The following is a 144,179-nucleotide window of genomic DNA, read 5'->3' as shown; positions in this document are numbered from 1 at the left end:
AAGGTCGACTTCTGGTTACTCGTTTATGTTAGCGGGTGGAGTGATCAGTTGGATATCGAAGCTTTAGTCTATGGTTGCTTTTTCTACCATTGAAGTTGAGTATATGATAGTGAATGAGGTATTAAAGGAAGGTGTTGGGTTAAGAGGAATGATGAATGAGCTTAGGATTTAACAGGAAGTCATGCTGATTAATTGTGATAGCGAAATCACGATCAATTTGGCAAAGAATTCGATATATCATTCTCGTATTAAGCATATTAATGTTCGTCATCATTTTATTTGACAAACTCGTGAGGAAGGCGGTGTTACTCTTAAAAAGATCTACACGAGAGTGAATCTAGCGGATATCCTTACAAAGGTAGCTCCCACAAATAAGTTCAAATTCTATTTGATTTCTCTAGAAAGATTTGATGTAGACAAAGTGTGCACAAGAAGTAACGATGGGGAAGCTATGATGGGAGACGGAGCTCGGAGCTATGGTTCATGATGATTGAATCAATGGTGGAGATTGTTATCTGAATATCTTCAATCTGTACAGAAATAAGGGAGTTCGATCAACCAAACAGCTTACTCGATCGATCGAGTGAAACCCAGATTAGAAAAATTAGCCTCTGTATAGTTTTGGATAGGTTCAATTGATTGACCTAGGAGGTTCGAGCAATCGACAAAATTCATAAAATTCATGTAAACTCTCTGGACACTTTTGAGCATGTTCAATTAATCAAACATGTGGGGGCTCGATTTATCGAGGGTTGCTCGATCAATGTCGATCAATCGATGCTTTGATCAATGATGCACATAGTTTTGCATAATTGCGCGATTTGCTTCCTATTCCAAGTGTAGCACTATATATATGGGTGTAATTGCAGGATTAGGAGAGAACGAAAAGGGCTAAGTTGTTTCTAGGGTTTGGAATGAAGAAAACAAGGGTTTTTTCATTTAAAGTGGATTAGATTGTCGTTTTGTGCCATGATTTTTTCCCACAAGGGTTTTCAACATAAAATTGTGTGTTCCTATGCATGTTTTGTTTGTGTTTGCTTCTCGTCATGTGATTCGAATTCAAGGTTTACTTCCGTGGTTCCCAAACAAAACATGTGTTGGAGACCTGTGCCCATGACACACTGGTTAGAGATCTAGGCTATTCATGAGGTGAGGTATAATGTGAACATGCCTTGGACCGAAAACGATGTTGGTCCATGAGGTCGACCTTATGAGAGCTTCCCATGAGGTCAAACTTTGTGGGGGCCACTGCGATATGTGTGTTGGATATCCACGTTGTGTATTTAGTGTATCCCTCTAGATTACAGGATGTCCCAAAAATCAGTGTATCCAAAGCTCAGGTGGGCCAAATAATTTAAAACTATGTAAAATCATGCCTAAAACATTTAAAAGCACTTGGCGGGCCCATTCCATAAAAAAATTGACCTTTTAAAAAAAAAAAAAAAATTAATTAGTGAAGTCTAGTTAGCAATTTGAAATAAAAATGTTGCGGTTGAGATCAGCCTGCAACAAAAGCAACCTCTCTCTGCCCTCGGTTGTGGTGTTATTCGAAATTGTAAATGTAATCCAGGCATCCGAATTGTGCCATCCTAGCTAACTGATTTGTGGGCATCAGTGGGAATGTTTAATAAAAGGTTAATGTTCTGAATTCGACAAGCAGAATTGGAGGTTAGGATTCTTTAGTAGATCTCAGGTTTACTGCCCATCTTTACTTAGACGCCCACTATTTTGATGATCTGGATGTGGATGTAGGTACACGTATGCTACATGTAAAGGGTTGAGGGCAGGATCTGCCAACTAAGGGTGGCAGAGTCCGGGCAGGCCGCCCAGCTGGTCGAGCCTGAAGCAGCTTTGGTCAGGGTTTGGACTTGTTAACTTGGCCCATGGGCCACACCTCAGCCCAACATTCATAGCCTGGTCAATTTTCAAGCCAGGCTTTTTGCTAAGTAATTTAGTTCCAGCTTACTTTATACATCCTATAAATGTACCATTCCAAAACGTTTTTAGTAAACCCATGTGTCTTGAATATAAACCATCAGTTTCATACCTCTATGTATCTATTTTTCTGTTCATGTGAGGCCCACTTGATCAACATGATAGAGTAGGAACATTCAAGTGAGAACATGGATTTTATTAATTTTTAAGCGAGGCCTGACCAAATTTCCCACTCTTGGTCATGATCCTACTATCGCAGGCCCATGTCTGGATGGGCCTAGCTTAGAGTTGGGCTTTAAGTATAGAGCCGGCCCAAACTCGGCTCATTCACAAAAAGCAATTGCCCAGAATTGCTTATTAAAAGTTAGCCAATCCAAAAAGGCATATATTACCCGTTTGGTAACCATACGTGACAAGAACGATTTATCTGTGTTGCTCTTTTATAGCAATATGTCTTTTCTTTTTTCAACAGAATAATATAGAAGCACTTCGACACAGTGGAGTGTGAGTCATTGTCGATGAGACTTCCTAAGGCTAGTTAGACAATGCCACTGATGCTAACCTGCCCATGATGTGAAGATCTGAGTGCATCCCACGGTGAGCATTTCTCATCACAAATTAAGCTGGTCCACTCATAAGGTTGGCCATCTGATGAGTGGACCAGCCTAGCATTCAACAATAGACATTTATAAGTTGAACCCCATGTTGTAAATGTGTTGTTTGACACATTTGCTTCACATCGGCATATGGACCACACTTCACCTCTTCAGTCTCTCCTGATGGGTGTCACTTCTCGTCGGAATCTCTTCCGAGTTTCCTTTTAACCAAGGAATCTTCACTTTGGACTGGCCTTAGTGCCCATTTTGCATTGCTTTCAGGAAGTGTAGAATGGATTCACAGGTCACAACAAGCAATTACCTAAAATTACTTGAGAGTTTCTAGAAATGCGCATATTACCCATTTGGTAAACATACATGCCAAGAATACTTTTTATGTCTCTCTTTTATAGTAATTTGTAGTAATTTGTTTTTTCTTTTCCTAAAATCATATAGACACGTCGACGCCACTAGCGCTAACTTGACAAGAACAAATTCTGTATTTCTCTTTTATAGCATCAGTTACATGTGGCACCAGACGTGAAGATCTGAGTGGGTCCCATAGTGAGCTTTTGATGTAAAGCAGGTTGCGGACATTTTCATGGCCAAGATTGAGAGAAGACCCAATCAGAGGCGGAAGTGATCAGGACTGTCAGAACCTCAAAACAGTCATATCCCTCAATTGGGAATGAGTTTTTCGACCTTTCTCATATATGATTCTGGGGTAAGAGAAGCTACTTTAGTCAACCAACCTGCTACGCCTGATATGCAAGATTCCATCAAATCGAGAGTCCAAAGTCATTATTTTTGTTTTTACTATAAATATTAAGTTTTATTTTGATCATAACTCGTGATCCTTTGAGTTTTAGGAGCTGTGCCAACATGAAAAGGGCTTTAAAAAATTAGGATAATAACGGGGTTAGGCCAAATTGGACACTCACTATTTTTGGCCGAAAACCATGAAGTCTAGCAGGAATCATGACAGTCTATTTTATAGTAATGTTTTAGAGAGTTTGAGTTGGAGTTTGATTCTAAAACTTCGTCTTAGGTTTGAGTTTGCTATTTGAAGGATTATAATTTCAATTTTTTATGATCAATTAATTTATTTTGAATTATTAGATTTTTTTTATTTTATTTTCTTCCCTTGTGGATTCGAGGAATCTCCATGAGGAGTCTAGAGAAGCTTCGTGGATTTGAAGTAGTTATCCCTGACGAAGATAGTGATCAATCTCATCATGTTCTTACCTGTATAGCAAGGACTCCCCAAGGACTAATGGTAAGTAATGATGGAATGGACCAAAATCATATGGATGGTGATCTAGGGATTCATTATCTATTGGGAAGAGTGGAAGCTTTCCACCAGGAGAGTCAGTTAACTATGCAAGGGCTATAGGCAACCTTCAACCGTATTACGGATACACTAATTTCACCCTGAGCCCAAGGCGATGCTCAACTGCCTATGATCGTTCTACTACACAACCCCAATTTCCATAGAGCACTTCTAGAGGTGAATCGTAAGGCTATCCTAGATGAGTCGAGATCAAGCGACGAGGACATCGATAGTGGCTTTGCCCAATGAGTGGTCCATGGAGGCAATCAATTAGATTATGCTGATAGAGACTATTGATGTAAGGTTGAACTTCCTAGTGTTAATGACTTATTATGTACAGAAGATTTTCTCGATTGGTTAACCGAAGTAGAATGATATTTTGATTATATGGATGTGATGGAACATAAAATGTGAAATTCCTAGCATTCAAATTAAAATCATGTGCTTCTGCATGGTGGGAGCAATTACAGCTCTCATGTGCTCGATAGAAAAAGGCTCCCATCCGATCATGGCCATAGATGAAATACCTTCTTCGATCACAATTCTTCCCCAGTGATTATGAGCATCTATTGTTCTAGCAATACTAAAATTGCTGACATGGGAATCGAATCGTCACAAATTACACCAAAGAATTCCAGCGGTTGGCAACACGGAGTGACTTATCGGAGATCGAGTCGCAAAAGGTATCACAGTTCGTATGCGGTTTATAATCGATAATTCAGAACCAAGTTCAGATGCACCCAGTTAAGACTGTAGATGAACAAATTCAGTTGGAAGGTAAGGCAAAAACACAACTTGCACGAGTTCCTACTCGCCCTTACCCTTCGACTCGGCCCCCCATGACTGGTCCCATTTAGGATTCAACACTGGCCAAAGGAAAGGAACCAATAGGAGGACACCCTCAATCTCCTACACCCATAAACCATGACACGGGGAGTGGTCCATCTAGGCCTCAATGTGCGGCCACTACCCAAAAAACAACCAAAGGCTATGGACTATGCTAGTTTTTAGCTAAGGATATAGACCATAGCTATATTGCTACGGATTAAAACCGTAGCTAAAAATGCCAAACTGTAGCTAAAAGCTACCTCCTCCACACGTTCATATAACCTTGGATAGCCCCATGAGAGACTCTACGAGGACCATTAAAATGTATGTACTCCATCTAATACATCTATCCATTTTTAAAGAGCATGTTAGGGCAAGTGCCCAAAAAAGGAAGTAGATCAAAAGCTCAAGTGGACCACACGGTAGGAAATAGTAGAGATTAATACATACCATTGATCGATAGTGTGGTTCAATTAGACCTTCGATTTGCCTAGATGTTGGGGTCATTTTCTATACAAAAATTACAAAATTAATGGATGGAGTGGATATATCGATTGCATCACGATGGACCCCACAAAGCCCATGACAAGGCCATCCGCTAGAACCCGCCAGATGTGCGTATGCGGAGGGCCGGTTACAGACAGTACAATAGCTACGGTCAACTTGACTTTTAGCTACGGTTTAAAGCCGTAGCAGGACCGTAGTAGATGAAAATGCGAAAAATCGTGGGGCCTTTTTCTTTTCCCCCTCTCACGCGGGACGTTTCATTTCCCACCTTTGTCCCTTTCTCTCTCACGAAACCTTCATACACCTAAAAAACCCCATTCTCTCACATCCGTCTCTCTCTCTCTCTCTCTCTCTCTCTCTCTCTCTCTCTCTCTCTCGATCTCCCCTCTCATGAACTCCTCTTCTTTCCCTAACCATCCCCTCTCACTCGATCTCATGAAGAGTTGCCTCTCTCATGCCATAATCGACGTCCATTTTAGGTATGCAAGACCATTTTCTTTTTTTCTCTTTTGAATATTCATATTTCTGTCTTCTTCTTCTTTTTTCTTTTTTCATTTTTCTTTTTAGTTTTTTGTTGGGTTTTTTTTGTGGAATTGGATTGGGAGTTTCTCATGCAATGTGGTGTCCAATGAATCAATGAGCTTAATTTCATTAACAAAAAATGGTCAGGCATCCAACGGACAGGCTTATTCTCTGCAACAATGCCAGTTAGGACCATTAATCAGTGGATCATCGCTATTAAATGGCCAAGTCCCACCAATCAAACATATTTAAGACATTGCTCCAAGCTATTGGTGTCTCAGAACTAATGGTGGACCTAGAATGTTTGATTTTCTACATTTAGTGGAGAAATATTATGTATTTGGGTTATTTTTACTCTGTTTTTTGGCTATTGCTATTAAACTTCTCTAGGTTAACAAGGACCATTGCAGATTTTCATTTTTTTTTTTTTGTATGTCATCATCTAACCATGATCAGATGATGAGAGAGTCTTCTAGCTATTTTTTTTTTTGTGGTGAAAGATGAAAAGAACGTTAGGACTGAAAGATGAAAAGAAATGGTGTTTGGTTAGGGTAACTGCTAGATTGTATGGGTGAACATGATGGTGTTTAAGTGTCCCGATCAGTGTTAATACAAATGCCTAAAACCTTACTTCCTTGAGACCATGATTTCAACCATTTGAAAGCAGAAATCTGTGTTGGGGTTGGCATTGAAACCACCATCTTTCTCACTTTACAGGTATGTTTGCATGATGCAATACTTAATGGTCTAACTCAATTACTTCGGGCCACTATTTTATATAGATTTTTTTTTTTTGGAAAGATCATTGTTTTGATATGGGTTACAGGAATTTGTAGCCCCAAATAAATCACTGTTTGGGTGAGCGCCTGCTCCATACTTTTGATGAACATTTGCTTCCAGAGCTTGCTACAGACTATTGTTTGGCATCCTACTTCCCAATCTTTGACAGGATTGCTGAAAATGAAACCATACCACCCCATGGTTTGTTAGAGTTACTTACTGCATTTTTTGTTGTTCTTGTGGAGAAGCATGGTCCCGAGTAAGGACAAAGTCGTCCAGTATCCTGACCTTGTTTTAAGTGCACCCCTCCTACCACTAATTAGTACCATTATGAAGTGTCATTATATAACTTTGAATTATTTTACATTCATTTGTATTAATTTTGTCACGGCAAAACTAGATGAGCTTTATAGTAACAATCCTGCTTCTAAGATGACTGGTGTTGACGATGCCCTTACACAGGTACTAATAAAGTTTAAAAATTACTTGAGTTTCACAGTAATTATGAATTTCCTAATAACTTGATTTGCAATGTTTTACAGTTGGTTGGTTCTGATAGTAGAGGGCGAATGCGTGGTCTGGGTTGCTCGATAAGCAAAACAGGACTGAAGAAGTCAACCTCTACCCGTTCAAAGCTAGATAATATGAAAAAAGAAAAAGAAGGCCTAGCACAGGAGATATTAGAGATAAAGAAATCATTGGTCAATATAAAGGCCTGGGTGGGTATGCATCAAGAGGCACAGTCTGGTCAAAACCTCTCATCACCACCAACGACTAAATCTACTCAGGCATTGTCGGTATGCAATTATAATTTCGCTAATGTAATAAATGCTTACAATTATCATTTTGTTTCCATTTTTTGAGTTTATGAAACATGTTATTGTAGCTTAGCTTCATCTAGAAATCTCATTTATTATTTTTATTTTTTTCTTCTCTCAAGTCACTACACTTTCTCTATTCTTTCTGTCCATACTCTATTCTTTCTCTTGAATTTACAATGCATTCCACTTTCCACTTGCAGTTGCCTAATGTTTGTAAGGCTACATGGAATCTGTTGAAGGTGAGCCTGTTTCTGGTGCCTGCATTTAGAAATTAGCATTTCGTTCTTGAAATGTGTTGTTCTGGTATTGATGGTGAGCCCGTTGATGCTTATGTTATCTTTGCAGGACCCAACCGAGCAAACTGGCATTGATATTTATGTTATCCCAATTTCACAGTTCCAGAATGGCATGCATTTACCATTAGAAGTGGGTAGTGAGCAACAAGCCCAATCCCTATATTGGCTTCATAAAAATGATGGTCAAAATATGATGTTATCTAGGTCCCAAACTTGTTGCCTCAAAGGTTAGTGTGTTTTTCAAGAGTTCTGTATTGCGGTGAAAGTGCCTCTTCTTCTTCTTCTTTTTTATTTTATTTTACTCATGGGATGTGGTTCTTTCAAGGTTCTAATTTCTAATGCATCACCCATAACAATGATTGACTTGCAAAGTCAAAGCAATGGCAACCAACTAAATGATCTTGGTAATTTAGATATAGCCACAGTGGGCAGCAACACATCTTTGATGATATTAGTTTCATGGTCAGTGACTGTGACTAGCAACCCATCTATTTCTTTTGCTTTCTTTCTTTCTTGCAATGCCCTACCAATTTAAAACTATATCATCTGCAACCATAGGGCCTTGTTGCTATTATAGACCTTATTTAACCATCAATTGGATTATGAGCCACAATCAATTGTTTTAAATTTCAGCTGTTCAAGGGCTCGCCATCAATTGGATGGTTGGGATTTTGGATGGTATGGTTTTAGTATTGTTGGACCACTGGAGGAATGTCTTGATTATCAGTGGCGACAGTAATTGTGGCCTTGCAAACTCAACCATCAGAATAATTTGGCCCTTTCTGAGAAAGTGCAGTAACATCAAGGGTGGATTGGATTATGTTACAGGCAACCTGCAGCTTTGGTATTGTTCAAGAACATAGTATTAGTGTAACACATTATATGCAACTTGCGACTTTGCTTATTGCGTGCCGAATTTCAATTAGGATAAGTGATGCCCAAGGATCAGTAATCCAGACCATTCATCCATTGCATCCCAGTGGACAGATTGTGCCCTAAGAATCCCCTGGATTTGTTGCATCCTTTTAGCAACAAATCTGGGACTTCTCTCAATCGGAACTAACCACCTACAGGCACTTATCCTGCTATCTGCAATACAAGGCATTTTTTAGCTCCAAGATGTAAAAAAGGCTTTTTTTTTTCCTTTTCTTTTTCCATTTTGTGGTTGAACACCCGTACTACAAATTGTGGTAGAGGTGCCTGGAGGTTATTAGTTCTCTTTTTCAATTCAGTGCGGGTCACTTGATTCTCCTACTATAGTCCACAAATGGAAAGGTTAACATTGTCTCACAGTAGATTTTTTATTTTTTATTTTTGCTAGTTACGTTGTTTGTCGAAGATACTGAAATTTGATATAGGTTACAGGAATTTGCAGCCCCAAACAAATCACTGTTCCAAAATTGAAAGCCTACCTACCGATTTGCAGCCCCAAACAAATACCAAAGAAGAAACTGATGTATTGACTCACCAATCGAAAGTTTCCCTGTGCAGGTAAGTTGTGTATACATATCCCTTTTTATATTCAAGCCATTCCCTTGATTTACGCAAAACTAGGCTACCCAAAATTTATGGACAACTCCCATTGCCTTTGATCTGCTAGAACTAGCATGTGTGGATTGGCAAAAGTGCGAATGCACTTAGCGTAATTAATAGCGGTGAGGATCTCCCACAATATTGATAAAACTCTATAAAATAGGAAATAACTCAAATTATTATCATAATATGTTGTGTAATCTCTTGGGGCTGTGTATTGGGGCTTAATACATAGTCATATGGTTGTGTATATAGATGAACATGTATATACCCTTACCATTGTGTATATTTTGCCATATGAGGAATTTCCTACATATATACCATCAACATGATTGTTTTATTTGTACACAGAGATAGACATGGTCTAGGGAGTAACGTGAAGAAAATGTAGAATCAGTATATATAGGACTTAGTGGTTTGATCCATCATGTAACGACCTTGGAAATTTCTGTGCTAATCTTTCCTTAAGTAGTTGTTTTGGGGTAATTAGCGCTTTACTCGATTGCTTGTAAAATCCACATCAATCACTTTAAATTGTATCTGCATGGCTCAAAACGTGTAGATTAGTGAGCGCTACGTTACTCTGAAATCTGGGATCCATCGCTAAATCCAGTTGTTCTGGGGAATTTTTGGAAGATCTGGATCGGACCTGGACCGCGCGTCGAAAGTCCGATGGCGATGATCTTAGGCTGTTGCGGTCACCGAGTTGGGCTTGATCTTCACCTCGAAAATCAAGTCGATCCGATGTTCTGGGTCGATTTGCTTGAGTTCGGAGTGAAGAGTGTGAGAACGGTTGGAATTTATTAAGCTTTTATTGAAATCTGAGTCGTGTCGCTTGCGCGACGATTTTAAGCATTCTGACCGTTGGATTCTGACCCAATTTCACCCTCTGATCAGGATGGTTGGCCCAGGCATATCCTAGTGCTTGTGGACCTGATCGAGTTTCCGTGACCGTTGAATTGAGTGTGGTCCGCCACGGCTGATCTGAAGAGCCGGTCGGTATGAAATCTCAGCCTGACCTAGATCCATGGTCAGTGAGCTTAAGTCCGACCTTTCGTGGTTATAGGCCCACCAGAAGTGCTTCGTTGGATCGAGAAAGGCTTACTTTGGTTATAACCTAAGTATACCTTGACCCTGGGGTTATTTCCATCATTTTAAGGCCTATATATAGTCCTTAAACCCTAGCTCTCATTTCCATACGATTTTCTCTAACCCTAGCTTGGAAAGAGAGTGGAAGAGAGAGAGAAAGTGAGAGAGATAAGTTGGTGAATCGTCTTGGTTTCTTCCTTGTTCTTCTTCATCTTCGAACCTTCACTTTGAATCGTTCTTCTGACGATTCCGAGTTCCTTTGGGGTAAGTTAACCTAACCCTAACCTGTGTTAGAGCTTAGACTAGACTTGGTGTTGTTGTATCTCATTTCTATCCTTATTTTAGGGTATTCTAGCGCCGTTGACGAAGACAACTCGTCTAAATCAGCTCGGCGGTTCTTTCTTCGCTTAAGGTGCGGATTTAAGTGTATAGGTTATGGTTTTCAAGGCTTTCAATCCCAGTTAGTAATTTATTCTCGTTATGGATGAGATTTCACATGCCAAATGTTATGTTTACATTGCTTTCCTGATATGCATGTGCTATATTGAGATTTGTGTATTCTATGTGTATTTATAAAGTACCGTATACATATAAAACACGCACTTGTGTTTGCCATGATTATTTGTCATGTATGTATGCTAGATGCATGTATGATGACTCCTTGGTAAAAGGAATTGTCTAAGTGCATGTATTTCAACATGCGTCATGTATGTTGTTCCATGTATGCTAAGTGTTTGTAGAAATGCATGAATGATCTAAAGTGTAACTGATTACACTTGTTGCGGGCGTTGAGAAGTGATTCTCAATACTCCTATGGATGCGCATGTTTTCCTTTATGCAGTTACATTCCAAGTTATTTAAATTCAAGCATCTCCTATGCTTACATTTATGTTAAGTTGATATTTTTCAGATGTGTATGTACCATGATTTAAGTTGTTGATCCATTACTGCTTTACATTCCATATGAATATCTGTAGTTGTGTAAGGTGTTTGGGACTATGCCTTAGTCCAGGAAATCGGTAATTGACCCTATATACGTGGTTGAGATTGCTTTCGCCACGTAAGACGTATTAGACGAACCCGAGTCGTATTAGAGTTGTCGGCAGTGGTTTGGCCACGCGGAGTGTTTGCGCACTCTATGTCGCTCAATTCAACGTGCGCTCGTGCTAGTCGAGTTCGTCAAGTAACCCGATTGTCCGATGTATGTTAACCATGTATGGACGCTACTGCTTGAATCTAGGGTACCGAACTTACCAGTGAAATCCTAATAACCATGGTACCTGATCCGCTAAGACTCATGAGCCGGACATGGTGGTATGGGACACCGTGGTCGAGCTGTCGGCCTACGCTGGGGTGACGAGCCTCCCCGTAGTGACCAGTGAGCAACTAAAATCGTGAGCCGATTATGGTGGTATGGGACACTATATTCGTGCTGTCGGCCTACATTGATTGGTGACGAGCCCTTTGTAGTGACCTCGAGCATACCTGGATACCGCAAGGAGGTGACGAGCCGATCTGTGGTAGTAAGGGCATGAAAGGCGTGCATTGATTGGTGATGAGCCCTTTGCTACGACCTCAACTATATGATCGTATGAGATATCTAGGATTGACGACCCTAGTATGGATCACTGTTTGGATGGTGATATGAGGAAGGTATCTTAGCTTCCCAATCCTGTTGTGTGAAATGGACTAATAACAACTTGGTAATCATATCCATGCACCGCATTTGCATGTGATTTGTAGATGTGGCGCACTTTGAGGCGATGTCATGCGTAACGTAAGATGAAGACGCTGAGGGTGTACGCGTGAGGGCACACATCATATTGCATTCATCCTTGCATTAACAAGAGTACTTAGGATTTAATTACTTATCCTGCTTTATCATTACTGTTTGATTGAACTGATAACATGTTAACCAGTGCCTTATTGTTCCACTGAGTTGATCACTCACTCCCACGTTTCTGGGGCGGTGTTGCACACCCACCAGACTCTGTCTTAGGCCCTGATGTTGCAGATGTAGATGCGACGTCTGAGGCAGAGCGGGAGCTGGATGACGACGAGGCTGCCTTCTCCTATATGCAATTTTCAGACGGGTTCTAGCGAGCCTCGGTCTGTTGCGTGGGATCTATGGGATTATTTTGGGGACTGAAATGATGTAACTTGATACTTAAATTTTGATAAATAACACTTTCACATGATCTGGATTGTATATGTAATTCAGGGATTTACACTTGTACACATTTTACTATAAGTCTTCCGCTTGCTTTATTCACTTATCCCTGAATCATATCTGTGTTTTGGCTTAATCTATTCCATGTTTTATGCACTAATACAGTCAACATACATTCAACATTAAATATGTTGCATAAGTGATGTTTTGGAACTCGGGAGCTGAGTTATGCTCGACCCCCGAATTTCAGGGCGTTACAAGTTGGTATTAAAGCATGATCTGGATTAAACCGGACCTGGGTTATGGTCACACACTGCACGTTGTCGCCACTTTAGTGTAATTGGGTGCGGGTCTATCATCGCTTTGTGTTTGTGCTCCGTAGCTTCTATCGGCGAAATTTTCTTGAAAACCTTTGCCGAGATCGAGTCTGTACTCTTACCTGATCACACACAGCGACCCGAAACCTTTCCTAGACCCTCTATTAATGAGTGTAGACGGTCTATCTTTCTTTTTTCATCTTAAACCTTCCAGAAATCGCTGTTTGAACCAGATTTCTGTCAGAATGACCCGATAGGCTTCAAACTACGCAAGGGGCCATTTGGGGCATTTCCAGTGGGGCCCAAGGGGGGAACCATTCCTTTTGGACCAAGGGGGACCAGGAGGGCCTCGCCAAATCGGCGAGGCATCGCCGATATGTCCAGAGACCGGCGATGCCATCGCCGGTCAGCGGGCTTGGCGGGACGGGCCTAAGCGGGCCGATCGTCCATAGGCCTTGTGTGGCCCACCCCTCCACGATTTTCATTTTAAAACCCTTTCTTTTACCTATTTCCTTCACAAAACCCACCTCCAAGCTTTCCTTTTCTTCCAAAACCTCTCCAAACTCTCTCAAATCTCTCCTAAATCTTCATCTTCCTCCCATTTTCGTGCAAACCCATCACCCCATTCTCAAATCTTCCATTCCATTGCTGATTTCTTCTTTTTCCCTTCTCATTTGAGCCCTTTCATTCCCTATTTGGCTAAAGTTGTGTGGAAGCTTCACCATCTTCCTATTTCTCTCTTTCTCTCATTTCTCATGGCCCTCTTTGAGATTGTGATGGCCATCTTTTCCATTTCTTCCCTTCTTTCCTTGATGGGGAAGAAGAGAGTGCCCGTGGATGAAGCCGGGCCGAGCCGCCCAACCCGTGCACGGAGGCCGAGAGGTGCCGCCGCTAGCACGTCCGCCACGCGCGAGTTCCAGATGAAGCGGGACCTCCATCCACGAGCTCCTGTCAGTAGGACCTTGTTGGCGAAATTGTCGCATGGAGTCTATGAGGGGCGTAGAGTCCTTTTTGAGGCTCATGTTGATCCGCGGCTCTTTGGTGAGTTCTTCTTGTTGGAGCGCCTTGAAGAGGCTGGTTGGGGTCCCTTGTTTGAAGGCGAGTATCGCGCGAATGCTAGCACTGTTCGGGCCTTCTATGCCAACATTCTGGAGCCTTCGCTGGATCCTCTGCAGTTTAAGATTCCCTGTGGTAGCGGTCGAGTTGGAATTGTCAATGTTGCTTTGATATCCCGACTCTTGAAGGTGCCACTTGGGGAAGTGCATGCCAGCGAGAAGAATGTGGACAGTGTGCGCGAGAGGGATCGTCGCACCCGATCCTTGTGTGGTCGTCTGGTTGAATGGCAGCCGAATAGGAGTCTTCTGGCTTCTTTCATGACGGACGACTTCCGTTTGCTTCACCACATCTTTACGTTCAATGTATATCCAAGGTGGAGCAACCGCAGCGAGTGTACGCGCCTGATGGTGGATTTCCTATATCAGGTGGGGCAGGATGCGAAGTTGTGTGTGCCGACGTACGTCCTGCGTCAGATTATTCTCATCGCTCGTTCGAGTAGAAGGACCGAGTCGCTTCCCTTTGGCCGCCTCATTTGCAAGATCGCACATGAGTTTGGCTATAGGCTTGGAGCTGAGAAGCCGGTCCCTGTTCGCCATATCAATTTGAGGACTCTCAAGCTGATGGAGGTTGGTTCTGGTCGACTTGCCTCAGAGGGTGAGGCTGAGTCTGAGAGTGGTGATGATGAGAGTTATGCTGAAGGCGGTGCGGAGTCTGGGGAAGAAGCAGAGCAAGACGAGGAAGAGATTGAGGCACATGATTCGAGCGATAGCTCTCCTCCTGTGGTGCCAGAGCAGGGCGCAGAGCAGACTGCCAGAGATGCCCGTCTTATACGGCTTGAAGAAGGGCAAGCTGCTTTACGCCAGGAGATGGTTGATCTTCGAGGCTTTGTTAAGCATAAGCTTAAGAAGATGTCTCGGACTTTGAAGTCTATCCTGTGTTGCTTGCAGGATAAGGGTGCTCCGCCTCCATCTCCTGATTCCGACGAGTAGCATCGTCGTGGCCGTCTTTGCTTTGTTGTGTTTTTCTTTTTGTGTGTGGCCGTTGTTGGCTTGTAGTTGGAGTTGTTGTAGTTGTTGTAGCTGTTAGTGGTTGTTGTTGTTGTGGTTGTTTGAAGTGTTAGGTGTTGTTGTTTCATGCTTTCCTAGTCGTGATTCATGTATTGCTGCACTACTTGTATTGGGACGATTTTGATTAATGGAATGCATGTTGTTTGTCTTTGGAGTTGTGTTGTGCTGTGCTATGTTGTTGTGTGGATGGACTATGTGACTTAGAATCTGACAGGTTGTATCCTTTGATTGAATGTAAGGATGCCTCCTAAGGGTTCGAAGACTTCGGCCCGTCTCTCTCTGATTGAGTCGCTTGCTGGGGTTCCTCCCTTGAGCGATAGCCATTCAGATCCGCAGGCGGGTCCATCTCGGGCCGGTGTTGGGTCGACACCGATGGCTCCTCCAGTCACACCCTCGGTTCCTGAACCGAGCCATGCACCTTCTTCTGCTTCGCCTGTTGATAGGTTTGAGCAGATGATGTTGTTGATGCAGCAGCAGCTTATCGCAGCGGCAGGAGTTCCTCTCCTCCATGGCCGGCATCTTTGCTCAGTCGAGGGGAGACTCCAACTGTTTCACCTATGCCTCCATCCGGGAGTGCTAGTGCGAGTGGCATCAGCGGCACATTCGAGCGATTCCAGCACTTGCGACCTCCTACTTTTGCGGGTTCTCATAGACCCGAGGAGGCCGAGTATTGGATTGACCGCATCTCTAAGATGTGAGACCGTTGCACTGCTCTGAGGTCGAGCAGGTTGAGCTTGCCACCTTCATGTTTGAGAAGGAGGCCAGTTTGTGGTGGGACAGTGTGCTTCGCACTGTCGAGGAGGACTTCGTGTGGTCGTGGCAGGCGTTTGAGGCGCGCTTCCACGAGAAGTATTTCTCGGTGACGTACCGACACGAGAAGGAGAGTGAGTTCCTTCGCCTCCGCCAGGGAGGGTTGTCGGTTACGGAGTATGAGAACCGGTTTACTGAGTTGGGGCGGTATGTTCCTTTGATCCTGGGTGATCAGCCGATGAGGATGCGGCGTTTTTCTGAGGGGCTGCGACCTGAGATCCGATCGAAGATTTGCTGTGCCAGCATTTCTTCATATGCGGAGCTGGTGGGCATGTCTTTGCGAGCAGAGCAGGACGGAGATAGAGCGTCCCGCATGCGAGCACCGATGCCTCCTAGGCCGCGACCGGACTTTCAGGGTGCACCTTTCCTCGGCAAGAGGCCGCGAGTTGATTCTCCTCCTAGGCGTTTAGCCCCGCCCGCTCAGCAGATGAGAGCTGATCTGAGATGTTCTTATTGTGGGAAGGTGGGGCACTTGGACCGTTTCTGTTTTTTTCGTATGCGAGCAGGTGGTTTTACTCCACCGCAGAGGGTTAGCCGTCCGATGCCTCAGGTGATTTCTCCTCCTCCTCTTCGATCAGCGCCAGCTCATCCATCCTTCAGACCTGCAGTTCCTGGTTTCAGGCCACCTCAGCGGCCCATGGTTCCTCCGCCGAATCATCAGCAGCAGGCTCGTGTTCATGCGCTTTCAGCTGAAGCGCCTATGTCTGACTTGGTGCCGAGGTCCTTTGAGGTGACAGCGCATATAGAAGGTATTCCCGTTTCTGTGCTAGTGGATACAGGGTCCACTACTTCTCTTATTTCTTATGCGGCAGTTAGGCGTTTGGGTTTGAGATCTGTTCCTATGCCTGGAGTGACGCTTACTACCGCTACGGGGATGTCCTCTGCTTTGGGCAAGCGTTGTTTGGATTGTTTGGTCGATCTGGGAAGTGGATCGATCCGTGTTGATTTGCTAGTCGTACCGCTTTATCACTACGATGTTATTATGGGTATGGATTGGCTCACGAGGATGCGAGCTGAGATTGATTGTGAAGCAAGATCAGTGACGATCCATGGACCTGAGGGCGAGACTGTTACTTTCCCAGTTCAGGTCAGTTACCCTATTCGTATTGATTTTTATTCTTCTCTGTTGGAGAGTTTGGCCGAGTCGGCGTTGGTTAGTACGCCGGTAGTTCAGGAGTTTGAAGATGTGTTTGAGTCGATTCCTGGATTACCTCCTCAGCGTGAGATTGATTTTGCTATCGATCTTATGCCTGGTGCGGCGCCCATTTCTTTACCCACCTATCGGATGCCTCCGAGTGAAATGGAGGAGTTGAGGAAGCAGATAGATGGTTTGCTGGAATTGGGTTTTATTCGGCCCAGTGTGTCTCCTTGGGGAGCACCTGTTTTGTTTGTGAAGAAGAAGGATGGTTCCTTGCGATTGTGTATTGATTATCGCAGGTTGAATTTGGTAACTGTGAAGAATAAGTACCCTTTGCCCAGGATTGATGATCTGTTTGATCAGTTGAAGGGAGCGCGGTACTTCTCAAAGGTTGATCTGTAGTCAGGGTATCATCAGTTGCGCGTCAAGGATGGGGACGTGCAAAAGACCGCTTTCAGGACCAGCTTCGGTCATTATGAGTTCCTTGTGATGTCGTTCGGTCTGACGAACGCACCGGCCGTGTTCATGGATCTGATGAACAGGGTGTTTCGGCCTTTCCTGTTTCGATTCGTCATTGTCTTCATCGATGACATTTTGATTTATTCGACGAGCCGGGCAGAGCACGAGGAGCACTTAAGAGCGGTTTTGGGTACTCTTAGGGAGCATCAGCTTTTCGCACAGTTCAAGAAGTGTGATTTCTGGAAAGAGGAAGTCAAGTTCCTAGGACATGTGGTGTCCAAGGACGGGATAGCCGTCGACCTTGCCAAGGTAGCTGCAGTGCAGGACTGGAAGCAGCCTGGTTCGATTTTCGAGGTGAGGAGTTTCCTTGGCCTTGCAGCTACTATCGACGCTTTATTCAGGACTTCTCGAAGATTGCCAGACCGTTGTCGCAGCTGACACGAAAGGATTTGAAGTTTGCTTGGAGTGAGCAGGCGGAGTTAGCTTTTCAGGAGCTGAAGGACAAGTTGACGTCCGCCCCTATGCTAGTATTGCCAGAGCAAGGGGTTAAGTATATTATATATACTGACGCCTCTCGCGTTGGTCTGGGTTGTGTCCTTATGCAGAAGGACAGGGTGATTGCTTATGCTTCGCGTCAGTTAAGGAAACACGAAGAGAATTACCCTACGTACGACCTGGAATTGGCAGCTGTCATCTTCGCATTAAAGCTTTGGAGACATTACCTCTATGGTGAGGAGTTCGAGATCTTTTGCGACCACAAGAGCCTTAAGTATATTTTCACACAGCGTGATTTGAATATGAGGCAGCGCAGATGGATGGAAACATTGAAGGACTTCAAGTTCGATGTTTCTTACCATCCTGGTAAGGCGAACCTTGTGGCAGATGCGTTAAGTCGCAAGAAGGCTTTGGAGTTTGCGGCTCCGCTGATGATAGCAGAGTGGGAGATGTTGGAGTTCATGCTCGATTTTGAGCAGAAGCTTACGGTGGTTGAGCCATATGAGGTTATCGCACACATTCGTGTACAGCCCGTTATCGACGAGAGGATCGTTGCAGCTCAGGCAGATGATGAGCTTTTGGTGAAGTGGAGGCAGCGGGTTGGTACAGATGAGAGCTCCGACTGGAGTGTTAGTTCTGATGGGGGCCTACGTTTTCGTGGCCGGTTATGTGTTCCTGACATCCCTGACTTGAGACGTGAGGTTCTCGAGTTAGCCCATAGTTCTAAACTTGCGATGCATCCCGGTAGCACGAAGATGTATCAGGATATGAAGAGGTCTTATTGGTGGGACAATATGAAGGTCCAGATTGCTGAATTTGTTTCTCGTTGTCTCACGTGCCAGCAGGTCAAGGCAGAGCATCGCCGACCTCCTGGGTTGTTGCAGCCCATGCCCATAGCTGAATGAAAGTGGGATTTCATCACTATGGATTTTATTTCTGGGTTGCCGAGGACGAGAAAGGGATTTGATTCTATTTGGGTGATCGTCGATCGATTAACGAAGTCGGCGCATTTCTTACCGATCAGAGTCACTTATTCTGCAGACGAGTTGGCTAGGTTGTATATCAAGGAGATAGTGCGTCTGCATGGAGTTCCCCTGGAGATTGTGTCTGATAGAGACACGCGTTTTACATCTATCTTCTGGACTCGTATCCAGGAAGCGATGGGTGTGAAACTGAAGTTCAGCACCGCGTTTCATCCGCAAACAGATGGCAGACGGAGCGCGTGAATCAAGTCCTGGAGGATATGTTGCGAGCTTGTGTCTTGGATTTCAAAGACAGTTGGGATGATTGTCTTCAGTATGCAGAGTTCGCGTATAATAATAGTTTCCAGGCGAGTATCGGCATGGCTCCCTATGAGGCGTTGTATGGTCGCCCGTGCAGAGCACCACACTGTTGGGCAGAAATTGGTGAGCGTAGTTTGCTTGGCCCAGAGTTGGTGCAGGTGACTTCAGAGAAGGTTGACATCATTCGACGTCGACTTCTAGCAGCGCAGAGCAGGCAGAAGAGTTATGCTGATACGAGGCGTCGACCGCTTGAGTTTGTAGTGGGAGATCATGTGTTTCTGAAGGTCTCTCCTATGAAGGGAGTTCTGCGGTTCGGTAAGAAGGGGAAGCTGACGCCGAGATTTATTGGTCCATTTCTAGTTCTGGATCGAGTGGGAGCGGTAGCATACCTCCTTGCTTTGCCCACACCTCTTGCGGGCGTGCATAACGTATTTCATGTTTCTATGCTGAAGAAGTACGTTCCTGATCCTTCGTATATTATCAGTTGGGAGCAAGTGCAGTTGAGTGAGGATGCCACTTATGTGCTGCGACCGACGCGTATTCTGGATAGGAAGGAGCAGGTATTGCGTAGCAAGGTTATCCCTCTTGTGAAGGTGCTATGGACGCATCATGGTGTGGAAGAGGCTACTTGGGAATCTGAAGCTGAGGTCAGGAAGACCTACCCTCTGATCCTCGAGGATTATATGAAGGTATGAATTTCGAGGACGAAATTTTCTTTAAGGGGGGTAGATTGTAACGACCTTGGAAATTTTTGTGCTAATCTTTCCTTAAGTAGTTGTTTTGGGGTAATTAGCGCTTTACTCGATTGCTTGTGAAATCCGCATCAATCACTTTAAATTGTATCTGCATGGCTCAAAACGTGTAGATTAGTGAGCGCTACGTTACTCTGAAATCTGGGATCTATCGCTAAATCCAGTTGTTCTGGGGAATTTTTGGAAGATCTGGATCGGACCTGGACCGCGCGTCGAAAGTCCGATGGCGATGATCTTAGGCTGTTGCGGTCACCGAGTTGGGCTTGATCTTCACCTCGAAAATCAAGTCGATCCGATGTTCTGGGTCGATTTGCTTGAGTTCGGAGTGAAGAGTGTGAGAACGGTTGGAATTTATTAAGCTTTTATTGAAATCTGAGTCGTGTCGCTTGCGCGACGATTTTAAGCATTCTGACCGTTGGATTCTGACCCAATTTCACCCTCTGATCAGGATAGTTGGCCCAGGCATATCCTAGTGCTTGTGGACCTGATCGAGTTTCCGTGACCGTTGAATTGAGTGTGGTCCGCCACGGCTGATCTGAAGAGCCGGTCGGTATGAAATCTCAGCCTGACCTAGATCCATGGTCAATGAGCTTAAGTCCGACCTTTCGTGGTTATAAGCCCACCAGAAGTGCTTCGTTGGATCGAGAAAGGCTTACTTTGGTTATAACCTAAGTATACCTTGACCCTGGGGTTATTTCCATCATTTTAAGGCCTATATATAGTCCTTAAACCCTAGCTCTCATTTCCATACGATTTTCTCTAACCCTAGCTTGGAAAGAGAGTGGAAGAGAGAGAGAAAGTGAGAAAGATAAGTTGGTGAATCGTCTTGGTTTCTTCCTTGTTCTTCTTCATCTTCGAACCTTCACTTTGAATCGTTCTTCTGACGATTCCGAGTTCCTTTGGGGTAAGTTAACCTAACCCTAACCTGTGTTAGAGCTTAAACTAGACTTGGTGTTGTTGTATCTCATTTCTATCCTTATTTTAGGGTATTCTAGCGCCGTTGACGAAGACAACTCGTCTAAATCAGCTCGGCGGTTCTTTCTTCGCTTAAGGTGCGGACTTTAAGTGTATAGGTTATGGTTTTCAAGGCTTTCAATCCCAGTTAGTGATTTATTCTCGTTATGGATAAGATTTCACATGCCAAATGTTATGTTTACATTGCTTTCCTGATATGCATGTGCTATATTGAGATTTGTGTATTCTATGTGTATTTATAAAGTACCGTATACGTATAAAATACGCACTTGTGTTTGCCATGATTATTTGTCATGTATGTATGCTAGATGCATGTATGACGACTCCTTGGTAAAAGGAATTGTCTAAGTGCATGTATTTCAACATGCGTCATGTATGTTGTTCCATGTATGCTAAGTGTTTGTAGAAATGCATGAATGATCTAAAGTGTAACTGATTACACTTGTTGCGGGCGTTGAGAAGTGATTCTCAATACTCCTATGGATGCGCATGTTTTCCTTTATGCAGTTACATTCCAAGTTATTTAAATTCAAGCATCTCCTATGCTTACATTTATGTTAAGTTGATATTTTTCAGATGTGTATGTACCATGATTTAAGTTGTTGATCCATTACTGCTTTACATTCCATATGAATATCTGTAGTTGTGTAAGGTGTTTGGGACCATGCCTTAGTCCAGGAAATCGGTAATTGACCCTATATACGTGGTTGAGATTGCTTTTGCCACGTAAGACGTATTAGACGAACCCGAGTCGTATTAGAGTTGTCGGCAGTGGTTTGGCCACACGGAGTGTTTGCGCACTCTATGTCGCTCAATTCAATGTGCGCTCGTGCTAGTCGAGTTCGTCAAGTAACCCGATTGTCCGATGTATGTTAACCATGTATGGACGCTACTGCTTGAATCTAGGGTACCGAACTTACCAGTGAAATCCTAATAACCATGGTACCTGATCCGCTAAGACTCATGAGCCGGACATGGTGGTATGGGACACCGTGGTCGAGCTGTCGGCCTACGCTGGGGTGACGAGCCTCCCCGTAGTGACCAGTGAGCAACTAAAATCGTGAGCCGATTATGGTGGTATGGGACACTATATTCGTGCTGTCAGCCTACATTGATTGGTGACGAGCCCTTTGTAGTGACCTCGAGCATACCTGGATACCGCAAGGAGGTGACGAGCCGATCTGTGGTAGTAAGGGCATGAAAGGCGTGCATTGATTGGTGACGAGCCCTTTGCTATGACCTCAACTATATGATCGTATGAGATATCTAGGATTGACGACCCTAGTATGGATCACTGTTTGGATGGTGATATGAGGAAGGTATCTTAGCTTCCCAATCCTGTTGTGTGAAATGGACTAATAACAACTTGGTAATCATATCCATGCACCGCATTTGCATGTGCTTTGTAGATGTGGCGCACTTTGAGGCGATGTCATGCGTAACGTAAGATGAAGACGCTGAGGGTGTACGCGTGAGGGCACGCATCATATTGCATTCATCCTTGCATTAACAAGAGTACTTAGGATTTAATTACTCATCCTGCTTTATCATTACTGTTTGATTAAACTGATAACATGTTAACCAGTGGCTTATTGTTCCACTGAGTTGATCACTCACTCCCACGTTTCTGGGGCGGTGTTGCACACCCACCAGACTCTGTCTTAGGCCCTGATGTTGCAGATGTGGATGCGACGTCTGAGGCAGAGCGGGAGCTGGATGACGACGAGGCTGCCTTCTCCTATATGCAGTTTTCAGACGGGTTCTAGCGAGCCTCGGTCTGTTGCGTGGGATCTATGGGATTATTTTGGGGACTGAAATGATGTAACTTGATACTTAAATTTTGATAAATAACACTTTCACATGATCTGGATTGTATATGTAATTCAGGGATTTACACTTGTACACATTTTACTATAAGTCTTCCGCTTGCTTTATTCACTTATCCCTGAATCATATCTGTGTTTTGGCTTAATCTATTCCATGTTTTATGCACTAATACAGTCAACATACATTCATCATTAAATATGTTGCATAAGTGATGTTTTGGAACTCGGGAGCTGAGTTATGCTCGACCCCCGAATTTCAGGGCGTTACACATCATTAGATTCTAAAACCAGAAGACCCATGGCGACTGCAAGAGAACAAGTATCGAATGTAATCATTAAATATTTGTTGACTAAAAATTCTGAAACCAGAAGATCCATGGTGACTACCATTTTCAATGAATGTAAACCAGTTTTCATCTAATTTCAGGGATTTTGGTGTTTTTTTTTTTCATTGATTTTTATAGTTATTCTAAGGATAAATTAGTACATCTGATTTTTTATTTTTGCTCCTCAGTTATGTATATCTGAGGTTTGAGTGCTTTTTTTGTTAGCTTGTTAATACCACCTAACTGTCAGTTTAGAATTCACTCTGCAATGGATTCCAATTCAACTAAATCAGGAAAATGTTTATAAGCTTTTATAACTCCAAAAACACCTTAATGAATTAAAAAAGAAGAAGAAAAAGCAACTAATGCTCTAAGGCAATGAGAGTTGCAAGATTGCCTAAAAATCTTAGAACTTCCTCTCACAGTGATGGGATTGTTCACTCTAACATGAAAAGTCCCATTTTGAAAATTTTCTATTCGTAAAAACAGTATAATGGGACAGTCACACTCTAAAATCCAAAAGCATTGTAATTTGCAAGTCATAATTCTTTGGTAGAGTGAAGCTTTCCCACTGATACATATGGAACATCTTTCCCAGATTCCCCCCTTGGACTGGAATCCAAGTTTCATGTAGCAGTTGATGATTCTTGATGCAATATCCTACACCTCCCATTTACAGGTGAAGCTTTCTGGATCTATCAGTAGCCAGTACCTGATTGCATTGCTCATGGCCGCTCCTTTAGCTCTGGGAGATGTGGAAATTGAGATAGTAGATAAATTAATTTATGTTCCTTATGTTGAGATGACATTGAAACTGATGGAACACTTTGGTATCACTATGGAGCATAGTGGTAGCTGGGACCGATTCCTGGTCAAGGGGTAGTAAAAAATACAAGTAAGTTTGATCTCAAACTTCAGACAGCCTTGCAAGTCTGGTGATGGACCAGGAAAGCTAACCATGGACAAACATACTCACAGGTAATGGCATGGTCAAACAGGTCCCTTGGAAATGTGTATGTTGAAGGCGATGCATCAAGTGCGAGTTATTTCCTAGCAAGCACAGCAGTCACCAGTGGCACTGTCACAGTTGAAGGTTGTGGCACAAACAGTTTTCAGGTATTACAGCTCTCTTCCATTTCTGCATTTGCTGCTTTTTGTACTCATGTACATGTCATCTCACAGATCTTACAATCAGTATTGGACATGACTCCATTTACATTCAGCATCAAACTGGCTGCAGTTTCTTCTCATAAGGAACACATAAATCTGGAGCAATGGCTGAACGAAAATCTGAGCACATACAAGGATACTTTTTTTGAGGTGATTCACATGCTTTATTTCATTGCCATTGTATGAATGAACGTGTCCTCAATATACGCTGCATTTTTTTTTCTTAAAGCTTCTTGAACATGAAAATGTTTAGAGTCCACTCATGGACATGTCTTTCTTTCTTTTTTCCTAGGAATTCCTCAAGTTCTTAAAAAAAAAAAAAACCTTCTACAGCAACAAATGATGCATCTGCCAATCCTTTCCAACATTCTAGCTCTGTCATGAATCTTTATCTAGAGACAAGTTCTACTCTTTTGAAGGTTTTTGCTTCCAAATTTTCTTTTTCTATTACCTATACACAGCGTCATAGAGAACTATTATACATATTGTTGTTTACATGAACATTTCATAGGTCCTTCAAGCCCATTCTGGCCAGCTCATCTCCCACCAACTTTCTGAGGAATTGAGAAGGTTGCAGGCATCATCTGTGCATGCTAATCCAAGACTGCAAAATGGTGGAGCTACAGATTCATCAACACATGATGCATCATATCTGATTATTCACTAGCCTCTTCAGATCAATGGAAAATAATCTTCTTTAGCATCTCTGTCCAAACACAGTTCAAAATGTATGATTATTCACTGGCCCTTCACTCACTATTGAAGCGTATGTTTGTTAAGTTGCACTCTTTGTCATGCAGCACATTGCGAACCTTACTAGGAACAAAACTCTAGTTCTGCCTATGCCTGCATTTAACGTCATCAATGGAGGATCATATGGTTTCACTATCAACCTGAATTTTGCGAACCTTGCTGGGAACAAAACTTGGTTCTTCGTCTTCTTCTTCTTCTTCTTCTTCTTCTCTCTCTCTCTCTCTCTCTCTCTCTCTCTCTCTCTCTCTCTCTCTCTCTCTCTCTCTCTCTCTCTCTTTAAATCCCGAAATGGTTTCACTATCAACCTGAATTTTGGTTGGGTTGGGTTGCATTGCATATAGAGGAAGTGCAAAGGCAGGGTTGTGTTCCACACAACAATGGTAGCAGATTTTCTATACATTAAATACCATTGAAAATGCTTTTGCAGATTTTTTAAGGAACAATGGAACAATGGAAGTTGTTGTTCCAAACTGACAGTTGTTGTTTAAATATATCTTAATGTTGTTGTTGTACAGAACAATGGTAGCAGATTTTTGAAGTGTGTGGAATAGTTGTCGGGGTATGAAGAGTTTAGTTGAACAGTTGTTGTTGTATAGAATAGTTGGTGAAGGGTTTTGCAGATTTTCAGAGAGAGATTTGAATTTAGCTTTATTCTTTTGCTCTTTTTTCTTGAATTTGAGGTTGGGAGTTTGGAAGTTCAGATCCTCGGGGAGAGCGATGGATTTCGATGTGATCTTTAGTCTTTCTTCATGAACTGGAAGTGCGTATTTGGAATTATAGTTTTCTTTTTTTTTTCTTTTTTTTCTGACAGAGATTTGAATTTTAGATGTGTTGCTCTTTCCATGTGAATTTGAAAATGAGTGTTTAGGATTACGTGCTTTTATGGAAACAGAGTTCAGTTTCAATATGCCCAATCTTCAAAACACACACAAACACATTTTTAGCCTCTTATGTATAATGTTATAACATGCAATTTCTTCCATTTTGTATGATGAAATTGATTTTCAACCATGTGCAGTAAGCTTTCAGATCAAAGTGAAGCTGAGAATAGAGTGTTAGTTGATGGCAAATTGATAACCAGTAGAGGCACATCCACGGAGTTTTCGCTTGCGATTGTTGAAAAGTTATTTGGCTGCAAGAAGGCATTAGATCTTGCTGTTAATAAAAACTTTAAATAGACATGTAACTATTATGTTGGCATTGTACTTTTGTGAATGGAAATGAATGATTATATTTGATTGAATGAATGATTGTGTTTGATTGAATGAATGAATGATTTAGCCATGAAGTATTTATCTGTATTAACTTATATGAGTCATCAAGGCATGTACTACAATGGTAAGAGATACCATTATTATTTAATTTGTTAAAAAAAATTAGGCATTAGCTACAGCTATTACCGTAGTTGTTTATCTGAAAACCGTAGCTCTTGCTAATTTCAGCCTATTGCTACGGTTATCTCTCTACTTTTAGCTATAGATATAATCCATAGCTGTATGTAATTTATAGCTACGGAAACTATTGCTACGGATTTAACCTATACCTATGATTTCAATAGCTATGGCTATTAACCATAGCCGTTTATCTGGAAACCATAGTTGTTGCCAATTTCAGCCTATTACTACAGTTCTTGCTCTACTTTTAGCTACAGATAGAATCCATAGCTGTAAATACCTTAGTGCTACGAAAGCTACGACTATGGATATAATCCGTACCCATTGTATATATGACGACGGCTTAAAGCCGTAGCCATAGCTTTTAGACCTATAGCTACGACACCAATGGCTACGGTCATGCTATGGATTTTAACCGTAGCCATAAACCTTTAGCTACGGCTTTTATCCGTAGCCTTTGCCTGGTTTTCTGGTAGTGGGCACCCATAAAAGCGGGTTTGAGTAAGATTCTAAATCCTTATGGTCAACCAAGGCCAAACAATTATTACCGCTATGGCCAATCAGACCACTTATCAAACACCTCCCCTCAATGCCTCATAGCCCACTTGGCTAGTAACGAAGGGGGAACTAATGGTAATGCAGCGGAAGAAGGCACTGGATTTAATGAAGATGAACAAGTCGCTGAGAAAGGAGCTAGTGACGAAGAATGGTTGGTCAAAAATCATGGCAAATCCTTGGTCATGAGGCAATTATTATATACTTCAAGGAAGGAGCTGCACCCATAGTGGCACAATATATTTCGTACACAGTGTACCGCCAACAATATTGTTATTATGTAATCATAAATAGTGGTAGTACCGACAACATCATCTCTAAGGTGATAGTGAACAAGTTGTGATTACTTACGATAAAGCATCATTCTTACTCAATTGGCTTGATTAAAAAGGTGAATGAGACAAAGGTAACCGAACAATGACTGTCTCATTTTCAATTGGTAGGGATTATAAGGATGAAGTACTTCGTGGCATGGTTGACATGGAAACATGTCATATATTACTCGGTCGACCATGGCAATCAGACCGTGATGCGACCCACTGAGGATGAGATAATATTTACATCTTCATCAAGGATGGTCAAAAGATGATCCTTGTCCCTATGACACCAGAGAACCACCCCGAATCTTCTAAAGTATAGGGGAGCTCCCTCTTGACCATTCAAGATTTCGTGGAGAAATCTAAGAAAACTACCGAGGTATACGCCATGGTGGTAAAGTGCAAGGAATTGGAGCCCTTAAACATTCCTCCAAGTTTAAGGTCATTGCTGAACAAATTCAAAGAAATCTGGCTCAAAGCGTTACCCGATGGATTGCTCCCCATGTGAGACATCCAACATCACATAAACCTAATCCTTGATGCTAGCTTGCTCAACTGCCTACACTATCAGATGAGTCCGAAAGAGTGTGAGATACTTCAAGGGCATGATGAGAAATTCACTGTAAGAGTCTGTTGAGAGAGAGCATAAGCCCATGTGTTGTGCCAGCATTGTTAACGCCTAAGAAAGATGAGAGCTAACACATGTATGTCGACAGCCGAGCAATTAACAAGATTACTATTAAATATCAGTTCTCAATACCACAGTTTGACAACATGCTCAATATGCTAGAAGGTGCCAAGGGGTTCTCTAAAGTAGATTTGAGGAGCAGGTACCATCATATTTGTATCTGGCTCGGTAATTGGCGAAAAATGACATTCAAGACTAAGAAAGGGTTGTATGAGTGGCTGGTCATGTCCTTCGGTCTATCGAACACACCGAGCACTTTTATGCATGTGATGAATCATGTGTTGAAGTTGTTCATTGGCTGGTTTATGGTAGTATATCTTGATGACATCCTGATATATAGCCTGGGTGAGACAGCATATGAAACATCTCAGGTAGGTGTTACAGGTCCTGACAGTTAACAAGTTGTACCTCAACTTAAAGAAGTACAGTTTTTTTAATGAACACCTTTTATTCTTAAGATTTATTGTGACATCCACGGGCATCCGTATGGATGATGAAAATGTGCGAGCCATCAGGGAATGGCTGATTTCGACCAAAATTCATGAAATGAGGAGTTTCCATGGGTTGGCGACCTTATATCATTGATTTATTCAAAATTTCATCATTATAATTGCACCTATTACAAATTGCATGAAAAAATACATGTTTCAGTGGACCGATGAGGCTGACAAGAGCTTTGCTTAAGTCAAGCGTCAATTTTCTACAATACCAGTCTTGACTCTTCCTAATTTTAAAAAGTTGTTTGAGGTTGAGTGTGACGCCTCATATGTCACAATTGGAGAAATCTTATCACAGGAAGGCAGACTAGTAGCCTTCTACAATGAGAAGTTTAGTGAAGCCCGAAAGAAGTGGTCGACATATGAGCTTGAGCTGTACGTCATTGTTCAAGCACGACAACATTAGCGGCATTATCTAATTCAAAGAGAGTTTATTCTCTACACTGACCATCAAGCCTTAAAGTTTATTAATAGTAAGGCTAAAGTGAGTCATGTCCATGCTAGATGGGTTTCATTTTTATAGGAATTCACATTTGTTTTGAAGCACAAGTCAAGGTAGCAAAACAAGGTGGCCAATGCACTTAGTCGTCGTGCATCACTACTTGTTACGATGAGTGGTGAGGTGGTTGGTTTCGATTATCTCAAGGAGCTGCATGCTAAAGATGATGACTTCAAAGGTGCATGGATAAGATGCAAAGAGGGTAATCCTAGTGACCTACATATGCAAGAAAATTTCTTCTTAAAAGGAAATCAACTGTGCATCCTTTAAAGTTTTCTAAGAGGGCAGATGATTCGAGAGCTATATGGAGGTGGCCTTGGTAGACACCTTGGACGAAACAAGATGCGATCTCTTGTTGAGGAGCGATATTATTGGTCGTAATTGGTACGTGACGTAGGTAAAGCAATGAAGCACTATCATGTTTATCTTACCTCTAAGGGGTAGTCTCAGAATATGGGCCTTTATACCCCGTTGCTTATGTTTGACGGCACTTGGGAGGACTTATTTATGACTTCATACTTGGTCTCCCATGAACACAGTGTAGCATGGATACGATATTCGTGGTAGTAGATTGTTTCTCAAAGATGGCGTACTTTATCCCATGTAAGAAGACCCTCAATGTAACACACATGATGAATCTATTCTTTAGAGAGGTCGTGCGGCTACATGAGGTTTCCAAGACCATTACTTAGCCACTTCTGGCAGACTTATGGAATTGGTTTGGTACACAACTTCAGTTTAACAGTGGCTACCACCCACAGACCGATAGATAGACTGAAGTTGTGAATTGCACATTGGCAAACCTCCTTCAGTGGATGTCAACTGACAAACCGAAGTAATGGGATTTAACCCTATCTTAAGCAAAGTTTATATTCAACAACATAGTGAACTACTCGATAGAGAAGTTCCTATTCTAGATTATTTATGTTCAAGTGCCCCATCACACACTTGACTTGGTCCATTTGCCTAAGCTCCCGGGTATGAGTATTGCTGTAAAACACATGCCAGACCGAATCATAGGCATTCATGTAGATGTGCAAACCAAGTTACATGCCTTAAACGACAAGTGCAAGGAGAAAGCTAACAAGTATCGATGATAAAAGGTATTCGAAGTGGGTGACCATGTTATGGTCCATCAATACAAGGAGAGATTTGAAATTATGATTTTACCTCTACAAGCGAAGCTTGAAGATATGTCTAATTGTCCTAGAGGGGGGTGAATAGGATTTTTCAAATTTTAATTAACCCTATTGCATGCACTTATAAACAACTAAGTAAAGAAATCTAAATGTGAAGAAGTGTATAAACATAGTCTAACCAGTGAAATAAATCATTCATGCATTTTGACGAACATGTTCGAGGTAGAAAATAGATAAAATATAGAGTTCAACCAAACAACACAGATAAGGAATCAATACATTCACCATAATGCAAACCGATGTATAGTGGTTTGGATACGTGCCTACTCCATTCCCGTCTGACCCATTACCTCTTAGAGTGTACTAGATTTCACTATTCAAATGGTTTTAAATGAGGTTCCCATAAAACTTTACAACCTACGCAAGGTTACTGATTTTCATTCATCGATGGACTACACAAGGTCTTATCAAGTCCTACACAAGAACTTGAGAAGTCCTGCATAAGGACAACAACACATACTCTCTCATCGGAGGCCTACACAAGGACTTATCGAGTTTGGGAAACAAACTCTGAAACCCAATCCTACACAAGGAAATGTTTTCAGACACGAATGGACTCTTGTACTTACCTACAAGTGAGTGATCCTTACTAAGAACATTGATGAAGATCTTGAAGAATCTTTAACTCCCTTGTACTGCAACCTTATAATGATGCTTCAATATAGATGCCGAGGTTGATGGGTCAAGGGTTTGGGTGAATCCTAACTAGGTATTGATGGGTCTTTAAGAACTAGTAAGGATCCCTAAGGCTAAGCATTCAATGCTTCCTAGCATATAGATTTACCTATAAAGAAGGTTGTTAGAGCATCAATGAATGCCGGAGTTCATTGTTCAATCCAACCTTTGAATATAATAATGATTGCCTTTAAGATAAGGATTGAATGATGAACTCTATGAGGAAAGAGGGCTTGAGAAGATGAGTATTAACTCTCTCAAAGATCTCTCAAATAGTCATCAAATTGCCAAGAAACAACTCCCGTAGATATATAGAACAAATTCCCAATGGTAAAAAAAAAAGGCAAAAAGTTGTCAGGTTCGATATCATCGAAATGTCTTCGATGCTGTTGAAGTGACCTTTGATGTCATCGAACCATAGTAACAAGATATTCAAATAGTTACTAGATAGTTTCTATCGATGTCATAGAGCGTCTTTTGATGCCATCAGAAAATCCAAATTTATGACCTGAGGTTATTAGATAATTTGGGGTCCTTTTTCGATGCCATTGAGAGGCCTTTGATATCATCGAAGGGGTCCTTCGATGCCATCGAAAGATGGTTCGATGTCATCGGAAAAATCAAGAATTATGTGATTTTCTTACTGGATAGTTTAAGAACTTTTTCAATGCCATTGAATAGGTTTTGATGCCATTGGAAAAATACATTGAATAGGTTTTGATGCCATTGGAAAAATATAGATTTTTCTTGTTTACTTGTTGGACTATTTATGCTCTTTTACAATGTCATCGAAGCTATGTTCAATGCCATCGAAGAGTTCTTCGATGCCATCCTGAAAGTCTAGAAAATACATAGTTTCTTGCTGGATAATTAGACTAATGGATCGATTCCATCGAGCTGCTTTTGATGTCATCAAAGGCGGTTCGATGGCAGTTCGATGACATCGAACATGACTATTTTATAGAGTTTAACTTTTAACTCTCTCATCAAAATCCATAACCTTTTAGCATACTTAGAAATGTTTTTTCTTAGATGATTTTGGTTAAGTATGGGCTATGTATGAAGGGTTTTGGTATAGGTTTTAGAGATGCCATGAGGCTTTCTTACCTTATCTTGAAACTGAGGCCTCCAACCCTTTAAGTCTTCAATCTTGAATCTTCTTTGGGGCTCACTTGACTCTAAGACTCTCTAACTTCACACTAATTGACAAAGTAGGGCACTTTCAAGATTTCCTATTGGGACTTATAACAAGTTAAAGAAAAAGAAATTTAGACTAGTATCGATCCTCCAAAAGATCATTGTTGATCTTGTGGATGACATGGAGATCTTGTGTACTTTCAATGTCGCAGACCTGACTGAGTATCATGAACCAATGCAGGACGAGAACTTAAGAATGAGTTCTTTTGAAGTGGAGGGGATTGATGTTGAGCGGGTCATAGATACTTTCATGGACGGGATGTGTAAGTGCCCTAGTTTGTCAAATAGCGTGCGGTATGAGTCATAGAGTCCGGAGAGCCCCAAAGAGGATTCAAGACTGAAGACTCAAAGGTCAAAGGTGTCTAAAGCACTGAAAAGTAAATCAATGATAAAGTTTCGGGACCTATTCAAAAACCTATACCCATCTCACAAAACTTAACCTTTCATCTAGCCCACACCCCATAGGAAAAACTCACTCAAAGATTTCTAGTAAGAAGTGTGGGAAGAAATTTGTTCAAAAAGAGAAACACAAAAGCAGATAAAGTTCGATCCCATCAAAGTCCCATCTAATTGTCTTTGATGGCATCGAAGATAGGTCAATGGCATCAAGCTTGGAGCCTAAATTGTCCAGTAACTAAACATCAATATTCTAGATTTTCTCGATGGCGTTGAAGGGTCCCTTCAATGGCATTGAATCCTTGTCGATGACATCAAATAGGAGTTTCAATATGTCTATCGACTTAAAGTCAAAATTTTGGAATTTTTCGATGGCATCGAAGTTTCTTCAATGCTGTCGAAGGACACCTTCGATGACATGGAAGACCAAGTCGATGGCATCAAACTTAAGCACCAAACTGTCCAGCAAGCTTAAGTCAAAAATCTTGATTTTCTCGTTGGCATCGAAGACCCTTCGCTGGCATCGAAGAAACACTTCGATGAGATCAAAGGTCACTCAATATCATCGAAAGAACTGTCCAACAACATATTGAAGAAAAATATATTTTTCTCAATGACATCAAAGGGACACTTCGATGCCATCAAAGACCAATTGATGAATTGATTCTAACAGTTTTCTACCCATTTTTTTACCATTGCAAAACTTCTCTACATTTACAAAAGAAGGGTTTTGTTTGCAATTTGGTGAGAAATAGAGAGTCTTGTGTGTGTAACCCTAGTTAATACCTTCTTCCCAAGATCTCTTTCCTCATGGAGTTCATGATTCAATACATGTCTTAAAGACATTCATTAAGCATTCAAAGCTTGGATTGAAGAATGAACTCTAGCATTCATTAATGTTCTAGTAAACACATTTATTGGGAAATCCTTTATGGTAGATTACATTGAATGCTCAGCCATTGGAATCCTAGACTTGATCATAAAGACTTATCACTATTAAGTTAGGATTCACCAAACCCTTGAACCAATACCTTGGTATATCCAAAGGCACATCATTAATACAGTTGTGGTACAAGGGAGTTGAAGATGCTTCACGATTCGAGAAGATCTTCATAAAAGGTGCTTTAATGGGTCTTATCCACTTTAAGTAAGAAAGTATTTTTGAGTCCATTGAGTCTGAAAATCATTCCTTGAGTAGGATTGGATTTCAGAGTTTGAAATACCAAATTCAACAAGTCCTTGTGTAGGCCTCTAACGGTAGAGTACATTTTTGTTGTTCTTGTGTAGGACATCATGTCGGAGTTTAAGATCCAAACGCCCTAGGACCTTATGTAGGCCATCGATAAATGTAAAATGTGTAGACCTTGTGTAGGTTGTGAAGGTTTATGGTGAACCTAATTTAAAACCATTTGAATAGTGAAATTTGACACACTATATGAGAGAGTGCGTCAATCGGGAGTGGAGTAGGCATGTAGCCAAACCACTATACAATGTGTGCAATGGGCTGAATATTATATCCCTTATTTGTTACAATTTGTTGAACATTATAAATGATTTATTTTACTATAGCAAACTTGTTTGATAGAATGCCAAAATAATGTTTTCACTTGAATTGACTGAATAGTTGCACTTCCTCTTACTTGTTTAACTTTACTTAAGTGTTTTAAATTGAGTGCATGCAATCTATTAAATTAGAATTTTAAAAAGTCCTATTCACCTCTCGTTAGGACATTAGCTATATATTCAAGCTTCACTAGTAGCGGTAAAATTGCAATTTGAGTTGGTATGATTCCTCTTGAAGGGCTTAACAACCTAGAGGAAGATCCTTGTTAAAATTGAAAATATTTCTAAAACTGAGGGAACATCGGTCTCGTGACCACCTCTTTTTAACGGATCTAACTATGCTTATTAGAAAGCTAGGATGTGTATTTTCCTTAGATCCTTAAACCATGCAATTGGGGACAGTTGAAATTGGGTGGCAAGCACCAATGGATCAAATCGTATTAGATGATGGTGTTACCACTTCATGACCCAATCCTCAAGCGCTTTAGACTGATTATGATAAAACAAGGTCCAACTGCTTTGCAAAGGCCTTGAACACTATTAATGTGTTGTTTCACAAGAAGAGTTTAAAAGAATATGCATGTTTGAATAGCCAAACAAGCTTGGGATTTATTGGAAACCACTCATAAAGGTACAAACATGGTGAAGTGTTCTCAACTCTAGCTCCTAACAAAAACGTAATTTTAAAAAAATAAAAGTGGAGCATGAAACATTTATGGAGTTTTACAGTAAGTTGAGTTACATATGCAACTCCATGTGGGGGTTAAGAGAAAAAGTCCTGGTTCCATGTATTTGTAGGAAAATCTTGAGATCCCTACCGGAACGATTATCTTCAAAGGTCACTACAATAAAGGAATGTAGGAACATAAATGATATGAAAATAGAAGAACTACTAGATTCCCTACGAACATATAAACTACATTTTAAAATTCACACTAAATCCCAAAACAATCCTAAAAGCCTCACAAAAAAAATATAAATCTGAGGATGACAATGATGATGATGAAGATGATGAGGAAATGGCCTTATTGGCCAAAAGGTTCAAAAAGTTCTTTAACAAGAATCAATGAAAGGTCTTTCACAAAAAGGGAAAGAAGTATGATCCATAATGTCAAACAGGTAAATCTCCTAAATGGGCAAACTATCCCTAGTGCTACAACTGTAGAGGATATGGTCACCTTACTTCCGATTGTCCCACCAAACACAAATTAAAATGGAAGACAATGGCTGCTACATGGGATGACTCTGAGGATTCAGACTCAAACTCAAATGAATCCCAAAGTGATGGAGACCAAGGCTCATTGGGAATACTCATGGTCTCCAACACCACAAACATCCCTGAATTAGGGTAAATGGGAAACAAGGATGAACCCATAGAAGAACATTCTTCCTTTGAAGAAGAAGAAGAGGAGGAGGCTGACAATACAAGTCTGTAAAAATCCTATAACCAACTTTATACCAAAAGCTTAAAAGTTCTTAAAAATCTTGGTCAGGCTAAGACTCTTGCTCTAGTGGTAGACTCTCAGGAGTTTTAACACTTAGTTAAGGGTTCGAGCACCCATAGGTGGTGAAATCCCACTACGACATGAGTGTGTGGGGGTGTGTGTAAAAAAAAGACTGAAAACAAGCAATTGAACGTAAATTTTGAAGAAGCCAAGGCCAAAAATGAATGGTTGGCTGATGAGATTCAAGAATACATCAGAGATAATGCCAACCTCACCCAAGAAAAAGTCAATTATGAAAGTAACTTGGCTAGATTAATTAAAAGAAATACAGACCTAGAAAATGAATTGATCAATATGAAAATAATTAACCAACGTGAAATTAGAACTAGAAAAGTGAAAATCTCATGCTATCATAAATCATAGGTTTACCCAGAGTGAGGAAAAACTAGAAAGACTTCTATGAATGGGTAAAAGTTTAAGGGATAGAAGAGGATTAGGATATGAAAACAACACAACAAGTCCTACTCATCTTCCACCTATGATTAGAAATGAGTCAAGGGCTTCAGGTAGCAAAACACAATCATCTCCAATCTGTCATGCATGTGGTGACATGGGGCATCTAAAATTTGAATATTTAGCATTTAGACACTCCCAAACCACCCCAGGTGTGAACTGCATAGGTAAATATATAACAACTAGGAAAACATTACAGATAATGAGAAGTCCACCTAGGAAGCTTTCACAAAAGAAAAAGGAGAGGAGGAAGTATCCCACTCCTCCCAAAATGAACAGAAGAATGGAAGAACTGTTCAAACAAGTTGCCCAACTAAACCTGAAAACAAGGGAAATGATGAATCAAGTAAGGGCAATGAACAGTTGGTTGCAAAAAGTAGGTCTCCTAGAAAGAACTCACCTTTGAGAGAGGAGCCCAAGAAATGTACTCTTAAAACTGGTACTGGCCCTAAGAAAGTGATCTCCAAATAGGTTGTTAAAGATAAAGCAATTTGCCTATTAATACATACAACTCTTAAAGCAGGTAGTAATGCTACATGGTACCTGGATAGCAACTGCTCAAGGCACATGACTGGTGACCGAGCTCATTTTTTACAATTATACCGATTTTAACGGTGGGTCAGTCACTTTTGGAGATAGAAACACTGCTAGGATAATAGGGCAAGGAACAATTGCTAGGCCAGGATTGCCAAAAATTAAGAATGTTCTCTGCATGGAGGGATTGAAACACAGCCTCTTAAGCATATCACATATTTGTGACAATGAACATTCAGTCAAATTCTCGAAAGAAATGTGTGAGAACTCAGACTCCATAGGTAAATTAATTATGAGAGGTTTATGCAACTGCTACGTTATTGAAAACAATGGAGAATTTATCTCTCACGCAATATGTCACATGGCTACGAATAATGAGTATGAACTTTGGAACCAAACACAACCTCTTAAGCATATCACATATTTGGCTTTTTTGAGATAGCCAGAAAATTCTCAGAGAGGGTTTTTTTTATATATTTATGATAGCCCTTTAAAATCACAAATGTATTAGGTTTTAAGGTGACCCAGAGAAAAGCTTATTTATAGTGAAAGTCAATATCCCGTGGATAGTGATTATTGGGAGTGGAGTAGGTGTGGCTATTTGAGAACAGTTGTTGTACACACCAAACCACTATAACTCTTGGTGTTGTTGTGAATGTTTACTTTTTACATTTGTGAAGAATGTTTGTAATTTCATTTATGCAAAATTGGTGAATGTTTGTAATAGATAGCTTTATTTTCTCTTGCTTGGTTTGAGATCTTGATTCTTACAAACGTTCGTGAAATAAGGTTATCCTACTTGAACTTGGTTTGGGTATAGGTTGTCCTATGAATTATTTTGAATCAATTTTTCAATACTAGTGCGATTGAGATTTCTAATTTATTTAATATTTCAACAGTTTATTTTTTATTTGGCATAGTCCTATTCACGACCCCCCCCCCCCCCCGTTTCTAGGACTTCTTAAGCTCATCTTTTCAAGTGGTATCAGAGTTAAGTTGCTCAGTTTTTTTTTTTTTTTTGGATTAATTTCCTTGAGGTAAAAGATCTAGAGCTTTTATAATGTCAAATTTCAATAGCTTGTCTATTACTAGGCTACCACCTTTCGATAACTCTAACTATGCATACTGGAAATCCAGAATGAGGATTTTTCTAAAATTCGTAGATGAAAGCATGTGACAAGCCGCTGTAACCAAATGGAAACTTCCTATGACTAAGGCAGTAGCCGAAGATGGAACTAGGTCCATGAGAGAAATTGCATTCTACTTATGGACTAGAACTCAGAAAAGTGAAACCATTGCTAATGCTAAGGCCTTAAATGCCATAACTTGTGCTCTATCGGCTAATGAATTCAAAAGAATTATTTCATATGAAACAGCCAAACAAGCTTGGGATATTCTTGAAATGACAAATGAAGGAACTACTATAGTTAAGAAATTAAAAGTTCAACTCCTCACTACAGATCTCAAGAGATTCGTATGGAAGAAAATGAAACTTTCATGGACTTCTATACGAAACTAAATGATATAGTAAATTCCATGTGCAGTCTTGGAGATGGAATCCCAGAAAGCACGGTCTATGCAAAAAATACTGCAATCTCTTCCTGATAGATTCAACTCTAAGGTCACTGCCATTCAGGAATTAAGAAATACTGATAATATGAAGGTTAAGGAGTTACTTGGATCTCTCCAAACATATGAATTAAATTTTAAAGCTCCTAAAGGTAAGTCTATTGCTCTTAAATCTTCTAAATCTATTTCAAAAGAAAATTGTGCTAATTCTAAATTTGAAGATACAAAAGATGATATGGCATTACTAGCTAAGAAATTTTATAGAATTTTTAAAAACAAGAAAAGATCAGATTTTTAAAAACCATCTGATAAAAGAAAAGGAAAATCTAAGTCTTGGAAAACTAAAACCAAGGACAGTCAATGTTTCAGTTGTCATGAATACGGGCACTTGGCAAATAAATGTCTTAAAAGAAATAAATCAAAGAGAAAGGGCATGATAGATACTTGGGATGAATCGTCTGACTCTGAAAGTTCTTCTAAGTCTAATGAATCAGAACAAGAAAATACAAATAATATAAAAGCCCTTATGACTATAGCCAGAGTTACCTCCTCAAATAGTTATAACATATCTAATTATGAAAATCTCAGGAGTGACCCTGAAAATGAAAATGAGGACGATCTTCAAGACGCCTACAATGCCCTATGCAGGGAAAGTTGTAAAATTATTATCAAACTGAAAATACAAAGAGAGAAATATGTTAAATTAAAAGAACTTGAAAATAATGATTTAGAAAAATCTCATCTTTCAGATTGTTTTGAAAAAACAAAACTAGACTTAAATTTCAAAACCTCAGAATTACAAAAACTCAGAACTGAAAATGAGAAACTAAAATTCGAAGTTTCTTCCCTTTTGAGTTCTAAGGATACTAGGAGATATGCCCACGAAGACCCAAAATTGGAAAAATTGTTAACCTCATCTAGAAAATGTGCTAACAAATCAGGTCTGGGCTATATCAGAAATGATTATCTAAAAATCAAGAATTCACCTCCTACATTTGTAAATGGAGAATCCTCAAACTCTAATGGTAAGAATTTGAGAAATTTTGGTCGAAATGATTTCAAAAACTCAAAACTCCTTTAAGTTCCTAAAATTAACTTTAATGCCATCAGCTATAGAAATCAAAGATACAATAAATCACCTTTAGCTAAAAATAATAATCATGGACTTACTCAAAGAGCTTCTAAAATCCAACTCGGATGGAATTGGAGTTAATGGAAAGTGGAAAAATTCCAACTCCCAAAAAACAGAGAAAATCCAATAGAACTCCTAAACCCGGAACCATAATGAAATGGGTTCCAAAGGTTACATGTCTTGTTGCCCACATAACCTTCAAAGTCACTAGCCATTCAAAATGGTACCTGGATAGTGGATGTTCAAGACATGTGACAGGTGACAAAGCGATATTCACTAACTTAAACAAGGTAAACGACGGCTCGGTTACTTTCGAAGATGGATACAACTGCAGAATTATAGGCCAAGGTACTGTTCAACTCTCCAATCTTCCTCATATAACCTCTTAAGTATATCTCAAATCCGCGATAACAAACATAGTGTAAAATTTTCTAATCATGGATGTGATATTAAATGGTCGTAGGACCTCTGAAAATTGCTACATTATTGATGACTCATGCTCTTCTAACTATTCGTGTTACATAGTCCAAACAGACAAATAAAATTATGGCATAAACGTCTTGGACATGTTAACTTTAGAGACTTTTATAGATTAAGCAAGAAAGATCACATTCATAGCTTACCCAAATTTAAAAAGGTAGAAAAAATTTATGGCACATGTCAGGTTGGCAAGAAAATTAGGAGTAGTCATAAGAAAGTAAACTCCTTAGCCACAGCCAAACCTCTTAAACTACTCCATTTGGACTTGGTGGGTCTAACAAGAATGGAGAGTAGAGGTGGAAAGAAGTATTTTTTTGGTTATTGTTGATAATTTTACCAGTATACTTAGATAGCCTTCTTGAGAGATAAATCAAATACTCTCGATAAAGTTAGAAAAATTCTAAAATGAAATCACACTGAAAAATAAGTACTTGTGATCAAAATTAAAAGTGATCATGGTATTGATTTTGAAAATAACAATTTTGAGAGGTACTGTAATGACCATGGTATATCACATGAGTTCTCTTCTCCTAAGACACCTCAACAGAATGGAGTTGTTGAAAGAAAGAACAGAGTATTGTAAAAAATGGCCAATGTAATGCTAAATAGCATGAACTTATCGAAAAACTTATGGGCTGAAGCTGTTAATACTACTTACTGTATTATAAATCGTGTGTATGTTAGAAAAGCTAAAGATAAAATAGCCTATGAGTTATGGTTTAATAAGAAACCGACCGTCAAATACTTTCGGAAGTAAATGTTTCATTTTACGTGACTGGAAAAATTTAGAAAAGTTTGAAGCCAAGAGTGATGAGAGAATATTCTTAGGTTATGCTCTAAATAGTTGACATATCATATTCTTAACAAAAGAACAGAAGTGATTCAGGAATCTATTAACGTAGTGATGGACAATCACCTGATCACACCCACACCAAGTCAAGATGATGATGAACTCAACATTATAGATAAACCTAAATCTTCATCTAAATCAAATAATACAGAATTAAGATTAGTTAAAGACCATCTAACTAATCAGATATTGGGTAACCCTCGTATTGGTGTTCTGACAAGAAGACAATTAGAAAGTATCTGTAATTTCATCTACTTCACTTTTCAAATTGAACCGACAAATGTAAAAGAAGCACTTGCCGATGAAAGTTGGATATTGGCTATGCAAGAAGAGTTAAATCAATTTTTTAAAAATGATGTTTGGTACTTGGTTCTTAGACCTTCTGATAAACATATAATCAGAACCAAATTGATTTTTAAGAACAAATCTGATGAAATGGGGAATATCATTAGAAACAAGGCATGACCAGCTATACAAGTTTACACTCAGATAGAAGGAATTGACTATGATGAAATCTTTGTACCAGTTGCGCGCCTTGAATCCATTAGATTATTCATTTCAATTACTTGCTATAAAAAATTTAAAATATATCAAAATATATCAAATGGATGTCAAAAGTGCATTTCTAAATGGTGATCTACATGAAGAAGTATATATTGAACAACCTAAGGGTTTTGAGGACCCTAAATTTTTAGATCATGTGTACCGTCTTAAAAAGGCACTTTATGGTTTGAAACAAGCTCCCAGGGCATGGTACAAAAAGTTGACTAAATTCTTACCTAGTCACAACTTTATCATGGTAAGAGTTGATAAAACCTTATTTGTCAAGAAATATAAAAAACATATATTAATAGTACAGATCTATGTTGACGATATTATTTACGGATCTACATGCACTAACTTGTCCATTGAGTTTGCAAATCTAATGAAATCCAAGTTTGAAATGAGTATGGTTGGAGAATTAAATTACTTTCTTAGATTACAAGTAAAACAACAGGAAGATGGTATATTCATCTCACAAACCAAGTATGCCTTGAATCTTGTAAAGATATTTGGGTTTGAGAATGGGAAAAAGTTTGATACTCCTACGAGTACAACTCTCAAACTTTCTAAGGATGACTCAGGTAAAAGTATAGACTCCCGTCTATATTGGAGTATGATTGGTAGTCTTTTATACTTAATTTCTAGTAGACTTGATATTACTTTTAGTGTTGAAATATGTGTTAGATATCAATCTAATCCCAAGGAATCACATCTAATCACTGTTAAACGGATAATCAGATATCTCATAAGTATTGCTAATTTAGATCTATGGTATCTGCATGATACAACTATACAACTTGTCGGATATACCAATGCAGATTGGGTAGAAAATATTGACGATAGAAAATCTACTAGTGGTGGATGTTTCTACTTAGAGAATTGTTTAGTTTCCTAGCTCAGCAAGAAACAAAATTCTGTATCGCTCTCAATAGCTAAAGTCGAATTTATCACAACTGGTAATGCTAGCATCCAGTTGATCTGGATGAAAATGTTAGCTGATTATGGGATTGTACAAGATACAATGACATTATATTGTGATAACTCAAGCACAATTGATATCTCAAAGAATCCTATTCAACATTCTCGTACGAAACATATCAACATTCGATATCATTATATTTGAGAATTAGTTGACGACAAGAGTATTTCATTAGAATATATTTAGACTGAAAAGCAGCTTGCAAACATAATAACTAAACTGCTCGACAAGAATAGATATTCCAAATTAAGCATAATATTAGTCCATATACTTTTATTTAATTAATCATGTTGTTTATGCATTTTATTATTATTATTATTATTATTATTATATATTTATAATGTTTAAATGCATAACATGTAAATAAATTTAAAATTTTAAATATATTTTTTAAAAAAATTTGTAGACTGCTCAACGGGTCAAGTACATCCTCGACTAGTCGACCTTCGACGGGTCGAGGAGCGCGGGTTTGCACAATAAAGGGGAAAATTCACCTTTTTATTTCATTTTCCACCTTCTTCGACTGACCGATGCTTCTCTCAACAAACCCATCTCCAAATCTTTGTTGTAAGTGGTCTATTTCCATTTTTCTTCTAGATTTGGGTTGTTTTTTGCTAGTTTATCTTCTATTTGTGATGTATTTGTGATTTACAACCTTTCTTTAGTGGGTTTTTAAACAAAAATTTGATCTAGACTCAACCCATCTATCTTCTTTAATCTTCTCTTTTGTAATCTCTAAATAAAGTATCGTACTAAGAGGAAGGCTACTCGCAAGGGCCCTAATGGCTCCTCCTCTAGGTCCACTCCCATTAGAGTGAGAACCTTAAAATCTCCTAAAGAAGATTCGGAGCATGTTAGGGATTTCCACACCGGAGAAATTATTATAGAAAGGATTGTAAATGTAGACCACATTGCACCATTGGGGAAAATATTCTCAGTTGGGGTAGAACGGCTTACCGCTCCATAGCTCCAGGCATGTACGCGTCCATAAGTAACATGACCCTTGAAAATATGACATTTATAATTACTTTTTGAGAAGGGACAGGCCCTATTGATCGCCACCTAATTTCAGGTTTGCTTGACGTAAACGTCACTGATGATGGCATTCCTATTGCCACTCTCATAGAGAAAATGACTCATACTAAGCAACAGGCGATCACTCATAAATTATGTAGCTTTGATGCTGAATGAAAGTTTGGCAATGCCCTCTGTGCTAACCATATGCTTTCCAAATATCAAGTCTTACATCACATTTTTACATCCAATGTGTACCCATGATTTGGAAATAAATCTAAACTTACTCCCTTCATGACTCATGTCCTTCACTTTATTGTATCCGGTATTCCTATTTGTCTTCCTTAGTTGATATGTTATTTGATTATTCAATTCCGTATTCATCTTGGTCATGGATCGATTCCTTTCACCTATCTCATGACTTGCATTGCTCTTTATTACAATGTTGTCATTCCTTCGACTAAGGCACCAGAGTCGGAATTACCCTTTGATAATACAAATCTGCACAAAATGAACCCGACGTTCCTTCCCGGCCAGTGAGATAAAGGAGAAGAAGAAGAAGAAGACGCACCTATACCAAAGGACACATTGATGGATGATATATTTGTCGAGCTTGATGAATCGGATGATGAAGCTGATCCAGACTATCAACCTTCCTAGGTTAATGATCGGCTCAAATCCTTGAATGAAAAGATGATTGAGTTGAAGGTATCTCAAGACAATCTGGCAAAATGTCATGAATTAATGAAATCCATGTGAAAGTACTTTCATCGCATCACCAAGGGATTGCACCAAAGTGATCCTTCCATACCTCCTCCCTCTTCCTCTGGATCTGACTAGGCTACTTTAAATTTAAATAATAATAATAAAACATTTGGTTTGAAAAACTTTAACTTTGTGTGTGTGCTTGATGATCACTCTTACACTCTACTCACCTTGAATGCTTATTGATGACTTTTTATTATCTTGATAACCTCCTTAACTTGAAATTCTTATACACTTATAGTTTCATCATTTTATTCTACTGATTTTGATATGGTTATTTGAATGATTATTCTTTCCTTTATCATAATGTGACAAAAAGGGAAGAGGATTAATTATTACTACTAGAATGAATGATGGATGATGAATGTTGAGATGATATGAACGGCATAATATGAGCTAATATGAATATTGATGTAATGAATGTTACATGATTATATATGCTTGGAGTATGCATTGGCATTGGAATGGAAAATGTGTATGTCATAATACAGGAGAAGGTCACATTGAGGGGGAGTAGTAAATTTTTCGCACATTCATCAAAACTGCAACAAATATTCTACAACATGGAATCAAGAATACAAGATGTCATTCTAGTTGTTGTCATAATAAGTGTTTTGTCACGAATTTGACAAAGGGGGAGATTGTAAGTGCTATATTATATAAAGCACACCTTTGTTTGTCAAATTTCGTTTAGACAAAACAACCTATGAAGTGGCCTTCTAATGTGGATCAAGATGGAAAGTTCAAGTCTCTACTGAAGTTTCAAGATCAAGATGGAAAGTTTAAATTCTACTAAGTTCAAGATGACTGAGTTCAAGTTCTACTAAAATTCTAGTAGAAGATCAAGCTCCATCTTCAACTTCATTCTCTATTAAAGAATCAAGTAGAAGAACAAGTTCCATGAAGTTCAAGCATTCAATCTGCTTCCAAGTTCAGTCATTTCAGGTATAACAAATCCTAGAAAGACCTTAGGCTTAGGTACTTTCAAAACATAATTTAAATGGGTTTTTATGCTTATGTTAGGCTAAAGTTTGACTAGTCGAAGCTAAGGTTCGACTAGTCTAAGTTGTGGATCGACTAGTCTAAGGATTTTTTGACCAGTCCTAGTTTAAACTAAAGAAAAATGGAATTTTCCGTTACTTCTTCGACCAATCGAGCAGACTGCTCGACTAGTCAAAGATGGGCCTTCGACCAGTCGAGGGTTACTCGACTTGAAATCCGGCAACTGAATCAGTTCGGATATTAGGCACCCTCGACTAGTTGAAGACCATGCTCGATCAATCGAACAGGGCTCTTGACTAGTCAATCAAGGCCTTCGACCAGTCGAAGATCTGTTTTATCTTATCGTGCTCAAATTTGAAAATTTATTGGAACGAAATTCGGTTCTTAGACGAGTCGAAGTAACAACTTCTTTACCTATAAATAGAGGCTTTCTCTCAATCTGAAATTAACAATTCAAGCCTATCAAATTCTTCCACAAGAGAGAGAGAAACCCCCATTATTGTCAAGCTATTGCACGGTATTTATAAATTTTTAATAACTATTTTTTTGTTTTAATTCCTTGATCTCTTAATCTTTAAATCTAATTTTATAAAGAGAGTAAATACTCTTCTTTAAGATCTTAAGGAATTCAAACAAGTAGCCTTTGGTTTGTATCTATTTGAATTCAATCTAGAACCTTGAACCCTTGTCTATATGACTGGACATTGAACAATCTACTTCAAGAGAAGTGGTTGTACAACGACATCAACTAATACATCTTTAAAGGAGAAGATAAGTATACTTTTCTTTTATAGTTTGATTTTATTGAGATAGCCAGAAAATCTCATTTGTTGGTTTTTCTAAGATAGCCAAAAAATTCTTAGAGAGGGGTTTTTTTTTAAATTTGTGATAGCCCTTTAAAATCACAACTGCATCAGGTTTTAAGGTGACTCTGAGAAAAGCTTATTTATAGTGAAAGCCAATATCATGTGGATAGTGATTATTGAGAGTGGAGTAGGTGTGACTGTTTGAGAACAGTTGTTGTACACACTGAACCACTATAACTCTTGGTGTTATGGTGAATGTTTACTTTTTACATTTGTGGAGAATGTTTGTAATTTCATTTATGCAAAAGTGGTGAATGTTTGTAATAGATAGCTTTATTTTCTCTTGTTTAGTTTGATATCTTGATTCTTACAAACGTTCGTGAAATAAGGTTGTCCTACCTGAACTTGGTTTGGGTGTAGCTTGTCCTACAAATTAATTTGAATCAAATTTTCAATATTAGTGCGATTGAGTTTCTCATTTATTTAATATTTCAGCACTTGAATTTTTATTTGGCATAGTCCTATTCACCCCCCCTCTAGGACTTCTTAAGCTTGCCTTTTCAGTACTTGAGCTTCAAAAATTTGGGATGTTACAAATCCTCTATTCCATTGAGGTCTAAGAAATCTTCCTTGAGATTAACACTTTAATGAGGATCTAACCTCCATAATGTAGATGTTCTTGAATTCTCCCATTTTCTAGAGATTGGACTTAAGCTATCTTGGCATACCATTATCCAAATCGTCTACAAGACCCATCTAACTGAATCCCCTAGGAAAAACAACTTCCCATTAGTTGTAGGAGATTCAACCAACCTCCCATCACCTTGGTCAACTCAGAGGAGCATCATATGCAATGTGTTTGATCTTGGAGTTGAGGCCTTAGCAAAGCATCGGCATCATAATCGGGAGAGCATCAGAGAGTTAATTGAAACAGGAGAAAATGATGATCAAGCAACCTAAGAAGGCATTATAAAAGGGGCTCAATTCGACAAGTAAGTTGTCAATTGTAAGAGTCAAAGTTTACTCTCTTTTCTTGTGTAAGATTCAGGGTAAGAGTTTTCAAACCCAGACTCAATTAGGTTCTTGTGTAGGACCTTGGCCTTTGTGTAGGGCCTCAATCTTAGGTTCTTGTGTATGACCTTAACTCTTGTAGGGAGCCTAAATCCCCTAGATTCTTTTATAGGACCTTGGCTCTTGTGTAGGACCTTGACTCTTAAGCAAGGCCTAAAACCCTGGGTTCTTATGTAGGACCTTGGCTCTTGAGTAGAGTTAAATCTAGAGTCCTTGTGTAGGGCTGTAAAAGATTAGAGGTGGACCTGATTTAAAACTTTCGATAGTTAAATCTGGTACATCATGGGTTAAGTGCGTCTGCCGAGAGTGGAGTAGGCAAGTAGCCGAACCACTATACATTACTGTGTTTGGTAATGTTATTTGCGTACTTGTTTTATTATACTTATGTGTTTGAATGCTTAATTATGTATGCATGACTAGATAAATGCCTAATGTTGATAAGTAGCACATTCCACACACATATCTACACAAGATATAGACTAGTTGCTTATTTGCAAATCATTTGTAGCCTATGTGATTAGACCCTTTATAGGAATGGAAGCCTTAGAGTTAAATTGCCTCACTTAGTTTAATTAGTAATTAGTTTAAGTTAGGCAATTATTTTTTTAAAAAAGAAAATTTTAAATAGGACCTAATCACCCCGCCTTTAAGACATAGCCTTCGTTCCTTAGCTCTGCTAAGCTTTCGCAAGTGCGGTCGTGATAATCCCATTACACTACAGGCCCAATTTCATTAGGACCTTCACATACACATGGCTATTTAAATGGAATAGGTAACCGCACTTTGTCATCATAAAAGTACCAAGCACGTGTATTCATAAAGACATATGAGTAATCCCAACATGTTTCCTTTCCTTTGTGATTAAAGTAATCATTTATTTATTATATTGAGTGTATTCATTGTATTGACTATCCATGGATTCCCACATTATGTGGATGCCTAACAAAATGGTGGAAGCTCACCATAGGAGGGGAGATGCGGGTTGATGGAATGCACCTCAAGCAAGTGGATGGATCTACCCACTTGATACATTCACGATGCATTTCATAACATCCATGCATTTACTATTTTAATTACAACATGCATGAACCATGATGAGTTCACTCACTGGGCCTGGCCAGCTGACTTTATATTGATGAAAAAACCATACAAATATTATTGACGGTGATAATTACTCATTTTTTAGAATAAGATTCTGAACTGGTAGATGATCCACAATGGCAATGGCCCTATCTTAAAGAAGATGAATTGAATGTGTTGAATTAGTAGCTTGTTGGAATGAAACCAATGCTATATTACTTAGTTATGCTTTGAAGTTTATTTTAATTGAGAGATTTAGACTAGTAAAATTTTTATAGTAATTGGTTGACTAGCAATTTAATAAAGCCCCAAATGGGTGGGTTGTAGTATAGTGATTAGTACTTTAGGAAAATTAAAGGCATGGGCGGAATGTTTATGAATTCTTTTAATGGCTAGTGTATGTGAATAGTGGATGTAATGAAAATTTAAAATACAAACAATTCTTTACCTCTAGTCAAATGTAGTGACTCATTGATGGCACCTTCGATAACATCGAGCTATCGCAACTATTGGAGCTTCGATGACACATTCGATGGCATCGAGCTACTATCGAAGAGTCCGACTGAAATCAGGAAATCGTCTAGCAACGAACTTTTAAATTTTCATATTTTTTCGATGTCATCGAACCTCCTTCGATGGGATCGAACTTGTCTTCGATGGCATCGAGCATGTCTTTGATAGAATCAAAAAGTGCACAAATATGTCCAGCAACAAAATTGAATTTTTTAGATTTTTGCGATGGGATCGAGGTGGCTTCGAGGCATCAAAACTTAGTTCGATGTTATCGAAGGTGTTATCGATGGCTGCAAAGGGACGATTTCAGCACTTTTAATTTTCAGCACTTTAATTCCTCAGTTTTCTTCTTTTTTCACTTGGTCTCCTTAATCTTAACCTCCATAGATCCAATCATTCACTTGGTAATTCTTTGAGTATTAAATTCATGCTTTAAGCATCCTTTTATCCTTACCTCTCAAAATCACATTGCAAGAGAAAACACATGTAATTATATCAATTAAGTGCATCTGTATTAAAAAACCAATGGATAACAAGAGGGGAAATATATAATATTTCACACTCGACACACCCCAACTAGCTTTTTGGTAGTCCCAAGCAAAAAATATAGAAACTAATCTTCCAAAAATCCAAATTTCAAACCTTTCTCAGAAAATAACATTATATTCAATACTATATATATGAGTAAAATTCAAAGCTATAAGAATGAAACATCGATAATCTAGAACCTAATATCTCTAATAAACAAATGGACTAAGTTCTTCCTTAACAATTAATCAATAAAAAACATCCAAACATCAAGATCCTAGTGTGCTTAATGGTTTCTGACTCATAATCAATTGCAGTTAATGTGAAACCCAACCCTAGTTCTCATGTGTGCATGTGTATGTGTGTGTATGCATCTCGTTCATTTTGGTCCTGTGGTCCTACCGGTCAAATTCCAGTGACCCGCGACCCTCGGATTGTGTTTGCCATCATCTTTGAGTCTAGTCACATAGACCCGACTCGAATTGACCCTAGACCTATGTCATCTCGTTCGTATCATCGTTACGGTTCCAATGACTGCGTTCATCCGACTTATAGATCAAAAGTTATGAGCATTTTATCATATGGTCCACTTTTTATACAAAAGCATATGAACCACTCCCAAGGCACAAGTTCCCATGCATAGCACCCACACACACTACAAATTCCATGGAACAAACACCACCCATTCTAGAACCACCCAAACCTATAAGTCTACAACTTTGTTTATATCACCCTACTCGCCATGATGAGTTTTCCTACCCAAGGCAAGATAGCTCATTATTACCCCTCTACAACTCTCCCTCCCTCTCTCTCCTCTTTCATTTCTCTCATTTCCCTCTCTTACAAGGTGGGACGTCCACCATCTTCCCCATTTTCCAGCAACTTCTCCCTCTTTTCTCTCCCAATCCTACCTTCTAATCCTCATCACCACCATTAAAGGCCTTCCCTTGAAGCTTTGGAGTTAGTCCTTGAAGAAGGAAGGAGTGATTTAAGGTGGGTGCTCCTATAATTGCTGATATCCTTTCTCTCTCTTATTTCTTTTGTTTCTTCATGCTTGGGACATATGGGACCCACCAATCCATGGTGGGGGTCCTATCTAACCATTTGTATGAGGCCATTAGCCATCCTTCATGCATCTGTCACTCCATGATAGGGTCATTCTCCATGGATCCCATCATGATGCATTTCATAATCTCAACCCTTCTATGGTCATCTAGATCTTTGTTTTTATTATGAAGGTCCATGCATGCATGATCTATAAGATGAGTATTGTATGGTTGATTCTCTATTTGTGCATAGGAGATTTATAGTGGCGAAATCCCTCTTGAATGGCTGATCTCTCTTTTGTATTCTCCTTCTCCCTCTTTTTCTCTCTAATGTTGCTGATCATGGTGGCCCACCTGATGTGCAAGGCACATCCAATCGTCCACACTTGATGGGACGCCCCGATGTCCCATTTGTTGGACATATAGAGACCCAACTTGCTGTCCACTTGTACATGCACGGTCTGGATCGGTTGAGAGCATGTGCCAGATGTGTATGGCCCATCTAGGTGGCCCCACCTTGATGTATATGAGGATTTTTCTTACTGGACTTCTATTTATGGGCTGTCCTAGGCAGCAATATGCCTTGCTGTCCATAATTTGCATGAGTTAAATAAATTACTTTTACAATCTCAAAAATTCTAAAATTTTGCAAAGAGGTGTCCCACCCATGATAGGACCTACCTACAAAATTTTACGGCCAATGGACTCCATTTGGGCATCCAAAAAGGTAGGCCAACATAGTGGACTGCCAGAAATTTCTGCTGTGCTGTTAAGCAGCATAGTCCCATAAAAATAAAATTTTAAAAATATTTTATCAAAATTTAAGCCATCTTTCTAGGTCCCACCTTGTTTTAGGCTTGATGAGGGACCTTGGGTCCAAATTTCACGAATTTTGGAGGCCCAGAACCCATTGGATGGCCCAAATTCAGGACAGTTATATTTTCAGCAATATTTCACCCTGGACAGATTGTAATTCCAAAAATTATTAAAATATTTTTTGTATCCAAAAATTATAAAAATTTATAGGAAGGTGACCCACTAATTGTAGGACCAACTTACAATTTTTTGGAGCTAATGGACCCCTGTGCACATCGTGGCAATGGTTGCACTGGCCCATCACATTGGGACGTCATGGATGATCAAAATTTTTGGGCAAACTGTTTTCCGTAAATAAATTAAAATACTTTTGAGTATCCAAAAATCATAAAATTTTATGAAGGAGTGTCCACCCAAGTAAGTATCACCCTACAAAATTTCAAAGCCATCAAGCTGTTGTACTGCCCGCGGTGTGGCCTGGAGTGGCCCATCAGGCAGAGACGCCAGGCTGGGGCGTCCAGCCTTGGCTGGCCGTCTAGCCCCCCACCTAGATGTGTTGTATATCCCAACATCCATCCATGTGGGGTACTTAGGGGACTCGATCATCTTCCCCTTCAGTGGTTTCCAATTGGGGCCCATTTGGATGAGATTTTGGGCTAAATACCCGGGCCCATAGGACTACCTACACATGAGGCATCCCTGTCTTGGGCTGCTGCTGGGCTTGCACTCCAACGACACGACCCACTTGATATATGAGTTGTATGTCCCCCTCTCATCTGGTGGGACCCACTGTTATATATGTGGCCCATTAGAAATTTCATATACTATCAAATAATTTTTGTTGTTGGATTCCAACCAACCCAGAAAATGAGTGGGCTGGAATTTGGCAATGAGCCCAAATTGTTGCCTATAAATGTCTGTTTTGGGGCAATATGACTCACTAGATTTGAGGAGGATTTAAATCAGTTATCTCACCATTTTTTATAGTATTATTGAGTGTAATTAGGGCCCATTTGAGGCCCACTCAAGTTGAGTTTTAATGGAATGTTGCATGTGATTGAAAGACTAGTTCCTTAGGCCTTGTAAACTAAATCCTTTTAGATAGGCCCATTGATCTTGGGCCTATACTCTCCTATCTATTATGATGGATTTAAGGGCTATAATATGCAAATAGTTAGGCCCTTGGCTGCCCACTAAGTTGACCCTGTACTTTGCCAAAAAGTGGGGCCCAACTCACTTATGTAAAATATGAAATTTGCCCGTAAGGATGAACTACTGGGCTTCCCATGAAGCATACCACAATATATGGATTTATGACCTTTATGGTTAGGCCTAAACCTTGCTTGAGGGCTCACCATTTTGCCTATGAATTGGGCTTGTGTATAGCCCATTAGGCCATGCATCGCTTGGGCCTTAGACCTTACTTTATTTCCAGAGCGGGCTACCTTTTGCAAACTAGTTGAGGTTGGATGTCCTCATGGGTGATCCTAAGGTAGGCCCATGGTTTCTCTATGGATAGTTAAAGGCCTACCATAGACCTTGGGCCGTTTATTTGAGGCTAAATATTAATGTATGCTTGTAGTTGAATGATTATACTGTTTTGGAAATCCTCCTTCTTGGATCCCAGGATCGGAACCTGCCTCAGGAGCCAGGAATGGGCTACTACGGAGGCTGTTACGACCAAAACCGGCCATCGGGTTCCTTGTGAGTCCGGTTACTGAGTCTGGGGCATGACAAAAGTTCGTATCAGAGCATAACAAGTAATTTTGTAATAACTTGGGATAATATCACATATCTACTGTGAGCTTAGGACAAGTAGTGTCCTAAGTGCATTTCCCTCATTCCGTTTGAGCCTTCATGGATTCTAATTCCTGGGTGTCCGTGACCTTAGTTCTTTCTGTAGACCATGTCATCTAGTCGAAGTGCCTATGATTGTGACGTCCGTGGCCATGGTGCCCATGGACATGGTTCTCATTCCGCTCCAACGATCCGAGTGACTTTTGCTCCACCATCTGAGATTCCTATTTCCCCTCTGGAGCCTACCATACCTATTCCTGAGGCTCCCGCAGTACCTGTACCTCCGTCAAAGGCCAGTGCTACCCCCACTTATCTGACGATTCCTATAGGAGCTGAGCATCTCCAGCAGTTGATGCAGGTCATCGCTGATGTTCTTCAGGCCCATCGACCCATTCCTAAGATGCCCGGACAGGCAGAGCAGGACTGTGCAAGCCCCCTTTTGTGAGATTTGACTTCGCAGCAAGCCCTGATGATGGTGTATTTACTTTAGGGAGAAGGTCGAAAGAGGAAGGCGCATTCCAGTGGCTACTATCAACGTCATTATCATCGACGTATGAGATGTTTAGGGTTTCAACTACTAGCGGCATAGCCAGAGCCATCTTCTACCCAATTAGTTTCATCATCGGCACAACCAGCAATCCCTTCTTCGTGACCATTCACCGAAGTTTGCTTCGGTTGTGGGCAGATAGGACACCGTAGGCACGAGTGTCCCCATTAGCAGGATGGAGCTTCGCAACGACCACATTAGTAGCAGAGACCGCAGATGCAGAGGAGACAGACACCTCCCCAGCAACCTCAGGCTTGATTTTGCACGACTCAGCAGGACCCTTAGTTATTAGTGGAGTCGTTATGGGTATTCTCCTTGTCTCTGTATGTAAGTCTTGTGTTTTAATGCATTGCACCCTTTTTGTATCCAAGGGATTTTGTTCACTCAGATTGCTATTAGAGTCTGCTGTAAGGGATTGTTAGCATCGACATTTTTGGGAAGATCGCTGTGTTATGCCAATGACATTACTGTGTTTCGTTTTGGTTGGTGAGATGTTCTTGCCCGCTGAATAGTTTTGTATCGCTAATGTTGAGCTTGTTGGCTTGTTTTGTTGTCAAGGCAGTACTTCTGGCAGGGGATGAAATGCTAGATTACTAGTTTTATGGCCGAGTGTGACACATGCCAGCGTGTCAAGGCCGATCACCAGAGACTCCCTGGTCCCTTGCAGCCATTGAGCGTTCTAAAGTGGAAGTGGGAGCATGTATTGATGGACTTCATCGCAGGTTTGTCGAGGACTCAGCGAGGTCACGATACCATCTGGGTTATCATCGATCATCTGACGAAGTCAGCTCATTTCATTCCAGTACGTTCTTCTTGGTCTATGGACGGGCTTGCAAAGGTGTTCATTGAGGAGATAGTGAGACTGCACGGTGTCCTAGTTTTGATCGTTTCAGACCGAGACTCAAGATATGATGATGTTCATTGAGGAGATAGTGAGACTGCACGGTGTCCTAGTTTCCATCTATCTCAGTTTTAGAGGAGCTTTCAGTAGGCGGTGGGTGTCACCTTGTGTCTCAGCACCGCTTATCATCCACAGACGGATGGGCAGACCGAAAGGGTCAACCAGATTCTTGAGGATATGCTCAGAGCTTGTGTGATTGACTTTGCGGGCAGTTGGGATGAGCATATATGCCTCGCTGAGTTCGCATACAACAATAGCTATTAGGTGACTATCGGCAGGCTCCTTTTGAGGCACTTTATGGTAGACCGTGCAGATCTCCTAGTTGTTGGACTGAGGTTGGAGAGCGTCATCTCTTAAGTCCCGAGCTTGTGCAACAAACGTCACAGGCTATTGATGTTATCAGGCAAAGGATGCGCATAGCTCAGAGCCGACAGAAGAGTTTTACTGATCGTCGGTGTCGACCCCTCAAGTTCACAGTCGGGGACATGGTATATCTCAAGGTCTCGCCTATGAAGGGCATGGTTCGCTTTGGTGTGAAGGGCAAGCTTGCCCCGAGGTTTATTGGACCTTTTGAGATTATCGAGCACGTGGGTGTTGTGGCCTATAGGCTTGCCTTACCTCCTGAGTTGTCCGCGATCCATGACATGTTTCATGTTTCTATGTTGCAGAAATGTGGGTCGGACACTATTCCCGTGATTGATTGGCAGTCACTCGAGGTCCGTGAGGATGTTTCTTACATTGAGCAGCCAATTCGTAATCTTAATCGGAAGGAGCAGGTCCTCAGGACCAAGGTCATTCCCTTGGTGAAGGTGCAATGGGGTCATCATTCGGAGGCCGAGGCGTCTTGGGAACGCAAGGCCGATGTTAGATAGCGTTATCTCTATTTATTCGATGATTGATTGATTATATTACTTGTATTGCTTTCTCTTGTGATTGATGATTGAGATATATATATATATATATATATATATATGATGATGTTTATGCATTTTATTATTCCGATTTTTTCAATTTCGAGGATGAAATTTCTTTGTTGGTGGGGAGGATTGTGAGACCTGACCCTAGTTCCCATGTATACAAGTGTGTGTGTGTGTATGCATCTCGTTCATTTTGGTCCCGTGGTCTTACCGGTCAAATTTCGGTGACCAGCGACCCTCGAATTGTGTTTGCAGTCATCCTTGAGTCCGGTCACATAGACTCGACTCGGATTGACGCTGGACCTATGTCATCTCATTCGTATCATCGTTGCGATTCCAATGATGCATCTTGTGCGTTCATCTGACTTATAGATCAAAGTTATGAGCATTTCATCATGTGGCCCACTTTTTATACAAAAGCATATGAACCACTCCCAAGGCACAAGTTCCCATGCACAACACCCACATACACTATAAATTTCATGAAACAAACACCACCCATTCTAGATGCCACTGAAACCTATAAGCCTACAACTTTGTTTACATCACCCAACTTGCCATGATGAGTTTTCCTACCCAAGGCAAGAGAGCTCATTATTACCCCTTTATAACTCTCCCTTCCTCTCTCTCCTTTTTCATTTCTCTCATTTCCCTCTCTTGCAAGGTGGGACGTCCACCATCTTCCCATTTTCTAGCAACTTCTCCCTCTTCTCTCTCCCAATCCCACCTTCTAATCCTCATCACCACCATCAAAGGCCTTCCCTTAAAGCTTTGGAGTTACTCCTTGAAGAAAGAAGGAGTGATCTTAAGGTGGGTGCTCCTACAATTGCTGATCTCCTTTCTCTCTCTTATTTCTTTTATTTCTTCATGCTTGGGATATATGGGACCCACCAATCCATGGTGGGGGCCCCACCTAACCCTTTGGATGAGGCCATTGGCCATCCTTCATGCATGTGTCACTCCATGATGGGGCCATTTTTCATGGACCCCATCATGACGTATTTCATAATCTTTGCCCTTATATGGTCATCTAGACCTTTGTTTTACGGTGGGGATGGCATCCCACCTCGAATTTTTATTGTGAAGGTCCATGCATGCGTGATCTATAAGATGAGTATTGTATGGTTGATTCTCTATTTGTGCATAGGGGATTTATAGTGGCGAAATCCCTCTTTAATGGCCGATCTCTCTTTCTTATTCTCCTTCTCCCTCTTTTTCTCTCTAATGTTGTTGATCATGGTGGCCCACCTAATGTGTAAGGAACATCCAATCGTCCACACTTGATGGGATGCCCCTATGTCCCATTTTAGGGCCAATGGACCCCCTTTAGGCATCCAAAAGGGTGCGCCAATGTAGTGGACTGCCAAAAATTTCTGCTGTGCAGTCCAATAGCACAGTCCCATAAAAACAAAATTTTAAAAATATTTTCTCAAAAGGTGGGCCATCTTTCTGGGTCCCACCTTGTTGTAGGCTTGATGAGGGACCTTAAGTCCAAATTTCAGGAATTTTGGAGGCCTAGAACCCACCCATTTGGATGGCCCAAATTCAGGACAATTATATTTCTAGAATATTTCACCCTGGACAGATTGTAATTCTGAAATTTATTAAAATACTTTTAAGTATCTAAAAATTATGAAAATTTACAGTGAGATTTGACACCCATGGTAGGACCCACCTACAAATTTTTGGAGCCAATGGCCTCCTGTGCACACCATGGAAAGGGCCTGACTAGCCCACCACATTAGGACATCCAGGATGATCACCCAAGGAAGTATCACCTTGCAAAATTTCAGAGCCATCGGGCCCTTATACTTCCCGCGGTGCGGCCTGGAGTGTCCCATCAGGTAGGGATGCCAAGGCTGGGGCATCCAGCCTACTTTGTGGGCCCACCTAGATGTGTTGTATATCCCATCATCCATCTATGTGCAGTCCTTAGCAGACTCGATCATCTTCCCCTTCGATGGTTTCCAATTGGGGCCCATTTGGATGAGATTTTGAGCTAAATACCTGGTCCATAGGACTGCTTACACATGCGGCATCCCTGTCTTAGGTTGCTGCTGGGCCTGCACTCCAACGGCACGGCCCACTTGATATATGAGTTGTATGTCCCCCTCTCATCTGGTGGGACCCACTGTTATGTATGTGGGCAATGAGAAATTTCATATACTATAAAATAATTTTTGTTGTTGGATTCCAACCAACCCAGAAAATGGGTGGGCTGGAATTTAGTAATGAGCCCAATAATTGTTACCTATAAATGTCTGTTTTGGGGCAGTATGGCCTACTAGATTTGAGGAGGATTTAAATCAGTTATCTTACCATTTTTTATAGTACTATTGAGTGTAATTAGGGCTCATATGAGGCCCACCCAAGTTAAGTTTTAATGGAATGTTGCATGTGATTGAAAGACTAGTTCCTTAGGCCTTGTGAACTAAATCCTTTTAAATAGGTCTATTGATCTTGGGCCTATACTCTCCTATCTATTGTGATGGATTTAAGGGCTATAATAAGTAAGTAGTTGGGCCCTTGGCTGCCCATTAAGTTGACCCTATACTTGGGCCAAAAGTGGGGCCCAACTCACTTATGTAAAGTATGAAATTTGCCCATGAGGATGAACTACTGGGCTGCCCATGAAGCCCACCACAATATATGGATTTATGACCTTTATGGTTGGGCCCAAACCTTGCTTGAGGGCTCACCATTTTGCCTATGAATTGGGCTTGTGTATAGCCCATTAGGCCATGCATCGCTTGAGCCTTAGACCTTACTTTATTTGTGTAACGGGCTACCTTTTGGAAACTAGTTGAGGTTCGATGTCCTCCTAGGTGATCCTAAGGTAGGCCCATGGGTTTCTCTATAGATGGTTAAAGGCCCCCTATAGACCCTGAGCCATTTATTTGAGGCTAAATATGGATGTATGCTCATATTAAAATGATTATACTATTATGAAAATCCTCCTTGTATGATCCTAGGATCGGAACATGCCTCAGGAGCCGAGAATAGGGTACTACGGAGGCTATTGCGACTAGAATCGGCCATCGGGTTCCTTGTGAGTCTGGTTTCCGAGTCTGGGGCATGACAGCTAACCTTCTCTCCATAATTTTAACTATAACTAATACTTCAAAGTGGATAGATCAACACAAGTTACTGTTTCCGAACCCATCTCCTTTTCACATATTTTTTTAGCTTTTCGATTTTATATTGACAACTTTCACACTATTTTCATTCTCTATTGATTTCTCATTAAAAGACATACTATAGGTTGCCATTTTCGATCTCACTATTTTTTAGTTGGTCCCTTTCTTCTTCTTTTAATACTTAAGATAGATACGGATCTCCAGACTTGGTTCTTAATACTTTCAATAATCATCAAGCTAAAATTAGGAGTTCAAGTAAACTTCAAAGAACATGAGTTAGATGTGGATTGTGAACTATAGTCAATTGATGTTTAAACTTTCTATTAATCAAATTATTAGAAAAACATATTCAAAAATTTACTAGACTTTAGATTTTCAAAAGTGATTCTATATCTTATTGTAATACTCAAATATATTCAGATTCACAGAATACTAATCATCAAAAAGAGTTTTGAAACTGAAAATATTGGAAATTTTTAAAAAAATTTTGCTCAACATAGGAAATAATAGTTTAATTTATCAAATCTCATCCCTAACCTAAAATATATATTGTCCTTAATGTAAAAAATATGCAACGCATTATATCATGAGACAATGAAAATAAAAGAAGAGGGAGTAAGAAGGATAGTACCTGAGGAAGATCACTAAGATAGTATGAAGTCTTTGATGTCTATAAGGGATTAATACTAAAGCAAAACAAAATCCTAATTATTCTAATCCTAATCCTAAGAAAGTAATAAATGGATAGATAGATCTCCATCAAATTAGAAGGTCAATCCTGATAGACAGGATCAATTAAAGGGATGGACATATCTTATGAATCAAATTTCTCAATGAATGGTTTGAGACGATGACCATTCACTTTGAAAATGTTACCATTCTTCGGATTTTCAATCTCAATAGCCCTATGAGGATAAACCGTTTTGACTTTGAAGGGGTCATTCCAATGAGATCTTAACTTACCGAAAAATAAATGAAGTCTGGAATTATACAAAAGGACTTTTTGGTTTGGTATATTAGATTTTCGAAGGATGTTCCTGTCATTAAACACTTTCATTCTGTCCTTATATATTCTAGAGTTCTTGTATGCATCGTTCCATATTCCTTCAAGTTCATTCAATTGTAATTTGTTCAGTAAGTCAACATTGTCAAGACTAAAATTGAATTTTTTATTGCCCAATACACTTTATGCTCCAACTCAACCGGCAAGTGGCAAGCTTTCCCATAGATAAGTCTAAAGGGATGCATTCTAATAGGGCTTTTATATGTCGTACGGTAACCCATAATGCGTCGGTCAATTGGAGTGACCAATCTTTATGATCTGAGTTAACCGTTTTCTCTAGAATTTGTTTACTTTTCCTATTTGAAATTTCATCTTGACTGCTTGTCTGAGGATGATAGGGGGTGCTTATTTTATGATAAATACCATATTTCTTCATTTAAGCTTCAAATAGTCAATTACAAAAGTAAGATCCTCCATCACTTATAATGACTCGAAGAGTTCCAAAATGGAATAAAATATTTTCTTTTAAGAACTTAGTCACCATGCGATGGTCATTATTCCGGTATAGAATTGCCTCGATCCATTTAGAGACATAATCAATAACGAGCAAAATGTATATATTTTCAAATGATTGGGGGAATGACCCTATGAAATCAATGCCCCAGTAATCAAATGCTTCAATGATAAGAATTGGGTTCAATGACATCACATTTCTATGGCACAATCCTCCCAATTTCTTACAACACTCACATACTTTACAAAATTCATGTGTATCCTTGAACATAATGGGCTAGTAAAAAATACACTGCAGAATTTTCGTTGTGGTCTTCTCAGCCGGAAGGTGGCCACCACAAGAATGAGAATAACAAAAGGAAATAATACTATAATGTTCATTATTAAGAACACACCTCCTAATGATTTGATCTGGATAATATTTGAATAAATATGGATCATCCTAGATAAACTTGCATACCTCAGTGAAAAATGTCTTTTTATCTTGCACAATTCAATAAGTAGTAATTGTACCTACGGTAAGATAATTAGCAATATTAGCATACCGAGGTAATTAGGAGACTTTGAATAATTGTTCATCAGGGAACATGTCATTAATATGAATTATCTTCACGGAATCTGATAAAACAAGCCGAGAGAGATGGTCAGCCATTATGTTCTCTACTCCTTTCTTGTCTCGTATTTCTATGTCAAATTCTTAGAGAAGAAGGATCCATTGTAATAAACAGGGCTTCGTATCCAACTTATAAACAAGGTACTTCATTGTCGCATGGTCAGAGAAAATTATGATTTTAGATCCTATCAAGTAAGACCTAAACTTTTCAAAAGCAAACACTCCTGCTAGGAGTTCCTTTTTTGTAGTGAAATATTTTACTTAGGCAGAGTTTAAAATTCTACTTGCGTAGTAAATAATATAAGGCCTTTTCTCTTTTCTTTGGCCTAACACCACATGTAACACCCCGAAGTTTTTAATTCCCGAATATTGAAAGTTCTTGAGTATTACCATGAAATTTAACTTAATATGTATATGTGTACGATACCAATTTAGGTATCTTAACCTTACATCTATTCTCCAACATGAATCTAACCGTTGAGAATGATCTTCATCCATAGATCAAGCCATCCAACCATTGATTTTAAAACAAGATCATCCTATGTCTAAGTATTCCCACTTATCCATCATAACCAACCGTTCAGCCAACTATCTATTGATAGGTAAACATATATGACCGTCTACTTTAAGTTTGGACCACCCAATCATAGTAAACTAACTATATGATATCTGCATTCGCTTGTACATATATCAAATTGAGATTTTAATCCATGCATCTTGTTTATCACCTATGAATATGCTTAACCCACCATTAAAACTACAATCTAAGAAACTTACACATGTAAACAAGTCACTTGAATCTAGCAGTATACATGTTCTGCCTCTTGATCACTCTAAAAACTCACTTGTGATCATCCATTTACAAAACTAATCATACACCCACTTATATACATGATCAAGGTACTAACCATAAGTTTTTCTATTTTTAACATGCCATCTGACCATCCGTTATGTTGGTTGATATATGTACATTCCCTTAATTAATTTGGTGAATAATTCTTTATTCATAATAATTTAGATATAAGTTCTTTTGTAAGAATTACTTAGAAATACGCCTATAACCATGTAGAACCATTAAAATTTTCAAAACTCTCATATCATCAACAATTATGAAAATGCCATTAACCTAGACCATTGAATTCTAGATCACATGGTTCTCACGATCCGTTTAATGTAAAATTTTATACCACCCCTATGTATCATAAATTAACCATACATATCAAATTTCAGCCTTAAATCATTGTAAAAGTGAACCAATTGATAAATTAGCCCCTTAACCGTTGATTTTAGTGTCCATCGAGTGAAGAAACCTCGTGGGTAGTTGTAGTAGGATATTTTCCTTCATATGAACAACTTGGATTGCCTATCATATGAATGAAGTATGAAATATGAAGACCCTACTTTGGTAGGATTTTTTTAAGGCGTCAAGTTATCTTTTTAAGGCTTAACAACTCCTAATAAATCTGGATCTTCTAATTTAACCACTTTCTGCCATCCATCGTAACTCAAATTTGGACCACACTTTAGTCTCATATGACTATGAGGTTATACAAAATTTAGACCTCAATCTATGATCCTACACTATTGAATGTTAAAGTCAGTTCCTTCATTTTGGTGCAAAAGGTGAAATTTCATATTTAGGCCTTTTCCACCATTGATCAACGTCCAACTTTTGTCCAACTGTTTTTCTATCCTGATTACACATTTTTTTCAAAATTAGGCCTTGATAATTAAGTGTGGATCGTTAATTGAGATCAAGTTCATTTTAGCACCCGTTAGGAGAATTTTCAAGATAGATCAATCTAAATTTCGTATCAAGGAGGAGAGAGAGAAAGAAAAAGAGAAGGACAAAGAGAGAGAAAGAGAAGCCTAGATACCCATCATCATCTTCCTTCTCTACATATGTGGTGTCTCCCTCTTGCTCAAGCAATGTTGTGATTCATGTAGAATCTTTCCTACATGGATATCTACCTAGGGTTTAGATCTAAGGCTAAGGTGAGCGATTCCTTTAAAGCTTACATTAATTTGAGTTGATATAATTTATCTTGTTTTTGCATACTTTCATGCTGCTGAGATTTTTCATGCAATTGATTGATTTTTCATTATTAATTATTTATCCTTTTGGAAATTATGATTAAGGTATGATTTTAATTATGCGTGATTTTTATGAATTTATGTGGGTGATGGATACAAACCTTGCCCTTTTTCTAATTTTGAGAGTGACGCATGCTTTCACTCTATATTGAGTTGGCTGTTTGCTCCTCTCCCCTTATTTTTGTTGAGTTAGCCTATTTCCTACTCTTCTCTTTTATTGAGATAACTTACTGCTACATTTTTCCTTTATTTATTTAGCTTTGCACTACCTCCCTTTATGGCTTGGGCACGTGTCTTAGAATTTCAAAACTCCCATGGTTCAATTTATTTTTCCTTTGGTGCAAGTGATGTGTTAGAGGTGTCGCATCTAGTGATTCTTATATTTTATCGTAAATGTAATGCGCTCTTGGTAGTGACCCGCTTGTCAACACGTAATTTCATGGGTTTTGAGTAGTGGTGCACAAATCAATGTAAGTAATCCACAATGTGTGTTACATCACTTCCGTGATTGGATGTCACAAATAGTCACTCCATTAACAAATCGTGTCATCTAATTCACTGATCCGTGTGTTGTGCCGTCTTGAGGTGTTTACATAAATCTATGGTAGTATTGGACACGCCGGCAAATCTCTATAATTATGGGATGCGGGGCGAGCCGAGTTTTCTATGAATTATATTCCACATTGTGATGATCACTACGTATGATAAGCCGCACACACTTTACTAGGCATGCATTCATATATATATATATATATATATATATATATATATATATATATATTGGTTGTGCATACTGATACCACTCGTAGTGGAGTACGAGACGTATCGGAACCCTTACATTACTTTTATAAATCTCTTGAATAATTGTTAATCTTAAAGGATAACCATCACTATGAGTAGGGCATTAACCCTCTCCAACCATACAGATGATGCAAGTGATGTGCAGATTAAAGACATGGATGACAATCCCTTATGGAAGACTATTCTAAATAAATAAGAGATAGATTTATGTTTAGTTTTATTTATTTTCGCTGCAAACTTCAATAATGTAATAAGCTCTCATTGAGAGGGCATTTGATAATTTGTTGAATTTTTTTTAATATATGGAATAATAAATACAGTTGATTTTACTCTCGTGAATGGTTACCTTCATGAATGTAACTGGATGTGATCTAAATGGAAAGAAAATCAAGGTAAGATTTTGAAGCATCCAAATCTTTACATTATTAACACCTAGAATGCTCAGACACGAGTATTAACACTCCCCAAACTCGAAAATCAGGCTCATAGAATTCTCGATTGCCGAATCCGGTGCCGATAGCCTCCGTAGTACCCCAATTTCGGCTTTCAGCGCCCATACGCCAAATTTCGATCCTGGGATTTTACAAGGAGAATTTTCAGTGTGAACCTTTTTTTGTAAAGGAGCATAACCACAAGTGTACCCAAATCATAAAGGCAACATCATCATCACATATCCACTAATATAAACATTAATTACAGTGCTGAAAAGGGAAATACATTAATAACAAAATCTCCACGAGTTCAACACACGCTCCTGCCTCAATGCTGCTGCAACCTAACATCACCTGCACACAACGGTCGTGCATAAGCTTACAAAGAAGCTTAGAGGGTGGTATAAGTGTGTCACGCCCCAAACTCAGAAACAGGGCTCACAAAATTTCCGATCGCCAAATCCAGTGTCGACAGCCTCCATAATACCCCATTCTCGACTCTCGGCACCCATATGCCAAATTCTGATCCTCAGATCCTACAAGGAGAATTTTTCAACGTACATTTATCTCGTAAGAAGCATAACCACAACTTTACCCAAATAACAAAGGCAACATCATCATCACATATTCACTAATATAAACATTTGAATACAGTTCTAAAAGGAAAATACATATATCAAAAATCAAAGCTCTAGAAGACAGCTGCATGCTCGAAGCTCAACATTGCTGCAACCTAACGCCACCTGTACGCATTTATCATGATAAGCTTAAAAATCTTAGAGGGTGGTGTAAGTGTGTGCGCAAAGTAAGTGTCAAGTATGTAATATCAAAGCAATGCGAAAATATGCCAATAAGTCCATAATTACCATCAGCCTTATCCAGGTATGTGACGCAAAAGCATAATAAGTCAATATCATATACTGAGGATATAATGTAATATGTGGTGCGAATGAAATGACCAAGCTGGAGTGTGAAGTTGGGATGGTAGTACGAAGTATTTTAGGCTATAGGGTCCATCACAAGGGACTTCTATCCAAACCAATCCCATACCTAAATTTCGATAGTCAGACTCAATGTGGTAAACTCTTGATCTCAGGTTGGTCATGCACCCAACCGAAATCCTGGTCCTTATAAAGGTACACATAACAAATTAGTTACGCACCACCAGCCCGAGTGGCTAGTGAATGAATGAATGAGTAAAATACTAAGTATGCAACTCATGCTCGATAAGTCCACATGTCAGTACTGTACATCTCTAGGATCATCACTGGGGTCTAGTACACTCTACGCTAACTTTCCGCCCCTATCTGAGTGCACAACTAGGTAAATGGAAGAAAATTCACTATCCTCCTGCCAATAACGGGCCCGGTTCGTCGGTAGCAGACCCATTCCTCAAGCTGGTCAAACTGAACCTAGATATTGCCCCCTCACTTAGGCGGGTAAGGTCACACCCCCTTCCAACCGACTACGAAATAATGGGAGACGCGACTTACTGGTATACGGCCATCGTGCCCTCATGTATATCCACTCGGTCTAGTCGTTGGAGCATCCCCTAGCCTCAAGGTTTTAGGGATTTTCACCCATAGACATCTATGGCGCTCGTATGCTAGAACTAAACATTTTCAGTGTCCCATCTGGATATCCATGATATGCCTGTGGAGGCTACAACCCTAATATCGCTAAGGCATATAGTAGTCATATCACAAAATGTGATGTGCATGAGTCACACAATCCAATCATACATCAATCCTGCACATATCATGCACTCATGTGGGATGACTCCGCCTATTAGGGAGTACCATAAACAACTTGCCTTATGGCATATGCAATGGTCAACCACATCTCATAACAAACATGCAGATGATGCGTATGAGCATGTATCATGATTCTATGCTATCACATTCTCATAATCGGTATCGATAACCGACATCAATAATTGACATCGATAATTAGTCTCGATAATCAGCATCGATAATCGGCCTATATGCAAGGCAGGATCCATAAATGAATAACCGATCTAAACCATAATATAAAGATTGGCCCTCAGCCATGGATATGGCGAATCCGGTAGCATAGATCCATCCGTCTATGGCAATGATGGACCATGCAACATCAATGGGGCCCAAAGATTTGGGTTAACCTACTTAGAGAAGTTGAGAAGTCAGATTGATGAGCTGCTCGCTCAAGGTTTCATCTGCCCTAGCGTGTCTCCCTAGGGAGTGCCTGTTCTCTTTGTAAAAAACAAGGGCGGGTCAATGCGTCTTTGTACAGACTATAGAAGACTGAATGATGTGATGATCAAGAATAAATATCCCTTGTCACGCATCGACGATCTGTTCGACCAGCTTAAGGGTGTTAAATATTTCTTCAAGATAGATCTGCGCTCGGGGTACCATCAGTTGAGGATCAGGGATGAGGATATCCCAAAGACGGCTTTTAGGACTTGTTATGGGCACCACGAATTCTTGGTGATGTCGTTCGGTCTCACCAATGCCCCAGCCATGTTCATGGACCTGATGAATCGAGTATTCATGTCAAACCTAGACCAGTTCATAATTGTATTCATCAATGATATTCTAGTCTACTCAAAGAATCAAGAAGAGCACAGACGACACCTGCTCATAGTCTTAAATACTCTGAAGGAGAATCAGTTGTATGTCAAACTGAGAAAGTGTGAGTTCTGGGAAGAGGAATTGAAATTCCTGGGGCACATCGTGAAAGCGGAAGGAATAGCAGTTGACCTAGCTAAGGCGGAGGCAGTATCTAAATGGGAGCATCCCACAACAATTACCGAGGTTTAGAGTTTTCTAGGCATGGCAGGGTACTACATGCTATTTATTACAAAGTTCTCCTGGATTGCGCGGCCGCTCACCTAACTAACGAAGAAAAACAACTGATTTATGTGGGATGAGAATACAGAAGCAGCCTTCCAGGAGCTAATGATGAGACTGACTTCCATGCCAGTACTCACTCTTCCACGCTGGTACTCACTCTTCCATAAGAAGGAGAGACATTCGTGGTTTACAGCGACGCATCTAAATTGGGACTAGGGTGTGTACTGATGCAGAACGATAAAGTGATCGCTTACACTTCAAGGCAGTTGAAGAAGCATGATGAAAACTATCCAACACATGATCTAGAACTAACAGCAATGGTATTCACCCTAAAGATATGGAGGCACTATCTCTGTGGAGAAGAATTTCAGTTGTTCTGCGACCATAAAAGCCTGAAGTATATATTCATGTAGAAGGACTTGAACATGCGCCAGCATCGATGGATGAAAATACTCAAGGACTTCCATTTCGATACGTCTTACCATTCGAGTAAGGCAAACTCCGTGGCTGATGCACGGAGCCGAAAGAAGAAGTACGAGACGATAGCCACCATGATGATCAAGGAGTGGGAGATGATGGAGTTCATGCAAGACTTCGATGTCCAACTCACGCTTGATGGGCCAGATGCTTACGTGGCTCTTCTAACCATTGAACCTACCCTAATGTGCCATGTGATTTCAGTCTAAGGTCAGGACAAATGGCTCGCTAAGATGAAAGAGAGGTGTAGGAGTGAGGAAATGCCTGATTGGAGGATTGGTGATGATGGTGGTCTCCGATATCAGGGGTGATTATGCGTACCCAACAATGCAGATCTGAGGAAAGAAGTGATGACAGAGGCACATCACTCCAAAATGGCCATCCACCCAAGTAGTAGATATATAATGACATCAAGAGACAATACTGGTAGAACAACATGAAGAGGGACACGTGGGCTTTGTGGCAAAGTGCATGCTGTGTCAGAAGATCAAGGTCGAACATCGCAAGCCTGCTGGTCTCCTTCAGTCGTTGCCACTAGCTGAATAGAAGCGGGACAGCATCTTTATGGACTTCATATCCAGCCTTCCTAGGATGCAAAGAAGGCATGACTCGATCTGGGTCATCATCGATAGTTGACAAAGGTTACTCGATTCCTCCCGATTCACACAACAGATTCCACCGATAGTTTGGTGAAGTTATACATCGGGGAAGTCGTACGATCCTACAGAGTTCTATGGGATATTATATCAGATCGAGACTTCAGATTTACATCTGCCTTTTAGAAGAGGTTGCATGAAAAGATGGGCACAGAGCTCAAGTTCAGCACGACGTTCCATCCTCAAACAGATGGACAGATTGAGAGGGTGAATTAGATTTTGGAGGATATGATGAGAGCATGCATTCTGGACTTTTAGGGCAATTGTGATGATCACTTGGCTCTAGCAGAATTTGCATACTACAACAGCTTCCAGTCCAGCATAGGCATGGCACCGTACGAGGCTCTCTATGGTCACCCTTGCCGAGCTACTCAGTGTTGGGCAGAAGTCGGAGAGAGAAGCTTATTAGGGTCCAAGCTTGTTTAGGCTACTACCCAACTCATTGATATGGTTTAGAAGCATTTGCTTATCGCCCAGAGCAGAAAAAAGAGCTATGCAGAAAATCCATGATGCGACCTGGAGTTTGTGACTGGCGATCATGTATTCCTGAATGTGTCACCTATGAAGGGTTTGATGAGGTTCGGACAGAAAGGGAAGCTAACACCTCAGTTCATTGGGCCTTTCAAGATTTTGGATCACATGGGAGCCGTAACATACCACCTTGTGCTACCTACTACACTGGCCGGTATTCATAATGTCTTTCACATGTCCATGTTGAAGAAATACACGCCAGACGAATCGCACATCGTTAGCTGGGAGTAGATTGAGCTTATAGACAACACCTCTTACACCGAGGAGCCTATCCACATCTTTGACCACAAGGAACAGGTCTTATGGACAAAGATTATACCCTTAGTTAAGGTTCTTTGGTCATATCATGGAGAAGAAGAGGCAACGTGGGAACGAGAAGCTGAGGTAAAGGAGAAATACCCTCACTTGTTCAACAGCACACCACAGGTAATTCTGAGGATGACTTTTTTTTAAGGGGGTAGACTGTAACACCATGTACCTCTAGTGCATGGGTGTTAGCCCTTAAAGCTACGTCTATGAAAAACCAAGGTCGATTAACTAGATGACTTAAACTTGACATGCGCGTGATGAGACTTTCAGTCAATGTTGAAGCCATCTATTAGAGGCCTGGGAGTCGATTGCACCCCACAATAGTCAAGAAGGAAACCCTGATTAATCCCCTTGAGTTAAAGTGGTCCTTAAATCAACTAATAGTAAGAGAATGAATCGACGCCCTAGTAATTGATCTTCGAGGGCTAATAAATAATGAACTGAGCAACCACAGTGACCTAGACCCACTTTTGACCGTTGAAATCGAGAATTAAGTCGATCCGGCCACTGGATTGACGATATTAGCCATAACATGGCTTAAGAGGCGTGATATGGCCCACCTAGGTCTCATCACCCACCCCAAATTAGGCTGGGACCCCTACATGAGGATCCTAAGGGGAATGGACGAACTAGATTTATAATGAAGGTTGTGATGGACCCCATACGGAGTGCGTGTACACCCCACGCCTAACTGCACGATGTGCACTAGAACGGCAGGCTCGGTCAAAGCAGCTTTGACCGAACCAAAATGAAAAACGAAGAAACAAATTTCTTCCTGCCCATTTAAAATTTCAAACTGACGATCTTTGAGCTTTAAAGTGGCCCACCCTGGCCACTTTCTGAGTGATCCGAACCATCCAATTGTCTCATGGGACCCAACTTAACAAAATGGCATACACTTTTAAGCCTATGCAATGGAACGAAGAAGTTGGTATGCAACCGTCCAAGGCCTTGCACATGGTGGATATCCACAAGGTGGGACCTATATGAGACTGCTTGAGTGGCCCGTGATCATCCTGTTCAGGCCATCCCAGCCATCCATCGCCAGGGAGATCCATGCTCTCTCTTTTCCAAAAATGGTCGAGCAAGGCCTGCCCATAATAAACCAAAAAGTAGATTTCCTCTTTGGGAAGAGAGTGCTGGCGCATTCCTAGCCATTCCTGAGGCCACGCAAAGCCATCCTAGCAGCTTGTTCGAGATGAGAAGAGAAGGAGATGAGAAACGCATCATCTCACGAGAAAATAGCGAGAAATAGATATTCTCGTGAGATGATTTGAAACTAACATTTGAGGTCCAAAAAGTAGGCCTCTCATTGATCCGAGCCCTCATCTGGTCCAACCAAACTGACCAGATCTTAAGAATATGTTATATATGGGAAGTTTCCATTAATGACTCTCTCATCTTCTTCGTTAAACCACCTGAACCTGATCACGAGATGGGCCCCACCAAACTAGAAAAGTTACTTTTCTGATAGTTTAGGGCATCCACAATGCATCTCCAGGATTGGATTAGCCCCATGTATGACCATCGTTGATCACCACTGTTGCAATGTGGGCCATTTTTTCAACTGATAGAGCTTTCTCTCCCACTGCTATAAAAAGGGCCCTGTAGCTTTGGGATCCGCACTAGCAAGAGAAACGAGAAAGGAGAGAGAGAAAGGAAAGAGAGAGAGAGGAGAGAGGAACCAGCCAGCTGAGTGGACTCAGTTCTCACTGCTCCAACTCAGTTCGTGCAAGGGTCGGACTGAGTCGGATGCGTGTGGGGCTTGTAGCTTCACAGTCAGAGAGTGAAAGGAGGAAGTAAGGAGAGTGTGTGAGGTGTGGGTGCATTGCCAATCTCTGAGTCAGGTGACCCGTCCTCCCCCATCTCCTTGTAGCTTTCCATTTAAACTGAAAATAGCACCTGAGTGTGCCGAAACTAAGTCAAGCAACGGATGCATTTCAGGCTAAAAATAGGCCAATCAATGGTTATACTTTAAGCTGAAAATAGACCGAACAATGACTGCGTAATGGGCCGAGTCCATGCCAGACAATGGCTGGATTTCCACTACCAAAAAATCGAGTAAAGGCTACAGATTATCGAAGATTTTAGCTATGGATATAAACCGTAGCTATTTTGTTACGGATTTAAACCGTAGCTAAATACTTCAACCCCACCACACCACACATACAAATTGATGGTCCGTTAGAAGTTCTATAGGGCCCACCATAATTTTTGTGTTTAATCTAAGCCGCCCATCCATTTTTACACCTCATTTTAATGCATTAACTCCAAAAATTAGGTAAATTGAATGCTCAAGTGGACCACACCATAGGAAACAATGGAGATTAAGTGCCTTTTGTTGATTTATGGTGTGATCCATATGAGCCTTCTATTTGCCTCCTTTTTTTAGGAGAAATCCCTAAAAAATTTGTTGAATTGAATGGGCGGCACAGATAAATGACATACATCATGGTGGGCCACACGGAGCCCCTAACATGACTATTTGTCTCGATTGGGCGTCCGCGCACATTAAAAAAATGGGATTTGTCTCGATTGGGCGTCCGCGCCAATAAGAAAAAGGTCCCACTTGCTTTTTTCATTCTCGCGCCCACACACGGAAATACATCTCTCCTCTTGCTGCTTTCTCTCCATCTTCTCCCCACTTCTCTCTCTCTCTCTCCCTGCCCATCCTCGGTGAGGGACTCGTTCGGACAACTGACGTTGGCCAAGTGGTGGTCTAAGGCCCTCCCTACCCACGCACCACCTTCATTCCTCTCTCAATCATGACCTCCCTCTGTCTCTCTGAAGCTCGATTGAATCAGATTCACGAAGGCGAGGTATTTCTCTCTCTCTCTCTCTCTCTCTCTCTCTCTCTCCCTCTCTCTCTCTCTCTCTCCCTCTCTCCCTCCCTCCCTCTCAATCTCTCTCAATCTCAATGTTGATTTATGAATTTGGGGATTTAGTAATTTGTGGATTTCCAATTCGAATGTGGACCCTCATTTAGGGATTTAGGGATTTTAGGGCTTACAGATTTGAATGTGGACCTTGAATTTGGGTTTTTCTGATTTTACAAAGTGGGGATTTTAGGATTTTGGGAATCTGAGAATTTTTAGAATTAGGGATTTCACCTTCCAGATTCGAGAGAACAATTTTGGTCCCAAGTACAGTTGGAATGGGGCTGGAGGATTGGCTGCTATGTAGCATCTGTTTGCTCTCTGTTTGTAATTGTTGTTAATTGCACAGATATGGAGACAGCCCCCATTACTGCAGCCTTCGCCACAGCCACCATCGCTGTAATCCACTATTGCAACCTCTATACTCCACCAATGCTGCCACCTCCACCGATCGGCACCAACATTTGCCCCATCAAGAGCTTTTTATTTATTTATTTATTTATTTACTATGAGTAATATCTCATTTTACTATGCATTTTTTTATTTTGGTTTTAATGTTTTGGTGTTAGATGATTTTTTTTGGGGCGTTTGGATTTGATTTAGGTGTTGCTTGGATGCTATAAAATCTGTAAGTCATAAATCAATTGCTGGTAAATGGATTACAGGGCCTATTTGGATGCTGAAATTTCCTGTAAATGTAGGTTGTAATTAATTTACAGCTTTTACCTGCATTTGAAAATCTTCCATTCGTGGGCCCACATGCTATGCTGGTCTGATGATCGAAACCATCTATGTTCTAGCAGGTCCTATGTTCTAAGTGAAATTCTGAGCATTTTACATTGAATGCATGATCCTTACCATCACTACGTGTAGATGAATTTAATAGATTGAAATTTCCTGTGGCTCATGCTCGACTCCAGAAATCAAAGGTCAGGAGTATCACTGAAATGTGATTATGGGACCATAGCTTATTCATGGTACTTCAAAGAATATGGATAGTTAAAATGGTCAGAATACCTCAACATGTGGATTGTGAAGAGTTTGTTTTGGGTATGTTGTAACTCTGGATGGAGTTCTTCTTTTTTTTTATATTAGTTTTTTTTTCTTTATTTATTTATTCTCGAGTGGTATATGTTTATTTATTTTCATGAGGCGTGGTGTCTGTTTTCTCAGTGCTACATCTTCCACCTTTAATGCATTTTGTTCTAGCATTATTCAGGGTTCTGTAAATCTTGTACGGGATGCCACCTGCTGGCAGTGTGAATATGAGTGGCGGCAGGATATTGCTATCGTTACAAAGTGGTTGTCAGGGATGTCTCCGGTATGCTTCCATGGATTTTCTGCTTTGGCATTAGAACTTGCTAAATTCTAATTTGCATGCATCATCGATGTTTACATGGCAATGCTGGGATGCTCTATAATGATTCTTTAGTTGTATGATTATAAATTTAAACAATTGACCTACTGTACATATGAATTCATAAGGGATTCTTGATTGTTTAAGTCTTTTGATAGAAAAGTATTTCTCCCTTAAGAAAAAAAAGAAAGTACCTTTTTGCCTCTTTAAAAAAGAGGAAGTGCCTTTCTAATTTTAATATTTTCAATGGTTTGTTATATTTAGAGTTTGTTGAAATGCATTAGTCTGATCTTCTCTTGCCATCCTAGGATTGTATGAAGCCTCGCATCTCACATCTTAGTTATCTATTTTTAATTTGCTTCTTGAGCAACTTAAGCAGTCCTAGCTATCCTACTTATCTATTTTTGGTCTATGTTTTGACTTCTACAAGTTAGATCTTGTATAAGTTGGCTAGGCTTGTGACCAGCTCTACACTTAGCAGATTCTTTGAGAGGCCCCTCTCATCTACGATGTTTCATGTAATCGGGACTGCTTTTTTTCTGACATTTTTGGCAAATATGAGGGTGGTTATGATTCTTGGTAGGTGTATTACAATGAAGAAACACTAAATGTGCCAATAGAGATGATAGAAGGGAAGTGTAAAGTTAGAAAGAAGCATGATCTTCCATCTCTGGATGGCCCTGCAATCTTTGAGCATATCTTATTCAGTGAATACATGTATGATCCTTCTAAAGGAGCCCTTAAGCAGGTAGAGTTTATCCTTTGCCACCTTATGCAAGATTAACTATGCCTAGAGACTCAAAGATTTGGTTCCAAATCTTTAGGATGAAATGTTCTTGAGTTTTGGGTAGATTCCGGGTTGAGTTTGTAGTTGTTGTATGGTGCAGTTCATGATTGTATTGGTTGGGTAGATGCAATGGCTAGGTGGACTGGTTGGGCTGGTAGTTGGAGCGTTTGAGACTGAACTGCTGACAGAAACAAGTTTAGATTGTGTTTGGATTTTAAAACATTGGTTATGATGCCAATATATGTATATTGGAAAATTAATGTAGGCATGGTTTTGAATTGGTTCGTACCATGTCTTATGTTATGACTAACCTTCTTTAATCCTGTTTCTTTGCCAAAGTTTGGGGAACCATTTTAGTGGTTTATTTTCAAAGAGATTGATGATATTTTCAGTTTTGGAATCGTTTGAGCAAAACTCATGTTCATACTAAGGGCTGGAGCCGCTGCGGTGTTCTTGTACCTTAGATTTTTGCTAAGTTCAGTGTCTGCTAATGTTTGTAGGGTTCATATTGTATTATCTAACCTTTTTAGAAAAGTAATTTTTGTGCATATCGCAAAAGAAATCTTGGCTGTACACATTTATTTATTTATCTTATGATGCTCTTGTTCTTCAGGGACCTTGGAAATTCGAACTTATCAGGCCATCTGGTACCTGAACTTGGAAAACTTGAACATTTATAGTATTTGTAAGTGCCTTCTTTGGTTCGTTCATTTTCTTCCATAAATGCCTCTTTATTTATCATGTCATAGCTTTTTGTGAGCTTTTATATCTGTTCAGTTGGTGTTGCAAGTTGCAATATGCTAGTGGTTACTTTCTTCATTTCTTTCTTTTTTGAAGGAATATGCTAGTGGGTACTTTTCATCTTAAAAATTAATACAATGTGTCGATCCAACAAGGAACTCGTAACTTGATTATTTCAGTGACACTATTGTTTCACCATGGAAATGCAACATGGCATTCCCCTTAGCTTTAACTAATGAATAGAAGAAGAAGAAGACATAGTGTAATATGGAGTCTTAAGTATCGGGATCCAACCAAGATGTTTGTAGGGTTCATTTTCTTCCATAGATGCCTCTTCATGTTTAAGTACACTTCAGAAAAAAAATCACGTTTTAGTTGAGTTCAAGGTTTTTCTTTCTGCACACATGAGTATGCACGTGGGCTTGTAATGCAATCTTCAATTTCTTTTTTCTAGGTTTCAGGTAGATGTCACTTGATGTCAATAGTCATTACCATGTGGATTTTCTTATCCTAGTGATTGATTCTGATATTCATTTTCTTTGCATTATTCATACTTCTTACCAGATATGGTATTCTTTTGATGAGTCCTATGTTAATGATATCCATGTAGTAGCTGCCAAAATGTACAGCCTATATCAAATTTAAGCAATTTGTCATGTCCTTTAATATATTGCTATCATTGGATGATCCAACCCGGCTAATGATGAACATCGAAGTTCCAGAGGAAAGCTAATGTTGTATTGGAACCTCATCTGCATTTTGTGGAAGCAAAGCCGTTTGGCATAAGGCATAAAGTCCAGATGGCAGAATGTACTGATAGGAAGCGGGTCAAAGTGGCCATTTTTGGACTATGCCCACCTGATTTTTGTTGTTTTTTTTAAAAAAAAAAATTTACTCAAACCAATTTGTTGAATCTTTAGTTAAGTTCTGTGGATGACTCGTGGGACCATGGCACTGAACCAGATTGGGCTCAACAGCTTCTTTATTTCATGTGACTTGGCCTGAGGATCAACCACCATTGGTTTTTGTCGAGTGTTTCTAGCATTGTATATAGATTCTATTCCCGACCACACTGTTTTCGTATAGGGAAACCAGAGAACTCTGAATTTATACACGAATTTTTACCTTTCAACTTTGCTCTATGAACTGCAGGCTATAATAGGCATTGATTTCATGTCAAAGACTATGTACCTTAAAGATCAGACAGTTCATTTACAGCTTTGGTAGGATATCTTTCTTTCCTATTAGTCTGCATTTGTAGCCACATTTCCAAGCTCCCCCATTTAGTTTTCCCAGTTGCATGAAAAGTTATTGTCTATGCTCCAAAACTCATGGGAAATGAGAGCTTTGGTGTGGAGTAGAAATGAGAAGACAGTGATGCCAATAAAATGTGGGTCCAATGCTGCAAATATGTGGGAAATGCTTTTATCATATTTGTTGTTTGTGTTCATAGGTTATGGTTCACCTAGTGAATAAATTTTAACCTGCTAAGTGCATGGGTTATGGTCTACATGCAATTTGTGAGTTATTTACTACATTTAAAAAAACAGGTGTTTTGGGCAGAGGTTTGTGGGGTATGTCCTAAATCTGGGTTTCTTAAGGGATTTTTGGGGCAGAAATCTGTGGAGAGCTCCACCTCGAGATTTGCTTAAAGGACTTGCAAGAAGATTTCATGGGGCGAGCTGAGATTCTTGTTTCAAATCCTGTTGTCTTTTTCTGTGAGACGGTGCTTGAGAAGTCAATCAGGACTATAATGAGCAAGTCCCCTAACAAGCACAATCGTCTCTACATGGAGGCCCGTCCCTTGGAAGATGGGCTTGCTGAGCCATTGACGAGGGGTGTATCGACCCTAGGGCTGACCCAAAAGCCTGCTTAAAGATCCTATCTGAAGAGTTCAGGTGGGACAAGGATCTTGCCAAGAAGATCTGGTGTTTTAGACCCGAAACTACTCGCCCAAATATGGTTGTTGAAATGTACAAGGGAGTTCAGTACCTGAATGAAATCAAGGATTCTATTGTGGCTGGGTTCTAATGGGCATCAAAGGAAGGAGCATTGGCTGAAGAAAACATGCGGGGCATATGCTTTGAGGTCTGTGACGTTGTTCTTCATGCTGATGCAATCCACAGGGGCAGTGGACAGATCATCCCGACAGCAAGAAGGGTCATATATGCCTCCCAGCTGACTGAGAAACCCAGGCTTTTGGAGCCTGTCTATTTGGTGGAGATACAGGCACCTGAACAAGCTCTCGGTGGCATCTATGGTGTCCTGAACCAAAAGCGTGGTCATGTCTTTGAGGAAATGCAGAGGCCTGGCACGCCTCTCTACGACATCAAGGCATACCTACCTGTCATTGAGTCATTTAGGTTCTGAGGGACTTTGAGGGCAGCAACATCTGGACAGGCCTTCCCACAATGCGTGTTTGATCACTGGGACATGATGTCGTCTGATCCAATGGAGGCGGGATCGCAGGAGGGGTAGTTGGTGGTTGATATCTGAAAGAGGAAGGGTCTGAAGGAGCAGATGACACCTCTTTCTGAATTCGAGGACAAGCTCTGAGGCGTCTGATTGGCAATGGAGAGATTCAAGTAGTAGGTAAGTTGGTGTCCATTTTGTCTTCTTTTTTTTTTGGTTTTTAGTTTTTGTTCTTGTTTGGTTCAGATGCTGCCAGGCTCTGTTGGCTAAGTGGCTATTTTTTTTTCAGAGTTTCATTTGTCTACATATTCTAAGGGGATGAGGATATATACTCTGTTTTACCTAACTTCTTTGTTTTATTTTTTTTAATTTTTGATTCTGTTTTGAAAAGGATTCCCGAAGCTGACTCCAAATACCTAGGACAAGTCTGAGGTGATGATGATGTTGAATTAGATATTATTGTTGATATGCAAATGCATACGCTGCTGATCAAATTAGCTGGGATAGTGATTCGACTTTTTTTATTAAAAAAAAAAAATGATGACAACACTACCATGATGCTGGTAACGACCCATGTAAAAGCCGTATATTTCTTTTCAAATTCCTTCAGCATAGTTGATGGCATATATTATAACATTTCAGCTTTTATAGAATCTTAAGTCTCAGGTTTACATCATTATGACTAAATTACTTCTCCCAGTTGTTTACAGATAGCACAGGCATTTGGGGCTTCTGAAATTATTGTTGTTGATGTTCATGATGATAAACTTTACAATGCAAAGATGCTAGGAGCAACTCATACAATAAATGCAGTAAAAGAAAATGTCGTTGACAAGATAAAGGTGCTCTTCTGTACCGAACCATTTTATTTAAAGCTTGAAACTAGATTAAGAACGGTCCTTATAAAGGATGTGGTCCTTTTCACATGGCTGAAAGAGTTTTGAATGATTAACTTCTTTTACAATCATCAGCCTATTTATTTACTAGATTTAACTATTGAAAATTTGAGTACAACAGTTGCTCTATTATCATGATTGATTCAAAGGGTTCTCCCTCTTGTTTTATGTTGAAGTCAAGAGTTTCTTATGTCCACATACACCTTTACATGTGCCCACATGGGCCTAGCAGGCAAATCGATTGGACATTCACATTAATGCCAGGCATTAGGTGGGCCCAAGCATGTAAATTATGTGGTCCAAAAATCAGGCCCATCCACTCATCAGCTGGGCAATGTGTATGTTGATTGTTGAATGTGGACCATTTTGTAAATTCATTCCTTTAAGAATTTCTGATGAAAAATTTACAAGTTTCTGGATTACTAGTTTTAGACCTATTAGCTCGGCACCTACGACGACAGTCTATGCTTTATATGAAATTCAAAATATTTCTGGATTACTATTTTTTGCTATTATTTATCCATGTTCTTGTTTTTCTGTTTTTGCAGCTCAATTGGTTTTCTTCAAAAATGGTGAAGGGAAAGTGATATGTATCCTTGTTGTGGTGGCGGTATGTTCACTCATTGGCGTTATATTTTGTGTTACATCTCTCAAGCTAATATAAGGTGTCTCAAATTGATTGTGAAATTCACATGCTAAATCAAATGATCAAGTTTAAAAATTGATTTGGCTAGATTGTTCGGTTCATGGTCAAGTGCTCAACTGCAACTGAATATTCCATATTGAGATATCGTTGATATGCGTCGCATGTATCAATAATATTCAGGAATATTTGTAAATGGGCAGTGCAATATTTTGAGATATATCAATGTATGGCTGCAACACTGAGTATGTCTAATATCCCCTTTTTTTAAAAAAAAAAAAAAAAAAAGAACAATTGTCTGTATTGGAAAATGCTTTTTTATCTTCATTGATATATAGAGGATGTGGTCCTCTTTGGGAGTTTGTTAGTTAGTTTTCTTCTATCGTATGTCCAGGAGTGACCCATTACTGGCAGATTTTTCTCTAGGTTTTCTTCACATTGAGCCCACCTGATGCACATGTCAGACTTCCCGTGCAAGTGGTAGGCTAGTAGTGTGGCCTTGTATGAGCTGCATGTGGGCTTAACAAGCTGCTTTATTAGTTACTTCTTTTTTCTTTTCTTTGAAAGTCGCCAATTACATGCATTTTCATCTCTCTTCATATTTTTAGTTTTACTACTCTTGATTCCCTTTCCATTTTCAAATTTTCATCACTTGACTAATGCTATGGTATTTGATTCTTATAATAAGGTATGTATGAATCATCTATAGGTGTTTTTGTGTGGTGTAGTGAATGTTTGCTTGCTTCAACGGCACTTTAGCAATGTATGAACGTTGTTTGGAGCATTAATTCAGTTTACATTAGGGGAATTTTATGTTTTCCTTGCATTTAGTTTTCATCATTCTTCAATTAACTGATTCTTTTTTTTTATGTTGCAGAGTCCTCTAGTGGTGGTTCGCCCTCGAATATAATTACAGAAGACACGCAGGAGAAGTTATCGGTATAGCTGTCAGATGTGCGGGTGGACTATTGATACTCGCATCCATTTTCTATCCATGGTGGATGAAGGAATCACCTGGCCATATGCGAGTGCACACAGACTCACCAAGATTTGTACTTTCAACATTATTATAATTGTAATTGAATTGAATGAATGAATGATTGTAATTAATTCATTATTGAATGAATGATTGTAATTGACTTACTGAATGAATGATTGTAATTAATTGAATGAATGAATGAATGATTATGTAGGTGGTAATTGAATGAATGAATGATTATAATTTCTTTTAAATGTAGGCAATAGCTATGGATATTGATCGTAGCTAGTAATCTTACAACCGTAGCTGTTATTAAATTCTGAATTTTGCTACGGATGTAGCACCACTTTTAACTACAAATACTATCTGTAGCTGTAGTTACTTTTGGCTATAGAAATGATTGCTACGGATTATATCTGTAGTTATTTTAATCTATGGCTATGGATTAAATCTGTAGGCATAACTTTTAGACCTATTGTTATGGCACCTACGACTGCGGTTATGCTACGGGCTAAAACCGTAGCCATAGGTCTTTAGCTACGGATTTTATCCTATAGCCTTTGCCCTATTTTTTGGTAATGTTCGGGCTGAATCCAAGCCAAACAATGGCCATATGTCGGGCCAAAATTAGGCCAAGCAGAGGTGGTGCTTTGGGATGAAATCAGTCCTATATATGACTCTGTTTAGGGCCAGGATCAGGCCAAATAATGGCCAAGTTCTGGGCCAGGATCGTGGAAGAAAGTAGGCTCCTAACCGAGCTCTACTATGGGCTAAGGATGGCCATAATCAGGCGGTGAAAGCAGCCTCCTACTGGCTCAAATAGCGGGCTAAAACTAGTCCTCCAATAAGCTATGATTTGGACAGGAGATAACCCTCAGATGGGCTCTGAATTAGGCCAGAATCTGGCCTCAGTCAGGTTTACATTTGGGCCTTAATCCTAGCAAAAAACTAAGCCTAAAATATGACAGAAAGTAAGTTCCAACTGGGCCGTGATTTCAACCTGGAACCGAGCTTTCACTAACCTTTGAATTGAGTTGTAAATGTCCCTTATCCAGGCCCTGCAATGGGCTCAAAACGGCCCTTAAATAGGCTCTGAGATCTAGCTGAGAACAGGCCCTAAGCTGGGCTACTAGATGGTTCAAGATGGGCCTCACCATGCATTCCAGCAGGCCAGGAAAATAGTGTTCCGCTATTACATGAAATAGGCCGAAACAAGCCCAACAATGGGCTGGAATCAGCCACATGTACTGGGCTGAAACCAACCTAGAAGTAGGCCACATTCTGGTATCGAGTGGGCGGCACCTCATTGTATAGAGTGGGTAGCACCTGAGATTCAAACTCAAGGGCCCCACCACACATCATAGTGGGCCCGAGCCAAAGCCCAGGCCCTGCATGTTACAGGCAGGCCACGCCACACCACACATCACAATGGGCCACACTGTACAGCGGGTCGCACTATGCTGTGGGCCGCACGGTATAGCTAGTCGCACCATACTTTGGGCCACATTGTACAGCGAGCCGCACCATGCTTGGGCCGCATTACAGTGGGCCTCACCATATATAATGATGGGCCTCACCTTATCTAAAACTCAGGTGGGCCTCACCATATATAAAGGTGGGCCACACACTGCTATAGGAGGGCCACACCTCGTCTAAAGGTCAAGTGGGCTGCACGATGTGAAGTAGTGGGCCAACCCTATTTGGGCCTATTGTTGGACCCAATAACTGGGCTGAAACAGGCCCAATTCAAGTTTTCTTGTGAAAGAGGAGCAAGCCCAATTGAGCCACCTTAGGACAAGTATATGATGGGCCTGGTGTAACACCCCGTACTTTTCAGTACTCGAGTGCTACTATAAATGTCTAAATTAGTTTGCACATGTGTGGGAACACACGTGACTTACCTTACACATCATCATCTAGTGACCCACAATCTATCCATCTCAACTGTCTAGTATAATCTCCATCGATATATTAAGTCATCTGACTGTTGGGGGTAGAATTCACCCATAAATCGAGTTTTTCGTTCAATTGATCCTTGAGGTGGACCACCACATGATTTCAAGAACTTACTTTAGGATACTAGTGCCATTGATAATTAAAATCCAATCGTCCGTCTTGGAATTTGAAGCCTGAACCATGAGACCTACCATTAAGTAGATCCACAACGTGTCGTCGATCACTCCAACACGTAATTTCCCTCATCCAACCACTCGGTTATAAAATGAACTTATATTATCTTGTGTTGAAACCCAGACTGCTAGGTCCTCCAGGTCACGTCACTTAATGTTGAAATCCACTACACAATTAGACAATCCAACCATTTGATTGTAGTAGAGACCATTAGATTCCTTCTAGGACCAACTAAGAGCCACTAGAAACCCTGAGGGTCAGACCTGAAGATGATCTGACCGTCGGATTAGTGGGAATCATTAGTTGTCCGTGAGATCACAAGTATGGCCCACTTACAAGTTAAAATAATTTTATTTCTAATCAAAGTCCTATAGGGCTGAGTGAGTAAATAGATGGTGTTGATTAAGATGGGACCCACGTAAACAACTTAAAGAAGAGCATAATGAAATCTACAAGGACCATAATAATAATGATAATAATAGTAATAATAATTATAATAATAATAATAATAATAATAATAATAATAATAATGTAAAATCATGAGATAGGTAGTCCTAATAACCTATGGAGCAGGACCCACAACATGATTAACAGTGCACACATATGGAAATAATAATAATAATAATAATAATAATAATGGAAAATATTAAAACTTATTCTAATAATAATAATTAATATCCTAAGATCAAAATATAGGTAGACCCAGTCGTCTGATAAATTTTGAAGACCATTTTAGCTATTAATGTTCAATTTCGGAACAATTCGACCATTAGATTGACAAGAATCCACCAATATTACCCAAATCCATCAGTGGGGCCCACCTGAAGCTTTAGATCTAACCAATATTTGGCCAAAGGCCCTAAGTGGACTCCTAGAAATGAACGATTGAAGTGGATCAGGCAAGACAGTCACAGTGGACCCCATCTCGAGGTGTGAGTGCACAAGAAGGTCGTGCACTCGCCGTATGCGAGTCCTGGGGGATCGGTCAGCATAAGATGACCCATGTTTTTCCCAAAAATAAAGAGGTTCTCTCCCTCTCTTTCACAGTTTTTCGACAACAGACAGATGTACGTCCGTGTTTTTTATTGTGGGCCACAGACGAAGGCCAACGCCTATGATCTGAACCGTCCATCTGGTGCTAACAGTTCTTCTGACCAAAACCCAGTGAGCCCTGCATGTAGACATGGTAACTTGTGTACACAAATGCCAGCGCAAATAGGGCCTAGTAGCACAATGTTTCCTAAAATGAAAACTTTTCTCTCCTTGCCAGCTTGACAATTCGAGTTGAGGGAAATCCCTCCATCTCAGTCGTCCATCCTAAAGTGATCTTAGCCCTCCAAGGCTAGGTTTGTATAAAAGAAAGAAAACGAGAGAGGAAATCGGATGTCTCCTCCTCCCAATGAACCAATCTCCCAGACCTCCCTAAACCTTCAAAACCTACATCTCACAAGTCCCTCTGAACCCATCTGAATCACCCAATGCCTCTAGATTGTAGGAACAAAGCTTCGTTTTCAATCTACTATGGACGTCATTGCCTTCATCCTCATCTTTTTACCATACCGAGTCGACACAGTTAGGGCCGAATCTTGTTGGATGTCCAGTTATTTCAGTTGGACCTTCAATAGATGAAAAGAAGAAAAAAAGGGGTGGGGGGAAGGAGAAGAAAGGAAGAATCGGAGGATGGGGTTCGAAAATGCACGTTGGTTGCTGTCGAGTTGGACTGACTCGACTCGACTTACTGTCGAGCTATTCTATGTGTTTAGGTGAGACAAGGGTTGGTTTCGGATCTTCTTGGATGTCACAGAAGAGGAGATGGGAGGATGCAACTGCTACACCGCATCGAGCTGCCTTGTACCGAGTCAACTCAGCTGGTCCTCGATCCCGGCCCAATTGGGACCCTGTATAGGATGATTTTCAATCTCAACCATTAGAGTCTTTTCCATCAACAATATAGCTTCATCTATTGAGGGCTGAATTGGGGTCTAGTTTGTACAAACCTTACCGTTTGAGTTAAATGAGTTGAGAAGAAAGAGAAGCATGGAGGGTAGAAGAAGAGGAATGGATGCTGATGTGCTGACTCAATAAGTCAACCCATTAAGTCAATGTTGGGCTATCACAATGCAAACCCGGGTAGCCCAAACTAGTAGATCATCCCTGATTATCGACTTATTGGACTAAATCCTAACACAAGCACAACTCTTCTGGTACTTCTCTCAATCGAGTTTGAACCAACTAAGTCAACTCGATGAGTTGATCCCCTTTTCTTAACTATTTCCTGATACCTTCGTACTGCCTAAAGTCAGCTTGTGCCGATTATTCGCTAAGAAAGCTTACTTATCTTTACTAAGATGGAACCATTACACGTAGTCACATCGGGTCGACTCGCCAATGCAAGTGATTAAATGTTACATGGTTCTTGGATAATGAAGGAAAGACAAGGGGTAATCGACTCACACAGTGATTCATTTGATTTATTTTTTTATAATTAGTTCTACTATAGTTATTACAATTATTAATCATGTTTACCTATTAGCGGGTTATATACGCTAGTGTTAGCTATTATAAGCAAATTTCAACCATTAGATGTTCGATATTATTATTTACCTACCACTCCTAGGTATTATCATTGATAATAGATCACACTATTCATTACTAGCACAATAATTATTTTGCTACATTAGCTAATATTAACACTAACAATTAACAAATTTTTTATAATTACTAAAGTAACATTAAAATTTATTTTCACACCAACTAGGGTTCAAACCCTAAAAATCTAAACCTAGATATAAACCCTAAGGATGAAACCCTAAATCTAAGTAATCTAGACCTTAGGTTGGGACTTTAAACCATAAATAATGTGTTAATCTTGGTTATAACCGTAGAATTTTACAACGTATGGTACGATTTGATTCTAATGATACCTGCGTTCCCTTGTGACATTAATGGGCGACTCGACATGTAAGTTGAGGACTCACCCTTTGAGCTTCCCACTAAAATTCATTAATATAATCATAGATGTTGCATTAATCCATTCCCTTTAGTATCTCCTAAGTCTCTTGATCGAACTGCTTAACTAATTGTGTGAATATATGAATATGTTGATATGTTGTGCACCTGATTCCTACGCTAGATAAGGAATACATCTCTTTAATTATAGCAAGTATAAATGAGTGATGATAACATGCGATCTTTAGTCATGCACTGTTAATTAACTGTACATTTGCCATTTGTGATTGAGTGATGTAATGAATGAAACCTATCATGAACCCATCATCTTGTGGTCCATATTTTACTTATGTGACTTGGATCGCACCTATGCCTTACATGGCTTGGACCGCACATTTGACCTACGAGGCTTAGATCGTTTATTTGCCCTCCGTGGCTTTGATGGGACATTGACGCCATTCTGTGGCTTGTTGATTATATTTGCATACCTCATTGATTTTCGGGTCATTTTGTGGAGTTTGTTATGATTTCCAGGTGGAGCTGAAGTTTACTTATCAATTTTCTAGTCATCTTGCAGAGTTCATACGATTTCTGAATGACGCCGGAGTTCCCATGTTGGTTCTCTCTTCATCTTGCGAAGTTCAGTCGTTCCATGATTTTTGGGTGGATCTGAAGGTTGCTTATCGATTTTCTAGCCATCTTGTGGAGTTCATGTACGATATGATTTTCGAGTGAAGTAGATTTTGTATGTTGGTTTCCTAGCCATCTTGCAGTGTTCAGTCATACCATGATTTTCAGGTGGAGCTAAAGTTCGCTTATCGATTTTCTAACCATCTTGCGGACTTCTCGTGCGATATGATTCCCGGGTGGTCTAGAGTTTGTTTGTTGGTTCTCTCTTCATCTTGTGGTGTTTAGTCATACCATGATTTTCAGGTGGAGCTGAAGTTCACTTATCGATTTTCTAGCCATCTTGCGGAGTTCACGTAACATATGATTTCCGGGTGAAGTGGAGGTTTAGAGGTTGGTTTTCTATTCACCTTACGGATTTCAGTTGTACCATGATTTTCAGGTGGAGCTGAAGTTCGTTTATCGATTTGCTAGCCATCTTGCGGAGTTCACATGCAATACAATTTTCAGGTGTAATAGAAAGTCCTATGATTGGTTATTTGATTATCTGGACATATTCCCTTATACTGTGATTGCTACTATATTTTTCTTATGATGAGATTCTGTTGATTGGCTTGATATTTTGAGTACATGATCATGATTATGACATGTCTTGTTTAATATATCCATTTTCATGACTTGCGATCTGTATTAGATTATGAATGATAAGTGTGCAATCTTAGAGGGTGCCCCTCACTATAATAGCCATTGACGCTATCAAACCGTAACAATTGATGCAAGTGTAGAGTAAGCCGATGCTGTTCACTGGGTTGCTAGAGCAGACCGGGTAGCTAGGGAGCTAGACGGGGTCCATGCTCCCCTTATAAAGCTCCATCATTCGATGATACATTTTTGTTCCTGTTTAATGAACTTTGTATTTGGAATTGTATAAGTCTTGTATGGGCGCTACATTTGGATTTTCATTGTGGTTGAAATATTTTTATTCAATGCATGGTTTACTATAGCTCGTTGTTGTTAACTTGATTAATGATAAGCAGTTCAAATTTATGCTGAATTATCAAGGTTAATACTCAGGTTTTTGGGAAATGGGTCATATACTCGGGTTCCAAAAACCGGGGCATTACAGTTGGTATCAGAGCGAGTCTAGATAAACTAGGCCTTAGGGAAAAACATGACTTTATGACTTCAAATACTCCATGGTTACATTGATAAGATTAAGAACTTGAAACTAGGTTTCATTCCCTTAGCTTTAGGGTATCCTGTGAACCTAGAAATCAAAATTTTAGGTTCCCTTGAAATGTTTAGGGTTAATCATTTAAACATAGAAACAAAAACCTAAGTTCCTTTGTGGATTATGATTGCTGAATTCAAGAACTAAACTTAGGTACTATAGGGAGACAAACTCCAACCACATTGTACATTAGGTCAAATACAAGCATCTTATAAACTTAAGAATTCATACTAAGAATTATAATTCAAACTCCCCTAGAATTTAGGAAATTTGAGAAAATAGAAACCTAATACTTTAGGTTCCCTAGAGAGTTGTTTAGATAATCCTAGAACTTACGAACTAAACTTAAGTCCTTTGAGGATTATATGTTTAGTCATTTGAATTTATGAACATTCCTTATACTTACTTTCGAATGAAAATTTCCTTAAAACCTGGGATATAAACTTTCCAAAATCTTCATAGTTAGGAATAACACTCTTGCAATAATCATCCAATGGATCGAACTTAGACTTCATAGGGAATTCCTTATCCACCACATTACATGTTAGATCGAACATAAACACTCTTAGAGAATCATACTATGAATGTAACTCAAATTCCGTAACACATCTTCTCACTTAGGAATAATATTTTTACAAATTCTAGCACGTAAAATTTATTAGAAGTAGAGTAATAAAATTTTGGGTAGAATTGTAGCCCTATCATAAACATATTGGAACTAGATTTGGATCTTAGGTAGATTTAGCCAAATTCAGGTTTCATGTAGAAGAGACCCTGGTCTTGAAAACTTTTACATTAAGCTTAGATGATTAAAGTGCGTTGTGGAAGCGTAATGGTCCACATAGACTTGTCCTTTATGAGGATATAAGATTACATGATATTTCCCATGAGTCCGGAACAATCGGAATCATGGGTTAATGGAACCGTAACCATGTGAAGTTGCGCTGTTTGGTCCAAACTCCATATCCTAGCAGATTCTAACGATCTCAATGCCCTGATCAGGCAGAAGATCGAGATCTACCAGGGTTAGGAATTGATAGAGTAAGTCCTTTGTTCTGCGCAGGCATAGGATGCATGTATCGAGCTCAAACCTACTATAATCATCTATTCGTGATGGCCCGAATACAGAAACTAGAAAATTGAATTGTACTTCAGCTATTGGGAACTATCATTAAAGGAAAAAATAAAAATAAGAGAAAGGCATGAAATGTTATAGAAATTTTTTAACATTGATAAGTATTAAAACGATTCGTTAGATTGAGAATGATTCCTAACCTTTAGTGGAACTTAGACACCTTAGTTGGTTTGCTAGATGAGAAACTTAAGGGTTGTGAGGAACTTAAATAAAGCTCGATGGGATTTCATATGTAGACATAGGGTACATCTCTAGGATAAATGAACCACTCGTACCATTAATGATAGGTACGTATGTCATTAAATGTTGAAGTAGAACTTTTTTTTTAAAGGGGGGTAGGTTGTACTAACCCCACTTCTTACAGGCAATCACATACATTTGTACAATACATGCCACCTTTAAAGGACAATGGTGAATGCTTAAAAGCATTGTGAATTAGATTGTCCTCGTTCCTATCCACGGTAGAAGTACTGAATTTCAGGGACGAAATTCTCTTTAAGGGGGATAGATTGTAACACCCCATACATTTCAGTACTCAGGCGCTGCTATAAATATCTAAATCAGTTAGCACGTGTGAGGGAACACACATGACTTACCTTACACATCATCATCTAGTGACCCACAATCTATCCATCTGAACCGTCTAGTATAATCTCCATCGATATATTAAGTCATCTGACCGTTGGGGGTAGAATTCACCCATAAATCGAGTTTTTCGTTCGATTGATCCTTGAGGTGGACCACCACATGATTTCAAGAACATGCTTTAGGATACCAGTGCCCTTGATAGCTAAAATCCAACCGTCCGTCTTGGAATTTGAAGCCTGAACCACGAGACCTACCATTCAGTAGATCCAACATGTCGTCGATCACTCCAACACGTAATTTCCCTCATCCAACCACTGGGTTATAAAATGAACTTATATTATCTTGTGTTGAAACCCAGATTGCTAGGTCCTCCAGGTCACATCACTTAATGTTGAAATCCACTACATAATTAGACAATCCAACCATTTAATTGTAGTAGAGACCATTAGATTCCTTCTAGGACCAACTAAGAGCCACTAGAAACCCTGAGGGTTAAACCTGAAGATGATCTGACTGTCAGATTAGCGGGAATTATTAATTGTCCGTGAGATCACAAGTATGGCCCACTTACAAGTTAAAGTGATTTTAATTCTGATCAAAGCCCTATAGGGCTGAGTGAGTAAATAGATGGTGCTGCTTAAAATGGGACCCACGTAAACAACTTAAGGAAGAGCAAAATGAAATCTACAAGGACCATAATAATGATGATGATGATGATGATGATGATAATAATAGTAATAATAATAATAATAATGTAAAATCATGAGATAGGTAGTCCTAATAACCTATGGAGCAGGGCCACAACATGATTAACATGCACACCCATGGAAATAACAATAATAATAATAATAGAAAATATTAAAACTTATGCTAATAATAACAATTAATATCCTAAGATTAAAATATAGGTGGACCGAGTCGTCTGATAAATTTTGGAGACCATTTTAACCATTGACGTTGAATTTCGCAACAATCCGACCATTAGATTGATAAGAATCCACCAATATGACCCAAATCCATCTGTGGGGCCCACCTGAAGCTTTAGATTTAACCAATATTTGGCCAAAGGCCCTAAGTGGACTCCTAGAAACGAATGGATGGAGTGGATCAAGCAAGACAGTCACGGTAGACCCCAACTCGAGGTGTGAGTGCACAGGAAGGTCGTACACTCCCCGTACATGAGTCCTGGGGGACCGGTTAGCACAGGCTGACCCGTGTTTTTCCCAAAAATAGAGTGGTTCTCTCTCTCTCTCTATTTTTTGACAGCAGACGGATGTAAGTCTGTGTTTTTTATTGTGGGCCACAAACTTGGGCCCACACCCATGATCTAAACCGTCCATCTGGTGCGGACGGTTCTTCTGACCAAAACTCAGTGGGTCCCGAATGTAGACATAGTAACATGTGTACACAAGCGCCAGTGCAAACAGGGCCTGGTAGTACAATGTTTTCTAAAATGGAAACTGTTCTCTCCTTACCAGCTAGGCAATCCGAGTGAAGGGAAATCCCTCTCTCTCAGTCATCCATCCTGGAGTGATCCTAGCCCTCCAAGGCTAAGTTTGTATAAAAGAAAGAAAGCAAGAGAGGAAATCGAATGTCTCCTCCTCCCAACGAACCCATCTCCCAGACCTCCCTAAACTTTCAAAACCTACATCCCACAAGTCCCTCTGAACCCATCCGAATCACCCAACGCCTCTAGATCGTAGGAACGAAGCTTCATTTCCAATCTGCCATGGACGTCATTGCCTTCGTCCTCTGTGTTTTACCACACTGGGTCCACGCAGTTAGGGCCGAATCTTGCTGGACGTCCGGTTATTTCATCTGGACCCTCAGCAGATGAAAAGAAGGAAAAAAAAAGGGGAAGGAGAAGAAAGGAAGAATCGGAGGATGGGGTTCGAAAATGCACGTGGGTTGCTGTCAAGTTGGACTGACTCGACTCGACTTGCTGTCGAGCTATTCTTCATGTTTGGGCGAGACAGGGGCTGGTTTCTGATCTTCATGGATGTCACAGAAGAGGAGATGAGTGGATGCATCTGCTGCACTGCACCTAGCTGCCTTATGCCGAGTCAACTTACCTGGTCCTCGATCCCAGCCCAAGTGGGACCCTGTATAGGATGATTTCAATCTCGACCATTGGAGTCTTTTCCATCAGCGGTATAGCTTCATCTATCGAGGGATGAATTAGGCTTTGGTTTGTGCAAACCTTACCATTTGAGTTAGATGAGTTGAGAAAAAAGAGAAGCATGGAGGGTAGAAGAAGAGGAATGGATGCTGATGTGCTGACTCAGTGAGTCAACCCATTGAGTCAATGATGGGTTATCACAATGCAAACCCGAGTCGCCCACAACTAGTAGATCATCCCCAACTATCGACTTATCGAACTAAATCCTAACACAAGCACCACTCTTCTGGTAGTTCTCTCAACCGAGTTTGAACCAACTGAGTCAACTTGGTGAGTCGATCCCTTTTTCTTAACTATTTCCTGATACCTTAGTACTACCTAAATTCAGCTTGTGCTGACTATTCGCTAAGAAATCTTACTTATCTTTACTAAGATGGAACCATTGCACATAGTCACATCGGGTCGACTCGCCAATGCAAGCGAATAAATGTTATATGGTTCTTGGATAGTAAAGGAAAGACAAGGGATAATCAACTCACATGGTGATTTGTTTGATTTATTTTTTATAATTGGTTCTACTATAGTTATTACAATTATTAATCATGTTTACCTATTAGCGGGTTATATATGCTAGTGTTAGCTTTTATAAACAAATTTCAACCATTAGATGTTAGATATTATTATTTACCTACCACTCTTAGGTATTATCATTAATAATAGATCACACGATTCATTACAAGCATGATAATTATTTTGCTACATTAGTTAATATTAACACTAACAATTAACAAATGTTTTATAATTACTAAAGTAACATTAAAATTTATTTACACACCAACTAGGGTTCAAACCCTAAAAATCTAAACCTAGATATAAACCCTAAGGATGAAACCCTAAATCTAAGTAATCTAGACCTTAGGTTGGGACTTTAAACCATAAATAGTGTGTTAAGCTTGGTTCTAACCATAGAATTTTACAATGTATGGCAGGATTTGATTCTAAAGACACCTGCGTTCCCTAGCAACATTAATGGGCAACTCGACAAGTAAGGTGAGGACTCACCCTTTGAGCTTCCGACTTAAATTTATTAATCTAATCATAGATGTTGTATTAATCCATTCCCTTTAGTATCTCCTAAGTCACTTGATTGAACTGCTTAACTAATTGTGTTAATATGTGAATATGTTGATATGTTGTGCACCTGATTCCTATGCTAGATAACAAATGCATCTCTTTAATTATAGCAAGTATAAATGAGTGATGATAACATGTGATCTTTAGTCATGCATTGTTAATTAACTGTATGTTTGTCATTCGTGATTGAGTGATGTAATGAATGAAACCTGTCATGAACCCGTCATCTTGCGGTCTATATTCGACTTACACGACTTGGATCGCACATATGCCTTACATGGCTTGGACTACACATTTTCCCTACGAGGCTTAGATCATTTATTTGCCCTCCATGGCTTTGATGGGACATTGACACCACTCTGTGGCTTATTGATTATATTTGCATACCTCGTTGATTTTTGGATCATTATGCGGGGTTCGTTATGATTTCTGGGTGGAGCTAAAGTTCACTTGTCGATTTTCTAGTCATCTTGCAGAGTTCATATGATTTCTGAATGACGCCAGAGTTCCCATATTGGTTCTCTCTTCATCTTGCAGAGTTCAGTCGTACCATGATTTTTAGGTGGAGCTAAAGTTCGCTTATCAATTTTCTAACCATCTTATTGAATTCACGTACGATATGATTTCCAGGTGAAGTAGATGTTTGTATGCTGGTTTCCTAGCCATCTTGTGGTGTTCCGTCATACCATGATTTTCGGGTGGCGCTGAAGTTCGCTTATCAATTTTCTAGCTATCTTGCAGAGTTCACGTACGATATGATTCCTAGGTGGTCTAGAGTTTGTTGTTGGTTCTCTCTTCATCTTACGGTGTTTAGTTATACCATGATTTTCAGGTGGAGCTAAAGTTTGCTTATCAATTTTCTAGCCATCTTGCGGAGTTCACGTACGATATGATTTTTGGGTGAAGTGAAGGTTTAAAGGTTGATTTTCTATTCACCTTACGGATTTCACTTATATCATGATTTTGAGGTGGAGCTGAAGTTCGCTAATCGATTTTCTAGCCATCTTGCGGAGTTCACGTACAATGTGATTTTCAGGTGCAATAGAAAGTCGTATGATTGGTTATTCGATTATCTGGACATATTCCCTTATACTGCGATTGCTACTATATTTTGCTTATGATGAGATTCTGTTGATTGACTTGATTTTTGAGTACATGATCATGATTATGATATGCCCAATTTAATATATCTATTTCCATAACTTACGATCTGTATTAGATTATGAATGATGAGTGTGCAATCTTAGAGGGTGCTCCTCACTGTGATAGCCATTGACGCTATCAAACCATAACAGTTGACGTGGGTGTAGAGTAAGTCAATACTGTTCACTGGGTTGCTAGAGTAGACCGGATAGCTGGGGAGCTAGACGGGGTCCATGCGCTCCTTATAGAGCTCCATCATTAGATGATACATTTTTGTTCCTGTTTAATGAACTTTGTATTTGGGATTGTATAAGTCCTTTATGGGCACTACATTAGGATTTTCATTGTGGTTGAAATATTTTTATTCAATACATGGTTTACTCTAGCTCATTGCTGTTAACTCTGATTAATGATAAGCGGTTCAAATTTACGCTGAATTTTTGAGGTTAACACTCGGGTTTTTGGGATACAGGTCATATACTCGGGTTCCAACAATTGGGGCGTTACACCTGTTTACTTTGAAGCAGTCTCAGTCTCCTCCATAACTAGCCCTATAAGCCCCATGCACTTTTATTGATCTATGCACTTTGAAACACTTATCTGATGTGGACCATTAAATCGGAAATGACAACTAGGTAGTCACTTGCGCAGTATTGGGCCGCAAGACGCTCACGGGAGCTTGGATCGAGGAACGCACTGCGACTTGTCTGATGATGATTCTTTTCCCCTTAGGCTTTCCATCCCTAACTAGAGTAAGGGTAATTTTTCTAGCTATGACTGATAATCTAGAAATGTAGAAACATTTAATGATTATTTAGAATTTATGATTACAAGTGATTTACTTGTGATTGAGTTATCCAGACACTACTTCAAGGGGTGATTAAATAGATTGGAAATAGATTGTATTTGTTTGGTATATCTGCTTAGTTAATAATTCATATGTTTTAGAAGTGATATTCAATTTATGTGATGGGATTGTTTAATGTAATTAATTATTAGGTTTGAAAGCATGCACTAGGTTCACATTTATGCTTGCTTAGTTCGTTTGAACATGTGTACTAAACTCGTCCAAGTAATTCGACTAGTTACTCATTATATTGTAAAATGTGTTAGTCCATTGAGTACGTATTTTTAGATTATAAACTTATGATCAGGTGACTCGTAGGAATACATGTATTGCTATCTAATTTCCTATTCATGATTAGGTTCCATGCTATTGTTTATAAGACATACATCATTGAAATCTCTCCATGGAAATCTCTGACCAGGGAGAGTCCGTATCTAGGGTGTAACTAGACTGGTTGTGATGAAAGTAGATCCCCAACCCAGAGGTTATGGTTGGTGACATTTGATCGTGGGATTACCACACATGGGGTGGTTTAACTTGGCTATGGAATGAACGTTGTAGCTACCACAACCACCGTCGTTTACTCATTTTTGAATCATACATGCTGTTACATTTTATTCACCGCGTTTAACAACTTCAACGTATCATTACAAGTTAGTATACGGTGGTAGTCCCCATAGCATTGAGAATTGATTGACCTTAGGTTGGTTGGTTCTATACATACCTTAAAGATGGTAGCCTCATGAGCTGGGGATGGTGGTATGAGACCTATGCCCGAGCTGTCGGCCTACGCTGGTGATAAGCCCTCGTAGTGACCTTGAGCTTATTTAAATTAGCTGATTGTAATTGGACTAATAATGGCTTAGCTAATCATGCATACATGGCATAGACCAGCGTCTATCGCTATCGTACATGATGTATGCATTTGTCCGACTGGATGAGTTTTTCCAGGTCGATTGCATAGGTGACGAGCCCAATGTCTGCACGGATGAGCATCCCTGGGGCGATGATTGCATTCACGCATCCATACACATAATAAGACTACATTTGCTATGTTTTGAATTGCCTGTATGTTTTATGTTATTTCTTATCTAGGGCGGCGATGTGTAATCTTGAGAGGAGATCACACTGAGCTAGCCACTCATTCATCAATGTTCAACTGTACAGAGGACACATGTGTAGAGACAGGAGACTACGTAGCAGACATCGGGGCTGCTGAAGTTGGAGCAGATGAGGAGCCTTATGAGAAAGAGCCGCATCAAGAGGTGGCTGCATATTATGGCCTCAACCAATAGATTTCCTTTATGATAGTTTGTTTAGAATTATTACATTTGAGGATTTTGTATGTGGCCCCCAGTTGAGTGGGCCAAGATATTATTTCCCATTTAATCATATTTATGCTATGGCTATTTTTCGCTACTTGCACTTTGATTTCCATTGATTACCATTATTATTCAGTTAACTCCTGGGTTTTTGGTATACGAGTCGTGTACTCGGGTTCTGATAACTAGGGCGTTATAGAGAGAGAGAGAGAGAGAGAGAGAGACGTGCGATGAAGGGGAGGGGCTTCGCCACTATGAGCCCTCCCTAGGTGGGCCATGTAAATACAATACATACATCAAAATGGGTCCCAAATCATGTGGGCCCTAAATCGTAAAAATCAACAGTGGAGATCCCTTTCCCACCAAAATGCAAGGTCTAGATAACCTTTTCACAATATAAAAAATAAACATCATGATGGGGTCCATGGAGATTGGCCCCATCATGGGATGAACATATGAATTATGGTGGGCCATCGACTACACCTAGAGTCCAAAGTGAGATCCATACCATCAATCGGTAGGCCCCACTTGGCCCATCATAAAAAAAACAATCTAATCCTACAAATCACCCTCCAATTCCACTTCTTATAGGCTCCTTGGAATGCTAAGATCCTTGGATTCAACTTAGACGAAGGATGATGAAGATTGAAGGACTAGGATGAGAGGTTAGGGGGTAGGAAGTGGGCCACACTTGGCTCTCCTTGGGGAAATTTTGGACATCCACTCCTTTGGTAGCTTGGAATGGTAGAGAGAATGAGAGGGAGAGAGAATGTGATGGGATGTGTGTGAGAAAGGGATGGGTGGAGAGAGAGAGAATGGACTTTGGGGATGGCTTGTGTAAGAGAGGGATGGGTTGTGTACTTGACTAGTACTAGATTGATTGATGTAATGGATGGTAGAGATTCTCATGGGATCCGCAATGTGCGGCATTTTCCTCGAAATAAACGCGGGCCCATAACTCTTGGCCTGGGTATTGCATCAGTGCGCAAGTCACGACGTTAGAACCGTAGCGACGGCGCTGTCACAATAGTACAAGTCTCAGGTCGAGTTAACTTAGATTTACAAGACGCGACATAGGGTCACACACACAAACACCGATTACAAGTCACGAGTTGCCAGAATTCGATAGAGAGGATCGTAGAAGTCTAAGGATACGGGTCTTACAAGTATGTACTCGGGCCATGAAAATTCAGGATGTTACACTGCACCTATAGCATAATTGTCATATCACATATAATCTCAAAAGGTAAACTCCAGTCAGGTGATTACATAATGGGAGCACTAGTCAACTTGCACTTAAGCTTAGTGAAAGTTTTAAGGCATTCCTCACTCCACTCATAGGGAGTATCCTTTTGAAGAATATTATAGAAAGGACGAGAGATAAAACTAAAGTCCTTTATGAATCTTCTGTAAAATCTTGCGTGTCCTAAGAAGAATCGTATCTCACATATGCTCGTGGGTGGAGGTAGGTTGGAGATTAAATCAATTTTAGCTTTGTCTAACTCAATTCTATTGGATGATATGATATGTTTAAGGACTATTCCCTCTTGAACCATAAAGTGGCATTTTTTCCAATTCAGCATAAGGTTCTTTTCTTCACATCTTCTTAACACAAGTTTGAGATTATTAAGGCACTCACTGAAAGATGTACCAAAAATAAAGAAATCATCCATGAAAACTTCTAAGATTTGCCCCATAATGTCAGAGAAAATACTCAACATGCATCGTTGAAATGTGGTGGGAGCATTACATAGCTCGAATGGCATCCTCCGGTATGCGAAAGTATAAAAAGGACATGTAAATGTGGTCTTCTCTTGATCTTTAAGGGATATCTTTGTCTGGTTGTAGCCCGAGTATCCATCTAAAAAATAGTAATAGGAATGATCAACAAACCTTTGTAGAATTTGATCAACGAAAGGTAAAGGAAAGTGGTCCTTCCTTATGACAGTATTCAATATCATGTAGTCGATGCACATTATCCACCCAGTAGTGACTCTGATTGGCACGAGTTCATTATCCACATTGGCTACAATGGTGATCCCAAACTTCTTAGGTACCACCAGAGTTGAACCCACTCATTGGCTATAAGATATATGGTATATGGTACGCACATCCAACAACTTTAACACTTTGGCTTTAACCACTTCTTTCATATTTGGATTTAACATGTGTTTTGGTTGTCTAAAAGTTTTCGTATTCTCCTTGAGGTGAATGTGATGAGTATAAATCAAAGGATCAATTCCCTTGAGGTATGTGATTGTCCACGCAAGGGCTCCTTTATATTCCTTGAGAGTAGAAATGAGCATACTTTCTTATTCTTTATCTAAGTGAGAAGAAATCACCACTGGATATGTTTCATCTTGACCCAAATAAGCATATTTAAGATCGGTGGGTAGCAGTTTTATGTCAAGCTTCGGTGTCTTAGATGGTAGAGGTTTTGTCTCAGTTTGGGGTGATTTTTCAAATTCAGGCCTTCAGCAGTTAGTTTCAAGTACCGGCACAGCATTAAGCAAGGCATCCATCTCCCTAATCATATCATCATCCAAATTAGGGGAGTGGGCAAAGCATGCCTTTAAGGTGTTAAAGTATAGAGTCAAAAGTGTCTATCTTCCATGAATAAATCAATCACATTTACTTCTTGGGCATCATCAACATCCTCGGGTTGTTTACACATGTTAAATATATTCATAATCTCATTCCTATAATTAATGATGGCATTTGATGTAGCTAGGAATGGTCGGCCAAGGATGACATGAATTTGAGTGCTTATATCAATGATGAGTTGTGTGTCCAAGACACTAAAATCTACTAGATAGTCAAATTTATTGACTTGGATGAGCACGTCATCTATAATCCCTCTTGGTATACGAATTGAACAATCAACAAGTTGGAGTGTGGTCTTAGTGGGTTTTAATTCACCGAGACTAAGCTTCTTGTAAACTGAGTATGGAATCAAATTTACACTTGCCCCCAAGTCAAGTAGTGCATGCTTAATCTGGTGATTCCAAATCACACAAGAGATGGTTGGGCTACTAGGATCTTTATATTTTTTAGGCATATCTTGTTTGAGGATGACATTCACTTTCTTTGTCAAAAAGATTTTTTTTTGAATGTTATTCTGCCTCTTAGCCATACAAAGATCTTTCAGAAACTTAACATATGATGAGATTTGTTTTATGGTATCCAATAGAGGAATATTGATTTTCACTGGTTTAAGTACCTCCAAGATATCTTGAGTGTTAGACAAAGGTTTTGGTGATATTAACCTTTGAGGGAATGGAGCTACTGGCTTATACTATTTTTCTAGTTCTTTCTCATGTGTAGCATGGCAAGGTCCATAATTCATCTCAGATTCTTCCGAGTCCTTAGGCTTCTCAACCCTCGTCGGGATGTTTTTATCAATTATCTTACCACTTCTACGATTAGTGATAGACTTAGCTTGTTCCACCTGGTGGTTCGAAGAGCTAGGGTCACTTAATTCACATTATTGTATTGGTTTAAGTAGAGGTTGGGCTGGAAGAGTCCATTTCTCCCTAATGGTTAGTTGTAACTCTATTCTTTGAATGGATAATGCAAACACTCCTAAGGATGTTTTAATATCTTGGAATGCTTGTAATATATTTTAATTAAATTTCTCTTGATTTTGAATGAGCCTATGAACCGTATCCTTTTGGGGTCTTTTCTAATTTAGTGGATTGAAGAAAATTCCCTTAAGGATTTCTTTCTATATTGGCTATTTGCCAATTCCTTCAACTGAAGTTTGGATGGTTCCTTCAACTAAAATTGTACATATTTGAGATGGAGGTGTTGAACAACTTTTAATAATTGTTTACGGCATTAGATTGCTCATGTAACAACTCTTGGAATGCAGGAATTGTAGGACAATCTTATGTCAAGTTTACTAGCACAAATACCACAAACAATTTCAGCGGTCTTGTCGGGTTTGACCGTCTCTATTCTTTTAAGTTTCATGGCCTCAACTTTTCTTATGAGATTATCCACCCTAGCATTCACATCATCTTCCCCCTTCAAAACGTACATTCCTCCCTTCTTTCTAGACTGAGTCGATTTGGGGTTAGTGGTCTTAAATGAGTTGCCTCATGATTGTGTGTTTTTAACAAGTGCAATGAAATAATCCCATGCATCATCGAGATCCTTATTCATGAACTTTATGAATTGGCATATGGGCGAAGTCAGTCCATCACAGAAAAAACTTATTACCTGCCAAGTTTTATAGCCATGATGTGGACAGGAATTTAGAAGATCTTTCAGAAAAAACTTAATGTAGAAACAAGAAAAAGTTAGACTTATTCCTAACCTAATTCCAACACTAATGTATTTAAGAAAAAACACAACTAAAATCCCTAGCAACGGCACCAAAAACTTTTTCAAACAACCCTAAGTGCAAGGCTGCGATGTAGTAATAACTCAGTGAGACCGAGGTCGTACCCACAGGGAATTGCTTTTATGCAATTTCTTAAATACTTTAGAACTAGAACTAGAGCTAAACTACCTATTGAATTCTAGCTTTAAAAAGAGTAATCGTGAAAGAAACTATCAACGATAAAGTACTAGAGTGTTAAGGATTCACATATAACTTCCTTAATATTACTTGATTCAATTGGATCACACAACAAGAATCAAAGTCCTATCATATCCAACCAGATAATAGAGTAGTTAAAACATTATTCATAAAACAGATTTGAACATTCATTGAATTGGATCCCTCATAAACCATCATCAAATTGATAGTAGTATGTTCAAAGCATCTATCATGCTCGGTGTCACTGATAGATCAATGGATCTTACAAATCAAACTATTGCGAAACATATAAGAAAGTATTCATAGCTTTCCTAAGCATCTAAAGTGCTCGGAGTCGACAATGGATCAAAATAAACTAGAAGTACTTCATTTAAACCAAATATTAATGAATTATTTAATATGTAAACCAAATAACTTGAATCAAAGTAAAGTAAACATTAAGAAGAACTATAAGCTTCACCTCTTAGCTCTAGCTAAGAGATTAGTCAACTATAGACATAATTGAACTAAAACTCAAACAGAAAAATATAAAAACTAAATAGAACTGAAGGATTGAAGAGGTGGGAGGACTCCTTAAAGTTCCATAACTCCTCGCTCTACTCCTTCTACCTTAATTTGTGATTAGAAACTTTTAAAACAACCCTTTATATAGGCTTGATTCGCACCGACTTTAAAACTGACTTGATTTTACACAGCTATCACAGCTTCAATGGCGCCTTCAATGGCATCAAGCTCCCATTGAAGAGTCTGAGTGAAATCAAGAAACTATCCAGCAACGAGCTTTTGAATTTGCATATTTTCTTCATGTCATCAAACCTCCTTCGGTAGGATCGAACTTATCTTTAATGGCATCAAACAAATCTTCAATGGAATCGAAAAATACACAAATATGCCTAACAACAAAATTAAATTTTCTGAATTTTTACAATAGGATCGAGGTGGCTTTGATGGCATTAACATTAACTTCGATGTCATCAAAGGTGTCATTGATGGCATCGAAGGGTCAATTTTTGTACTTCTGATTTTTTGCACTTTGATTTTTCAATTTTCTTCTTTTTTTCCTTTATTTCCTTGGATCTTGGACTTTGAATTCTTCAATCTTGACCTTCATAGATCAAATCCTTCATTTAATGATTCTTTGAGCATTAAATCCATGCTCTCAGCATCTTTTTCTCCTTAGCTTTCAAAATCACATTACAAGAGAAAACACATGTAATTAGATCAATTAAGCGCATCTGTATTCATAAAACCAATGCATAACAAGGGAGAAATATACAATATTTCACACTCAACACCATCCAATGTATATGGAATGCCATGTAAGGCCTGCAATGAAATCTTATGATAGATCTAATATCTGTGTGGTCCCCACTGAAGATAATGGGATCATATGTTGGGTTCCTTTGATCATTGGGGACCCAACACATCTCATTTAGGACCAAGATTTTTGCCCAATGATCACTATGAGGGTAATAATCATATGGATGGCTAAAATACTACAAAAATGCTTAAAGTGGATCCGGTACAAAAAGAAAAATAATGAGAAAGAAAGGAAAAAAAAAACTTCAAGCATTGAAAGGGTTCCAATGTTGAAAGTTGGGTTCACTATGGGTTGTGGGATTGTGGACATTACATTGATGTTTGTGTTAGATCCACACCATCCATTTGAATGGTCATCCTTTGTTAGAGCCGAAACCCAGAAATGAACTAAATCTAAATATCAAGCGTGTCACATTTACTTATTCAATTTGTATCTTTAAAACTCATGCACTAAAAGACAAATGAAAGAAAAATTAAAAAGACTATTTTGCCCTTGTTCTTTTAAAAATGGTGGTTCAGCTATAAATACTTTTTACCCATGCTTTTAATCTTATTTACACTTATGTCATCACCACTTTATAATCATGATTTCGACCTATTTACACTCATATCATGATGCTTGTTAAGAATCCAATTAAAATATGTTTATTGTTATTATACGTTAAATAATAATATTCAACTTAGGTTTATGTCATGCCCCAAACCCGGAAATCAGGCTCACAAAAGTCCTAATCACCGAATCCGGTGTCGACAACCTCTGTAGTACCCCATTCTCGGCTCCCAGCGTCTATACGCCAGATTCCGATCCTGGGATCCTACAAGGATGATTTTTTTTTCTCAATGTATATTTAACTTGTAATAAGCATAACCACAAGTTTACCTAAATCACAAAGGCAACATCATCATCACATATCCACTAATATAAACAGTTGAGTACAATGCTGAAAGGGAAATACATGTATCGAAATTAAAGCTCCAGAAGTCAACTACATGCTCCAAGCTCCATGCTGCTGCAACCTAACGCTACCTGCACACATCTATCGTGTATAAGCTTATAGAAAACTTAGAGGGTGGTGAAAGTGTATGCGCAAGATAAGTGTCAAGCACACAAAAACAATGCCATAATCATACAATGTCAAAAATACAGGTAAGATCATGAATCATAAGATATCAGAGTAAGAGGAAACTTACTGGTAAGTCCACAAGTCATAAAATATTAGAGTACGGAATGCAGATCATAATGAGCCAAATATCAGATGCCGAGGATGTAATACAATATGCAAATCCTGACAGCCACAAATACTACCAACCTCATCTAAGCCATATAAATGCAGAAACATAGTAACCCAAAATGCTAAATGTTGTGAATGTAATGCAATATACGGTGTGAATGAAATGACTAAGCTGTAGTGAAGTCAGGATGATAATACGTAGTATCACAGGCTATGAGATCCATCACAAGTGACTTCTATCCAAATCAGTCCCATACCTAAATTTGGATAGCCAGACTCAATGTAGTACACTCCTGATCTCAGGTTAGTCGCGCGTCCCAACCGAAATTCTTGTCATTACGAAGGTACATAATCAATTAGTTACGCACCACTAGCCCTAGTGGATAGTAAATGAATGAATAAATGAGTATACAACTTCGATTGTCGAGGCTGATTCTGATTGTCGAGGCCGATTTCGATTATCGAGGCTGATTTCAATTGTTGAGGTCGATTCCGATTATCGAGGCCGATTCTGATTGTCGAGGCCGATTGTCAAGTCTGATTTTGATTGTCGAGGCTGATTCTGATTGTCGAGGCTGATTCTGATTGTCGAGGCTAATTTTGATTATTGAGGCCAATTTCAATTATTGAGGTCGATTCTGATTATCGAGTCTGATTCCGATTGTTGAGGTCAATTATCGAGGCCAATTGTCTAGGCCAATTCTGATTATCGAGGTCAATTCTAATTATCAAGGCTGATTATCGAGGCCAATTCTGATTGTCGAGGCCAATTCTGATTGTTGAGGTCGATTCTGATTGTCGAGGCCGATTGTCGAGGCCCATTCCGATTATAGAGGCCCATTCTGATTGTCACAGCCAATTCTGATTATCAAGGCCGATTCTGATTGTCGAGGCCAATTCCAATTGTCAAAGTCGATTCTAATTGTCGAGGTCGATTCCGATTGTCGAGGCCGATTCTAATTGTTGAGGCCGATTCTGATTGTCGAGGCCGATTCTGATTGTCGAGATCAATTGTCAAGGCCAATTTTGATTGTCGAGGCCGATTCCAATTATTGAGGTTGATTTCGATTGTCGAGGCCAATTATCGTTGCCGATTATGAGTATGTGATAGCATAGCATCATGATACATGCCCATAAGCATCATCTACATGTTTATTATGAGATGTGGATGACCATTGCATATGTCATAGGGTAGGTTATTTATGAGACTCCCTGATTGACGGAGTCGTCCTACATGAGCGCTCGGTATGTGCAGGATTGATGCATGATTGGACTACATGACTCCTGCATTTTGTATTGTGTGATTGTGATTACTGTACGCCTTAGTGACATCAGGGCTATGACCTCCACAGGCATGTCGTGGATGGTCAGATGAGATACCGAAAATATTTGGTTCGAGCATATAGGTACTTTAGATGTCCTTGGGTGAAAGTCCCTAAACCTCCATGGCCAGGAGATGCCCCAACGTCTAGACCAAGTGGATACATGAGCGCCCGAGTGCCGAATACCAGTAGGTCACGTCTCCCACTGTGTCATGGCTGGTTAGGAGGGGGTGTAGCCTTATCCGCCTAATTCGTAATTGGCAAAACTAGGCTGAGTTTGACCATCTCATAAATGGGTCCGCTATTGATGTGCCAGGTAGGTATTGGCTGACTACTGGCCAAGCAGATAGTGAGGTCTCTTCTACTCACCTAGTTGCACGAGTGGGGCGACAATCTAGTTTGGAGTGTACTAGACCTGGTGATGATCCTAGAGATGTACGGTACTGATATGTGGACTTACTGAGCAGAAGATAGTATCAAAGCATAACTTGGGAATATTTGAAGATAACATCATATATCTGCTGATAGCTACCCTGCACTCTATGATTGTTGAGAACTTAAAATGGTTAGATCCTCGAGTTCGAATAACTTAGAGATTTTCTAACATAGCTCCCTGCCATTGAGATTATGAGGTTGCATAGTATACCAGTTTTGATCGTTTCTAATCCGAAATCTAAAGATCAGTGGGGTCATCATAGCATTGATGAGGCATCCTGAGGGTGCGAGGTTTAGATTAAAGAGCATTATTTATTTATAGATTGATTATTCCTTGTATGGTATTGATTAGTATTTGTATAAGTCGATGCTTCCTCTTCCCTTGCTTTGTCATGCATGATAGTAAATTTCGAGGACGAAATTTTTATTAGGAGGGGAGAGCTGTGAGACCCGTATACTAGCTCGATTTCCAAGTTTGGGGCGTGAAAGTTTGAACTAAGTACAAGTTTAATTACTTTATGTACCCAATATAACATTCACATGCACACCAACTATTTATATGGTACAGGTTACCGCACTTTTTTATCATGGAAGTACCAAGCACGTGTGTTCATAGAGACAAGTGAGTAATCCCAACATGTTTCCTTTCCTTTATGATTAAAGTAGTCATTTAATTGATATGTTGAGTGTATTCATTGTATTGATTACTTTACTAGAATTTGTTTAAGTTGAAATGCTATTATTAAAGTATGTTGACTCATAGTGAATATGATGCATTAATCATTCTCATGGTATCATATCATGCATAGTGCTCTTGCACTGATTCCTTGGGTCATGCCCTGTAAGACTTGTAGCTACCTATGGTACCGGGTGACATAAGGGACTATCCATGGATGCTCATAATATATGGATGCCTAACAAAATTGTGGAAGCCCACCCCAAGAGGGGAGATGCGGGTTGATGGAATTCATCTCAAGCAAGTGGATGGATCTATCCACTTGATACATTCACGATGCATTGCATAACATCCATGCATTTATTATTTTAATTACAACATGCATAAACCATGATGAGTCCATTCACTAGGCCTAGCCAGCTGACGTTGTATTGATGAAAAAACCATAAAAATATTATTGAAGGTGACATAATTACTCAATTTTCAAAATAAGAGGTTGAACCGGTAGATGATCCATAAGGGCAATTGCCCTATCTTAAAGAAGAATAGAATGTGTTAAATCAGTAGCTTGTTGGAATGAAACTAATGTTATATTACTTAGTTATGCTTTGAATTTTATTTTAGTTGAGAGACCTAGACTTGTTAATGTTTTACAGTAATTGGTTAAGTAACAATTTAATAAATCTCCAAATGGTTGGGTTGTAGTATAATGATTAGTACTTACTGAAAATTAAGGACATGTGGGTTGAATGTTTATGAATTCTTTTAATGATTGGTGTATGTGAATAGTGGATGGAATGAAAACTTAGAATATAGATAATTCTTTGCCTCTAGTCAAATGTAGTGATTCATTAATAAAAGTACATTCAGTGTACGAGTCATGAACCATAACTCGGGTCTGAGAGTGCACACTCTATATCAGAATTGTGGGACATGACAATGAGTGTGGAGGAGAAGTTTCGTTTTGTAAGCACAGGTTTTGGACGATGGCAAAGCCTAGTGGGGTCCACCGAGGTGCAGGATGAGGAATCCATGCTATCCATTAGTGTCTACAGATCATGTCAGAATATGAGCTCGAAAAAGGAGAAGATATGCTACTCGGATGGGCCGCAAGACCGGTAACAATGGGATTGAATGTCTACAATTGAAGTCTTCTTGATTCTTATTCAGAAGAACGGTTTGGATCTGGTTGATCGTCCCAAATGCTGGACGATTACAAATAGAGTTTGGTGCTATAGGCTGCGGCTATGAAACAAAGATGATGGAGGGAGATTAAGTCGGGTTGGATTCTTGGGTCAGTGTTGGTCACTGAGTTGTTTATGTTTTTCTTCTTTTTTAAGTGGTGGGGCCCACTAGAGAGAGATTTGGAGAAAGCTACACCGATCTTCTGCTTTGTGACATTAAGTTAGGGTATGGACCAAAAGAAAAGGTAGATTTGTAAGCCAGGTGGCCTCACTAATGGATGGTTTGGATTGATGACCGATGAAGTTTAGTTAGTTGAAATATGAAAAACTGTGGATGGACTTGGTTAGCTGACAGGTTGATGTGTGAGTGAGACTTCAGGATGGCTAGTATTGGAATATTAGCTTGAAGCATATCAATGAGCGCATATATTGGACAGTTTGGATCGTTGGTCTAGATGATGGGCAATTTTGATCCACTATAATGACTAGCATTTCAAAAGCAAGGAAGAGTTATAGATGGTATAGGTTTTGAAACAAAGTGTATGGTGACGCATCTAACTAAGAATTCTTTTTTATTTTATTTTAATTTTTTCTTTATCATTATTATATTTTTTTAATACAAAAGAGGATGTCACTGTACACGTGACAGAGTCCATAGACTTTGGGTTCCATGACTCCCAGCATGTACTTAAACTTTAGATCGTTAATGGACATAGTTTGAACAGTCCTATTTGGTCGAAACTTGACATCCCGCTTCAGTTTGATGTGTTTTATCTAATGAACTTAATATTGACCCACAATCTTTAGTGGTGGCTAAGATGCATTTTAATAGCTCTCACTTATGGTCCTTAACGATGTGTGTCAGTTCTATGTTTAAACTAAAGTGGTGAATTTGATCTATACCCTACGATCTTCAAATTGAATAGTTTTCTTTGATAATTGGGTGAGCTAGTTGATGAATATGAGTGTGATATGCGGAAGAATATGAGTATGATGTGCGGCATAATGACTAGATACAATTAAACTAATCAAATGATTAGGACTCTAATCACATATATAAGGTGATGCACAGTTAGTTTTATGAACAAACAAGTAAAAGGTGGGTTTTTGAGATGGATTTTCATATGTATGCTTAAGCTAATTTAAGTGTACATATTCATGTGTGTGTACACGCACCCGAAACCTCGGGTCATTACAAGCTAAATAAAAACCGATTGATGACACCCACTCGCGAGAAAAAAGCCTTTAAATATACTTTACAATAAAACCTCATGGGACCACGTCTTACAGATGAGGATTTTTCAAAAAAAATAAAAAAATAAAAAAAAATACGTACAATACCCCACATGGCTAGGCAATTCCTCATACTCCACAATGGATACCAATGCACAAGCAATAATTGATTTGGGGAATTTTTTAAATCTCAATTTTCCTCAAAATAACATGTGGAATATGAGACACCCAACCTGGACTTCCAGTACCATCTCAGATGTCCCAGACCGTATACTAAGCATGATTGACATGTCATAACCCCACTTTAATAGCAAAAAGGCTTTACTTAGCCAAAGTACTAAGCTCGAAGCCTCGTATTGTAGAAGAATAATTTGGAATGACTCTGGTCAGGTACACTTGTTCGAGTTAGCATACGATAATGCGTGAGATTCGTAAATTTGTAGAACACATAACCAACTACTCGTTACCCACACTACCACTGAGTGATCCCGAGGGACTATACATACATCTTGAACATACACATTAATTCAAATGGTTACCCTCGTAAGGCTCCAGAAATCGCAAAGGCTCTAATCATTACAAATTCTAACCTTCAAGACACTTTGGATGCATTCATATCAGTCAAGATTTGACGGCCTATGAAATCTACAAAAAGCACAGGGTGCAAGCCGCAATGTCTTCCTCATCCCTCGAGAGTCGTCTGGGTTAATCCTTGTCCAGATGGATATTTTGATCAAGGTACCATGACAAGCTAAGGTAGAATTGCACTATCCAAGGGGTGGGGTGTTGAGGGTCCAATATTACATATTGGACCCCATTTATTACTTGGTTTTATGAACATGATAATGCTTAATGTTCTATTTTAATCATGTTTGTGTTGCAAGGTGAATTTAAGAGCTTGGATTGAAATGGATGCTAAAAGCATGGATTTAATGCTCAATAATCACCAAGCCAAAGGTTGGATCTTATGAGACCAAGAATGAAGAACTCACATGCCAAAGATCCAAGAAAACCAAGTAAGGAATGAAGAGCATTGAAGACTTGAAGTGAAGAAAAGAAATCCTAAAAATCTGCCTCCTTCGACTAGTCTAAGCCCTCCCCGACCAGACGAAGGCTCCTGCTCGACTAGTCGAAGATTCCTTAACTCGAACTCAAGCGACAAAATCCTCTAAATTCCCACCATCCTTGACCAGTCGAAGGAGACCCTCGACCAGTTAAAGGTTGTCCTCGACTAGTCTAAGGTTATGCAAATTTTATGCGAACTGCATAAATTTGAGGCGGTTTTCGAATTTTTCCAAGTCAATGCGAAAGGAGGTGCTGCAAAACTATAAATAGGAGTCCCTAGGACGTTCCTAGGCATCAGGGTTTAGGGAGTGGAACAAAAGCATGGAGAAGCCATTGCCAAGAGTTTTTCTTCCTTTCCCTTAGTTGTTTTTATATTTTTCTTAAGAGTCTTTAGTTCAATCATATCTATGGTTGGCTAAATTTCTTAGTTAGGGCTAAGAGGTGAAGCTTGTAGTATGATTGGGATATTTTCTTTGTTTTGATTCATGTTTGTTGAACTCTCTTGGATTCTAGTTTGATTATAAGGAATATTTTTAGTTTTTAATGGTTTGTTGTGACAAATTACAATAGATCTGCGATAGCTTTGAATATCTTTTTTTTTCTGATTTGAGATTGTGAAATTAGTAAGTCCTGTTGTTCACCATCGTCCCTTGGGCATGGTAGGATGATGAATTCCTTCCTACCCTTCACAATTCTCTTATGATTGGTTGTAGGATTGGAAAATATTGTTGTTTGCCTTATCTCCTAGGCATGGTTAGGTGATGGAATCTTCCAAATCCTCACAACTCTCATCCATTGATGATTAGATCCATGAGAAGTTTAAAGATATGAAAAATCTCTTCTTATCAATTGGATAAGATAGGACTCTGATTCCATTTGTGTCCTTGAATCAAGCAAGGTAGCATCCTAAGAACCTACAAGTGGATCCTTGGAAAGCCTAATTCCCACCTTTGAATTCTTAAGTTTTAATTACTTTAATCACAATTACTCTCTTAATCACTTTAGAATTAGATTCACATCTTCTTCTAGTTCTAGTTCTAGTTACTTTCAGAATACACACAAGATTAGTCCATGTGGATTCGACCTTGGTCTTACCGAGATTATTACTACATCGCGACCTTACACTTGGGGTTGTGAACTTGGGGTTTCCACTTGCTTTGGCATTCGATTGTTTGTAACCTTTTTCAAAGAGGGGCATCTGTAGACACCAAGGACACTACTCCTAAACTAGTTGGTAAAGTCCTCGATAAAACTGCACCTAGCTCCCTTTAGTTGTTATTGGATAACAGAGCAAGTTTAGATATAGAACCCCTAGATCATCCCTAATAAGGTTACCGAACCTGATCCAAAGATTACCAACTCTTATCCCCCCGAAAGGGACACTTAGGTAACCACCTTTAGAGCTAACCAATTCGACCCATCCTAATAAATTTGAACTTACCTGTCGAAGGAAACCTTGAAAACTGTAACGTGTCGAAAATGGAAGCCGAGGTCCGCAAGAACTACCCTCAGATTCTTGAGGAGTACGAAAAAATACTAATTTCGAGGATGAAATTTTTCTTTAAGGGGGGTAGATTGTAACGTCTCGGAAAAATTCGTACAAAGACCCAAGTACCACCTCAGGCAGAAATCACTAAGGACCGAATCCTTTAGAAATTAGATGAAAATTGATTAAGTACTAAACTAAGTTATTTGGTGAATTCTCGAATCACTTTCAATACGAATTGCAAGACCCAAAACCAACAGAATCGCTAATGCTACATTACCTAAAAACCTAGGTCAATCTCAAAGCCTAGTTGCTCTTGGGAGAATCTTGAAACTCCGTATCGGACTTGGACCGTGCGTCGATAGTCCGATTATCGCGAAACTATACGATATGACTGCCTTACTGGGCTTGACAACCATCTTGGGAATCAAGTCCGAATAGTATCCAAAAACGCACAACTTGAGCCTGGAGCGAAGTGTGTGAGAAATGTGAATATCTTTAGAAAACAGACTCAAACTTAAGTAAATTGAGTCGTTCGCTTGTTGGCCAAATTTAAGGTTTCAGACCATCAGATTCTGACCCAACTACACCCTTGGATCAGAGAAATTTCCCTACACATGTTAGTGCACTTGTGGCCCTTATCGAGAGACGATGACCGTTGAACTGAAACTGGTACTCCGCGGTCGATCTACAAACATGATCGGACCGAAAACTTAACCTAACATAGATCCATTGTTAGGGGACTTTCACCAGACCGTATGCAGGAAATGGACCTCCAGATGAGCTCCGTTGGCCCGAATCAACCACTCTTTGGCTATAACCTAAGTATACCATGGCCCTGGGGCCATTGACATCAATTCTGGGCCTTTATGAGGGCCTTAATCCACCCCTCTCTCATTCCATACGAATTTTCAAACCCTAAGAGAGAGAAGAGAGAAAAAGAGATGGAAGGAGCGAGGAGAAGAGAGAGTGTTGAGATAGTGGCTGGGATTCGTTCCTGCCGCTCCATGTGCCAAATCATCCTGCCTGCATCGCTATACTGGTGATTCTAATTCCATTTTTGGGTAAGAAACTCTAACCCTAATCCATTTTAGGTATCCAAGTAGAATCGACGAAATATCTAACCTATTTCGTGATTCAGGTAGTTGTTGTGCCATAGACAAAGGCATAGTGTTTGAATTGAGTTCGATACAAGTTTACCGACGGAAGGTGTGGACTATAAACATTTAGGTTATGGTTTTCAAGGCTTTCAATGTCAGTTAATGATTTATGATTGACTTGACTGCTATCACATATGCTTAGATGCAATGTTTTTCACATATTACATATATATATATATGAACTATGTTGAAATTAATGCATTCCATGTGTTTGTTGAAATATTTGTATGAATATGGAATTATGATTTGTGCTTGCCATGATTGTTGTTTGAGAGTACATGATTGTCGTACATGTGGCAACTCCTTTGTGAAAGGATTTGCTATAATATACATTATAACCAATTTATTACATGTATGTGATATGTGTAGTTTAAGTGTTTGATAAAATGCCTAAATGAGAATATGCTTGTTGAAATGTTTTTAACGAGGATGTTGAGATAGGGTTCTTAATTACATTATCTATAGTTACATTTTCCTTCATGTAACCTATATCACTACTACGTGTTTTATGGTTGAAATGCCTTTGTATGATAACATGTATATTATGTATTTGTTAAAATGCTCAAATGAGGTTTATATTTGGATTGGTTGTCACATGTTGTCTTTGACTATCACATGTGAATGCTATTGCTTTGGAGTGTAATTAGGGCTACGATGTAGTCTAGGCAATCGTTAATGGTTTACGATCAGTGGTCGAACTGTTTTAGCCACGACAGATACGTTTGATGAATCTGAGTTGTATGGTGAGTATTGGTAGTGGTTAGGCCATGAGGAGTGCATATACTCTCCATGTCGATTAATTCAACGTACACTCGTACCAGTTGAGCTTGTCAAGTAACCCGATTGACCTAACGTATATTCACCATGTATGGATGCTACTGTTTGAATCTAAGGTACCACTTACCAGTGTAAAGCCCGTTTAACCTTGGTACCATGATCCGCTAAGACTCATGAGCCGAGCATGGTGGTATGGGATATCGTGGTCAAGCTGTCGGCATACGCTGGGGTGACGAGTCTCCCCGTAGTGTCCAGTGAGCAAACCAAACTCGTGAGCCGAATACGGTGGTATGGGACACTGTATTCGAGAGTCGACATACGGTTAGGTGACAAGCCTCTCGTAGTGACCTCGCGTATACACTAGGACTACGCTAAGGTGACGAGCCTTTCCGTAGTGACTTCGAGTATAAACTAAGCCTGCGTTGAGGTGACGAGCCTCTCTGTAGCGACCTGGAACTGCCATCGTATGCGACTAACTAGGATTGATGACCCTAGATGGAACATTATTTGGGTCAATGATATGAAGGGAGGTACCTTAGCTTCCTAAACCTACTATATGAATAGGTCTAATTAAGAACTTGGCTAATCACACACATGTACCGCATTGCATGTGCCTTTGGCGTTGGAGTTGAGCACAGCAGGAGTGTTGTAAGCGTGACTGTGAGATGATGTCGCAGAAGGAGTACAGGCAAGTGTATACATCATTAATACATACCATCCTTCCATTAAACAGAGTACTTAGGAATGCTTGTTGTATTGCTTTATCATTATTGCATGACTGAATTTATAACATGTTAACCTTTACCTTATAGCTCCACTGAGTTGATCACTCACTCCCACTCTGGGACGGTGTTTTAAAACACCAACCAAACTCTATTCTAGTTTCAAGTGATGTCAAGGCTTACGAGGCGGACACTTACTTTTACGACGATGAGGAGTTCTCCTACCTGCAACTCTCTGGCGGGTCTATGTAGACCTAGAGTTGCACCACCGGCACTACAGGGATATGGATTAGATGACATTATACTTTATCATTTTGTAAATTTTGAAATTATACATGTAATTATTTAACCTGGTGACATTCATACTTTGGGGACTTACAGCCACTTATATGTTCTATATATTTATCACAATCTTTCGCTTGCATAATTAAACTGTCTCTGGAGTATGATATGCTGATTTGGTATAATCCCACTCATGTTTAGTGCACTAATACAGACAACATTTAATCATTATTATCTATGTTGCATAAGTGATGCGTTGGAACTCGGGAGTTGAGCTTTTGCTCGACCTCCGATTTTCATGGTGTTACAAGTTGGTATCAGAGCATGATTTGGATTAAACTAGAACTAGTTTATGGTAACATGATATAGATTGATGTACTTTGACTTAGGAGGGAGCGTTAAAACATAGAGATAATCATAGGATCCCAAGTTTCGCCCGTCGGTGATCATATGACCGTTGAAGCAAAACTGACCGTAGAAACGAGACCCATATGCATCTATGATCATATAAAATGGCCTAAATCCTTTTCCAGACCATCTATCGATGGGTTTAAACTATAATTCGATGTATTCCACACTCCAATAACCCAAAGAGCGTGAATATGCACGATATCGGACCTGAAACACCTCAAACGGACTCGAGGGCCTAAACAGTGCAAATCGGGGGATCCAAAGTGGACCCCGCATGTTTTTAACACCCTCGGGGGGGATAGCATCACCCCTGGGGCCATGTGTCCAGTGGACAACGACGGTATCGCCCCAACGGTGAGGCCTCGCCGTCCATGGACAACGGGCCTGTCGGGCCACGTTGGGCCGGTCGGGCCGATGGGTGTACATGCTAGTGGGGCCCACGAAATTGTGTGGGACCCCTTATATCCATATCATTTGCTTCATTTCCTTGTCTTACACCCTCTCAAGCTTTCCAATCTCCCAAAAATCTCATTTTTCTCTCTCAAATCCTTCCTCTATTCTCATATCTTCTTCATTTTCTTCATTCCATACACACCTCCCACCATTCCTTTCAAACCCACCTCCTATCTCCCTCATTTCCTCCCATTTAAGCACACAAACCCTCATTTGTGTCTCAAAGATCTCAAGGCCCAATAATCCATCCTATCCCTCCATCTTGTTTCATTCAAATGGCTCTTTTCAAGCTCGTGGTAGTGATTTTCTCCTTTTCCACACTCTTTTCCCTCATGGGGAAGAAGAGGGCTTCCATGGATGAAGCCGAGCCTAGCCGCCCTACTCGTTCGAGGAGGCAGAAAGGCACCGAAGCAAGTTCAAGTGTCGATCGAGAGATCACGATGAAGTGGGATCTCAATCCCCAGCTTCCTCGAGAGAGAGAGAGCTCTACTAGGGGATATAGCACATGAAAGATTTCAAGGCCGTAGGGTTCTCTTCGAAGCACACGTGGACGAGAAACTATCTGGCAACGGATCTCTTATTGGACACCGGTTGGGGTCTCGTATTTGAGGGTAAGTCTCATGCAAATGAGAGCACTGTCTGAGCCTTCTACGCCCATATACGAGACCCACTATTAGAGCCCCTACAGTTCTTTATCCCCATGAGAAGGCGGGAAGCCATTGTCAACGTGGACCTGATAACCCGGATCATAGGGATGCCACGTGGAGAGGTTCATGCTAGTGAGAAGAACCTCAGGAGTGCGCATAAAAAAGATTGCCGCACATGATTTCTTTGTGGTTGACTGGTCCACTGGAATCCAGGCAATTACCTCCTGGCATCTAAGATGACTCCTGACTTCCGTCTGCTCCACCATATCTTCACAGATAACGTGTATCCTAGGTGGAGCAATCACAGCGAATGCACGCGTCTGATTGTAGACTTCCTATACCGTGCTGAGCAGGGAGACAAACTATGCCTGCCTATGTATGTACTACTACAAATAGTTCAGACCACGCGCTCTCCTAGGACAACCATTTCACTCCCCTTCAGCCAACTTATATGCAAGCTTGCTCGTGAATTTGGCTACAGACTTGGCTCAGAAAGGCTTACACCGATCCATTTCATCAACAACACTACTCTCAACAATATGAATATTGGGCCATGACAACGTCAAGCCCGACTCGATGAGATTGAGGATGAGACGAAAAGTGAAGAGGAAGAGAGTGATGAAGAAGGCGGAGTTGAGATAGAGGAAGAAAGTGAAGAAGAGGAAGAGCAGGAAGAAGAAGAAGAAGAAGAGGAGGAGGCCTAAGACTCTGATGAGGGCTCTCCTCCTGCTACATAAGCACCACCGCAATCGGGCTGCTATAGAAGCCCACTTAGCTCGGATTGAGGAGGGCTAGGACGCCCTGCGACAAGAGGTCAGTGAGACCCGGGCTAAGCTTGAAGAGGGTCAGGCCTCCATGAAACAGAAATTCAAGAAGGTGTCTCACACCTTAAAGGCTATCCTGTGTTGTCTGCAGGACAAGGGTGCTCCTCCTCCATCACCAGATTCTGACGGCTAGTCTTATGGTGTAGTCGTCTTTGGGTTTTCTTTACTTTCCTGTTTCCTGTGTTATCACCTTGATAGTCTTAGTAGTAGGGTAGGTTTGATGGTGTGTTTGGTGTTTAAGGCTTTGATTAGGTTAGCTCAAATGAGTTTCCTATCGTGATTCATGTAAAGCTATATCTCATGTATTGTGACATAGTTTGTTAAATGAAATGCATGCAACTCCTTTTGTTATGGAATGTGTAGAATGCTTGACAAATTGAGTATTGCCATGCTGAATCTAACACGTGTTACATCCTATTTTGTATAAAGGGGATGCCACCTAAGGCCACATGGAGTACGACACATTTTACACTTAGCGACTCGATTGACGAGGCACCTCCCCTCAGCGATAGCTATACGGACCCCAGTTTGAGCCTGGATCGCGAGACTATGCTGGATTCTCAGCCGGCCACTGGCCCCACTAATGGGCCAACACCTTTTGCACCACCGGTTCCAGAGCAGAACCATGCGTCTACTTCGGCACCTCACATGCATCAGGCTTCTCCTCCTGATAGGCTGGAGCAGATGATGCTCCTTATGTAGTAGCAACAGCAGATTTGGACCACTATTGCTAAGGCCCTTACCCAGAACATGATGTCACGCCTCAAATTCGGAAATCGGATTCACAGGAATCACGATCGCCGAGTCCGGTGCCGATAGCCTCCATAGTACCCCATTCTCGGCTCCTAACGTCCATACGCCAGATTCCGATCTTGGGATCCTACAAGGAGGATTTTGTTTTTTGTACATTTAACTCATAATAAGCATAACCACAAGATTACCCAATTCACAAAGGCAACATCATCATCACATATCCACTAATATAATCACTTGAGTACAATACTGAAAGGGAAATACATATATAAAATAAATCAAAGCTCCAGAAGACCGCTGTACGCTCCAAGCTCAATGCTACTGCAACCTAACATCACCTGCACGCATCTATCGTGCATAAGCTTATAGAAAGCTTAGTGGGTGGTGAAAGTGTGTGCATAAGGTAAGTGCCAAGTAAGCAATATCAGAGTAATCAGAGTAAGCAGAAATACTGATAAACATACAATCATACAATGTCAGAAACACTAGCAAGATCATAAATCATACGAAATCAGAGTAATACGAAAACATACTAATAGGCCCATAAATATCATCAATCTTATCCAGGCTATGCGACGTAGAAATATAATAAAAATAATATCATATGCTGATGAAGTAATGTAGATCAACTATGAAATGCGGAGACAATAAGCCAAATATCAGATGCCACTGATGCAATGCAATATACAAATCCTGATGAGTCTACAAATACCATCAGTCGTATCTAGGCCATATAATGCAGAAACATAGTAACTTAAAATGCTAAGTACTGCAGATGCAATGTAATATACGGTGCGAATGTAATGACCATGCTGGAGTGTGAAGTCGGGATGATAGTACGTAGTATCGTAGACTACGGGGTCCACCACAAAGGACTTCTATCCAAATCAGTCCCATACCTAAATTTGGATAGTCAGACTTAATGTGGTAAACTCCTAATCTCAGGTTACTTGTGCGCCCAACCGAAATCCTGGTCATGTGAAGGTACACGTAACAAATAGTTACACACCACCAGCCCGAGTGGATAGTGAAGGAATGAATGAATGAATATGCAATTCCTGCTCAATAAGTCCACATATCAGTACAGTTACTCTCTGAAAAATCACTGGGGTCTATTACACTCCAAACCAGGCTGTCGCCCCATCACGCGCAACAAGGTGAGTGAAAGAGACCTCACTATCTGCCTGCCAATATCGGGCCCAACTCGTCGATAGCGGACCCATTCCTCGAGCTGGTCAAACTCAGCCTAGCATTGCCCCCTCCTCTCGGGCAGGTAAGGCCGCACCCCCTTTCAACCAACCACGACACAGTGGGAGACGGGGCCTATCGGTATACGGCCCTCATGCGCTCATGCATCCACTCGGTCTAGACGTTAGAGCAACCTCTGGAACCAAGAGGGTTTAGGGACTTTCACCCAGAGATATCTATAGCACCCCATGTAGAACAAATTTTCGGTGTCCCATCTGGCCATCCACGAAATACCTGTGGAGGCTATGGCCCTGATGTCGCTAGGGCATATGGTGGTCATGTCACATAAATGCGAGATGCATGAGTCACACAGTCCAATCATGCATCAATCCTGCACATGCCGTGCTCTCATGTGGGGCAACTCTACCTATCAGGAAACCCCATGAACAACCTGCCCTATTGCATATACAATGGTCAATCACATCTCATACAAACATGCAGATGATGCGTATGGGCATGTATTATGATGCTATGATGTCACATATTCATAATCGGTATCAATAACCGGCATCAACAATCGGCCTCGACAATGTGGACATTTAACCAATATTGTCCCCAAGGAATGACCACATAGAGCCAAACATATAATGGGCCCATGGCCTCACACAAGGGCCTAATATACAACACAATGGGTCTTACTCAAGGGCCACATATACACAATAGGTAGACCCTGCTCATGGGCCTAATACATATCACAATGAGCCTTGCCCATAGGCCATGAATACATCATAATGGGCCTTGCCCATGGGCCATGAATACATCACAATGGCCTTACCCATGGGCCATGAATACATCACAATGGGCCTTGCCCATGGGCCTCAAATACAGGACATGTGGGCCCTACACATGGGTCTTGAATACATCAAATGGACTATGCATCATAGGCTTAATACATATCACAATGGGCCTCAACTACGGGTCACATATACATCATATAGGTCTCAACAATCGGCCTTGGCAATCGAATTCGATACTCAGAATCGGCCTCGATACTCGGCCTCGACAATCGGAATCGGCCAATACAATCGGCCTCGACAAATCGACACCGATAATCTACATCGATAATTGGCACCGATAATCAGCATCGATAATCAACACCGAGGACCGGTCACATAGACAAGACTAGGTCCATAGATGAACATCTGATCAACCATAATATAAAGATCAGTCCTCGGCCGTGGTTATATCAAATCTGGTAGCATGGAGCCATCCGTCCATGGTAAATGGGCCCCACTTATTTGGGTTAACCTACTAAGAGAATGATGAGAATGGGCTTGATAAGGCCTAAGGAAGGGTCACAATGTGGACATCTTACCATCACTGCCAAGCAATGTAGTCATTTAACCAACATTGCTCCCAAGGAGTGGTCCGCATAGAGTCAAACATAAGGTGGTCCCAAATATCCAACAAGTGGGCCTCAAATAGTCATCACAGGTGGGCTTTACACATGCAGCATGTGGGCCTACACATCACGGGGGGTCGATACATTGGGCTGCACCAATGGGCCTCATGTACAACAAGTGAGCCGCATCAATGGGCCGCACTAATGGGCCTCACATACATCATATGGGCCGCACTAATGGGCCTCACATACATCATATGGGCCGCACTAATGGGCCTCATAGGTGGGCTACAAATATATCAAGATGGGCCTCACAAGTGGGCCACAAGTATATCAAAGTGGCCTCACAAGTGGGAGCTTGGATTTCATCTGAAATCATCTCAATAGTAGCAGGTGCATCATGTGTATCACTGTACACATCATTCTGTGGGGCATATGGCCCACTAATGATGATCGGCACTATCCAAACAGTCTCCAAGTAGATCAGCACCATCCAAACATTGTCCAGCACTGTCCAGCACTATTTGGATGGTGTGGATGAAACAAACACATCAAGATATGGCAGTACAACACCGTCAAAATAGGTGGACGGTGTGGATGGAATACATATAACATGGTGTGGTCCATAGCACCGCCCAAACATGGTCTAGCACCGTCCAAACATTCTAGACAATATGGATTAAACAAATATCTCATGGTGGTGTCCCATCATCCAAATGATGGAAGGCTAGGATAAAACAGATACATCACACGTGAGCTCCACATGTTGGACAACATGTATGTACAACACATGCATCATGGGAATCCCACCGTCCAAGGGTCCAGGTGGTGGATGGGATTGGTGAAACATATACATTAGGTGGGGCCACGTGCTGTGACCCACCAGATATAATATTATATATATTATATATATACATCAGCTAGGACCACGTGATGTGCACCACCAAATATAATGTTTATATTAATATATACACCACACATATTTATTTATACATAGATACAGATATATATTACCATTCATGCAAACATCCAGCCCTGGACGTCATTTAACAGATGATCAGGATGAAATATATATGCCAGGTGGGTCCACACGTGTGGGACCCACCACACATACACCTTGTGATTAGGGCCCACAGAACTGAGGTCTTATAGCAGCTACAGCTGTTGATGGACGGTTGGATCTCATACAGCAGCAACTGGGGCCCACGGCTAGACAGAATGGATATAACACTTGCCTCATGTTCAGACCCACTGAACTTGCAGGCGTTAATACAGCAGCTGTAGAGCTGCTGTACACGGTACTTCAGCCAATCCACTTCATAAAAGTGGGTCCCATGTGGAGCCTACCATGATGTTTATTTTCCATCCAACCCATTAATAAGGTCACTCAGACCTGGGGCCGCAGTAATGTTTATTTTCCACCCAACCTAGGCCCACTGTAATATTTATTTGCCATCCAACTTATCATAAGGTCACGTGAGCAAGGGCCCACTCTAACATTCAATTTCCATCCACCCTGTTGAAAGGTCACGTGGATAAGGCCACTGCAATGTTTATTTGTCAACCAAACTTTTGGTACAGTTACATGGTCTTGGGGTCCACCGTGATGTATTTCACAAATCCAACCCATTCATTGTGTGTCCCACCAATTTAAGGGTCCAAACCGAGTTTCAGGTGGATCCAAGCTGCATGTGGACCCCATCATTTGATTCCATGTGGTTTGGCATACCACCGCATGAATGGTGATGGTGTGGGCCATCTGAGAACTGTTTATGGCTGATTTTTGGAACCAACGTATCAAAAAAGGGGACCTATTAAATGAACGGCATGGATGTAGAACATACATCATGGTAGGGTCCACAACTGGGGCCAGGGGGGCCCTCCCTATTTAACGTTGGACGTCCAGACTACTCTGGACATCAAGTAGCAAATGCATGCCATATATATATATTTATTTATTTATCTTAGGTAAGACCCACATTAACCAGATCTACTCCGTCCATTGTATGTGTCCCACAAAATTAGAGGTCCAAAACAAGTTTCAGTCGTATCCAAATTTCAGGTAGACCCCACCAAGTGATTTTATATGTTTTGGGCATATCTTCACATGATTTTATATGGTGTGGCCCACCTGAGTTCCGTATACGGATGATTTTTGGGGAGGCCACCTGGTCCGAGGGGACCCATCAAATGCATGGCGTTGATGTTCGAAAAGCATCACAGTGGGGCCCATAGCTAAGGTCGTGAGGCCAACCCGTTTGTCCACTAGCAACGCTTGCGCACGCTGCTGACAGCAGCAGCATGCCTCATTATTATTTTATTTTTATTTTTTTCTCGAGGTTTTTTTTATATGTGGGGCCCATGTCTTGAGAATCCACTCCACCCATTGGATTCTATGGCCCAAGAAGGATCAAACGAGTCCACTATAAAGTATGTTTTTGGCGGGTAGAGACATCAAGGTGGGTCCTAATGGATCTTAAAGGTAAAAAAATGTTGTTTCCCATGCCGGGGCCCGCCAGAAAATCGGATTGCGTTCATTCTTTGGTTCAATGCCTAAAATGGGCTTGGAAATGAAATGGATGGTGTGGATTCGATTTTTACATCAAGGTAGGGCCTACATGAGTAGCCTGCCTCAAAAGCTCTCCCCCTTTTTTTTGTTTTTTTTGGCAGAGAGTGCATTTCACTCTATTCACACTCGTGAAGGACCTCCAGCGTCCCACCGTGTACACATATTGTTCAAGGTGGGTCCCACGTGTATGTGGCCCACGTGTCATCAAGGTGGGTCCCACATGAACATGGCCCACCTGATGAGTCAGATATTGTGTTTTCTCATCATCCATAAGGTAGGGTCCACATGATTTGGATGGTTTGAATAAGACATACATCAAGGTGGGGGCCATCCGAGTGGGCCACACATCACACAAAATGAAAGAGAGAGAGAGAGAGAGAGAGAGAGAGAAGCACCCACCTTCCTTATTCCTCCTTGATGCTCCAAAGCTCCAATGGAGCTCCTTCAATGGTGGAGATGAGCTTTTTAATGGCATGATATGGGGGATCTAAGGTGAGAAAGGGCTAGGAATTTTGGAGAGCATGGGACGTCTAAGGTCTTGCTACAATGGTGGAAAATGGAGAATGAAAAAGGGAAGAGAGAGATGAAGGAGAGAGAGTAATGATGATAGCTCTCTCTCTCTCTCTTAGCTAGGTAATAAGTGTTTTGGGGAAAAGGGAATAATTATGGGCTAAGGTCATTATTACTTTGACTAGAAATTATGGATGGCTTAGGGTGATGTCACCCTAGCCTTGGGAAAAGTGCCATTGTGATAGGTGGGCCCCACCAAAACACAATCAATGGTCCAAATAGAGCGCGACCTATATCCTTTAATGTACAACTCGGATTGTTGTATAAGACGCGGCGTTGGAACCACAGCGACGATGCGGTCGCAATGACATAGGTCTTAGGTCAAGCCGACTCGGAATTATATGATGACACTCAAGGTCATGCACAAATGCTATCTACACGTCGCAGGTCACCGAAATTTGATTGGGAGGACCGTGGAAGCCTATGGAACGGTATGGGCTAGGATACGAGTCTCACACATGAGCATGGTTCTGCCTGCGTCACATATGCACCCTGCTGGGAATATGAGTTCCATCGGCCTATTTGAGTGATTTCAGCGCTTCCGACCTCCTATATTTACGGGTACTCACAGACCTAAGGAGGTCGAGTATTGCTTGACCTCATCTCTAAGATGCTGAAGTCGCTGCACTGCATTAAGGCAGAGTAGGTCGAGTTGGTCACCTACATGTTCGAGAAAGAAGCCAGTCTCTGGTGAGATAGCGTCCTACGGACAGTGCCTGCTACATACGTATGGACATGGGAAGCCTTTGAGGCTCGCTTCTATGGAAAGTATTTCCTTCTCACCTACCGCAATGAGGAGGGAGAGCTCCTTCACCTTCGACAGGGAGGGATGACTGTAGCGGAGTATGAGAACCGGTTCACGGAACTGGCCAGATATGCTCCCTTAATATTAGTAGACCAGCTGATGCGAATGCGGCGATTTTCTGAGGGTTTGTGACCTGAGATATGCTCGAAGATGTGTTGCGCTAGCATACTCAACTATGTTGACCTAGTGGACATGTCTCTGCGAGCTGAGCAGGACGGGGACAGGCTATCCCGCACACGTGTACTTACGGTTCCTAGGCCTCAACCGGATTTATCAAGTAGGCCGTTCCTCGGTAAGAGGCTGCGTGTAGATTCTCCTCCTTGGCTTACGACTCCACAGACACAGCCGAGGCAACCTGATATATGATGCACCTACTGCAAGAGGTCGGGCCATGCTGACACCTACTGTTTCACCAAGATGAGGGACAACGACTTTATGCCTCCTCAAAAGATCAACCGGCATATGCCACCAGCTATCTCAGCTCCACTTCTACATTCTGTATTACCTGCACAGCCTTCCTACAGGCCACCTGCACCTCGATTTAGGCTGCCTCAGTAACCTATGGCACCACAGCCGAACCGTTCTCAACAAAAGTGAGTACATGCGCTTGCAGCTGAAGCGTCTGAGTCAACAGCTACAGTGCCTTTAGCCTTTGAGATCACTGCCCACATCCAAGGTACACCCCTATTTCTATTAGTGGACACTGGGTCCACTATTTCTATGATATCATGTTCTATGGTCAAGTGCTTAGGGCTGAATACGACCCCTATGGTTGGGGTGAGAGTTATCGCGGCAGCAGGAACTTTTACAGATGCCACTAAGTTGTGTGAGGGTTGCTTGATAGATTTAGGGAGCAGAACGATATGCATTGACCTGATTGTCACCACGATATACCATTACGACGTCATCTTCGGCATGGATTGGCTTACTGAAATGAGGGTCGAGATCGACTGCGAGACCTAACTGGTGATGGCACACGGACCCGAAAATACGACCTTCACATTCCCCGTTCAGGTCAGTTGCCCCTTCTGGGTTCTTTGTTATTCTGTCCTATTGAAAGATCATAATGGTCCGACACTTGGAAACACACCTGTAGTTCAGGATTTTGCGGATGTGTTCAGGAAGATACCTGGATTACCTCCTCAGCGCGAGATCAATTTTACCATTGATCCAGCGCCTGGTGCGACACCTATATCACTACTGACTTATCGCATGCCTCCATGTGAGATGAAGGAACTGAGAAGACAGATCGATGATCTATTAGAGGTGGGCTTTATACAACCGAGTGTATCTCCTTAGGGAGCGCCCATGTTGTTCGTGAAGAAGAAGGATGGTTCTCTGCGATTGTGTAGTGATTATTGCAGGTTGAACCAAGTGACGGTGAAAAACAAGTATCTTTTGCCTAGGATAGATGATCTGTTCGATCAGTTGAAAGGGGCACAGTATTTTTCAAAGATTGACTTACAGTCAGGGTATCACCGGTTGCGCGTCAGGGATGAGGACGTGCAGAAGACAGTGTTCAGAACCAGTTTTGGGCACTATGAGTTCCTTATGATGTCATTTGGACTCACGAATGCATCGGCCGTGTTCATGGATCTGATGAACCGGGTGTTTCAGCCGTATCTGTACCAATTTGTCATCGTATTCATAGATGACATTCTGATATACTCTAAGAGTCGGGAGGATCACGTGGAACACCTGCGAGAAGTCTTTGATACTCTCAGGAAGAACCATTTGTTTGCCCAGTACAAGAAGTGCGACTTCTGGAAAGAAGAAGTCAAGTTCCTGGGACATATGGTGTCCAAGGAAGGAATAGCTGTGGACCTTGCTAAGGTGACCGCAGTTCAGGACTAGGAGCAGCCCGGTTCGGTTATTGAAGTGAGGAGTTTCCTCGGCCTGGCAGGTTACTACCGTCGATTCATTAAGGACTTTTCCAAGATAGCTAGACCGTTGTCTCAGCTAACTCGGAAGGACCTTAAGTTTACCTGGAATGAGAAGGCAGAAGCAGCCTTTCAGGAACTGAAGGACAAGTTAACGTCTGCCCCTGTGCTAGTATTGTTAGAGCAAGGGGTCAAGTAAACGTTATACACCGACGCGTCTCGTGTTGGTTTGGGTTGTGTTCCGATGCAGAAGGATAGGGTTATTGCCTATGCATCGCGATAGTTGAGAAAACACGAGGAAAAGTACCCTACACACGACCTATAGTTGGAAGCCATCATCTTTACATTGAAGCTCTGGAGACATTACCTCTATGGAGAGGAGTTCGAGCTCTTTTGCGACCACAAGAGCCTCAGGTACATATTCACGCAGAGGAACCTGAATATGAGGCAGCGATGATGGATGGAAACCTTGAAGGACTTCAAGTTCGAGGTCTCCTACCATCCTGGTAAGGCTAAACTTATGACAGACGCATTGAACAGCAAGAAGACGATAGCGTTTGTGGCGCCGCTGATGATCGACGAATGGAACATGGTAGAGTTTGTACGAGACTTTGAGCAAAAGCTTACGGTAGAGGAACCGTTCAAGAGCGTCGCACATATTCATGTTTAGCCACTTATTGACAACTAGATTATTGTGGCTCAGAAAGACAATGACCTATTGGCAAGGATGAGAGAGCAGGTGAGTGACAGTGAAGATTCAGAATGGAGAGTTGGTACGGATGGGGGTTTATGTTATCGTGGCCGCCTATGCGTCCCAAACCTTTATGACTTGAGAAAGGAAGTTCTCGAAGCTGCTCACAATTCAAAGATGGCAATGCATCTTTGTAGTACGAAGATGTATCGAGACATGAAGAGGTCGTACTGATGGGACAACATGAAGGCCCACATAGCAGATTATATGTCCCATTATCTCACGTGTCAGAAGGTCAAGGCAGAGCATCGCCGGCCTCCTGGACTGCTTCAGCCCATGCCCATAGCTAAATGGAAATGGAATTTCATCTCTATGGATTTCATTTCAGGGTTACCGAAGACAAGGAAGGTGCATGACTCCATTTGGATGATCATGGACAGGTTGACGAAATCGGCTCATTTTCTCCCTATTAGAGTCTCAAACTCAGCAGACGATTTGGTCAGGCTGTACATCAAGGAGATAGTGCATCTGCATGGAGTTCCTATGGAGATTGTGTCGGATCAAAACACGCGATTCACATCTATCTTCTGGACTCGTATCCAGGAAGCAATGGGTATGAAATTGAAGTTCAGTACCACGTTCCACTCACAGACAGAACAGGTGAATCAAGTGTTGGAAGATATGCTGCGAGCTTGTGTGCTTAATTTCAAGGATAGTTGTGATGACTGTCTTCCTTATGTTGAGTTCGCTTATAACAACAGTTTTCAGGCGAGTATCGGCATGGCCTTCTATGAAGCACTGTATGGGCGTCCGTGTAGAGCACCGCATTACTGGGCAGAGGTTGGTGAGAAGAGTTTGAGTGACCCAGAGTTAGTATAGGAGACCTCAGAGAAGATCGACATTATCAGGCGTTGACTCCTGGCGGCACAGAGCAGACAGAAGAGTTACGCCAATATGAGGCAGCGACCGCTAGAGTTTGAAGTTGGGGACCATGTATTCTTGAAGGTTTCTCCAATGAAGGGAGTCCTCTGGTTTGGAAAGAAAGGAAAACTCACGCCGAGATTCATAGTCTCATTCCAGATACTAGATCGAGTGGTTGTGGTAGCGTACCGTCTTACTTTACCCACACCACTCGCAGGCGTGCACAACGTATTTCACGTATCTATGTTGAAGAAATATGTTTCTGATCCTTCTCACATTATCAAATGAGAGCAGGTACAGTTGAGTAAGGATGTTACTGATGTACTGCGACCGACACGTATTCTAGACCAGAAGGAACAGGTGCTGCGTAGTAAGTTTATCTCGCTTGTGAAGATGCTTGGACACACCACACTAAGGAAGAGGCTACTTGGGAAACGGAAGCCGAGGTCCGCAAGAACTACCCTAAGATTCTTGAGGAGTACGAAAAGGTACTAAGTTCGAGGATGAAATTTTTTTTATGGGGGTAGATTGTAATGTCTTGGAAAAATCCGTACAAAGACCCGAGTACCACCTCAGGCAGAAATCACTAAGGACCGAATCCTTTAGAAATTAGACAAAAATTGATTAAGTACTAAACTAAGTTAATCAGCGAATTAGCTCGAATCACTTTCAATACGAACTGCAAGACCCAAAACCAGCAGAATCGCTAACGCTACATTACCTAAAAACCTAGGATCAATTTGAAAACTTAGTTGATTTCGGGAGCATCTAGAAATCCGTATCGGACCTGGACTGCGTGTCAAAAGTCCGATTACCGCGAAACTATACGATTATGACCGCCTTACTGGGCTTGACAATCATCTCGGGAATCAAGTCCAAATAGTATCTAGAAACACATAACTTGAGCCCAGAGCGAAGTGTGTGAGAAACATGAATATCTTTAAAAAATAGACTCAAGTGAATTGGGCCGTTCACTTGCAGGCCAAATTTAAGGTTTCAGACCATCAGATTCTGACCCAACTACACCCTCGTCTCTCAGAAAAATTTTCCTACACATGTCAGTGCACTTGTGACCCTTATCGAGAGACGATAACCGTTGAACTGAAACTGGTCCTCCGCGTTCGATCTACGAACCCGATCAGACCAAAAACTTAACCTGACATAGATCCATTGTCAGGGAACTTTCACCGGACCGTATGCAGGAAATAAACCTCCAGATGAGCTCCATTAACCCGAATCAGCCACTCATTGGCTATAACCTAAGTATACCATGGCCCTGGGGTCATTGACATCAGTTCTGGGCCTATATAAGGGTCTTAACTCACCCTTCTTTCATTCCATACGAATTTCCAAACCCTAAGAGAGAGAAAAAGAGAAGGAAAGAGTGAGGAGAAGAGAGAGTGTGTGTGAGATAGTTGCTAGAATTCATTCCCGCCGCTCCACGTGCCAAATCATCCTGCCTACATCGCTATACCGGCGATTTCGATTCCATTTTTGAGTAAGAAACCATAACCCTAATCCATTTTAGGTATCCAAGTACAAGAATCGACGAAATAGCTAACCTATTTCATGATTCTGGTAGCCGTTGTGCTGTAGACGAAGGCATAGTGTTCGAACTGAGTTCGATATGAGTTTACCAACGGAAGATGCGGACTATAAACATTTAGGTTATGGTTTTCAAGGCTTTCAATATCAGTTAATGATTTATGACTAACTTGATTGCTATCACATATGCTTAGATGCGATGTTTTCCGTGTATTACATATATATATATATATGAACTATGTTAAAATTAATGCATTCCATGTGTTTGTTGAAATGTTTGTATGAATACGGAATTATGATTTGTGTTTTCCATGATTGTTGTTCGAGAATACATGATTGTCGTACGTATGGCAACTCCTTTTGTGAAAGGATTTGCTATAATATACGTTGTAACCAATTTATTACATGTATGTGATATGTGTAGTCTAAGTGTTTGATAAAATGCCTGAATGAGAATATACTTGTTGAAATGTATTTAACGAGGGCGTTGAGATAGGGTTCTCAATTACATTATCTATAGTTAAAGTTTCCTTCATGTAACCTATATCGCTACTACGTGTTTTATGGTTGAAATGCCTTTGTATGATAACATGTACACTATGTGTTTGTTAAAATACTCAAATAAGGTTTATATTTGGATTGGTTGTCACATGTTGTCTTTGACTATCACATGTGAATGCTATTGCTTTGGAGTGTGATTGGGGCTACGATGTAGTCCAGGCAATCGTTAATGGTTTACAATCGATGGTCGAACTGTTTTAGCCACGACGGATACGTTTGATGAATCCGAGTCGTACGGTGAGTATCGGCAGTGGTTAGGCCATGAGGAGTGCGTATGCTCTCCATGTCGATTATTTAACGTACGCTCGTACCAGTCGAGCTTGTCAAGTAACCTGATTGACCTAACGTATGTTCACCATGTATGGACGCTACTGTTTGAATCCAAGGTACCACTTACCAGCGTAAAGCCCGTTTAACCTTGGTACTACAATCCACTAAGACTCATGAACCGAGCATGGTGGGGGACACCGTAGTCAAGCTGTCAGCCTACGCTGGAGTGACGAGCCTCCTCGTAGTGTCCAGTGAGCAAACCAAACTCATGAGCCGAATACGGTGGTATGGGACACTGTATTCGAGCTATCTGCCTACGATCAGGTGACGAGCCTCTCGTAGTGACCTCGAGTATACACTAGGACTACGCTAAGGTGATGAGCCTTTCCGTAGTGACTTCAAGTATAAACTAGGCCTGCGCTGAAGTGACGAGCCTCTCCGTAGCGACCTGGAACTGCCATCGTATGCGACTAACTAGGGTTGACGACCCTAGATGGATCATTGTTTGGGTCAATGATATAAAGGAAGGTACCTTAGCTTTTCAAACCTACTGTATGATTAATTCTAATTAAGAACTTAGCTAATCACGCACATGCACCGCATTGCATGTGCCTTTGGCGTTTGAGTTGAGCATAGCAGTAGCGTTGCATGCGTGACCATGAGATGATATCGCATATGAGGTGAGGGCCCACATAAATAGGTGACATCAGTTCAGTAACAAGTCTCACTACTCAACGTGTGCACTAAATCCCAAATGGAAACAGAAGCGGATTATTTACTCCCCCTACCGCCAGCTCGGTGGTGGTGGTCAGTGCTCTGTGGGCCCACCATGATGTATGTGTTTCATCCATTCCGTTAATCTATTTTTACATATAATTTTAGGGCTTGATCCCAAAAATGAGAGGGATATAAATCTCATATGGACCACACCACAGAAAAACAATGGTGATTGGATATCCATCATTAAAGTCCTCCTAAGGCCCACTGTACTGTTTATTTGATATCCAATTTGTTGATTTGGTCATAAATACCCAGATGAAGGGAAAAACAAAGATCAGCTTGATCCAAAACTTTTATGGCCCCCAAAAAGTTTTTAATGGTCAACGTTCATTCAACACTATTTCTTGTAATGTGGTCCACTTGAGATTGGATTATACCTCATTTTTGGTCTCATACCATAAAATGATCTAGAAAAATTGATGGATGACATGGATGAAACACATACATCATGGTGGGCCCACATAGCACCGAGTGGCGGGGGAGTAGCCAATCTGTTTCCAATGGAAACCGTCTAATAGACGCGGATTTACAGGGGAAAGCCTTTTGTATAAAGTTCCACTGTTGGGATGTAAGGTGGGGTCCACCGTGATGTTTATAAGAAATCCAATCCATTCATCCATTTTTAGAGCTCATTTTAGGACATGTAGCAAAAAAGTAGTATGATCGAAAACTCAACTGGGTCATACAAGATGAAACAGTGGAGAAAGAAATTCCCACCGTTGAAACCTTCCTAGGCACCTTGATGTTTATATGCCATCCAAACTGTTTATAAGGTCATTTTTTACTGGGATGAAGTGAAAACACCAAAAAATTAGACCGAAACAAAACTTTTGTGGCCATATAAATATTTCAATGGTGGTCACTAAATCCCCACTGTTTCCTCTCATGTGGCTTATTTGAGCTTTGTATACACCTTAGTTTTGGTTTAATGTCCTAAAATGATATATAAAAATGGATGAACGGGTTGGATTTATCACAAACATTGCAGTGAACCCCATCCAGAATCCTTGCGCAGGAACTTACTGCAAAAGGCTTTGACAGGAAATCCGCGTCCCGTGTATATTGTCTCCATTATACTTCTTACTAAATGTAATTTTTTAATATATTAAAAGAACTGATAATGTGACACTTACAATGACGTGGACCAATGAAAATGCTGGACTCAGGGAGTCCCTGACTCAAGGAAACACCGGATCCACACTCCTTATTAATACGTGTTTGGACAGTTGAATTTCATGAGGTCTATAAATGTGGCTTAAAAAATAAAATTACATGGCACCCTAAAATTTATGAGTCCCACTGTGAATCTATGCTGTCCATCTATTCTACTAGCTCATTTTAAGGCATTAAGCCTAAAAACGAAGCATATTATAAGCTCGTCACAAGGCAATTATAAGGGATGATAACATCCACCATTAAAAGCAGAATTTTGTGTAGGGTCCTTATCATCCACACCGTTTATAAAATCAGATAGACATGCATGAACCATAAACATGAAGATCAGCTTGATTCAAAACTTATATGGCTCAAGAAGTTTTCAACGTATCTATCACCCACACCGTCTATAGGGTCAGCGAGACATGCGTGAGCAGTAAACACCAATATCTTGATTCAGAACTTTTATAGCCTAAGAAGCTTTCAACGGTGACTATTCAACTCCCCTATAATGTGTAGTGTGGTCCACATGCGCTTCAGATTTGCCACATGTTTTGGCTGGTGCCCTGCAATGAGCTGATAGAACGCATAGAAGGTGTGAATCATACATATAAATCATGGTCGGCCCATTAATTTTATTTATTTTGTTCTTCGCCACCTCGATTTTTGTGAAACTATTATGTCAAAATCATTCCATACTGTATTTTTTATGGTAAATAATCATTGCTCATTTACATGCAACCATTGTATCGATCCCTAGAGAGGGTGGCTAACATGGAGTGTGTGTTCTGACATGGGTGTGTACTACTAAGCTAACCCAAAAAAAAAAAATGAAGAAAAAAAATAAAGAAAAAAAGAAAGAAAGAACGAACAGGTCTTTAGTAGCCACCGCTCAATTGATAGCAAAGTCTAAGGGCCTGTTTGTTTTTTTCAGCTAAATTGTAATTACCATGTAAATAGGTAATAATTGTTTTTTCTACTCAATTGTAATTACCATGTAAATAGGTAATAAGTATTTACCTAGGTAATTACAACATCTTTCCCCTCCTGCAAACATGACAAGTTATTTTTTAACACTTAAATCGAGAATTTTATAAAATTAATGTGGGGCTTATCGTGATGTATGTGATTTATCTATACCGCTCATTTGTTATGTCAGCTAAATTTAGGGCATGAGTAAAAAAAAAAGTGGCAAATCCAAAACTCAAGTGGACCATACTAAAGGAAACAACGAGAATCAAACGGCTACAATTAAAAACTTCTTAGGGCCCGTAAAAGTTTTGGATTAAGCTGATATTTGTGTTTTCCTGTGTGACCTTATGAATGAGTTAGATGATTAAAAAGAAAAAAAAAAAAAAAAAACCTCAATGTGGGCCCAATGAAAAAATAACTTTCAACGACTGACAATTTAAGGCCACTATTTCCTTTCATGTGGGCTAATCGAGCAATAGATCTGCCTTATCTTTCGGCTGGTGCCTTAAAATGTCAAATAAAATAAATGGACGGTGTGGATATATCATATACATTATGGTGGAGTTCACATATTTAAGTCAACACTTTTGTATTGAAAATATTACTCTCACATTTTCAAGGAAGGTGTAAAAATAAAAAATAAAATTACTTATTTACAAGTGTCACATAAAATTGGAAATAGATTGGCTACTCCCCCTTACACCAGCCCCGTGGTTGGTGGTCGGTGCTCCGTGGGCCCCACTATGATGTATGTGTTTCATCCATTTTTTATAGATCATCTTATGGCTTTATTCTAAAAATAAGAGGGATATAAATCTTTGGTGGACCACACCACAAGAAAACAATAGTGATTGGATATCCATCATTTAAATCCTCATAAATCCTCATAAGGTCGACTGTGCTGTTTATCTGACATCCAATCTGTTGATTAGGTCATAAAGACCTAGATGAAGGGAAAAAAATAAATTATCAGCTTGATCCAATACTTTTATTGCCTTGAAAAAGTTTTATGGTCAACGTTCATTCAACACTGTTTCTTGTAATGTGGTCAATTAAAAACTTCTTAGGGCCCATAAAAGTTTTGGATTAAGCTGATATTTGTGTTTTCCTATGTGACCTTATGAATGGGTTAGATGATTAAAAAGAAAAGAAAAAAAAAAAAAAAAAAAACATCAATGGGGGCCCAATGAAAAAACAACTTTCAACGATTGACAATTCAAGGCCACTGTTTACTTTCATGTGGGCCAATCGAGCATTAGATTTGCCTTATCTTTCGGCTGGTGCCTTAAATTGTCAAATAAAATAAATGGACAGTGTGGATATATCATATACATTATAGTGGAGTTCACATATTTAAGTCAACACCTTTGTATATAAAATATTACTCTCACATTTTCAAGGAAGGTGTTAAAAAAAAATATATACTTATTTACAAGTGTCACTTAAAATTGAAAATGAATTGGCTACTACTCTCCCTTATACCAGCCCCGTGGCTAGTGGTCGGTGCTCCATGGGCCCCACCATGATGTATGTGTTTCATCCATTTTTATAGATCATTTTATGGCTTTATTCTAAAATAAGAAGGATATAAATCTTAGATAGACCACACCATAGGAAAACAATAGTGATTAGATATCCATCATTTAAATCCTCTTAAGGTCCACTGTACTGTTTATCTGACATCCAATCTGTTGATTAGCTCATAAAGACCCAAATGATGGGAAAAAATAAATATCAGCTTAATCCAATACTTTTATTGCCTTGAAAAGGTTTTTAATGGTTTACGTCCATTAAACACTATTTCCTATAACATGGTTCACTTGAGATTGGGATATACCTCATTTTTTATGTAATACCATAAAATGACCTATAAAAATATATAGACAGTATATTTTTATATAAATAATATAGATGAAACACACGTATCATGGTGGGCCCACGGAGTACCGAACACCGGCCATTGGCCGGTGGCAGGGTAAGTAGCCAATCCGTTTCCCTAAAATCAAATAGGCGCGTCCACGAACGCATTCCCCGATGTTACATGTGACCCCTGCATTACGGTGAGCAGATTACGTGGTGATGGGGACCTGACTCGGTGAGATTTGACTTGGCCACGTGTTGATGTTAGAGGTTGCGGCAATCTCAACGTCGGCAAACGGAATATATGTGGTGGCCTGGGCATGTCTTTTCGAAAACTTTCTTTGCCAGACCTCACCTTTTAGCCTTTTTAAGGATTATGCGGGGCGCGGATTTCTTTCGCAGGAAGTTCCTGCACGGGGAACGCAGATGGGGCTCACAATAATGTTTGTTGGGAATCCATTCTGCCCATGTGCTCTGTGAGCTAATTTTAGGAGATTATACTTAAATTAAATAGGATCTAAGACTCAAGTAGGCCCTACCAAAAGAAAAAATATTTAAAAAAATTTCTACCGTTCAAATCTCACTATATTTGACAGTGATGTTTACATGCCATCCACATCATTATTAACATCATTCCTACTAGATGAACTGAAAACACAAATATTATCGTGATTCAAAACTTCCGTGGCCCCACGAATATTTCAACTCTCGATGTTTAATTATCATGTTTTCGGCGCACTTGAGCATCAGATACGATTCATCTTTGGTCTCATGTCCTAAAATGAACTCACACAATGGATGGACGGTAAGGATATCTCACAAACATCCCAGTGGGCCGCATGTGCGTTCCCAGCGCGGGATCGAAAGGAAATCCGCGTCCGATTATGTGAGCGGTTTCTCTTTTAACTTTAACTCGTCGGGACAACCAAATGCAGTACTGTCTCCCTCTCGAGCATCTCTGCCGTTTCTCTTTTCACTTTTAACTCGACAACCGAAGGCAGTACTCTCTGTGTCAGCATCTCTGCCGTTTTTCTTTTTCTTTTTATTCGTCAGCACAACCAAATGCAGCTCTCTCTCTCTCTCTCTCTCTCTCTCTCTCTCTCTCAAGCATCTCTAGCGTCTCTTTTGATTTTAATTCGTCAGGACAACACACTAGTTTTGTATATTTATCTTCAAAATGACCGTGACAACCCCCTCCTGCCACCCATGTTCGTGTACCCGATATCCATGTGTTGTGGGAAATATCTCGTGAATCATCTTCAATGACCATTTTCTAACCGTACAATCGGTGGCTGCAATTTGGCTGGTTAAAGAGTGAAATAGTGATCGGTCCATTCAAACCCTCAAAAAGTTAAAAGATTGTTCCATGATTTTTATACCGTGTTCTCTCGGCAACTGATTCTACGATTTCAACAGCCTAAATTGGTTTAGGAACCATGTTACTGTTGTACCCTCTTTCTGGCCGTTCGGGAAGAAGCCCATAGAAGGCAGCATAGCGAATAAAAGGCGACATAGAGCATCGCATGAGGAATAAGAGGTGGATGAAAAAATGATGCAGGAGGGATATGATGAGGCAATCGATCACCATCTTCCTCAGGGAATAACTACTCCGAGATCTATGGTGCTCTATGCACTCTTTACAGTTTCCTCGAATTCACAAAGGATAAAATAAAAATAATTTCTAATAACTTTAAAAATAAATTGATTGATAATAAAAGCAAAATTACAACCCTTTAAATAATGAGCTCAAATCTAAGATAGTGTTTTAGAGTTGAACTCAAACTCAAGCTCCCTAAAAAACTGTGACTTACTATTAGTAGTAAACTGACTATTGATAAAGGATCTCCATTCCTACTAGACTTCATGGTTTTCGGCCAAAAATAGTTAGTGTCCAATTTGGCCTAACCACGTTATTTTCCTAATTTTTCTAAGCCCTTTTTATGTTGGGCATGACTCATACAACTTAAATGATCAAAAGTTATATGCGAACTCAAACTTACTATTTATAGTAAAAATGAAAATAAAAGGAAATTTTTACCATCGATTTGATGGAATCTCGGAAATCCGACATGGGCAACCTGGCGTAGAGAGGTTGGTTGGCTAAAGCAACTTCTCCTACCCCAAAATCATATATGATATATTGATAAACTCATCCCGATTTGCGAGATACGGCTGTTTTAAGGTTCTCACAATCCTGATCATCTCAGCCTCTAATCGGGCCTTCTCCAATTCATCTTTGCCATGAAAGTGTTTGCGACCCGCTCTACATCAAAAGATCTTCAAGATACTTGGAGCATTGTTTGCAGAATTATAGCTGGCATAAGTCTAATTTTACATGTCATTAGATGGTCGATGAAGTAATGCAGACAAGTTATCCAAAAGTTTTAACGAACGAGGAAAGAAACATGATCAAACAGTTCAAGATATAGAAAGCTACAGAGAAATACAGAACTTAGCTGACAGAAGAGGAACATGCACAAAAGAGAAACGTAATAAAAGGAGAATCTAGAGGGAGGCACTTAAACTACGGTAACTGTTGGAGTAATGAAAGAAGCATCTGGAAGAATAATGTATATATTAGAGCTCTATAAATAGTAGATGAAATCTACAAAGCAATCATCTACAAACCCAATACAATCCAACATCTAAATCAAATCTATTTATTTTTTATTTCATCTATCCTAGGCGTAATGTTAATCAAGTAGCGATAATTCTTAGCTAAGTTTTTTAGTTGTAATCTAAAGTTATGCTCATACGCTAGATTTATCCTTTATCCAATATCATATAATTCTTTCAAGAGACATTCTTACAGTCACTCCTAGTGACTGATTGTGAGTTTATTTTTTTCCTTTTGTTTGATTTGCACTAATATATTGAAAGTCCTTTCTTATGGAAGGCAAAGTGCAACCCATCTTAGAAGGAAGAAACCCACCTCCAACCATCACCTGATCATTATAAACTTCTTCAAGTGGTTGAGTAAGTGATCGATCTTCTCAGACTCTGGTCATATACATTCATATAATACATATATGCTTTAGTTTATCGGTTTGGATCGAGTTGTTATATTAATTCTTGCACACCAGCACACGTTACATGTGATAGGAAACAAACCGAGTGCTAACAATTTTGGTACGCTCGATGACACTAATAAACTACTTAGTTGTTATCAATATTCATTTTTCACTAGCCATGTAAAAGGGAGAATTTTGGCACACATGGTGGGACAATTACAAAGTATACTTGTCAGGCCCGCATCCTAGTGACCATTCCATTCCTTAGAATCCCGCGGTCCTCTCGGTCGAATTTCGGCGACCCATGACCCCTAGATTGCATTTGCGTGTGACCCTAAGTCATACCCTGTCAACCCGAGTCAACCCAGCCCGAGACCTGTGTCACGCCTCAAATTCGGAAACCAGGCTCACAAAATTTTTGATCACCGAATCCGGTGCCAACAGCCTCTGTAGTGCCCCATTCTCAGCTCCTGGCACCCATACGCCAGGTTCCGATCCTGGGACCTTACAAGGAGGAGTTTTAGTACGTATATTTATCTTGTAAGAAGCATAACTACAAATTTACCCAAATCACAAAGGCAACATCATCATCATATATCCACTAATATAAATAGTTGATGATAGTGCTGAAAGGAAAATATACATATATCGAAAATCAAAGCTCCAGAAGACCGCTGCACGCTCCAAGCTCAACGTTGCTGCGACCTAATGCCACCTGCACGCATCTATCGTGCTTAAGCTTATAGAAAGCTTAGAGGGTGGTGTAAGTGTGTGTGCAAGGTAAGTGTCAAGCATACAATATCAGAGTAATGCGAAAACATGCTAGTAAGTCTATAAATACCATTAGCCTTATCCAGGCTATGTGATGCAAAATGATAATAAGCCAATATCATATACTAAGAAAGCAATGTAGATCAGCTATGCATTGCGGAGACATAGTAAACCAAATATCATATACTGAAGATACAATATAATATGCAAATCCTGACGAGTTCACGAATGCCGTCAACCTCATCTAGGCCATATAAACGTAGAAACGTACCCAACAGGATCGTCGCCCACTGGATGCACAACCATGCAAGTGGAAGAGACCTCACTATCCGCCTGACTAGTAATCAGCCAATATTTACCCAGCACATCTATAGCGGACCCATTTATGAGCTGGTCAAACTCAGCTTAGCTATGCCCCCTACCCTTGGGCAAGTAAGGCCACACCCCCTTCCAATCGACCATGATATAGTGGAAGACGCGGCCTACTAGTATTCGGCACTCGGGCGCTCATGTATCCACTCGGTCTAGACGTTGGATCGTCTCTTAGCCACGGAGGTTTAGGGAATTTTACCTAAGGACATCTATGGCACCCCATGTAGAAGAAGATTTTCGGTGTCCCATCTTTCCATCCACGATATGCCTGTGGAGGCCACGACCCTGATGTTGCTAGGGCGTACAGTAGTCATATCCCAAAATGCGAGATGCATGAGTCACATAGTCCAATCATACATCAATCTTGTGCATACCGTGAGCTCATGTGGGAGGACTTCACCTATCAGGGAGTCCCATAAATAACCTACCCTGCGGCATATGCAATAGTCATCCATATCTCATAACGAACATGCAGATGATGCGTATGGGCATGTATTATGATGTTATGCTATCATATACTCATGATCGATATCGATAACGGCATCAATAATCAGCATCAATAATCGGCCTAACAAAGGGCTTAAGGGAAGGTCCCAATATGGACATTTAACCATCATTGCCCATCAATGTGGACATTTAATCAACATTGCTTCTAAGGAGTGGCCTTCATAGGGCCAAACATACAATGGGCCCATAGCCTCACACAAGGGTCTTATACACAACATAATGGACTGCAAACAATCTCAACGGGCCTCATACAATCATAATGGGCCTTACCATATGAGCCTCACATATCACAATGGGCCACATCATATGGGCTTCATATACAACACATCGTGCCTCATCATATGGGCCTCATATACATCAAGTGGGCCGCATACACGGGCCGCACCAATGGGCTTCATAAACATTAAGTGGGTCACTTCAACGAGCCATACCAACGGGCCTCATATACATCAAGTAGGCTGCATCAACGGGCCACACCAATGGGCCTCATAAACATCAAGTAGGCTGCATCAACGGGCCACACCAATGGGCCTCATATACATTAAGTGGGCTGCATCAACGAGCCGCACCAATAGGCCTCATAAACATCAAGTGGGCCACATCAATGGGCGGCATAAATATACAATACATGCATCACGGCGGGCCGAACAAATGGATGGATGATTTGTATAAAACACACACCATGATCGGCTCACATAAACATGCATCGAGGTGGGTCCCGCCCGTCCAGAACGGTCGGACGGCGCGGCTGAAACACATAGAGCATGGTGGTTTCCACCATCCAGGCTGCTGGACGGTTTGAGTAAAATACATAAATCATGTGGGGTCCACCATTCATCAAGGTAGGCCCCAGACACACGTGGCAGGATGGTGGCATGGATAAAACACTTACATTATGGTGGGGCCATGTGCTGTCAGCACGTACCACATTAAGTGCATCCCCACCATTCCAAAACCCCTGGACGGTGGAGGAAAAATACATAAATCATGGTGTGGCCCACCGTCCAGCTATTTGGACGATGTGGACCAAACATATACATCAACGTGGGTCTCAGCTGCCCACACGTGCCAGGCAAGTGCATCCAGCACCGTCCTTTACTGGATGGTGCAAATGAAACAGATACAACATGGTGGGCCTTAGAACTTGCCGACGTCAATACATCAGTTATTTTGCTGGTGTGGGGTGTTGAGACTCAAATATTACATAATTTTCCCCATTTATATCTTGGTTTTATGAACATGAATCAACTTAATGTTCTAATTTACTTATGTATGTGTTGCAAGGTGAATTTTAGAGCTTGGATTGAAAATGGGTGCTAAAACGTATGGATTTGATGCTCAAGAATCACCAAGGCAAGGGATGTATCTTAGGAGACCAAGATTGAAGAATTCACATGCCAAAGATTCAAGAAAACCAAGTAAAAAATGAAGAAAATTGAAATTTTGAAGTGAAGAATCCTGAAATTGTCCTGAAAAGTGTATTCTGAAGCTCTGAGGTCTATTTTGAAAAATTGCGTAGCAAGAAATCTATTTTAAACAGACTATGCGGCGAGAAGTCTATTTTAGGAAAATACGTATATTTGAGGCGGTTTCTAGGGTTTTTCAACTTTGTACGAAAATTGGAGTTCCCTACTTATAAATAAGGCTTCCTGGGGCATTCCTAAGCATCATTCAAGGCATCCCAAAGCAAAATTTAGGGTTTTTAAAGAGTTTTTAATTTTATTAGAGTTTTATAAGATTTTTTTTTAGATCTTTTCTATTTACGTTTATTTCTTTCTTATTTTAATTATGTTTTTCTAAATTCATTCTAGCCCAAGCTAGAAGGAAAGCACATGGGTTTAATAATTCTTTAAGATTATGATGACTGATTGTTTTAATGATGAGAAGAATGGTTTGTGTATATTATCTATTATTTAGGTTTTATTTTTTATTCTCTTGTGAGATCCATATGTTTCCATCATATGAGATCCACATTGATGGATAGGCTTACCCTAGATCAATCAGATTTCCTAGATAGGAGAGGTTCTCAACCTGTTATATTTCTTTGATTTTCATTATCTCATTGATATTAAATTCTTAAAATCACTGATGCTTGAGAATATATATCAATGGTGCAAATCCATGATTTTCTAATATTTTATGTCACTTATTATCCAAGTCATCATGATTTTGGAACATTAACTTATGTGTGGAACTTTGAAGCTTGGGTGTCGTTTTAATTCAGTTGAATTACATCCATTCAAAGATCCCAAAATCAAATCATCAGTTTAGTTTTTATTACTTAGTTGGTTTTGCATTTGATTTTCTCCTTCTCGCAATTAATCTCCCTGTGGGATCGACCATGTATTCATAGGATATTACTTACGAACCTCTGCACTTAGAGACAATCAATTATACTTTTGGCGCTGTTGCCGAGGAGAGACTAAGATAGATCAAGTCTATGCAAGATAGTTAAGGTAAGTTTTCTTCTAGGTAAGTTCTCTTCTAAACCTTCCAAAATTTATGTAGATTTTTTTTCTTTTTTTCTTTTTCTTTGAAAGTAAATTCAGTTGGGTCTTTCAAGCACTAACTATGACATAAGGTTACCCTGCTTGAGATTTTATCACCCAAGTGCTATGGTTATCCTACAGTTGTTGTTTGATTATAAAGATCATCCGTTGAATCTATTTTCCAAATTAGCATAGTTTAATTTCTGCATTAGTTTTACTTTTGTTGATTTATTTATTTATTTATTATTATTTTTTTCGTGGAAACCCTCATGGTCAGCCCTGCCGCCTGGGTAGTTGATTTTTTTTGCTTTGTGGACTTAACCCTCATGGTCGGCCTTGCCACCTGGGTTGTTGGTTAAGTTTTTATTTTTATTTTAAGTGTCATACTTGCTATTTGAATTAATGGTATTTTTTGTCTAGTGTGGATGACTTATATCCCATTGGAGTAGGGATCAGAACAATTGCCTCTTCTCCGAAGGCGGACTAGTTCCAGGCCATGATCATTCACTTGGAAGAGGCATTCAACATCACTTGGATTCCATGGCAGACCCAGTTAATAATCCAAATCCAAATCTGTTAGATCCAACTATAAATCAAAGCAAAGAAAATCAATCTAATCCTCCTCTTAAGGATGAAAATGAAGTTCATAGGAATGTGTTAAACCAACCACGGACTACCAAAAAAGAGGGTAACGTTGACGGGTAAAAACCGTCGGCATTGACTTTCCCCGACGGCTTGTAGCCATCGGACGGTCCATCGGGAAAAGGGGCGTGGGCGTTGCTCACCGATGGATTTTAGCCGTCGGCGTCTGCGACGGCTAAAACCGTCGCGGTTCCCGACGGCTGAGGGTGACAGTTTTAACCATCAGTGTTTTTGATGACAAAAATCGTCGAAATTTCCGACGGCTGTGGACGACAGAAAAAACCGTCAGCATTTTCGACGGCGAAAAGCCGTCGGCATTTCTCATATATTTTAAGAAAATAATAATAATAATTAATTGCCTAATCAACACACATCCAAATTTAGATACACCCATTTATCCAAGGGTATGTCTACGCTTGGGATCACCAAATTCATAAACTGGTCAAATCCACGAAGGGTGCCAACCACAACCCTATTCACGTTCAGCTTAATTTGAAGCTTCTTGTCCATGTATTTCTTGTGAAAAGGTAGAAGAAAAGGTGCATGCATTTTTTAAAAATGCAGATATCATTTCCCTATCGAAATAGCAAACTGATAATAATACTAAAAATGACATTTACTTCAGCCAATTTTGTTAATTATGAAACATGATGACAACTCCTGTAGTTTGCATAACAATAGTGAACAAAGTATTCTACATCCTTCCTACTGAATTTAATTGAACATAAGTTGAATTATGAACACAGCAAGTCCTCACCTGGCTTGCTTCTGAAAACAAATAGAGGACCAAGAAGAAGTAGAAGGTATGGCTGCTTGGGTAGCATAATTGGTTGGCAACTGAATTTAGGAAAAGGTAGCGCCCTTCTAGATCCAAATCCATTATCATAACCTGGAAAATGTCCATGGTAAGACTGATTGAAAAATCATCCACGGGAGTGGTGTAGATAGCCTGCAATTCCCCGAGAAATAAGCGTCCAACTAGAGGTTCCATTTTCAATGGTGTTGAAAATCCAGTAAAAAACTCAACCAGTTCTTTTGTCAAATGCAAAAAACGCATCCTTTAGTGTTTGCACTATGAAGAGGAAACATATCCTTTAATATTTAAACCTCACTGGCTGATGAAGATTCAAGTACAGATGCAAAAAAATCTTTTTATCCCGGACTTATTGTAACAAAGAAAAGTTGATTTTACTAAAAGGATCATGGCACACTTCTTTCTAGGAACTTCCCTTATAACTTCTATCTTGCACTAATGAACAAACTATAACCCAGAGCTAGCAACAACATTATAATTGGTGATAATTGGCAGATATTGAAGGCCATTTGCATCACCTTTTAATGCATGCCTCCTGCCTCGCAAAACAATACTCTTTAAGTTCAATCTTGGAGGCTCATCTGATACAGCTGACTAATTTAAAAGGTTTAATAGTGTCCTTTTGGGAAGAAATAATAAGCTGTTTCATTATTTCGGAAGCTTTTGTTCAATTCCAGAATATTGGGGTATTTGTTCTCCTACTAGCCATGCTGAACATAAAAGAGTTTTAAAATTAGTCCTCTTTCACCTGCTTGAAGAACTTAGTGGACCCAGAGCTAGAGATGGTGAAAAGAAATGGTTACCTGCATGCCTAAGTAAAGCACGAGGGAGTTGATCAGGGGTACATTGTACAAAGTCCGAGCAAATGCAGCCTTGCTTTGGGGAAGCAGCAGACTCTGGTTTAGCTCCGCTAAAAGCGGAGATCTCTTTTTCCATGACTGTAGCAAACTAAGGAAACAACACACTGTCAGTAGAACACAGAAAAATCGGATGATTAAAACAATGATTGTACTGCATCGTTAGTCCAAAGACCCAGCTACCCAACTCACCAAACTAAGTGAAACTAAAGGACAATAGAAAGGTACCAATGCCCAAAGATGCATGGGAAACACTACTCCAAAGTAAAACAAAAGAAGAAGATAGGTAGAATATATGAAGCACCATACCCTTCTAACAACAACCAAGTATTTGATCCCCAAAAGGGTTCCATGACAAATTTCTTATTCTTGTCTACACTGAAAGAAATAGCAAGAGGATTATAAAAGAAATAAACTGGCAATGGTCAAGCTCATTCCATCAATGGCAGTAATTACGCCATGAAGACAGAACAGTACCAGTTCCTTCATAATCATTACTTGCATGTGTAGTAAGATATTCAGTGTTTCATGAACTAGTGAAGGATGCATGTACATAGTGTGGCACCTAGTGCCTGAGCACAAGTTTCCCGAACAGGGGCAACAACTTGATCAAAAACATAATCTCCAAAACTGCATCAACGGATAAGTAAAAGATTCACTAAATGAAAATCACTAAACAAAAAGAAGAAGAGCAAGAACATAGACAAATGCAAGAGCACTTTAATAAGAATGAATCAAAGTAGGGAAAAAATAATCATTTGAAAAGCTCCACTCAAAACCATGAAAGTAGCATTAATTATGGTTCTTTCCTTTATATTTTCTTGGAGAGAGAGAGAGAGAGAGAGAGAGAGAGAGAGCATTAATGATGGTTCATTGTCCATGTGGATACAAAGCTCTTATTCTACATAAACCAGAGGCCTTCACAGGCAGAGTAAGAGACTCAAATTGAAAATAGATATATAAAAAGCATACCAATCTAATGATAGTACACAAAGGAAGCAAATAGCACAATCTTGAAGGATTTTCCAATTTTTAATCCATGAATGTCTTGCAATTTTGATCAATTTCATCAGTTTGCAACCTTTGGGCAGATTAGTCAGCAAGTGCTTCTTCATGTCAGAGCTACCATCTTCAAAGAAAATTTTTTGTTCAGCTGCATTGCCAGGTTCCCCTTTACACTGAAAATGAAAGCCATCGAGACATGAATTAAGCTCCAACTTACCAGGAGCAACAATAAGTCCACCAGATTTGAGCCTCCAGGAGCAACAATAAGTCCATCAGGTGGGCTTCACTGTTTAGATCTTGTACCCTAAATCTCAGGTGGGCTTCATTGTTTTGATCTTGTAGCCTAAAGCTCAGGTGGGCTTCAATCTTTAGATCTTGTACCCTAAATCTCAGGTGTGTCATTCTGGCCTGAGGACTGATGCATACTGATTTTTAAGTAGAACATCTAAAAAGTGTGGCCCACTTGATTGAAAGCTTAGATCTTGCATGCCATATTGGCAAGTCAGAATGGGCAGCACTCTACACCTGTGAGGCTGAACAAACAAACACTCTACACCTATGCAGTACTCCCTCACAATTAAGAACTTCATAAGATGGACAGTCTCATCTACTCATCAGGGAGACCATACATGTCTAATGATAAATACTGTATACCTGGCTTTCTTTTTTTAAGCCGTCCATTGCTTTAACACATGTTTAGCCCTTGATAACTGGACTGGCTGACTTAAGGGCCATGACATCAACAAGGTGGGGGTCCACCTTATGCATGGCTCACATCCCACACACGAACCAGTTTAGCATGAGTGGCCATGAGTCATTGAACTTTTGCCAAGAAATCGTGAAAATTCTCATTTTAAATCTTATAACATAGCTATTCAACCAGCTATGCTATGTGGTCAGTAGTGTTGTGCAGTTATAAAGGCAACATGAACAGAGATTGACTGTTTTAGAGACGAGGATGTTGAGATGGATGTGTTGAAAGACTCGACAGTATTGAATTAAGAATGAGGTCAACTGAAACAACCCAGTAAGTAGTCCTAATAAAAGATAAATGTGGAACTTGACATGGTTTATTCATGAGCATATAAGACCAAACACAATCCAAAAGTATGGAAACTTTGATTCAGGTAAAAGGGCCTGAAACGAGGATGAGGAAGACCCAAAAGGTCTTGGAATCAGGGCCTTAAAAAAAGTATTGGAAAAACACGACTCATAAAGCCAACCCCAAATAGGAGGGAGAAGGCTTTGATAATGATAATCACAATTATGCACGAAATGACTACTTCTGAAGAAGGAATCCTCAACTTCCACTTAAATTTGACTAGAATCCCATTAACTTCAATTGATAAGATACTATTTTAACTTTTATACAATCATAGTCTGACTAAAATAATTTTAACTTCGAGGATATGGTCCTTGATAGAGTAGAATGACAGATAGGATTCATGTAGCTGACCCCAATTAGTTAAGACAATGCTTAGATGATGATGATGATACAATCATGGAAAACTAGAATATAATCAGCCATCAAACTTGAATCCTACCGGCTTTTGAAGAACCTATAATAAACATTTTGGCAGGAGGCTACTCCTTCAAAGGTATAACCAAAACCATTTAATTTGAACTTACGAGCTAACTAGGTTAATATTTGAAATAAATAGGAACATATAACAGCCTTCTTATGGGATGCGACCTGGTGATGCATTTCAAGGCATTAGTACAAAATGATACAAAAGGCTCAGTTAAGGCTACGTAATTAAAGTTTGCTAATCCCACACATCATGTAGCCAAACTCCAAGACCCAACTCCAAATGTGCTAATGTGGAAAACTTATGAAACATACAGGCCATCCATTAGGCGGCCCCCATCATTTATATGCCCTGGTCCAAAAATTAGGCTAGTCAACACCTCACATGTGCTGCACATGTATGAAACAATATGACAGCTAAACCAAAGTGTTTCTCACATTTGTTTCGTACACTGGTCCACTTGATTAGTGGACCTAGAACAACCCAACTTTTTAACCAGGGCATATACAAG

General features: G+C 40.2%; 2 long non-coding RNA genes and 1 pseudogene across 2 annotated transcripts; 2 read left to right on the top strand and 1 right to left on the bottom strand.

Moving 5' to 3' along the window:
- Positions 1 to 52,406: 52,406 nt before the first annotated feature.
- Positions 52,407 to 76,540, top strand: LOC131238946 (elongation factor 2-like; annotated as a pseudogene).
- A 402-nt stretch (positions 76,541 to 76,942) lies between these two features.
- Positions 76,943 to 78,948, top strand: LOC131238578 (uncharacterized). The gene is made up of 3 exons (XR_009167944.1): positions 76,943 to 77,076; positions 77,679 to 77,740; positions 78,651 to 78,948. It is a non-coding gene; the product is annotated as an uncharacterized LOC131238578 (long non-coding RNA).
- A 61,099-nt stretch (positions 78,949 to 140,047) lies between these two features.
- LOC131240056 (uncharacterized) lies at positions 140,048 to 143,851 on the bottom strand. The gene is made up of 4 exons (XR_009168591.1): positions 141,612 to 143,851; positions 141,327 to 141,512; positions 141,081 to 141,215; positions 140,048 to 140,412 (listed from the first exon to the last, which is right to left on the bottom strand). It is a non-coding gene; the product is annotated as an uncharacterized LOC131240056 (long non-coding RNA).
- Between the last annotated feature and the right edge of the window lie 328 nt (positions 143,852 to 144,179).

Source organism: Magnolia sinica, chromosome 3 (genome assembly GCF_029962835.1).
Source record: "Magnolia sinica isolate HGM2019 chromosome 3, MsV1, whole genome shotgun sequence".
In the NCBI taxonomy this organism is placed as follows: domain Eukaryota; kingdom Viridiplantae; phylum Streptophyta; class Magnoliopsida; order Magnoliales; family Magnoliaceae; genus Magnolia; species Magnolia sinica.
Note: the sequence above shows the minus strand (reverse complement) of the source record. Positions and strands in the feature narration are given on the sequence as shown.